Source organism: Zonotrichia leucophrys, chromosome Z (genome assembly GCF_028769735.1).
Source record: "Zonotrichia leucophrys gambelii isolate GWCS_2022_RI chromosome Z, RI_Zleu_2.0, whole genome shotgun sequence".
Classification (NCBI taxonomy): Eukaryota; Metazoa; Chordata; class Aves; order Passeriformes; family Passerellidae; genus Zonotrichia; species Zonotrichia leucophrys.
This window is the reverse complement of record NC_088200.1, coordinates 73,965,993-74,110,171: the sequence shown is the minus strand read 5'-3', so window position 1 is coordinate 74,110,171 and position 144,179 is coordinate 73,965,993. Positions and strand designations below refer to the sequence as shown.

General features: G+C 45.7%; 1 protein-coding gene across 1 annotated transcript; it reads right to left on the bottom strand.

Moving 5' to 3' along the window:
- Positions 1 to 83,155: 83,155 nt before the first annotated feature.
- LOC135460133 (serine/threonine-protein kinase PAK 3-like) lies at positions 83,156 to 142,026 on the bottom strand. The gene is made up of 15 exons (XM_064736804.1): positions 142,003 to 142,026; positions 141,046 to 141,177; positions 134,739 to 134,876; positions 131,326 to 131,457; positions 128,326 to 128,460; positions 127,716 to 128,048; positions 123,575 to 123,687; positions 122,792 to 122,909; positions 121,944 to 122,043; positions 121,340 to 121,536; positions 119,479 to 119,616; positions 118,042 to 118,106; positions 87,518 to 87,767; positions 83,650 to 83,808; positions 83,156 to 83,371 (listed from the first exon to the last, which is right to left on the bottom strand). Exons 1-15 carry the CDS (start codon positions 142,024 to 142,026, stop codon positions 83,156 to 83,158), a joined length of 2,250 nt encoding a protein of 749 aa, XP_064592874.1.
- Positions 142,027 to 144,179: the final 2,153 nt, after the last annotated feature.

The window sequence follows — 144,179 nt, the reverse complement described above, 5'->3', positions numbered from 1 at the left end:
GCACAGCTTCTGTAGGAAAATAGAGCATCAATTTTTAATGTAAACATAATGGAGCAATAAAAGTAGTGCTAATGAAAACGATCTATGACTTTTCAGAAGAGAAAGAGAATGGTGGAAGATAGCAAAACAATTAAAATTACTACAGTAATTTATTTCTTATATTGGACCCCCTTTGTTTGGGTTTTTTTATTTTCCTTTGGTTTTGGTTCCTTGGGGAGTTGGACTTTTTTGGTTTTGGGAAGTGTTGGCTGTGGGGTGGGTTTATGTGGTTTTTTTGGTATTACTATTTTTTGTCTTTCCTTCCTTCCGCCACTTCCTTCCTTCCGCCACTTCCTTCCTTCTGCCACTTCCTTCCGCCACTTCCTTTCTTCCATTAACATTTTGTAATAGCCTTTCCTTGCAGTCACAACCATTCCAGTATTGTGCATTTCCTTGCTTATTAAAATTTACTTTCTCCAAACAGGATCTCCGCAAGTTCACTTTGAACCTAGTGTTGCACCTCCTTCTCCTATTCCTCTTCCTCCTTCTATTCCTGCTTCTGTTCCTGCTGCTTTTCCTGTTTCTGCTCCTGCTCCTGTTCCTTCTGCTGCTGCTGTTCCTGCTTTTGCTGGTAAGTCTGTTTTCCAAGCAATTGTAGTCACAGGGATGTGGGTTCCTAGCCAGCACCTCCCTTCAGACTGCACAGCTTCTGTAGGCAAACAATACTTAAATATAAACGTAAGGGAACATTAAATCTAGTGCTAAGAAAAACATTTTCTGAGACTTTTTTCAAAATAGAAAGGGGATGGTGAAAGCTAACAAAGGGATTGAAATTACTCCTGTCATATTTTTTTCTATTGGTCCCTATTTTTGATTTTAGTTTGGGTTTGGATGCTTAGCTGGTTGGATTTTTTAGTTTTGGAGAGTTGTTGTGGTGGGTGGGTGGGTGTTTGATTTTTTTATTTTTTTCTTTTATTTCTTCTTTTTATTTCTCTGTATTTATTTTAACTGAAGACTTCTTCCTTTCATTATGTTATAAACCAGTAACGTTTTTTTAATCATCTTTCCTTTTAACCATAACCATTTCAGCATTTCCTTGCTTTTTAAAATTTCTTATCTGAAGAAAATTTAAAATTTACTTCTCTGAAGTCAATTTACTTTCTCTGAACAGACGCCTTTCAGCATCGCATTTTACCCCAAGCAGCTGGAAGACCTCGTACTCCTGTTTCTGCTCCTGCTGGTAAGTCTGCCTGTCAAGCAATTGCTGTCCCTTGGATGTGGGTTCCTAGCCCGCATCTCCCTCCATGCTACACAGCTTCTGTAGGCAAACAATACTTAAATATAAACATAAGGGAGCATTAAATCTAGTGCTAAGAGGACTGTTTTCTGAGACTTCTTTCAGAAGAGAAAGGGCATGGTGAAAGCTAACAAAGGAAATAAAATTACTACTGCAATGTTTTCTTCTATTGGTACCTATTTCCTCGGTTTTTTGATTTTAGTTTGGGTTTGGATGCTTAGCTGGTTGGATTTTTTGGTTTTGGAGAGTGGTGGTGGTAGGTGGGTGGGTGTTTGAATTTTTATTTTTTTCTTTTATTTCTTCTTTTTATTTCTTTATATTTATTTTAACTGAAGACTTCTTCCTTTCATTATGTTATAAACCAGTAACATTTTTTAAATCATCTTTCCTTTCAACCATAACCAATTCAGCATTTCCTTGCCTTTTAAAATTTCTTCTCTGAAGCCAATTTACTTTCTCTGAACAGACGCCTTTCAACGTCACATTTCACCCCAAGCAGCTGGAAGACCTTGTACTCCTGTTTCTGCTCCTGCTGGTAAGTCTGCCTGTCAAGCAATTGTAGTCCCTTGGATGTGCGTTCCTAGCCAGCATCTCCCTCCATGCTGCACAGCTTCTGCAGGCAAATACAACAATATTTCATTACAAACATCATGAACTAGTAAAACTGGAGCTAACAGCAAAGCTGTAAGACTTTTCTCAGAAGACAAAGAGGATGGTGAAACCTAACACAGGGATTGAAATTACTACTATAAACTTTTATTCTCTGAGGGTGTGGCACAGCAGTTTGCATAGCACTTCGCGCAGGCAGGGTTGCAACTTTTCTTGCCAGTAAGGTTTGCTGTGTGTTGTTTGCAGTGTTTCTGTTGGTTGCTGGGTTTTGGGGTTTGTGTTAGTAATGGTTTTTACACAATTGAAAACTGTAGTTAGTACAAGTGTACATAGTCAAATGGAACCCTCCAAAAAGGTTACATCTGTCCAGACCCATTCTTGTGCAGAGTGTTTGAGTTTAGCAGCAGTTTCAGGGGCAGTTGTGGAAAAAACCTGCCTGCAGTGTGAACAGGTGAACAATCTCCTTTCACTGGTGGCTGAGCTTAGAGAGGAAGTTTCAAGACTAAGGAGTATCAGGGATAGTGAAAGGGGAATAGATTGGTGGATTTGCCCTTCCATCCTTGAGGGAAGCCTACCAAGAGTCAGAGGATTCCCATGCCTCTCACTGTCAGACAATAGAAGGACACCTGGTAAGTGAAGGGGAGTGGAAATGGGTACCTACTTGAGGAGGTAATAACAAAAATTCCTGCCGACCTCCATCCCCAAGCCAGATGCCACATCAGAATAGGTATGAACCCCTGGATCTAGAGAGTCAGACAGATGATTAAGAAGAAAATTATCTGCCCAGTGAGCCTCCCAATAATGACTCATCTGTGAGAAGGATTACCACCTCTGGCAACAGGAAGAAAAGAAGGGTAATTGTAGTGGGTGTCTCCCTTCTAAGGGGAACAGAGGGCCCCAAATGTCAACAGGACCCACCCCACAGAGAGGTCTGCTGCCTCCCTGGGGCCTGGGATATCACTGAGAGACTTCCTGGACTGATTAACCCCTCTGATTATTACCCACTGCAGATATTCCAGGCTGGCAGTGATGAGATTGAAAAGAGGAGTGTCAGGACAATTGAAAAGGACTTTAGGGCACTGGGACAAGTGGTTGATAGGACAGGAGTACAGTGGAAGGAATAGGAGAGCTCACATTATCAATAAGTGTCTCAAAGATTGGTGTCATCGGCAGAATTTGGGTTCTTTGATCATGGGGCAACTTTTACAGCACCTGTTCTACTGGAACCAGATGGGCTCCATCTTTCTGTTAAGGACAGAAGGTTTTTAGCTCATGAACTGGCAGAACTTGTTGAAAGGACATCAAACTAGGTCTGAAGGGGAAAGGGGATGCATCTGGGCTGTCTGGAAGTGGGCCCAAGGGTGGTAAGCCTGAGGCAGGAGTGAAATCAGCAGCCCAGCTGAGTTGCAGGTATACCAATACACGCAGCACAGGTTACAAACAAGAGCTGGAGGCCATGGTAAAGCAGCAAAGCTATGATGTAATTGCCATCACAGAAATGTGGTGGCATGACTCACATGGCCGGAGTGCTGCACTGGGTGGCTACAAGTTCTTCAGGAGAGACAGGAAAGGGAGAAGAGGTGGAGGGGTGTTGTAATCTTCGCTGCAGTGTTGTTCTCACCTCTCTGCTGGGGCTCTTCTCCATTCTCTGCAGCACAGTCCTTCCTGTCGTCTCAGGGGCTCCTCTTGGGCTCTTGACCCACCTCTATTTATTTCAGTTACCTTCACGAGCTACAGCTGCTGCCCAGCTAAGGACCCTGCAGCTGCAGCTCGTTTGGAGCAACTCGGACCCACACAGGTCTTACAATACAACATAAATTCAGGCCCCCACATTGACACACACAGATCTTACAATACAATATATATTCAGGCCCCCACATTTCCCCCCTTTTCTTTTAACAATTATACAATTATAATATGCATACAGTCCCAGCTCTCAGACTGCCACAGCTCTCGGCTGTCCTTAGATGTTCCAAGGCTCTTTTCTTTAAAGGCCATATTCTTCCAGCTTTCTGCTGCTACAGCTCCTTAATTCAAAGGCCATATTATATTCTGCAGTCCCAGCTCTCAGGCTGCCACAGCTCTCAGCTGTCCTATCTTCTATAGTCCCAGCTCTCTGGCTGATATTCCAAAGTCCCAGCTCTCAGGCTGCCACAGCTCTCGGCTGTCCGGGGGATTCTATACCTTCTTTCGATGAGTGGCTGCATGTTCTTCCTCACACGGGGCACCAGTTGTTGTAATCTTCGCTGCAGTGTTGTTCTTGCCTCTCTGCTGGGGCTCTTCTCCATTCTCTGCAGCACACTCCTTCCTGTCTTCTCAGGGGCTTCTCCTGGGCTCTTGACCCACCCCTATTTATCTCAGTTACCTTCACGAGCTACAGCTGCTGCCCAACTAAGGACCCTGCAGCTGCAGCTCGTTTGGAGCAACTCAGACCCACACAGGTCTTACCATACAACATATATTCAGGCCCCCACAGAGGGGTGGCCCTTTATATTAGGGAGGCTTTTGATACCATGGGTATTGAAAGTTATGAAGTTGAATGCCTACAGGTAAGAATTAAGGGGAAGGCCAACAAGGCTGACATCCTACTGGGAGTCTGTTATTGTCCACCCAACCAGGAAGAAGTGGTGGGCAATTCATTCTATAATCAGCTAGAGAATGTTTCTGGATCATCAGCCATTTTTCTTGCTGGCGATTTCAACCTGCTGGACATTTTTTGGGAACTCAATACAGCTGTAAAAAGACAGTCCAGGAAATTTTTGAGAGTTTTCAGAGGACAACTTTTTGTCACAGCTGGTGGGTGAGCCCACCAGGGGAGGGACAACGTTAAATCTGTTATTTGCAAATAGAGGTGGACTGGTGGGAGATGTGGTAGTTGGAAGTCACTCAGGGCACAGTGATAATAAAATTATAAAATTCTCTATATTTGGTTAAATCAAGAGGAACTTTAATAAGACTTTCACAGGTGACTTCTGGAGGGCAGACTTTGGCCTGCTCAGGACACTTATTCAGAGACTTCCTTGGGAAGCAGCCGTTAAAAACAAAGGAGTTCAGGAAGGGTAGGTGAGCTTCAAAATAGAGATCTTGAGGGCACAGGAACAGACTGTCCCTGGGTGCTGAAAGATCAGTCAATAGGATAAACGTCCAGCCTGGATGGGCAAGAAGATTTTGGAGGAAGTTAGGAATAAAAAAAAGGATGTATTATCTTTGGAAGGAGAGTAAGGTCTCTCAGGAAGTATTTAAGGGGGCTGCTAGAGCATGTAAGAAAAAATTAGAGAGACCAAAGCTCAGTTTGAACTTAAAATGGTGACTTTTGTAAAGAATAATAAAAAATGCTTTTGTAAATATATTAATGGTAAAAGGAAGAGTAAAATCAACCTTTGTTGTTTACTAAATGCAGAAAGGAACTTATTAACTGCAGATGAGGAGAAGGCAGAGGTGCTTAACACCTTCTTTGCCTCAGTTTTCAGTGGGAAGGCTTGCCTTCAGGACAACCGTCCTCTTGGGTTGCTCGATGATACTAGGGAGCAGAATGGTCCCCCCCATTTTCCGAGGAGGCAGTCAGAGAACTGAGCTGCTTGGATGTTCATAAATCCATGGGTCCAGGTGGGATCCATCCCAGGGTGATGAGAGAGCAGGCAGATGAGCTTGCGAAGCTGCTCTCTATCATTTACCAACAGTCCCGGCTCACTGGTGAGGTTCCAGATGACTGGAAGCTAGCCAATGTGTCAATCATTCATAAAAAAAGGGTGGAAAGGAGGATCCTGTTAATTATAGGCCAGTCAGCCTGACCTCAGTCCCCCTGTAAGTTTATATGGAGTGTCATCACTCAGCGCTTACAGGATGGCCAGAGTATCAGACCCAGTCAGACCCAGCAAGGGTTTAGGAGGAGTTGGTCATGTTTGACCAACCTGGTCTCCTTTTATGACCAAGTGACCCACCTGGTCAATGTAGAAAAGGCTGTTGATGCTGTGTGCCTGGACTCCAGCAAGGACTTTGGCACTGTCTCCAACAGCATACTCCTAGACAAGCTGGCAGCCCACGGCTTGGGCAGGAGCACTCTGTGCTGGGTTCAGAACTGGCTGCAGGGCCAGACCCAGAGAGTGGTGGTGAGCAGTGCTGCATCCAGCTGACAGCCAGGCACCAGGGGTGTCCCTCAGGGCTCTGTGCTGGGGCCAGTTCTGTTCAATATCTTCACTGATGCCATGAATGAGGGGATTGAGTCTTTCATTAGTAAGTTTGCAGACAACACTAAGCTGGGAGCGTGTGTTGATCTGTTGGAGGGTACGAGGGCTCTGCAGAGAGATCTGGAATGGTTGGATGGATGGGCAGAGCCTAACAAGGTGAAGTTTAATAAATCCAAGTACTGAGTCCTGCATTTTGGCCACAATAACCAGCTGCAATGTTATGGGCTGGGGATGATGGGGCTGGACAGTGCCCAGGCAGAAAAAGACTTGGGGTTAGTGTTTGACACTGGCTGGACATGATCCAGCAGTGTGCCCTGGTGGCCAAGAAAGCCAATGGCATCCTGGCCTGTGTCAGGAATTGCATGGCTAACAGGAGCAGGGAGGTCATCCTTCCCCTATACTCAAAGTGTGGCACTGGTGAGGCCACACTTTGAGTGTTGTGTCCAGTTCTGGGTCCCTCAGTTTAAGAAGGAAGTTGAGATACTTAAGGGGTAAGATGCTTGATGCCTCCAGAGGAGGCAACAAGGCTGGTGAGGGGCTGGGAACACAAATCCTGTGAGGAATGACTGAGGGAGCTGGGGCTGTTCAGCCTGGAGAAAAGGAGACTCAGAGGTGACTTTATCACTCTCTACAACTTCCTGAAAGGCGGCTGTGCTCAGGTGGGGGTTGGTCTCTTTCTCCAGGCAGCAACTGACAGAACCCAAGGACACAGTCTCAAGCTGCATCAGGGGAAATATAGATTTGATAATAGGAAAAAGTTTTTTATAGAAAGGGTGATAAAGTACTGGAATGGTCTACCCAAGGAGGCAGTGGAGTCACCATCTCTGCCTGTGCTTAAAAAAAGACTGGATGTGGCACTTGGTGCCATGGTTTAGTGCTTTAGTGGAGGTGTTAATGCATGGGTTGGACTCAATGATGTTTAAGGTCTTTTCCAACCTAGTCATTCTGTGAATTCTCTGAATACTGTGGTTTTTTTCTATTGATCCCCATTAGCTTGGCTATTTTAGGGTCGGGTTTGTTTTTTTGTGGGTTTTTTTTTTTTTTTTGGTTGGTTGGATGCTTTTTGTTTTGCAAAGTAGCAGTAGTAAGTGGGTGGGTGTTTGTTTTTTGACTTTTCTTTTCTTATTTTCTCCCTTTTTTTTGCCCCCCAAAGGCTTCTTCCTTTCATTTTATTGTAGAGCAATAATGGTTTTTAATCATCTTCTGCAAAAATAACCATTTCAGTTCTATGCATTTCCTTGCTTTTAAAAACTTACCTTCTCTGAACAGATCTATTTCGGATTAGACCACCCCGTACACCTACTATTCCTGTTCCAGTTCCTGCAGGTAAGTCTGCTTGTCAAACAATTCTAGTCCCCCGGATGTGGGTTCCTAGCCAGCATCACCCTTCAGGCTGCACAGCTTCTGTAGGCAAATACAGCAACATATAAGTGAAAACATAATGGAGCATTAAAACTAGTGCTAACAGAAATGTTGTCATATTTTCTAAAGAAGAGAAAGGGGATGGTAGAAGCTAAAACAGGGATTAAAATTATTACTGGAAAGTTTTTTTGGTTGGTCCCTATTTCCTTCTAGCTTTTTTTTGTTTTAGTTTGGGTTTGGATGCTTGGTTGTATGGACTTTTTTGGTTTTGGGGAGTGGTAGAGATGGGTGGATGGGTGTTTGCATTTTGATTTTTACCTTTTATTACTTCTTTTAAATACTTTGTTTTAATAACAAAAGGGTTTTTCATTTCTGTTACAAACCATTCAAATTCTGTAATAGCCTTTCCTTTCAAACATAGCCACTTGCAATCTGTGCAATTCCTTGGTTTATAAATCCTGTTTTTACTCAAGAGATAATATTTTGTCTTGTGTTTCACCCCAAGCACCTCGTACACCTCCTGCACCTCCTCCGCCTCCTGTTCCTGTTCCGGTTTCAGCTGGTGAGTCTCTTTTTCAAGCAATTGTAGTCACTGGGATGTGGGTTCCTAGCCAGCATCTCCCTTCATGCTGCACAGCTTCTGTAGGAAAATGTGACAACACTTAATTGTAAACATAATGGAGCAATAAAGTTAACGCAAACAGAAACATTCGAAGACACTCTTCAGAAGAGAAAGGGGATGGTGAAAGCTAACATAGGGATTAAAATTAATGCTGGAGGAATTTTTGTTAATAATGGGTCTTTAATATGCTTTGATACTTTTGATATCACTCTAGGTTTAGCTGCTTGGTTAGTTGGTTTATTTTTGATTTTGGGAAGTGGTCGTGGTGAGCGGGTGGGTGTTTGATTTTTGATTTTTTTTATTTCTTTTTTTGTTTCTTTATTTTTTTAACTGAAGACTTTTCCCTTTCATTATGTTGTAAACCATTAACATTTCTTTATCATCTTTCCCTTCAACCATAACCATTTCCATTCTGTGCATTTCCTTGGTTTTTAAAATTTATCTTCTCTGAAGTAAAATTACTTTCTCTGAACAGAATCTTTCTGGCATCACTTAAAACCCCAATCAGCTGGTATCTTGTACTATGTACTAGTTTGAAAACAAACTAGTGTCAGATTGTAAGCCAGAACTACAGCTTAATAGGACAATTAAAATACAGGCAGAAAACACTGGCAGGAAACCTGAAGAGTCAGGATACAACCTGACACCCAGTTGGACGGGGTGGTGGTAGCAGTCTGATTAAATGGTGGCTGCAGTCCTGCCGGAGTGATAGATGTGGTTCTGTTGATGTGCTGATCCTATAGAAGGTTCTGGTCTTCCTCTGAAGATTCAGTGGTGGTTATGTACTTCTTGTCCTCTGGGAATCCAGTCAGTAAGGCCATTCTGGTGTTCCAAACCTCAGATTGTATCCAGGAAGGAATGCTTGGTTCTCCCCGTTGGGCAGAGCATCTCAAATGTGATGATGTAATTTTATGGGTGATGCAGTGAGACCTTGATGGTCCATGAGCAGACATAGGCCCCTGGAGGGAATTGTCAGCGATGAGTCATGGAGACAATAAAGAATACTGCATCATTTCTTTAAACAGCTGACATAGATGGTAATAGACTACACACCTCTGGGTTACATTTTCCATGATACCCTAAGACACTGAAGTAAATTTACTTTCTCTGAGCAGACTCCTTTCACCATTGCATTCAACCCCAAGGATCCACTACACCTTGTACTCCTGCTCCTGATGATAAGGTGGCTTGTCACGAAATTATAGACATTTGGATGTGTGTTCCTAGCCAGCATTTGCCTTCATGCTGCACAGTTTCTGCAGACAAATACATCATTTTAAACATAATTGAGCAATAACACTACGGCAGATATTTTGAAATAGCCATTTCTTGCATCCATAACTATTTTAGTACCTCGCATTTCCTTGCTTTTTAAAATGTACCTCGCCTGAAGTAATTTTACTGTTTTTGAAAAGAGTTTTTTTGGATTCCTGTTTCAGCCCAAGCTGCTCGTACACCTCCTGCACTAGCACAAGCTCATGATTGTAAGTCTGCTTGTCAAACAATTGTAGTCACTGGGATGTGGGTTCCTAGCCAGCATCTGCCTTCATGCTGCACGGCTTCTGCAGACAAATGCAACAATACTTAAATGTTAACACAATGGAGCAACACAACTAGTGCAAACAGAAACATTCTGAGACATTTATCAGAAGAGAAAGGGAATGGTGAAAGCTAACACAGGGATTAAAATCATTACTGGAATGTATTTACTCTTAGTTCCTATGCCTTTTGTGAGTTTGTTTTGGTTTTATTTTGGGTTTCGATGTTTGGTTGCTTGGACTTTTTTGGTTTTGGGGAGTGATTGAGGTGGGTAGGTGGATGGCTGTTTGATTTTAGAATTCTTTCTTTTCTAAATTTCATTCTTATTTCCTTTTGTTCTTTCTTTCATTCTATGTTCCCTTTTTTTTAATAACCAAATGGTTTTTCATTTTTATCTGATATAAAATATTCCCATTTTGAATTAGGCTTTCCTTTCAAACACAAACATTTCCAAACAGTTCATTTCCTTAGTTTTTAAATCCTACTTTTACTCAACAGCTATTTTCCAGCCTCGTGTTTCACCCCAAGCAGCTCGTGCAATTCCGGCTCCTATTCCTGCTCCAGCTCCTGCTCCTGCTCCCATTCCTGCTCCTGCTCCTGCTCCTGCTCCAGTTCCAGTTCTTGTTCTTCCTCCTGCTCCTGCTCCAGCCCCTGCTCCTGCTCCAGTTCCTGCTCTCGTTCCTGCTCCGGCCCCTGGTCCTCGTCCTGCTGGTAAGTCTCTTCTTCAAGAGAGCAGTCACTGTAGTCACTGGTATGTGGGTTCCTTGCCAGAATCTCCCTTCATGCTGCAAAGCTTCTGTAGGCAAATACAGCAACACATCAGTATAATGATAATGGAGCAATTCACCTAGTGTAAAGAGAAATGTTCTGAGACATTCTTCACACAAGAAAGAAGTGGTGTAACTAACACAAGAATTAAAATTTTTGTCAGACTGTAGAAGTTGCTTTCATTGATTGTGAAAAAAACACACTTTATAGGGACGAAGGGAAAAATATGTCTGTGAGAATATGTAGAACTTCAAACAACATGTGATTACTGTGGTGGTTTGACCAGGAAGAAGTGGGAATTCTGGGATGCTGTGGTCAAACCAATGGATGTTCGAGAGTTTGATACTGGCACCTGGTGTAGCCAGTGGGGTTTGGACACACCTCCGAGAATACACAGGGGTTAAAAAGCAGAGCTCTGCCCCTGGCAGGCTCTCTTGGGACGTCGAAGCGAAGAGGTCAGATCACCCTCCCCTGTCCAGCCGCTGCTGCTGGGCGGGGGAGGGGCAGCCACGTGGTAGGCCCTGGGCCTGGACAGAGATGGGAGGTGAGGAGGCCCTCGAGGATGGAAGGGTGGAAGATCCCAGGGAGTCAGCCCTCGGGCAGCCATCCCCCACCCCCCAGGAGGGAGAGAGAGAGCCGGCGACACCGAATGTGATAGCAGCCGGCCCAGGAGAAGAAGAGGGGGGAAGAGTGCCCGGCCGGAGCGGCAGCGTGTGTGGGAGTGCCGCAGCTCCGGGACAGACAGAGACTGAAAGTTTTAACCCCTTTCTTTCATGATTGGGGCCTTGCAAAAACTGCTATTCCTCCTCGAAGCTGAATAAGAAGGGAGATAAGAGATGAGATGAGACAAGGACCTGGCCTGAAGAACATGGAGATGATTGGATGGGGAGAGATGATTTGGAGTGGCCTTTTGGCTGGACTTTTCTTGTGGCCATGGACCCTGTTCCTGTGACACAGAGACTGCACTTAGGGGGAGGCAGTGCCTCAGAACCAGGAGGGTTCATCGTGGGGACCCCCCGGCCCCAGGGGGTTGGAAAAATATGGGGGGGACAGATGTCCCAAAGCAGAGACTGTGCCTTTTTGGAGTGAGACAAGGCATCCTTGAAAGACAACCCTAAAAGCAGCTCTGATCCATGCGCGGTGGTGAGAGCACTGGGCATGGAAGGAAGATGTCACAAGCGGCAAAAGGACTTTTTTCCGGGCGGTGCCGAAGTGACAGGGAAGCACACGAGGTTTCAGTGTGTTTCCAGGGGAAGCCTATGGAACAAGAAGGACTCCTTTCCTCTTCATGAACTGAAGTTTGAGTATACTAAAGTGTGGTACCAGGCTGGGCAGTTGGTGATTTGGGAGAATGTATCGGATTGGAAAGTCAGGTAGTGGGGAGGAGGAAAGTGGTTTTTGTAAGGTTTTCAATTTTTTTCTTTTCCTTATAGTTTTTCCCTATTTTCCTGTAGTTTAGGTAATAAAGTGTTCTTTATGTTTAAGCTAAAGCCTGTTTTGCTTATTCCTGGTCACATCTCAGAGCAGACACCAGGGTGAGGGCATTTTCATGGGGGGCACTGGCTCTGTGCCAGGCTCAAACCATGACATAATTCCTAGGGCAAGATACTTGTGCTAATGTCCTTTGTCTATTAAGGATTAATATAGAATATTTATATGCCATGCCTTTCATATAAGCAATTAAGACAAGGAGCAAACAGTTGTAAGTACTTCAAATACACTTATCAGAGCAATTTAACAGCAAATGTAGTTTCTCTCCTGATTTGTTTCTATTAATTTTTTTTATTCCAGCATTCTGGGGACGCCCAAGATTCAGAACCTTTACTGTGTCTGAAACCGATTCAAACTACAGTAGTATGACCCCCGACGGAACCTATACTGTGTCTGGAAGCGACTCAGTCTTCACTTCGTCACCCAGCAGATCCTATAGTCTATCTGGAACCGACTCAGGCCTCCGTAGTCTGACACCCGGCAGAACCTATACTGTGTCTGGAAGCGGCTCAGCCTTCAGTACGTCACCCAGCAGATACTATACTGCGTCTGGAAGCGACTCATTCTTCAGTACATCACCCAGCAGATACTATACCATGTCTGGAAGCGACGTATTTGGAGGTGTGTTATTACAGTGTCCTTAAACGGTCACTGTGGTGAGAGAAGGACGAGAATCTTGTTTCTTGATCAGAAGGCTTGATTTATTTATATAAGATATATAATACATTATAACTATGTTGTAATCTTCGCTGCAGCGTTGTTCTCGCCTCTCTGCTGGGGCTCTTCTCCATTCTCTGCAGCACAGTCCTTCCTTTCTTCTCAGGGGCTCCTCTTGGGCTCTCAACCCACCCCTATTTATCTCAGTTACCTTCACGAGCTACAGCTGCTGCCCAACTAAGGACCCTGCAGCTGCAGCTCGTTTGGAGCAACTCAGACCCACACAGGTCTTACAATACAACATATATTCAGGCCCCCACATTTCCCCCCTTTTCTTTTAACAATTATACAATTATAATATGCATACAGTCCCAGCTCTCAGGCTGCCACAGTTCTCGGCTGTCCTTAGATGTTCCAAGGCTCTTTTCTTTAAAGGCCATATTCTTCCAGCTTTCTGCTGCTACAGCTCCTTAATTCAAAGGCCATATTATATTCTGCAGTCCCAGCTCTCAGGCTGCCACAGCTCTCAGCTGTCCTATCTTCTATAGTCCCAGCTCTCTGGCTGATATTCCAAAGTCCCAGCTCTCAGGCTGCCACAGCTCTCGGCTGTCCGGGGGATTCCATACCTTCTTTCAATGAGTGGCTGCATGTTCTTCCTCACACGGGGCACCAGTTGTTGTAATCTTCGCTGCAGTGTTGTTCTTGCCTCTCTGCTGGGGCTCTTCTCCATTCTCTGCAGCACAGTCCTTCCTGTCTTCTCAGGGGCTCCTCCTGGGCTCTTGACCCACCCCTATTTATTTCAGTTATCTTCACGAGCTACAGCTGCTGCCCAACTAAGGACCCTGCAGCTGCAGCTCGTTTGGAGCTGTGGGGGCCTGAATATAAGTTGTATTGTAAGACCTGTGTGGGTCTGAGTTGCTCGAGAGCTGTGGCAGCCTGAGAGCTGGGACTGTATAGGGATATGCATATATTCTATGTATGTATCTAGGACAGCTGAGAGCTGGGCCTGTATGCATATTGTAATTGTATAATTGTTAAAAGAAAAGGGGGGAAATGTGGGGGCCTGAATATATGTTGTATTGTGGGATCTGTGTGGGTCCCAGTTGCTCCAAACGAGCTGCAGCTGCAGGGTCCTTAGTTGGGCAGCAGCTGTAGCTCGTGAAGATAACTGAAATAAATAGGGGTGGGTCAAGAGCCCAGGAGGAGCCCCTGAGAAGACAGGAAGGAGTGTGCTGCAGAGAATGGAGAAGAGCCCCAGCAGAGAGGCAAGAACAACACTGCAGCGAAGATTACAACATAACTATACTAAAAAGAAAAAGAAGAGAAGTTGCAGAGAGCAGCTTTGCTAAAAATAGAATAGAAGGAATGAATAACAAAGTTGTGTGTCCAGGGAATCTGTCCCTGAGCTGCTCCTGTGATTGGCCTTTAATGGTACACAAGGAAGATGAGCCAATCACAGGGGCACCTGCTACATTTCACAGCAGCTGATAACAATTGTTTACATTCTTCTTCTGGGGCTCTGCTTCCCAGAGGATGGACAAATCTACAGAAAGGATTTTTATAAAAAAATGTCTCAGACAGTGTGTCATCCTACAGAATCTGTACTGTCTCTGGAACCAACATTGCCTTTCCTTCCAACTATTAGCACTTCCATTCCATACATCTCCTTTTTTAAAAAAATTTACCATCTCTGAAGCAAATTCACTTTCTCTGAACAGACTCCATAGGGCCTCCCCAAGGAGCCAGTACACCTCATGCTCCTATTCCTGCTGTTGGTGGTAAGTCTGCTTGTGAAAACCTTATAGTGATTTGGATGTGGGTTGAGAGCCCACATCCAAGGGGACTGGTTGAGGTGGGTGGGTGGGTGTTTGCATTTAGATTTTTTTCCCTTTTATTACGAGTTATAATTGCATGCTTTCTTTCTAACTTTTTTTGTTCATAGCAAAATTAGTTTTCTTTTATTTCTATTACAAACCATTCATATTCTGTAATAGGCTTTTTTTTTCAACCATAACCATTTCCAATGGGTGCATTTCCTTGGTTTGTAAATCCTATTTTTCCTCAAGAGATAATATTCAGCACTGTGTTTCAGCCCAAGCAGCTCGTACACCTCCTGGTAATCTTGGTCCGGGTCCTGCTCCTGCTGCTGCTTTAGCTCCTGCTCCGGCTCCTGGTCCTGCTCCGGCTCCTGGTCCTGCTCTGGCTCCTGGTCCTGCTCTGGCTCCTGGTCCTGCTGCTGGTCATGCTGCTGCTCCTGCTGGTAAGTTGCTTTTTCAGGCAAATCTATTCAGTAGGATGTGAGTTCTGATCCAGCATCTCCCTTCACGTTGCACAGCTTCTGTAGGCCAATACAGCAACAGTTCATTGTAAACAAAATGGAGCATTACACCTAGTGAAAACAGAAATGTTATGATGCTTTTTAGAGAAGAAAAAGGCAATGGTGGAAGCTAACACAGGGTTTAAAATTATTATTGGAAAGTTTTTTTTCATTGGTCTCTATGTCTTTGTGGGTTTGGTTTGGTTTTTCTTTTGGTTTGGATGCTTACTTGCTTGGACATTTTAGGTTTTGTGGACTGGTTGAGGTAGGAGGATGAGTGTTTGAATTTTTATTTTTTTCTTTCATTGTTACTTTTAAATACTTTTTTTCTAAAATAACTGAATTGTTTTTTCTTTATTTCTCTTACAAACCATTCTTATTTTTTAATAGCCTTTCCTTTCAACCATAACCATTTCCAATCTGTGCATTGCCTTAGTTTTTAAATATTACTTTTACTCAAGAAATAATATTTAAGCTCGTGTTTCACTCCTAGCAGCTCATAGACCTGCAGCTCCTCCTGCTCCTGCTCCAGGTCCTGCTGTCGTTCCTGCTCCTGGGCCTGGGCCTGGTCCTCGTCCTGCTGGTAAGTCTCTTCTTCAAGCAATTGTAGTCATTGGGGTGTGGGTTCCAAGCCAGCATCTCTCTTGATGCTGCACAGCTTTTATAGGAAAATACAGCAACACTTTAGTATAATGATAGTGGAGCAATTCAACTCGTGCAAAGAGAAATGGTCTGAGACATTCTTCACACAAGAAGGGGTGGTGTAAATAATACAGGGATAAAAAATTTTTGTCAGACTGTAGGAGAAGTTGCTTTCCTTGATTAAAAAACACACTAGAGTATTACAGTGACCTTAGACGGTCACCGTGGTGAGAGAAGGACGAGAATCTTGTTTCTTGATCAGAAGGCTTGATTTATTTATATAAGATATATAATACATTATAACTACACTAAAAAGAAAAAGAAGAGAAGTTGCAGAGAGCTGCTCAGCTAAGAATAGAATAGAAAGAAAAAAAATAACAAAGTTGTGTGTCCAGGGAATCTGTCCCTGAGCTGCTCCTGTGATTGGCCTTTAATGGTACACATGGAAGATGAGCCAATCACAGGGGCACCTGCTACATTTCACAGCAGCTGATAACAATTGTTTACATTCTTCTTCTGGGGCTCTGCTTCCCAGAAGATGGACAAACGTGAAAGAAAGGATTTCTATGAAAAAATGTCTGCGACACTAGAGAAATTATAAGCATGAGGGGTATGTCTGTGAGAATATGTAAATCTTCAAACAACGTCTTACAATACTTCCTAGGGCAAGATACTTGTGCTAATGTCCTTTGTCTATTAAGGACCAATATAGAATATTTATATGAAATGTCTTTCAAATAAGCAATTAAGACAAGGAGCAAACTTGCTTCAAATAAGTACTTCAAATATTAAGTACTTCAAATCTGTAGTCTTTTCAGAGCAATTTTACAGCAAATGTAGATTCTCTCCTGATTTTGTTCAATTAATTTTTTTTTATTCCAGCATTCTGGGGACGCCCAAGATTCAGAACCTTTACTGTGTCTGAAACCGATTCAAACTACAGTAGTATGACCCCCGACGGAACCTATACTGTGTCTGGAAGCGACTCAGTCTTCACTTCGTCACCCAGCAGATCCTATAGTCTATCTGGAACCGACTCAGGCCTCCGTAGTCTGACACCCGGCAGAACCTATACTGTGTCTGGAAGCGGCTCAGCCTTCAGTACGTCACCCAGCAGATACTATACTGCATCTGAAGGCGAATCACCCAGCAGATACTACACTGCATCTGAAGGCGAATCACCCAGCAGATATTATACCGCGTCTGGAAGCAACATATTTGGAGGTGTGTCATCTTACAGAATCTGTACTGTCTCTGGAACCAAAACTTCCATTCTATGCATCTCCTTTATTTTTAAAATTTACCATTTCTGAAGTAAATTTACTATCTCTGACTCAACTCCTTTGGATCTCCCCAAGGAGCCAGTACACCTTGTGTTCCTATTCCTGCTATTGATTATAAGTCTGCTTCTGAAAATATTAGAGCCATTTGGATGTGGGTTGAGAGACCACATCCATGGGGAGTGGTTGAGGTGGGTGGGTGGGTGTTTGCATTTTGACTTTTTTTCCTTTTATTACGTCTTTTAATTGCATGCTTCCTTGATTTTTGGTATTTTTTTAATAGCAAAATTGTTTTTCCTCTATTTCTATTACAAACCATTCATATTCTGTAATAGCCTTTCCTTTCAAACATAACCATTTCCAATCACTGCATGTCCTTGGTTTGTAAATCCCATTTTTCCTCAAGAGATAATATTCAGCCTCATGTTTCACCCCAAGCAGCTCGTACACCTCCTGGTCCTCCTGGTCCTGGTCCTGCTCCTGCTCCTGCTCCAGCTCCTGCTGGTAAGTTTTCTTTTCAGGCAGTTGTAGTGGCTGGGATGTGGATTCCTAGCCAGCATCTCCCTTCACGCTGTACGGCTTCTGTAGGCAAATAGAGCAACATTTCATTGTAAACATAATGGAGCATTACAACTAGTGCAAACAGAAATGTTATGATACTTTATAGAGAAGGGAAAGCTGTAGGTGGAAGCAAACATAGAGTTTAAAATTATTATTGGAAATCTTTTCCATTTGTCTCTATGTCCTTGTGGGTTTGCTTTGGTTTTTCTTTGGGTTTGGATGCTTGGTTGCTTGGATTCTTTTGGTTTTGGGGAGTGGTTGAGGTGGGTGTGTGGGTGTTTGATTTTTTATTTTCTTATTTAAATGCTAATTTTAATACTCTTTCATTTTTAATAATAAATTTGTTTTTCAATTTTTCTGTTACAAACCATTCATATATTTAATCATTGTTCATTTAAATCATAACCATTTCCAATCTGTTCATTGCCTTGGTCCTTAAATCTTTTATAGAAAAGATAATATTAAGCCTCGTGTTTCACCCTAGCAGCTCATAGACCTCCAGCTGCTCCTGGTCCTGCTCCAGTTGCTGCTCTCGTTCCTGCTCCTGGTCCTGGTCCGGGTCCTGGTCCTGGTCCTGCTCGTAAGTCTCTTCTTCAAGAGAGCAGTCACTGTAGTCACTGGGATGTGGGTTCCTAGCCAGAATCTCCCTTCATGCTGCACAGCTTCTGTAGGCAAATACAGCAACATTTCAGTATAACGATAATGGAGCAATTCACCTAGTGCAAAGAGAAATGTTCTGAGACATTCTTCACACAAGAAAGAAGTGGTGTAACTAACACAGGGATTAAAGTTTTTGTCAGACTGTAGAAGAAGTTGCTTTCCTTGATAAAAACCACACCCTAGAATTTATAAGGACGAGGGGAAAAATATGTCTGTGAGAATATGTAGAACTTCAAACAATGTCTGATTACAATACTTCCTAGGGCAAGACAGTTGTGATAATGTCCTTTGTCTATTAAGGACCAATATAGAATATTAATATAGAAGATATATGCCACGTCTTTCAAATAATAATCAATAGGCAGTCAGTTGTAAATACTTCAAATACGTAGTCTTGTCAGAGCAATTTAACAGCAAATGTAGTTTCTCACCTGATTTGGTTCTATTCATTTTTTTTTATTCCAGCATTCTGGGGACGCCCAAGATTCAGAACCTTTACTGTGTCTGAAACCGATTCAAACTACAGTAGTATGACCCCCGACGGAACCTATACTGTGTCTGGAAGCGACTCAGTCTTCACTTCATCACCCAGCAGATCCTATAGTCTATCTGGAACCGACTCAGGCCTCCGTAGTCTGACACCCGGCAGAACCTATACTGTGTCTGGAAGCGGCTCAGCCTTCAGTACGTCACCCAGCAGATACTATACTGCATCTGAAGGCGAATCACCCAGCAGATACTATACTGCATCTGAAGGTGAATCACCCAGCAGATACTATACTGCATCTGAAGGCGAATCACCCAGCAGATACTATACTGCGTCTGGAAGCAACATATTTGGTGGTGTGTCATCCTTACAGAACCTGTACTGTCTCTGGAATCAACACTGTCTTTCCTTCCAACTATTAGCATTTCCATTCCATACATCTCCTTTCTTTTTTTAAATTTACCATCTCTGAAGCAAATTCACTTTCTCTGAACAGACTCCATAGGGCCTCCCCAAGAAGCCAGTACACCTCATGCTCCTCTTCCTGCTGGTGGGGGTAAGTCTGCTTGTGAAAACGTTATAGTGATTTGGATGTGGGTTGAGAGCCCACATCCAAGGAGACTGGTTGAGGGGGGTGGGTGTTTGCATTTTGAGTTTTTTCCTTTTATTACTTCTTTTCATTGCATGCTTGCTTGATTTCTTTTTCCTCTTTTTAATAGCAAAGTTGTTTTTCCTATATTTCTATTAGAAACCATTCATATTCTATAATAGCCTTTCCTTTAAAACATAACCATTTCCAATGGGAGCATTTCCTTGGTTTGTAAATCCTATTTTTCTTCAAGAGATTATATTCAGCCTCATGTTTTACCCCAAACAGCTGGTAGGCCTCCTAGTCATCCTGGTCCTGGTCCTGGTCCTGGTCCGGCTCCCGCTCCTGCTGGTGAGTCTCTTTTTCAAGCAATTGTACTCACTGGGATGTGGGTTCCTAGCCAGCATCTCTCTTCATGCTGCACAGCTTCTGTATACCCATACAGCAAGCAACGCTTCATTGTATACGTAACGGAGCATTAAACCTCTGGCAAACAGATATGTTATCATATTTTTTAGAGAAGAGTAAGGGGGTGGATGGTGATATCTAACAGCAAGTTTAAAATTATTATTGGAAAGTTTTATTTTTCTAATTGTTTCAAATTTTTTTGTTTTTCAAATTGTTTCAAATTGTATGTCATTTTTCAAATTTCATTTCAAATTGTTTTTTCTTTATTTCTCTTACAAACCATTCTTATTTTTTAATAGCCTTTCCTTTCAACCATAACCATTTCCAATCTGTGAATTGCCTTGGTTTTTAAATATTACTTTTAATCAAGAGATAATATATAGCCTCGCGCTTCACCCCTAGCAGCTCATAGACCTCCTGCTCCTCCTGCTCCTGCTCCAGTTCCTGCTCCCGGTCCTGCTCCTGGTCCTCGTCCTGGGCCTGGTCCTCGTCCTGCTGGTAAGTCTCTTTTTCAAGCAATTATTGTCACTGGGATGTGGGTTCCTAGCCAGCATCCCCCTTCAGGCTGCACAGCTTCTGTAGGCAAATACAGCAACACTTTAGTATAATGATAGTGGAGCAATTCAACTCGTGCAAAGAGAAATGTTCTGAGACATTCTTCACACAAAAAAGGGGTGGTGTAAATAACAGAGGGATAAAAATTATTGTCAAGACTGTAGAAGCTACCTATTTCCTTGATTAAAAAACACACCCTAGAATTTATAAGGATGAAGGTTATAAAATGTGGTTGAGAATATGTAGAACTAAAAAGAACGTGTGACTACAATACTTCCTAGGGCAAGACAGTTGTGCTAATGTCCTTTGTCTATTAAGGACCAATATAGAATATTTATATGCCATGTAATTCAAATAAGCAATTAAGAGGCAGACAGTTGCAAGTACTTCAAATACATACACAGAGCTATTTAACAGCAAATGTAGATTCTCTCCTGATTTGGTTCTATTCATTTTTTTTATTCCAGCATTCTGGGGACGCCCAAGATTCAGAACCTTTACTGTGTCTGAAACCGATTCAAACTACAGTAGTATGACCCCCGACGGAACCTATACTGTGTCTGGAAGCGACTCAGTCTTCACTTCGTCACCCAGCAGATCCTATAGTCTATCTGGAACCGACTCAGGCCTCCGTAGTCTGACACCCGGCAGAACCTATACTGTGTCTGGAAGCGGCTCAGCCTTCAGTACGTCACCCAGCAGATACTATACTGCATCTGAAGGCGAATCACCCAGCAGATACTATACTGCATCTGAAGGCGAATCACCCAGCAGATACTATACTGCATCTGGAAGCAACATATTTGGAGGTGTGTCATCCTACAGAACCTGTACTGTCTCTGGAACCAACATTGCCTTTCCTTCCAACTATTAGCATTTCCATTCCATACATCTCCTTTCTTTTTAAAATTTACCGTCTCTGAAGCAAATTCACTTTGAACAGACTCCATAGGGCCTCCCCAAAGAGCCCGTACACCTCGTGCTCCTATTCCTGCTGTTGACGTTAAGTCTGCTTGTGAAAACATTGTAGTGATTTGGATGTGGGTTGAGAGCCCACATCCAAGGAGACTGGTTGAGGGGGGTGGGTGGGTGTTTGCATTTTGAGTTTTTTCCTTTTATTACTTCTTTTCATTGCATGCTTGCATGCTTTTTCCTTTTGTTAGTAGCAAAATTGTTTTTCCTCTATTTCTATTACAAACCATTCATATTCTGTAATAGGCTTTTTTTTCAACCATAACCCTTTCCAATGGGTGCATTTCCTTGGTTTGTAGATCGTATTTTTCCTCAAGAGATAATATTCAGCCTCCTACACCTCCTGCTCGTCCTGCTCCTTCTTTTAAGTCACTTTTTCAAGCAATTGTAGTCACTGGGATGTGGGTTCCTGGCCGCCATCTCCCTTCCTGCTGCACAGCTTCTGCAGGCCTATCCCGCAATACTTAATTATAAACACAATGGAGCTTTAAACCTAGTGCAAACACAAATGTTATAATGCCTTTTAAGATGAGAAAGGGGATGTTGGAGGCTAACACAGGGATTAAAATTAATTCTGGAGGATTTTTTTCTTCCTATGTGTCCTTTATTTGCTTATATAGTTTTCTTTTTTTAGTCTGGGTTTAGCTGCTTGGTTCGTTGGATTTTTTTTTGATTTTTCAGTGTGGTCCTTGTGGGTGGGCAGTCTTTTATTTTTGATTTTTTTCTTTTAGTGCTTCTTTTAATTACATTTTTGAAACCAAGTCCCTTTTCCTTTCTTTCTTTTATAAACCATTAACATTTCTGCAATAACTTTTCCTTTCAACCATAAGAATTTCAATTGTTATTTCCTTGTTTTTTAAAACTTACTTTTTCAAAAGAGGTAATTTTCAGCCTTCAATTTCATCCCAAGCAGCCAGTACACCTGCTGGTCCTACTTCTCTTGATGGTAAGTCTGCTTTTCAAGAAATTATAGTCATTTGGATGTAGGTTCCTTGCCAGCATCTTCCTTCATGCTGCACAACTTCTGAAGACAAATACAACAATACTTGATTGTAAACATAATGGAGCAATAACACTATTGCAGGCATTTTGAAATAGTAATTTCTTGCAACTATAGCCATTTCAAATCTGTGCATTTCCTTGCTTTTAAAAATGTACCTCCTCTGAAGTAATTTTATTTTCTCTGAACAGCCTCTTTTCAGTTTCCGGTTTCAGCCCAAGCTGCTCGTACACCTCCTGCACTAGCACAAGCTCATGATGGTAAATCTGCTTGTCAAACAATTGTAGTCACTGGGATGTGGGTTCCTAGCCAGCATCTGCCTTCATGCTGCACAGCTTCTGCAGTCAAATACAACAATCCTTAATTGTAAACATAATGGAGCATTAAAACTATTGCTACAGAAATATTCTGAGACATTTATCAGAAGAGAAAGGGGTGGTGAAAGCTAACACAGAGGTTAAAATTACTGCCGTGGTTCTCTCCATTGGTGCCCAATAGCTTGGCTATTTTTGGTTTGGGGTTGTTTTTTGGTTGGTTGCTTTTTATGATTTTTTTGGTTTTCCAGAGTAGTGGTACTGTGTGGGTGGCTTTTTGACGTTTTGAATTTTTTTCTTATTTTCTTTTTGGTCTTTTTGCCAAATGCTTCTTCCTTTCATTATGTTATATACCCATTAATGTTTTTTAATCATCTTCTCTTGCAAACACAACCATTTCAGTTCTGTGCATTTCCTTGCTTTTAAAAATTTACCTTCTCTGAAGTAAATGTATTATCTCTGAACAGATATATTTCAGGTGAGCTTTGGACCCAGAGCACCCCGTACACCTGCTACTTCTGCTCCTGCTGGTAAGTCTTATTTTTGAATGTTTTCTTTTCTAACTTAGTTTAATTACATTCTTTCTTTCATTCTTTCTTTTCTTTCTTTTCTTTCTTTTCTTTCTTTTCTTTCTTTTCTTTCTTTTCTTTCTTTTCTTTCATTTCTTTCTTTTTTTTCTTTTGAAGAGCCAAAGGCTTTTTCCTTTCTTTCTGTTATAAAATATAAACATTCAGAATAAGTTTGTTTCCTTGAATAAAAAACACAGCTTTGGAGTTAATATGATGAGAGGTAAAAAATGTCTTTAAGTGAATATACTTGCAGCACTTCATTTAAAGTGCTATACCAACTACTTATGGGGCAGGATAATTGTGCTAATGTCCTTTGTCTATTAAATATCTATATATAATAATCAGGTGCCATGTGTTTCAAAGCAGCATTTAAGGAGCAAATATTTATAAGTACTTCACATACATGCCCTTGTAAGGAGCATTTAACAGCAAACATAGATTCTCTCTCGATTTTTTATCCTTTTGTTTACTCTAGCACAGCAGAGAGTGCCTAGACACAGAGTCCACACTGTGTCTGGAACCAACGTACCCCCCTTTGTGCTACCAGCCAGACCCTACAGTGTGTCTGACGCCAACATCCCCTCCAGTGCACTGCCACGTAGAACAGGTTTTGGGTCATCAATGGAACCAGCCATCAACCTGATCCCAACCAGATCCAATACTGGGTCATCCATGGATGCATCCTCCCACACGAGACGAAACAGAGCTTTTACCGTGCCCTCAAGCAACATGCCCTCCCATCTGACAGGAAACAGAGCTGGTATTGGGTCTTCATCCTTCAATTTCAGACCACGCAGAAGCAGTTCTGTGCCTTCAGTAGCTCCTTTCAGGCGGGATGTGTTACCCAGCACTAGAAGAAATAAGGAAATTTAATTATCAGATGTGAGAGATTTAATTATCAGATGTGAGAGCTTCTCTCCAGAAGAAAAACACTCCAGCAATACAAGAAGATCTAAATAAAGTACAGTCTTACCTACCTTTGTATTGTAGTTCACTGTATATATTTTTTTGTAATTTCATATTTTTATGAAAATGTCATCCACATCTTCACATTTCTGTGTTTCTAATTAAAAAGCACTTATTTATATAACTCTTTTTATGGCAGTTTTTAATTTTTATGTATTATGTTTTAAAATGTTATAAAACAACACCTTTTGGGTAGTTTTCCCCATTCCTAAAAAAATAATAGATCCACAAGCCATTTTAATCTCTGTCTCTAAAAGGTTTTTCATATCTGTCTATTCTAAACCAGGATTTCCATACTTTAATAGGATTGAGAGAGGTCCATGATATATACACCAGTGATTCCTCTTGCGGAAAGTCATGGCCCTGTGTTTTGGTTTGAAAAGACAGGTGTCTGCTAAGAAAGGAAGGAGCCTCCCTTGAAATGGAAAATGCAAACTCCCTCTCTCTGAATTATCATTTTGAAACTAAGGGGCTCTCAGGCAAAGACATGGGAGTAGGAATAGTAGTTCTTTATTAGGAAAATTAAAATACAAATGCACTAGTACAAAAACAAACTATGGACAGAGTCAGAATATGCCCTGACACTCTGTTGGTCGGGGTGTTGTTAGCATGTATCCAAAAATTTATGGTGGCTGTAGCTTTCTTGGAGTGGCGGATGTGGTTCTTTTGAAGCCATGATCCTGTAGAAGGGTGTAGTCTTCCTCTGAAGGTCCAGTGGTTGTGCAGATGCGCTTGGTCTTCTTCTGGAAATCTAGTAGAAGAAAAGCTGCTCTTCTGGAAATCTAGTGGGAAAAGGCTGCCGTGGTGTTCCAAATCTCAGATTATATCCAGGTAGGAATGCTTGGGTCCTTCCCCTGGGTAGAGCATTTCCCAATGGGATGATGTAATTTTTTCATCATTCAGTGAGATTCAGTGGCCCACTAACAGAAGATATTTTCTGGAGGGAGGACTAGTTGTGGAAGAGATAAAGAAATCTGTCCCACCTGGTTTTAACAGGTGGCCCAATTAGCAGAAGATAATTGCCCTATCTCTAACAGACAGCAATAGAATACATACTCCCAGACACATTTTCCAACCTAAGACATTATCCACCCTTTATTCTATTAGTACTTACATTATACTCAAATCAATAAACTTGACACCATGAAACCTTACACACAGTTCTTACTTAAGACTAGGTTTCCTTATGATACACTGTTGTTGTTGAGTTAGGAACGGATGAAGAAAGGTGACATTGATTCCTTTGATCAGAGGGCATAAAGCGAGATTTATTAGGAACTTCACATACTTATAGACAAGATTATTCACCCAGAACCTGAATGCCCCTCACACCACTGGTTAATGAGGAACAATTTCTTCTGGTAAAATATCTTTCCATAAACATGTACAAACATTCCACATGTTCACAAATACCAGGTGCAGAGATTAAGATAATAATTGTTTTAATTCTTTCTCTGAGCATTCTCACAACTTCCCTAGGACAATGCCTGGGAAAGTTGTCTGTTTTTCTCTCTGTCAGCATCCAGAGATAACAAGAGGCCAATCCTGTGGAATCATCAAAAGAGAGGGAAGTCCAGTTTGCAGAGGCCCCATGTCCTCTATGATATCATTGATCTTCCTCAGGTCATGGAGCAATCTTCAGGAATCAAAAGTTGCCTTACGAATGACAAAAACTGGGGAATTCCAGGGACTGTTTGTAGGTCTGATGTGGCCTTTTTGCAGTTGTTCAGTTACTAATTTTTTGAGAATATTCAATTTTTTCTGCTCAAGAAACCATTGATCAAATTGGCTGATTGGTTTTCCATGATAATTTCAGAGTGGCAGGCGTTGCTGTGGTTTTTGTCAAACACCCACTTCTATCTTTGCTCCCCACTGGGACACACGTCTCTCCCCGATACTGTGATGGACTTCTGCACCATGAAGGGACTGATGGTTGCTGTCCTTGCCTTGGGACCTGTAACAGTAATCATGAATTCACTTTGCAGACACAAGATAGCTCCTCCAACTCCTGTGAGAGCACCCATGGGTGTCACCAAATTCCAATTGCACAGCCAGGATGCACGAGAAATCACAGTGATGTCCGCCCCTGTGTCCAGCATACCTGCAATATGAACAGTTTGACCAAGGTGCATTAGACTGCACGTCAGCTCTGGCCGTTCATTGCTGACATGTTTTATTAGGCACTGGGCCAGAACTCTCAAAAGGCATTTCTCAGCATACAACTTGCTTATTTCTATTCATTGGTAATGCAATAGTGATAGCTATTGCTGGTTTTGGTTCAATTACCATTGGAGCATTGTAAGTAAGAGCTGAAATCATCAGCTCTTCATTGTAATTTGCTGAGACAACAGTTGGAAAAATTGAAAGTTGAAGAATTTTATTACTGTCCTTGCCTATAATTAAAAAGTCTTGCTTTTGCTGTGAATATATTTCCTGTGCAAATGTATTCATGGTAAAAGTTTTTTAAAAATAAATTAATTTGGAATTTGTTAATCTGCATCGTGCCCCTGGGGGTAATAAGTTGGGATCACTTGGGACATGGTTTTATCTTGTATGACTTTACATCTCATCTTACCCAAATTGGTCAGCCTTTTTGAATTATTTCCTGAATCAAAAGAAGGTAAAGTAGGTTTTCTTTCTGTTTTTGCGGGACCAGTATGTAATAGGTTAACTTCTTGTTCAGAATCACTAGAATTATCACTTATTTTCCTTATTTTCCTCCCTCACAACCTTGTAAATTACAGACTGTCTCAGAGGAATTTCACGGTGACTGGAGACTGTTTTGTAATACTAACAGAGAAATCCTGCCTTTTGCTAGCAGAGATACTGGTGTTGAGAATTTTTTCGCTCTTTCTCTCCCCGCACTTTTTCTCACAAGTAGCAATGAGTTCTCATATTCTGGGGGGGGGGCAAGCAGGGACCCGGACATGGCTTGGAAAATGGTGAAAGTTGGGGGGCACACTGCCATGGTAGGGGTGGAGGTGTCGCAGCCCCAGTCTGAATGTCAGGGTTACAGCTGAAGTTGAGTTACAGCTGAAGCAGAGGTGGGAGGTCTGGGGACTCAGACTCAGTGTTGGGGGTAGGCGCAGATGCAGCTGAGGAAGTGGAGGGTTTAGTAGAATGTTTAAACATATCAATCATGGTAGGACACACCAGAAGCAACTTAGCAGCTGTTTGATCTGTGATTGTGGTAAAAGCATTGTATAGTTTCAGTCCTAATAATTCCCAAAGAGGGAGTGAAAACATGGAAGTTTTATCTATAGCTGGAAACTACTTCTGAATGTATAATAATAAGTCTTTTAACTCAGTTTTTGAAACATTACAGGAATTAGATTTGACCAGATCTTCGAGGTTTTTATAAACATCTCTAGGTAAATTGGCCATGTTGTGTCCTAACATGTTCCCTGAGGCTTACCTGATGTTGAACAACATGCAAGTCCTTGTCGGACCTCCATCCTGATCGAGCCAGAGACAAGGGTAGAAATCCAACTTCTCTCTTTGTCATGGTTTGAGCCTGGCACAGAGCCAGTGCCCCCCATGAAAATGCCTCATCCTGGTGTCTGCTGTGAGATGTGACCAGGAATAAGCAAAACAGGCTCCAACTTAAACATAAAGAACACTTTATTACCTAAACTACAGGAAAATAGGGAAAGACTATAAGGAGAAGAAGGAAAAAAAAAAAAAATTGAAAACCTTACAAAAACCACTTTTCCTCCTCCCCACTACCTGACTTTCCCAATCCAATACATTCTCCCAAAACACCAACTGCCCAGCCTTGGCCCCACACTTTAGTATACTCAAACTTCAGTTCATGAAGAGGAAAGGAGTCTTTCTCGTTCCATAGGCTTCTCCTGGAAACACACTGAAACCTCGTGTGCTTCTCTGTCACTTCGGCACCGCCCGGAAAAAAAGTCCTTTTGCCGCTTGTAACATCTTCCTTCCATGCCCAGTGCTCTCACCACTGAGACATGGCCAGAGCTGCTTTTAGGGTTGTCTTTCAAGGATGCCTTGTCTCACTCCAAAAAGGCACAGTCTCTGCTTTTGGGACATCTGTCCCCCCCATATTTTTCCAACCCCCTGGGGCCGGGGGGTCCTCACGAAGAACCTTCCTGGTTTTGAGGCACTGCCTCCCCCTAAATGCAGTCTGTGTCACAGGAACAACTGAGTCCATAGCCACGAGAAAAGTCCAGCCAAAAGGCCACTCCAAATCATCTCTCCCCATCCAATCATCTCCACATTCTTCGGGCCAGGTCCTTGTCTCATCTCATCTCTCATCTCCCTTCTTATTCAGCTTCGAGGAGGATTAGCATTTTTGCAAGGCCCCAATCATGCAAGAAAGGGTTAAAAGTTTTCAGTCTCTGTCTGTCCTGGGACGAGATGATACTCCCACACGTGCTGCTGCTGCGGCCGGCCGGGCTGCACCCTTTTCCCCCCCCCTTTCTCTTCCTGGGCCGGCTCTCTCTCTCTCTCCCTCTCCTGGGGGGGGGGGTCTGGCTGCCCGATGTCTCGATGTCTCTTGGGGCTCCTCCACCCTTCCATCCTTGAAAGCCCCTCACCTCATCTCTGTCCAGGCCCCGGGCCTACCGCATGGCCACCCCTCCCCCGCCCAGCAGCAGCGGGCTGGACGGAGGGGGGAGATCTGACCTCCTCGCCGCGATGTCCCAAAGAGGGAGATCCAAGGGCAGTGCCCTGCTTTTAACCCCTGTGTATTCTCGGAGGTGTTTCCAAACCCCACTTGCTACACCGGGTGCCAGTCTCAAACCCAAAACCTTCATTGGTTTGACCACAGCTTCCCAGAATTCCCACTCCTTCCTGGTCAAACCACGACACTCTTTTTGTAAGAGTTATGATCCTGGGGTTTGTGCTTCTCTCAGCAAAACTTTACAAAAATTATCTTGGGTCTTTTAGGTCAGAATGTTTAGTCAAGTTATTTGCTCCTGACACGGGAACACCAATGTGTCGGAAACACCCTTTTCTGACAAAGAGATGGGGCAACTGAGAGGCATTTTAAAATCTTTTATTCCACTTCCAGTCTCATAAGAAGGGCGAGACAATAGAGATGTTATCATTCACGCTACCACAATCAGAAGCTATTTCCTTGTGAGAGCCTATCCGAAAATCCTTTATTTTTGCCTCACAATTGTCATGACAAAAGACCACCAAAAGGTTAAAAACTGTTGAGCCAGTTGGGAAAAAAAGTCTCATGCTTATTCAGTATGTTCACAGGTGGTGTTTACAGAACATGCCATGCTGAACTTGAAGGGGACTTGCTGCCCTTTCTGGACTTTCTTCCAAACTCCTGACTTGGCTGGTCTGAGCTCTGGGGTGGCTCACCCCTCCAAGAGAAGCCCCCTCTTGCCTGCCTTCGACCACCGTGACAGACAGACAGAGATGCGAATCCCCTCATCAAGGAACCAAGACAAGACAAGAAACCCCCTTGGCACCTCCATGGTACCCCCTTGGCACCCCCTTCCAGAGACTGGGACTGAACCCCGCCCCCGAGCTTGGTGAGGGTGGGAAAAACTGCCCAGAATAAACATACCTGCAAGCATTCGGCCATGAAAACAATGGAATAACATCCCCCTCCTCCTGTTCCTATTCTTTTCCCCTCCATGGAAACCTAATTTCGGCCACCCTTCGCCCAAAGATAAATGGTATATTTTTGGGGTGCGATCCAACTGTCCTTTGAGATCTCCCCGAGACGTGCACCAGTGAGCTTCGACGGCTAGACCCCCGAAGGACACCGACACGTTTTGTTAGCTATACCCTACCTCACCCTTCTTTCCTCCCTCTTCCCTTGTCTTACCCTTTTCTTCGTCAGATTCTCTAACCAAGCGCATATTCAGCTGTGGTTATTATCAATAAAATTGCATTTTGTTGATTTGTTACTGCAAAACCCCAGTGCCTTACTGGTTATTTTTTTTTTGCACCAAAAGTTCATCCATCACCCATTCATTCGGGCAGACCTTGACATTAACTGGCGTCACAGACAGGATTCTGGTAGCCAGTGGGATTTTGCGGGTTCTGTGTAGTCTGTATCAGGGGAAAGAAAGATCTGCCCTGAAAAAGTGTTTGATTCTAATCTCCAGCAGACTGCACACGTCAAAGCCAAATCTCATGCTCGATTGAGCACTCAGGCTCCGGAATTGACACAAAAGATATTTTCGGTGCAAAAGCTGGGGAAATTGTTACTATCACTACTGTTGCTGATCTGATACAGGCACTGACACCGACACTGATACTGCTCCTGATCCTGATATTGATGCTGACATTGATATTGTTGTGGTTTGACCAGGAAGTAGTGGGAATTCTGGGATGCTGTGGTCAAACCAATGGGTGCTCGGATTTTGATATTGGCACCTGGTGTGGCCAGTGGGGTTTGGACACACCTCTGAGAACACACAGGGGTTAAAAGCAGAGCTTCGGCCCTGGGAGGCTCTCTTGGGACTTCGAGGGAAGGAGGTCGGATCTCCCTTTCCCCCGTCCAGCTGCTGCTGCTGGGCGGAGGAGGGGCAGCCATGTGGTAGGCCTGGGCCTGGACAGAGATGGGTGGTGAGGAGGCCCTTGAGGATGGAAGGGTGGAGGAGCCCCAAGAGACAGCCATTGGGCAGCCATTCCCCCCCCCAGGAGAGAGAGGAGAGCCGGCATCTGAATTTGATAGCGGCCGGCCCAGGAGGAAAAGGCTGGGGGGGAATGCAGTGAGGAGGTGCCAGCCGGAGCAGCAGCAAGTGTGGGAGTGCCGGAGCTCTGGGACAGGCAGAGACTGAATTTTTTAACCCCTTTCTTTCATGACTGGGACCTTGCAAAAATGCTGATCCTCCTGGAGCTGAAGGAGAAGAGAGATAAGAGATGAGATAACCAAGGACCTGGCCCGAAGGACATAGAGAAGACTGGCTGAGTGGAGAGAGAGATGATTGGAGTGGCCTTTTGGCTGGACTTTTTCTTGTGTAGCCACAGACTCAGTTTTATTCCTGTGACACAGAGACTGCACTTAGGGGGAGGCAGTGCCTCAGAACCAGGAGGGTTCATTGTGGGGACCTCTCGGCCCCAGGGGGTTGGAAAAAAATGGGGGGGACAGATGTCCCAAAGCAGAGACTGTGCCTTTTTGGAGTGAGACAAGGCATCCTTAAAAGACAAACCTAAAAGCAGCTCTGGTCCATGTACAGTGGTGAGAACACTGGGCATGGAAGGAAGATGTCACCATGGCAAAAGGACTTTCCGGGCAGTGCCGAGTGACATGGAAGCACACGAGGTTTCAGCATGTTTCCAGGGGAAGCCTATGGAACAAGAAGAACTCCTCTCTTCTTCATGGACTGAAGTTTGAGTATTCTAAAGGGTGGTGCCAGGCTGGGCAGTTGGTGATTTGGGGAAATGTATCGGATTGGGAAATTTTGGTGCTGGGGAGGAGAAAAGTGGTTTTCTTGTAAGGTTTTCAATTTTTTTTCCCTTATAGTTTTTTCTCTTTCTTTTCTTGTAGTTTAGGTAATAAAGTTTTCTTTATTTCTAAGATGGAGCCTGCTTTGCTTATTCCTGGTCACATCTCACAGCAGACACCAGGGAGAGGGTATTCTCATGGGGGCACTGGCTCTGTGCCAGGCCTAAACCATGACAATATTGATATTGATATTGACATTGATGCTGGTACTGTTGTATTTGAATGAACCTGAACCTGTTACTGTTGTATTTGAGTGAATCTGAACCTGTTACTGCTGTATTTGTGTACCTGGACTGTCTAAAAAGGAAGGGACAGGCCTGAAGAAATTAAGCTTTACCTTTTGACAGATATTGTCCCTTCACCTATACAGGGGAGTGAGGGGCAGCCCAGCAAAGGCTGAGTTGCTTTCTTCCTGTTCTAGGTTCTGGTCCCCTCACAAAGAAAACACTTGTGTGTGTGTGTGAGGGTGTGTATCTGGACTGTCTGGAAAAAAAAGGGACAAACCTGAAGCGATTAAAACAGTGCCTTCCAGACAGACTTTGTTTCTTCAGCTATCTAGGGAGACGAAGGGGACAAAGAGGTCTGTATGATTGTGTAACCTCATTTCTTTTCAGATCTACCACCACATCTTCTAAGGAGAAATCAGAACATACTGTAGCGACATAGAGATTGCAAATGCCATAGACCAAATTTTAATGGGCGAATTCAACAGAACTCTAGATGGATATAGGGTTGCTATTTCTCCCTGGCTGCTATCAGCAAGCAACACTGCCTCTGTAAAATACAGCTTTTAGTTCTTGAAAGCTCTGAAAAAGAAAAAGAGGAAAGCGACAGCAACACCTTTGCTACTGCTGCTGCAGACTGGAAAAACTCCAACTGGATCACAATCTCATCCAGGGCTGGAAAGGAGAGGAAACATCGTGCAGAATAATCTTTGCTTCCTGGAAAAGGAGAAAATGAACATGACAAATCTCTCCTAGAAAACCAAGAAGCCAACAAGGCACAAGATAGAAGTGTCACCCATTCTGTTATCTAAAGCACTTGGTTTCACTGAGGGCATGTTTAGTATGGAAACAGCCCGTGTAGTGAGTAATGTCACATAGGGATTGTTGGAAGTCTGCTGAAGGTCCCTCCTATGCCTCCCATTGTCCAGGCTAAAGCTCCCTCAGCACCTCCTCACTGGGCCTCTGCTCCACACCCTTGCCCAGCTCCTGTGTCCTTCTGTGCACATGCTGAAGCCCATCAGTGACTTTCTGCTTCCCAGGGCCCACAAGTGCACACAGCACTCCAGCTGTGGCCACAGCATTGCCCAGCACAGGGCCACGCTCACTGCTCTGCTCCTGCTGCCCCATTGCTGCTGGCACAGCCCACCATGCCCTTGGCCTTCTTGGTGCCAGGCTGGCTCTTCTTCAGCTGATCTTCTACCGCACCCCTGGGCCTTTTGGACCCACACAGCTCCCCAGCTGCAGAGTTGCACATTTGACTTCAAATACAGCATCAGCCATTTCTAGATGGCCATCCTCTTCTGAGCAACATAAGGAAACAGTCAAGGACTTGCAGCCTCATCCGCACTCCAGGCTCCAAGACACTTGCCAAAGCTGCAGACTTCATCAACAAATGCATCAAAACAAACTTGTCACTTCTGCTTTTGCCTCACCAGGACGCTTCATAACTACTCACTTTCTTTCTTTGGCAACATGGAAAGGGAATGGCCCCACACAGCTTCATACATATAACAATGATCTCATTGAGTTTTATCAAAAGCCAAAAGACAACTTGGCAATAAGACTCTATAGAACTGAAGAATACCTCAAGAAAACTGCAGAGCACTCTCACAAGCGAAACACATCTTTCCAACAAGGGAAAACAAAGAAAGCCCTCTGACCTCCCGCACTACCACATGTGCCCTCGGCCATAGCACTGCAGAAGCCCAGAGACAGAGCTTCCCTGAGCCAAGCAGCCAGATGCTCTCCCAGAGACACCAGCCATTTGGGGCCTCAACATCACAGGACAAAGGCCAAGTTCTGCTGTCGCTGCCTGCAGGAAATCCCTAGCTCCTGGCAGCACTCCAGCATTCGGCATCCTCAGCCAGCAAGAGGAAGCTCCAGCTGCTCTGAAACTTGCACCTCTGCCTTGCTCTAAAGACAGCATCACACACAACTGGCACTTACGGGCTCAGGATATTCAGGCTCTTCTGTGACCACTGATGGAAACTGGAGCTCGTCCGCCTCAATTTGCTCTTCTTGGGCTTCTTCTCCAGGAGCAGAGGGAGCCAGGGGAGAGATGGCTCTTGGTTCTGTCAGCTGTGGCAGGGAGAGAAGCATGAGGGACAAGTTATCACCTATTATTCAGAAATTCATTTCCTTTCAGATCAACCACCACATCTTCTAAGGAGAAATCAGAACATTCCGCAGCGACATAGGGAATCAAAGTCCCACAGACCAAGTTAAAACAGGCCCGTTAAAGAGAACTGTGGATGGACATGAGGTTGATATTCCTCCCTGGCTGCTATCAGTAATCAACCTTGATCCTGTAAAACAAAACTTTTAATTCTTGAATGTTCTGAAATGGAAAAGCAGGAAAACGACAGCAACGTCTTTACTACTGCTGCCACAGATGTGGAAAACTCCAACTGGATCACAATCTCATCCAGGGCTGAATAGGGCAGGAAACATAGTGCCGAGTAATCTTTGGTTGCAGGAAAAAGGGAAAATGAACACGCAAACCTCTCCTAGAAAAACAACAAGCCAACAAGTTACAAGAGTGAAGTATCACCCACTCCAGTGTCGAAAGCACTTTGTTTCACTGAGGGCATGTTTAGTAGGGAAACAGCGTGTGTGGTGAGTAATGTCACATATGGATTGTTGGAAGTCTGCTGAAGGTCCCTCCTATGCCTTCCATTGTCCAGGCTAAAGATCTCTCAGCACCCCCTCACTGGGCTTCTGCTCCACACTCTTGCCCAGCTCCTGTGTCCTTCTGTGCACATGCTGAAGCCCATCAGTGACTTTCTGCTACCCACGGGCCTGTGAATATCCATCCGAAAATCCTTCATTTTTTTTTTGCCTCACAATTGTCATGAGAAAAAGACCACCGAAAGGTTAAAAACTGTTGAGCCAGTTGGGAAAGAAAGTCTCAGGCTTATTTAGTGTTTTCACAGGGGGTGGTTGCAGAACATGCCATGCTGTACTCGAAGGGGCATGATGCCCTTTTCTGAACTATGGCACTGGAGTTTCTTCCAAACTCCTGACTTGGCCGGACTGAGCTCTGGGGTGGCTCCCCCCCTCCAAGAGAAGACCCCTCTTGTCTGCCTTCAACCACCGTGATGGACCAACAGAGATGCGAATCCCCTCATCAAGGAACCAAGAACCCCTCTGGCACCCTAGTGGCACACCCATGTTACCCCTCTGGCACGCCCTCTGGCAACCTCCTTCCAGAGATTGGGACTGTACCCCCTCCCAACTCGGGGATGGGGGAAAACCTAATCAGAGTAAACGTACCTGCGAGCATTTGGCCATGAAAACAATGGAATAGCCTCTCCCACTCCTCCTGTTCCTATTCTTCTCCCCTCCATGGAAACCTAATTTCGGCCATCATTCCCCCAACCAAGAACGTATATTTTGGGGTTCGGTTTGACCGTCTGTTGAGATTTCCCCAAAGCGTGCACCAGTGATTTTCAGCGGCGGGCCCCCGAAGACATCACGTTTTCTCAGCTATACCCCTTCCCTAACCTTTTTCCTCCCTTTTTCCCTTGTCCTACCCTTCTCTTCCCCAGATTCCATAACCAAATGCATATTCAGCTGTGGTTATCATCAATAAAATTGTATTTTGTTGATTTGTTACTGCAATACCCCTGTGCCTTTGTCGGTTATTTTTGCACCAAAAAAATCATTCGTCACCCATTCATTTCGGACGGACCTTCACATAAATTGGTGATGAGGATGGATTCTGGTAGCCAGCGAGATTTTGCAGGTTTTGTGTAGTCTGTAACCTCTCGCAGACTGCATACGCCAAAGCCAAATCTCATGCTTGATTGAGCACACAGGCTCTGGAATTGATACAAAAGATTTTTTTGGTGCAAAATCAGGGGAAAATTGTTACTGTCACTTCTGTTACTGATCTGATACCTGCATGGACACAGACACTGATACTTCTCCTGATCCTGATATTGATGCTGTTACTGATATTGATATTGGTATTTATACTGTTGTTGCTGTATTTGAGTTGAATCTGAGCCTGCTACTGTTGTATTTGAGCTGAATTTGAACCTATTACTGTTTTTACTGCTGTATTTTTGTGTACCTGGACTGTCTAAAAAAGGGAAGGGGCAGACTTGAAGTAATTAAGCTGGGCCTTTTAGACAGTTATTGTCCCTTCACCTACACAGGGGAGTGAGGGGCGGCCCAGTGAATGCTGAGTGGCTTTCCTCCTGTTCTAGGTTCTGGTCCCCTCACAAAGAAAACACTTGTGTGTGTGTGTAAGTGCGTGTATCTGGACTGTCTGGAAAGGAAGGGACAATCTGAAGTAATTAAAACAGTCCCTTCCAGACAGATTTTGGTTTCTTCAGCTATCTAGGGAGACAGAGTGGAACAAAAAGTCTGTATAACTTGAGTTAGCAAATTAGCTCCCTGGTATAGTCCTAGTCCCTTCACACAAAATGAATGAAAATCTCAATCCTAAAGCAAAAGCTGATTTTTACTCGTTGCTTGCTAAACACAATGCTAAACTGTCATCTGGCGAAGACACTTGGGCAGAGAACAATTGGTTTAATTTAGAAAATGTCATCGATAGAATATGTTCTCTGCAACATGAATCAAAATTCAAAATGGGTAAAAATAAAAACATTCCTTGCGCAGTCCTTGGAGCATGTCTTACTGCTGTCATAGAAAACCGCTGTAAACGGAGGAGTGAGGAAATGGTAATTATAGATTCCCTTCAAAATTTAGTTGAAATCTTGCAAAAACAGTTAAATGAGGACAGAAATTAAATTTACAAGCTGCGAGCTGCCCTTGGGAAGAACCATACACAAAATCAATTCCTCTACAGAGGAGGAAGAAAAAGGAACACCTTGCATTAAAAAAATTTATCCATACAAAGAACTTGAGGCAGCAAAACAAAACTATTCTTACAAAGAATCTGAAACAGTTAAAAATTGTGGGGAAAATTGCTGTCCTCATTTGAGACCTTTTATGGAAACTGAATATAATAACATTAATGATGAAGACCTGGATCCCCACATAACAACTAAACAAACACCATTCAGCGCTACCAAATTAGCTAAATTGAAAAAGGAATTTAGATGTCTTCCTCACGAATCAGAAACGGAATATGTGTTCCGTGTGTGTCTCACTGGCAGAGACCAGATTAAGTTAACTGAACAAGACGCCAGTGGATATTGGGGACATGGTGTTTTCCTAACAACAGGAGATAAGCGTGACACCTGGTCTCTAACACAACGTGCAGCCTATTGGGCTGGGGGAATAAATCCCCTGAAAAGGGGTGATCCCCTAGCAATTGCCACTACCCCTGACCAAATCCTAGAAAGTGTACAAAAAGCTGCATGTTTGCAAATGATTAATGAGAAAAAATTAATTCCTGGCTTTGAATCCCCAATGCAACTGCCTGTGAAGCCTGAAATTATGACCCCTTTAATTCGTGGGCTTCCAGAAGCACTGAAATCAACAGCAATTACTATTCAAAAAACAATTATGGCTTTAAGCCCAATAGATAGACTGGATAGGCTTCTTAACAACTCCACTGAGCAGTCTGAGTCCACTGACACTGCACCTTCACCCTATACACCAACACAGACCCTCACAACACCATCTGACACATCTAGCAGCAGCTGTAAGTTTTGGACATGGAGTGAAGTAGCAGTTGATTTAATAAATTATTGTGGACAGTATGGGCCTGTAAAAACCCTGGAAGAAAAATCAGAAAAAACAAAAGGTGTCCGATTTATGGGAACCCCTAACACTGAAAACACAGAATCAGGAAAACAGATTTCCAACAGACAATGCTGGTGGATGTTGGGAATAAAGAAAGGGGTCCCCCGGGACATAATGGATGGTTTACCACTTGAAAAATTGCAGAAAGTCATAACTAACTGGAATTTTAGGAGACCAAATACCTCCACCCACCCCAGTGCACCTATCCCCCTCCCTCATCAGAAACTAACAAACACTCCTACCAATACACAGTACAGTACACACAGTACATCACGGTCTCTCCCACAGAACACAGGCAGCGAGCCAAAGTTAACCCTTTCCCAGCTTCTCCCTTGGAATCTGGGCAATGAAGCTGCGTCTCAGCCTCTCCCGCAGAACACAGCCAGTGAGCCAAAATTAACTCTTTCTCAGCTTCTTTCACAGAACTTGGACAGTGAAACCCTGGCTGCATGTCTCCTGAAAAGCACTAGCACTAAGCCAGAAGTAACTCTTTTACAACTTCTTTCACAGAGCCTAAGCGACATAACTGCCCACCCAGCCGTGCCCCAAAACACAAACAGTGAATCTTCACCAACAGAGCTTTCGGGAGACTAATATCTCCGCCGCTTACAGGTGAGCGAAGGGGCGGAGGTTGGGTTTACTTACAAATGCTCACAAAAAATAAATCAGGAGACAGGTTAATTACAGCTATCACAGGCCCCAAAAATGTTCTGGTAACCTTCATTGTTGATACGGGAGCCCAGATCTCCGTAGTAACACATAGAGATGCCCAGAAGTCTGGAGTTGTTCCAACAAAAAGGCAATGCTGCGTTCTTAATGCTTTAGGAACCAATGAATGTTGCTCTAGTCAAAGTAACACTCCCTGGAGAAGAAAATCAATTGGTTGTCAAAATGGTAATTGGGGACATCCCGAATAATCTGCAAGGAATGGATGTCCTTGCAGGAAGGCAGTGGGAAGACACCGAGGGTTTTCTGTGGTCTTTTGGCACTCCGCCACTTAACATTAGGCTGCTTCAGACCGCACCCGCACTGCCTTACAGTAAAACAATCAATGTGAAACAGTATCCCTTGCCTTCTGGAGCTAGAGAAGGCATCAAACCAGTTATTCAGGAATTGCGTGATCAAGGAATAATAATTAACACACACTCCCCATAGAATTCACCCGTGTGGCCAGTCCGAAAACCCAACGGGAAGTGGAGACTTACGATAGATTATCGTAGGCTCAATGCCAACACTGATCCTCTGGCTGCAGCAGTGCCAAATTTAGCTGAATTAATAACATCAATACAAAAAAAAACTCACACAGTCATGGCAACCATAGATGTCAAAGACATGTTCTTCATGATACCTATACAACCAGAGGACACGGGTTAGGGTTAGGACCACTTTGCACTCACATGGGAGGGACAACAGTAAACATTCACCAGACTTCCTCAGGGATACAAACACTCTCCAACTCTAGCACACCATGCTTTAGCTAAGGAATTAGAAAAAATACCTAAACTTGACACTGTAGCTGTGTACCAATACATTGATGACATTTTGGTAGGAGGAGAAGAAATTAAAGAGGTGGGGGATCTCCAACAGAATATAATTTCTCATCTGGACAGCCTTGATTTAAAGATTCCCTCAGAGAAAATTCAGAAGCCTTCTCAGGAAGTAAAATTTCTGGGAATTTGGTGGTGATCTGGAAGCACATGCATCCAACCTGACACTTTACCTTCTTTAGAACAGATGAAAATGCCTGAAAACAAAAAGGACCTCCAGCAAGCTTTAGGACTGTAGGTATTCTGGAGGAAACATATCCCAGATTTCTCAATCACTGCTAGGCCCCTTTACAATTTACTAAGAAAAGGAGTCAAATGGGATTGGACTCCTTTTCAGGAAGAAGCACTGCAATTACTGATTTTTGAAGCCACTGCACATCAGGCATTGGGGCTCATTCATCCAAAAGACGCTTTCCAAGTGGAATGGGGATTTACCTCCTTAGGGCTATCAATACACATCTGGCAGCAAGGTCCTGGGGGTCCAACAAGGCCTGTCAGCTTCTTTACCCGTGGTTTTAAAGATGCTGAGAAAAGATACACTTCCTGTAAAAAGGATTGTTTGTTGTTAGCTTAGCTCTCATTGAAGTAGAAAAAATCACACGGCAGCAAGCTATCATCTTGAGAGATCCCTTCAAAGTAATTAAAGCTGTCACAAATGGGACCCCTCTGCCTGACGGCATAGCCCAAAAGTCATCAGTCAGGAAGTGGTATGCTCAAATAGAGTATTACTGCAATAGCTTTCCTGTCACAGAAGGTGCTGCAAAATTCTTGGCAATACAAGATACTGAGAGCCTGGATAGTAGCCAAGACAAACCTGCTTCACTAATAAAAGTAGCACCACCCTTCTAACCTGAGTTAGCAGCAAACTGTTGGTTTACAGATGCCTCCTCAAAGCGGGAAAGAAAAATTTGGAAATATAAGGCGGCTGCCTTGCATATTTCATCTGGTGAAAAAATTATCACAGAAGAGGGAGGGCAGCGCTCAGGTAGGAGAACTCATAGCCCTCTGGAGTGTTTTCCAGCGTGAGGCACAAAACACTTCTCCTGTTTACATCTATACTGATTCATATGCAGTATACAAAGGCTGCACTGAGTGGCTCCCTTTCTGGCAACGGAAAGGCTGGGAAGTTAACAGAATCCCTGTGTGGCAGAAAGATAAATGGAAAGAAATCCTAGAAATCACCAGTAAAGGAAACTTTCTGGTTGGTTGGGTAGCTTCCCATCAAACAGATGGGAATCAAGCAGGTGAATGGAACAACAGAGTTGATGAACTAGCAAGGCTTAGACCTGAAGCAAAGTGAAAATTTTCCAGGATAGAAATCCATTTTAATTTAGGTGAAATGTACATTTCTGAGTTGAGTCTGTGGTTAGAAATTGTAGTTACTTAGCCAGACTGCAAGGCCTAAGCTCAGTGAAGTTACTTCAACAAAGGACAAAGATAAAGGGGAGGAGACAGAAGATGATAGAGAGAGACAGGGACTGCTGTAAGGGCAAGTCAGCCTGACCTCAGAAGTCTTTCTGATAAAAAGGAACTAGTGGTAAAAGTCACATGAAACCCATAAAAATGAATATGTATGAACTTATTGTGAAACTTTATGCATATGTATTTGAGAGGGGGATAAAAGAAGATCTGAAGTTCTCAGAGGTACGCATGCCTTTTGAGGAGAGTTTTCTCCGCATGTGTCCAGCGCCGTAATTAAACATACTGAGCTTTACAACTTTTATAAAGTTGTGAGGTTTCTTCTTTTCTCCGCAAAACATTATGGTGAGCCAGGCAGGAATTCTCTGTCCCCAGAGGGGCAGGGGGGATAGACGGACCTCCAAGGTGCACCCTAGGATTTTTTTCCTGATGGGGCTCCACTTGTCTCAGCTTGCCTCCGGCGAGGATAGACAAGCACCTGCTGGCCTGCGGAGGAGAATACGGTATGTACTGAGGGGCCCCCGGGGGAGGAAAAAGAGAGCTAGGGAGTAAATCACTCAGTAGGGAGTAAATCACTCAGAGACGTCTGGGTTCAGCTGATGGAGCAGCTATATTAGAGATGGGGTTCATCGTTCTGATAGGGCAGATCACTAGTGACCCTGGGGGTAGGTCGGGTGAACACGTGTATGTGTGTATTGGGGGTTCATTGTTCTGATAGAGCAGAACTGCTGAACCCATGTGTGTTTTATTTGTGTTTGTGTGTGTGTGTGATGTCCAGACACTGTGTCGCTGTATGGTTAATGCATTGTGTGGTCAGTGCACTGTGTTTGTAATCATGCAAGTGTATAAGTCCATGGTGTATAAAAGAGAGTAGATCTATAGTGCCCTACAGTGCGGGGGGGTGAGTACTACCCATATTTGAAGCAGCCGAGTGAGGCCTGAGGCTGCAGCAGGCTGTGGGGGCAGGGAGAGAACTACCCTGCGGAGACGCGAGTGGAGGAACATCAGTGATGGTATTTATTGTGTTTAAATGTAGTCATTTGTGTAAATTTGGTACATTGTAACCATGAGTACGAGCTCAGAGAGTTCCTTTGCCTTGAATGTTTGGACTTGATCTCTAGACTGTGTGCTGTTATTTTGATTCTGTCCAGGAAAAACTGATGTGAGTAAATGCTGAATTATGGTATGCTGTGTTGTGTTGAGAAGAGTGGGCACTTTGAGAAATATGCCCTTTCCCAGTGATTTTGTGTGGTGATTTTCTTTCACTGCATTGTGGTAATTTGATTCTCAGATTGTATAGTGGTGTTTGTGGAGATTTTAAGATTTTGTTTGCAACAAGAGTAGCATTTTACACAGAAGAACTATAGTATGGTGATTTATGTTTAACTACGATAAAGTGAATTAAAGGAATTCCAAGAATTCTCCCCCTCACAGCAATTCAAGCCTTGGCTCTAGTGAACTTGAGATAAAGGGGGGGTGCATGTGTGTCTGTGTCTGTGGGCATATCAGAGTTTCGGCTAAGGCAAGCACAACCTTTTTGCAAGGCAGTAAAACAAGTGTAAGTAGACACAGTGCTTAATTAGATTGTGCAAGAAGAGAACTAGAAAAGACTGATATTTTGTAAAACAGATTTTAGATAGAACAGATGAATTAGTTAATGAGACTTCAGCTAGTACCATAGCAAGTCTGGACTGGTAACAGTCTGCTGTAGGGATTTAAAGTTCTCTGTTACAAACAGAATAGCTTGCCTTTGCGGGCAATTTTGGGGAGCCTTTGGTGCATTGAGAGGCTGACACGCTGCGTGAGGTGACAGTGGCTGTCCCCTGAGCACAGGGACAACTCTGGCTGCCTGGCTTCTCCAGGGAACACAGGAATGACCTGTGGGCAAAATCTGGCTGTGCAGGTATTATTGCAGTGCAGAATTTGTGAGAAACACTGGTATTGCTGTTTTAATAAGCGTCAGGGCACATGCCCCAAGTGTAAATCAAAGGTTTCTGATAAAGCTGATTCAGAACCTAAGATCTTAGAGCTTGTGTGTGGGAATCACATCTGATACCTGCCACCTGGAGCTGTGTGTGTGTAGGAGGAAGACTGAGAAACTGGAAGCGAGATAGGGGAAGGAGAAAGAGATAATGAGAACTGACCAGAGCGAAGAGGTTCCTAAATTAGCCCCTTTTTGGGAGGAAGGGCTCACTGGGAGAAGGTTGCCAGTAACAGCAGCTCAGAAAAGAAAAAGATTTATAATACTTCATTGCAGTTAGTACTGTTTTAAAATAGGAAGATAAATGGGATAGAGTTTTTGTATGATGAAATGTCTTTTTATTTTAAGAAATCACCCAGAATGGCAAAGAGACTGTGAGATCAGACCACCCTATGGTCTTGGCCCTTGAAAAAGAAAACAAGGCAAAGAGAAAGCAAATCAAACGTGTTGTTCAGCATACAGCATAAGATAGCAACATATGAAGTCAAGCAACGATTATCATGCTGAAATGCAAAGCAAAAACAGTTCGCAAAATGAGTACATATGATTTGTTAAAGGCTCCTCCCAAGCTAAGGGAGGAAGGATAAAGATGACCTCCCCAAACAGGAAGAATTTTTGTCCACACAAGGGCCATACATTCAGTTTTAAATATAGCTTTAGTACCTGTGGAGAACGTTTATGTTGTAGTGTGGGGAACAACTGGCCAGTCTGAGAAGGCATACTTTTGCAAACCTTTAAAGTAACATGTGTACTATGTGTACTTAAAAGTTTTTGTACAATTCACTCAATTTGCTAAACATTCTCAAATGAGAAAGGTTACTCTGGAGGCAAATGATACAAAGATATTAGGCTTAACATTAACAGATACTGAAATTAAGAAAGACATTAGTAAGGAGATATTAGAATAAGTAAATAAGTGTTTTCAAAGGTATGGGCCTCTGCTGTACCAGAGAGAGTGAAAAATGCCCCCCCATGGTAATCAAGCTTAAGGAAAGAACATAACCAGTGAGAGCTGAGTGGTACCCTCAAAAGGAAGACAAGGAAGGAATCAGCCCAATTATTGATAGTACTGGATTAAGGACTGTCAATAAGATAACACAGAATTTATACCCTGTGGTAGCAAATCCATATACTTTACTAACTTGTTTAACACCTGAGCTAACCTGGTTCACTCTTTTAGGCCTAAGAGATGCCTTCTTTTGCCTCCCTATGCACGAAGCCAGCCAGAAAATTTTTGTATTCAAACACAGCTCACATAGTCCATGTGCCTGAAGGCTTCAAAATTCCCCATTGCAATTGGAGAACAGCTTGCAAACACCCAGAGTCCTGGGAAGCTCCACAAGAGGAAAGGAGGCTGTTGCAATATGTGGATGATCTTCTAGTAGCCACTCAGATGAGGGAAACCTGGATGGTAAGCCTTTTGAATTTCCTAGGACTCCAAGGATGCAGAGTCCCAAAGAAAAAGGCACAGGTAGTGAAACAGAAGGTAATCTTCCTGGGGTAAGAAGTGAGTGCTGAGCAGCAGACTTTAAGACAGGGAAGCCATATGCCAAACCCTGAAACCCCAGACAACAAAGGAACTCCAAACCCTCTTAGGCATGGCAGGGTGGTGCCAGCTGTGGGTTTATAATTATGGACTGTTCGCCAGACCCCTCTATGCTCTTATTCCCGATGGAAACAGAGATCTCCAGTGGACAAAAGGAGCCACACGGGCCTTTCACCAGCTAGAGAGTACCCTCATGTTGGCTCCAGCTTTGAAACTTCCAGATGTAAGTAAACCATTCTTTCTATTTTTCCATGCAAGGAATTGCCCTGGGAATACTGGCTCAGGACTTGGATTCATACTGAAAGGCAGTTGCTTACTTCTCTAAGCAACTAGATGCAACAGCCAAAGGATGGCCAGGTTGCCTCAGAGCTGTAGCAGCACTTGTGCTGAATATTCAAGAGGCACCCAGACTACCCTAGGACAAAAATGACTGTGCTAGTGTCCCACACAGTGTCCACAGTACTGGAAGTAAAGGGTGGCCACTGGCTTTCACCACAGAGGTTTCTGAAATACCAGGCCATCATGGTAGAGCAAGGTGATGTAGAGATAGTGGTGACTAATATTGTCAACCCAGCTTCTTTTCTCAGTGGAAATCAAGAAGGAGCAGTACACCATGATTGCCTAGAGACCACTGAAGCTACCCCCTCCAGCCGCCCAGACTTAAAGGACACTCCTCTGGATGATGCAGAGACATGGTTCACTGGTTCACTGACAGGAGCCAATTTGCCAACATTGCCAATGGGAAGCGACATTGCAAAGTACACAGTGACTACTTGCAGAGAGGTAACAGAGTCTGGACCCTTACCAACAGGTACCTCTGCACAAGATGGTGAGATAAATGCATTGACCAATGCCTCAGAAACAGTAAAAGGCACTCAGAGTTGTGCATGCACATGGAGCACATGGAAGGAGAAGGGACTGCTGACCTCACAGGGAAAGAAGAGACAATCCAGCTGCTGGAAGCAGTTCAGCTACCTGAAAAAGCATATTAAGGCACATCAGCTACCTGAAAAAGCATATTAAGGCACACCAGAGAGTGAGCCTAAAATTGGAGGAAAGAAATGAGCTGGTGGATGGAGAGGCAAAGAAAGCAGCAAAGGGTGAGGTACAGATTTTCCTCGAAGGTACCCATAATACAATAATACTAATCAAAAGAGACATACAACTACAAGGGGTAGGCTACCATTGAAAGAGAGCTAGTAATCCCTTCCCATTTTTGTGGTTACTAGTGAAGGAAGGGCACTAGAAAACACCCTAGGGCCTAACTACTTAAAAGCCTTTTATAAAGTGTGGCTTTTTTCTCAAAATGACCAAGGCTGCGAGTGATACATACTGCATTGAAATGAAGTGTTGACTCTGAAGTAGTAATTTCCACAGGCTTTCTAGAACATACATCTGATTGAAAGAATTGTTGTCAGGAATTTACATGCCACTATCACTCAAGTAAGCTGACAATGTGATCCTTGCCTCCAGACTAACCCCAAAAATACCCCCGGGCCGAAACTCGGTCAGACTGGGAGAGGCCATGGGCCTGTACAGCAGTGGCAAATCAACTTTTCAGAACTCCCAAGGAAAGGGGGGTATCAGTATTTACTGGTATTGATAGATACATTTTCAGGGTGGCCAGAAACATTCCCCACCAGAACTGTCAAAGCTCAAGAGGTGACCAGATTATTTTTACAAGAAATAATACCACGCTTCAGAGTTCCAGCCATGATATCCTCAGATAAAGAATCATATTTCATTTCCAAAGCAGTGCAACAGATTAGTGGCCACCTGGGCATAGATTAAGAACTTCACACTCCATACTGCCCCAATCAAGTAGCCAGGTAGAGAAAATGAATCATTTGATTAAGCAGCAGATTGTAACACTGGGGCAAGAAGTTAATCTACCCTAGCCCCAAGCTCTTCCACTAGCACTACTGCAAATTTGAACTAAACCTTGAGCTAAAGGAATGCTGAATCCTTTTGGAATGCCTTATAGAAGACCATATAGAATACAAAGGGAATGTCCAGAATGTCCACCTACAAGGTGGCTTTAACCAAACAGCTCAGAGGAATTGAGAAACATGTGGCTGGAACTCGGAGCAGGGAGTTAGATAGCCTGGGGATGATGTATATGTATATGTATATGTATATGTATATGTATATGTATATGTATATGTATAGTCTTCTCTTACAGAGAAGACTTTGGAGCCACAGTGGGAGAGACCACTGCAAGTGCTTCTCACCACCTTCACTGCAATCAAAATCAAGGAGCAGAATGCCTGCATCTATCACTCTCAGGTGAAGAAGGCCCAGAAGGCCCAGAAGCCCCTTCAGGAGTGACACCAGGAGACAATGAACTGAGACTAAAACTTACTCGGGCAAAATGAGTATATTGCAGTCAGGAGTAGTTCATACTTTAGTTTACAGAATTGTTTTGTATGTAATTGTAACTGAAGTTTCAGAACTAAAGAGTACCTCTATCCAAAGCAATGCTGAATGGCCTTGGTCCCAGGCTTTTAATCACTATACTAGATCCATGGGAGAACCTTCTGATAAAAAAAAGATTTAAATGTATCTACTGTAGTAATCCACAAGAATCAGGTATATGAGGAGCAAGAATGGCAGGAACAGGAACTGTGGACACTTCAAGGAAGCAGAGGAGAAGAAATCAAAGTAGAGCGCCATCAATAGGACAGCTTATGAAAGACCAGATGTAATTAGTGTCTGAACCTCCCCTGGCGTATATGACCACCAGGAAGTCTGTGATAGCCTAAGTGAATCAGACTGTTGGTGTAATTTCACCTTGACACAGCCTGTAGAAGTGACCTGCCTTTGAGCTCAAGTTGCTATCAGACTTTCATGTAAATTCAAAGTAGACATTGCACTTTTTACAACAGCAGGGCCTTATACAACCCATACTAGTTCAGACTCTACCCAAACTTGAACCTAAAGTGTATGAAATAGGCCCCTACGTAGTAAAGAATGTGACTGAACAACAGCTATTATTCAATCCAGAATGGTCTCTCAAACGTGTGGAGTTGATGATGCAAATTAACATCTCAAAAATCCAACCAGCCTGCTCCTCCTTCCTGAAAACATCCTTTGAGGGCTGAACAACGTGGTTACAAAGGAGGGCATATCTCAGGAGCAGACAAGAAAGGATCTAACTGGCATATTTGAGACAGGATTAGGAGTTTTAAATAGAATTGATTCAGAAATACTGATGAATAAACTGGCCACTGCAGCAGGTAGCCTAACAAAATTGAAGCAACCTTTACAGTCATCTCAGTTGGCATTAGGAACTAGCCAGTGACAGATTTCAAAAGTATTGCCAAAGTAAGGAAGTATGAAAAGGCCGGGGACCAAGACCCTCAAGTTAATAGTAGAAGCACTTAGTACAGTTCAAGTTAATGTGTCTTTAGCTTTCAGTTGTATACAAGCACAGTTATGGATACAAGCAACAGCAGCTCTGATCATATAGGAAAGGGGTGAAGGTAATTTTCCATCTGAAATTGGGAAAATTGTGTGGGATGATGCAACTGATTTTGAAAGGAAGTTTCAATCCTGGTGGACTATGGTGAATTTCACCTATGATCCTGCTTCTAATGTGGCCACTGCCTTTGTGCTCACCATATGTAATGCCACTGTTTATGTTATCCATCCCATCATTGCACTAAGATTAAACCATGAAAAAACAATACTCTACCCTTCAGAATATAGAGTGTGGGCACGAAGGATGAATGAAAAGTGGCAGACAGTAAACTTAGAGTCCTGCATTACTAGAGAAACTATGAGATTCATTTGTGAAAGCAATACTGTTAATGCCCAAGATATGTGTCTAGACACTGAACAGAGTATTTGCCACTTTGAAATTCATCCAGTCACTGACCAGAAAACTGTGCTTGTATATACTGGAAAAGGGGGGTGTATGCCTGAGAACTGCCTGTGCTGCTGGAAAAATTGATAGCAATGATGTTATTTTGTCTAGTAGAAATCATTCTAATTTCTGTATTTGTAATTTTGTTAAGATTATTGGGTGTGATTTTCCATACTTGGCCCCAGTGACATCCCACCAGCTGGTTAAAACTAATTATACAATGTAACACAGACTATCACCTACCCCTATTGGAATGGACTTTGCATTAGTAAAACAATTAAGCACCAAGACCTACTGGAAACCTTGAAAGAAATCCAAGAAAGTGGAAAGAAAACCTTAATTACTGTCCAACATGATACAAAAGAAATAACTAGAATTCTGCAAAGAATAGAAGAAAATGCAGATCATCACTGGTGGGATGTGGTGTTTAGGTGGTCACCAACTACAAATAGAATCCTTAATAAGTTGTGTCATCCTACTGTAGTTTTGTTAATATTAGTTAGAATAAGTTCAGGATTATGCACTATAAAATGTACATGGTAAAGCCCTAAAGAACACTTGTTGTCATAGGAATTTGTACGAAGTAAAAGAATTTACTTCCTCCTTTTAGGAAAGGGGGGAATAAAGCAAAGCGAAAATTTTCCAGGATAGAAATCCATTTTAATTTAGGTGAAATGTACATTTCTGAGTTGAGTGTGTGGTTAGAAATTGTAGTTACTTAGCCAGACTGCAAGGCCTAAGCTCAGTGAAGTTACTTCAACAAAGGACAGAGATAAAGGGGAGGAGACAGAAGATGACAGAGAGAGACAGGGACTGCTGTAAGGGCAAATCAGCCTGACCTCAGAAGTCTTTCTGATAAAAAGGAACTAGTGGTAAAAGTCACAAGAAACCCATAAAAATGAATATGTATGAACTTATTGTGAAACTTTATGCATATGTATTTGAGAGGGGCATAAAAGAAGATCTGAAGTTCTCAGAGGTATGCATGCCTTTTGATGAGAGTTTTCTCCGCATGTGTCCGGCACCGCAAATAAACATACCGAGCTTTACAACTTTTACAAAGTTGTGAGGTTTCTTCTTTTCTCTGCAAAACAGCCCCCTGAAAAAGGAAACTATCTCACAGGATTGGAATGAACTGTTAGAGTGGTTACATGTAAAAAGACAGCACACAGGTGCAAAAGATCTGTACCAGGAAGCACATGCCCATGGCTGGCCAGTCACCAGGGAAATGTGTTAAACATGCATATCGGCCTGCGAACAGTGCTGCGAGCGACTGGAAAGGCATCCTTTAGAGGATGACCCTCTGCATTTGAGGAAAGGTAAAGGCTTGTGGGAAGTGTAGCAGGTAGATTATGTTGGTCCTTTTAGGAAGTCAGGAGGTAAACATTTTTTGTTGGTAGGAGTGGAAATTGTATCTGGGTTGGTACAAGCTGATGCTTCTAAAAGGGCCACAGGTGATAACACAGTCAAAGCTTTGCAGGGGTGGTTTGGAACTTTCCCAAAGCTGCAAGAAATTCAGTCTGACAACGGGTCTCTACTGCCAAGGTGGCAGAGGATTGGGCCAGAGCCGAAGGCATAAAGTGGACCTTTCATACTCCTTACCACCCTCAGGCTAAAAGGATCATGGAAAGAACAAATGGCCTTTTAAAACGGTTCCTTAAGCCCCAGAAAGCAAGCTGGGACTGCCGGCTGTGGGAGGCTGTTAAAGGGGTAAATAGCAGGTGGGGAGTGAACGGTTGCTCCAAAGTCACTGCTTTTTACCCCACACCTCCAAGCATCATCCCTTCGCTGGAAGGTCCCAACAATGCAAACAATCCATCACATTACCCTGGACAACCTGTCTTAGTGGACCTCCCCACGCTGGGCGAGGTACCACTTGTGCTGAAAACCCTTCTGAATAAATATGCATGGGTAGCCTCTGACACTCTTGGAAAAGAGCACCGCATACACACACGCTGGATAATCCCTTCATTTTAAACTCCTTTCTGCCTCTCAGTGGCAGGATTTTTTGTTGTTCTTGCTTTTACAGGAGAACCCCGAGGGACATGAGAATCATCTGAAAACATGATAACCTTGCTAATACTTTTCTGCATTTTACCACGATTTCATGGACAAACCCCTGTGAGCAGCTGTGGCCGGAAGCCATTGTTCAGCACACCAATGTTCTTGGAACCTATCCCAAGGGCGGTTACCCAAACCTGGCAACCCTAGTGCAGCATGACTCCAAGGTGTACCGCCCAAATGAGTGAAGACGGGACCAGAACAAGTTGATGAGAACCCTGATGGGAATGGTTGGTGAGTCAATTGTGGTGGAAGGAACCCTCCATGAAAAAGCCACCTCCATCATAATTGCTGGAAATTTTATGGAAGCAAGTGGAAGGAATCATCTGGACATCCCCTCAGCAAAATTATGTCCCACAAAGAAATGGGGGTGTTCCAAAATAGAAAGTCCCCTTACTCTGTGTTGCTGCCAGGACCATATTGGTAGTTATGTTTCAAGTACCAAAACCACCAATGTTGCAATTACAAGGGATTGCAATGATGAATCACTAGATTGCTGGTACAGTTTTACTTTGGTCAAACCCACTTCTGTGACATGTCGGTGGCAGAATGACACAGCTAGTCCATTAGGACTAAAAGGCTTGGTTTACACATTTAAGATAAACACCGTACCAAAACCCATACTAAGTGCTGTAATTACACTCTCTCAGACCCAAAGTGTGAATCCTTTTTCTAATGTCACACCCCAGTTGGCAGAGGCAACAGGAAGCCATTTCACCTGTCCCTGGTCTCAAGCCTTCCTGCAATCCACTGGATCTATGGGAAATGTCACAGATCTGAACTTACTAACAGTAGTCACACATGAAGATAAGTTGTACACTAGACAGGAATGGGAGAAACACAAAACCTGGCAGCTTCAAGGAGTAGTAGGTGAGCTAATTAGTGTTGGGTGTCGAATGGTTAATGGGTCTGACTACAGCAAAGCAATGTCAATCAGTGCTTCTACAGATCGGGAAAAGAAACAGAAGCAAATCTGTACGCACCCAAGCATACGAGATTGCTGGCACAGCTACACATTAACCCACACTACAGAGGTAACTTGTCTCTAGTCCAAGGATATTAAGGCCTTTCTTTTAAATTTGTAATAAATGCTGAAACCTATGTTGTTGGAGATTTTTTCAGACATGGCTTAAAAGGCAGCTGTGAGGAGCAAATTCTCACAGCCTGTTTCTGTAAGCAGAAGAAGTTCTCAGGTTGTTTTTAATAACAAGTGGATAGCTTATCCTTGGATAAGGTATGAGAAAGCAAAAGTAACAAACATGAAGGCCTTGAGAACTTTGCATACCAGGGTTCTCAAGCAGTTTTCTCATAACAAGTAAATATTTTATCTTTAGCTGTTTTGGGAAAGCAAAAGTAAGTTTTGAGAACACAAATCTTGGTATTGAAAACAAAAGGAGGATTTGAAGTTTTCTCTACAGCCTACCGGGAGCTCAGATTTTGCAATATGCATGAAGTGAATTAGCACTGTTATAAAAGGTGTCGAATTTGATCAATAAACTGGAGTCGATGCTCATCAATCGGATGGTCGTCTCCCTTCACTTCAATACTATGTTACCACTGTCACCACTTCACCTGTACCACCAGCCATATACTCATCCCAAGAATTTTCGAGATTGGACCCTATGTAATCAGGAAAACTGGCCAACAACAAATATTGTTCAATCCAGCATGGTCACTCAAACAGGTCAAATTGCTAATGAAGAACAACATTTCAGATATTCAGCCAGCCTGTTCTCTGTTCCTGCAAACTTCTTTTGAAGGCTGGACCACTTGCCTTTGGAAACGAAGCTCCTTTAAAATTAGAACACCAAGAGATGTGACCGGTGTTGTGGGTACAAGATTGGGAATTCTGAATAGCATTGATTCTGAAGTACTAATGAACAAACTGGCTGGTACAACTAGAGATTTGACTAAATTACAGCAACCACTGAGGTCATCTCTGTAGCCTTGAGGACACACCAGTGGCTGCTGTCAAACATTTTGCCAAATTGGGAAAGAGTGAATGTGAATGATTGCAAATTGGTAATTGATGCACTTAGTGCTACACAGAACAATGTTTCCTTAGCCCTCAGCTGTATCCAGGCACAATTGTGGATGCAGTCAGTCTCTGCTGCAATTATAAGAGAGGGCGAGGAAGGCACCTTCCCCACAGAAATTCAGAAAATAATCTGGGACAGTGCCACTGAATTTGAAAGAGAATTCCAATCCTGGTGGAACCTGGTGAACTTTACCTATGATCCCATTTCAAACACAGCCACTGCTTTTGTTTTAACCATACGCAATGCTTCTGTACATTTGGTCTTCCCTGTTATTGCATTAGGATTAACCATGATGGAGCTGTTCTCTGTCCTACTGAACATAGGGGATGGGCCCGTCAGGTCGATGACAAATGGCAAACTGTTAATCTGGAATCTTGTATTGTCCCAGAACAACAAGGATTCATCTGTGAAAGCAATGCAATTGTAGCTCAGGATATCTGTTTGGACACAGAGCAAAACATCTGTCATTTTGAGATTCGTCCACATGAGGATGCCCAGACAGTTCTTATATACATAGGCAATGGCTGTGCATGCTTTAGAACCACATGTGATTCTGTTTTTGTAGAAGATGTTGTGGTAGATACAAAGAATCACTCAAACTTTTGTGCTTGTAACTAAAGATAGTAGGATGTGATTTCTCTTATGAAGCTCCAGTTACCTCTCACTACCTATTGCAATCCAACTACACACTGATCCAGAAGCTGATGCCCACTCCTATCGGAATGAACCTCACCCTCGTGAGACAACTGCTGCTCCATCAGGACCTGGTTGACATCCTCGAGAAAATCAAGGAGAACGGACAGAAGACTCTGGTGAATGTTCATCACAACGTGAGACAAATACGCCGGGTTATGGAGAGGGTAAAACAAGATGCTGAGCATAGGTGGTGGCATACGCTCTTTGGGTGGTCACCTACTGCCACAGGTGTCCTGAACAGTGTGTGCCATCCAATTGTTGTTCTTTTGATCCTAGTTATGCTTGGCTTTATCTTGTCAGCAGCCCTATTCGTTATGAATTGGAACATGATGAAAAAGCTTAGGAGATTGACGACCGCAATCAATGCACACCGCTTTGCTGATGTACTCTATAAAATAGACGTCTCCGAAACACTTGACACAAAACAATTATGAATCAAGCATATGTGCTTTAGAACAATTTCTTAATTATCAAGTATGATTTACAGAAAGTTACTTTGATTTTTAGAAAATAATTTCTAAAAGACAATGCTTATACTATGATTTGCTTGTTGTTTTGATGATTTGTGATTTGTTTTAATCATTTTTGAAATTGTTAAACAAATTATATTGTTTTAATTAACCATTTTTGAAATTGTTATAATTAATAATTTTTTGAAATTGTTAAAAGAGAATAACCACGTGTGAAAATTGTTATGATGATCAATATTAATTATGTCTATGCTTTTTGGTTCCCTTTCCCCTCTCTCTTTTTCCTTTTCTTTTCTTTCTCTTTCCTTTTATCCCCTCTTTCCTGTCATCTCTACTTTTCCGGGATTATGCTACCGACGTGCAAAGAGTTTCGAAGATTTATCAAGGACACTCCAGAGTTCTGCTGCTGAAGATCCCTCAAGAAAATCGTGAGTCACGGGGTCGTGTAAGAGTCTATCCAAAAATCCTTCATTTTTGCCTCACAATTGTCATGACAAAAGACCACCAAAAGGTTAAAAACTGTTGAGCCAGTTGGGAAAAAAAGTCTCATGCTTATTCAGTGTGTTCACAGGTAGTGTTTGCAGAATATGCCATGCTGAACTTGAAGGGGACTTGCTGCCCTTTCTGAACAATGGATCTGGACTTTCTTCCAAACTCCTGACTTGGCTGGTCTGAGCTCTGGGGTGGCTCACCCCTCCAAGAGAAGCCCCCTCTTGCCTGCCTTCGACCACCGTGACAGACAGACAGAGATGCGAATCCCCTCATCAAGGAACCAAGACAAGACAAGAAACCCCCTTGGCACCCCCTTGGCACCCCCTTCCAGAGACTGGGACTGAACCCCGCCCCCGAGCTCGGTGAGGGTGGGAAAAACTGCCCATAATAAACGTACCTGCATGCATTCGGCCATGAAAACAATGGAATAACATCCCCTTCCTCCTGTTCCTATTCTTTTCCCCTCCATGGAAACCTAATTTCAGCCACCCTTCCCCCAATGAAAAATGGTATATTTTTGGGGTGCGATCCAACTGTCCTTTGAGATCTCCCCGAGACGTGCACCAGTGAGCTTCAACGGCTGGACCCCTGAAGGACAACGACACGTTTTGGTAGCTATACCCTACCTCACCCTTCTTTCCTCCCTCTTCCTTTGTCTTACCCTTTTCTTCGTCAGATTCCCTAACCAAGCGCATATTCAGCTGTGGTTATTATCAATAAAATTGCATTTTGTCGATTTGTTACTGCAAAGCCCCAGTGCCTTGTTGGTTATTTTTTTTTTGCACCAAAAAATCATCCGTCATCCGTTCATTCAGGCAGACCTCGACATTCTTTTAAGCGTTTCTTGGCCTATCAGTTTGTTTGCCACACCATGCTGTAGATGCCTTAAAGCCAATAATCTAAAATTACCCCTCATTGTCCTACTACAATGCATCTTTCATAGTTCTTTTTCTCCAAAGTATCCAGTCTTATTTACAAGACCATCCTTTGAAACTTTTTTCTAGCTCCAATTCTTTCTCAACAATATCTGTTCTATTCCATAGCATTTCTAAGTCAGCATTTCTTATCTCAAACTTTGCATATGGATGCATACTGTGCGGGCCTCCTGTCAGGCCCTGAGAACTCTCTACAAATTCGTTTCCCACATTGGTCAATATCAGTGTAGCTGCTTCTGGCAATACAAAAAGATCTTTCAAGACTCTTCTGAAGAGAAGAGTCTTTTACCTTTTCATCCTAAACTGCAAAGCTCCCTCTAGGATGTACAGCAAACAGTTATCGAGATTATCTTTCCACAAAAGCAGAACACTTGCCCTTTAATAAGCCTGAATTGGCAAATTCTCATCTGTATTAAAGTAGCAGTGTGACCCCTGAGCAGGGAATAGTGAGCTTTGACTCCATGACTTCAGAAGGCTGAATAAATGCTTTATTAAGCTACACTATATTATACTGTACTACTATACTATACAAATACTAAAATATACTAAAGAAAAACCCATGACCCATTACAGTCACTCACAACACAACTTTGACTTAATTGGTCAATCAATCCAAACACCATCACCAGTCTCCAATTAACAAATCCCTTTTGGGTAAACAATCTCCATAACACATTCCACATAACACGTGCCAAACAACAGATGCAGCAAGCAGAAAAAAAGAATTGTTTTTCTTCTTCTCTGAGCTTTCTCACTGCCTTCCCAAAGAAAAATCCTGGGGAAGTTGTGCCTCTCTCTGTGAAGACAGCTGTGGCCACAAGTCTCTGCTGTAAAAAAGTGATTTCTATGCAACAGAGTTGATAAAGGACAAACCTGAATTAACAACAGCTGCCTTGCCCAAGGACAGCCCCTGTGCCAGCCGGGGCAGCTGCGCTGAGCTGGGCAGGGCCCGCTCCTGCCCTGCCGGGCAGCGCCCACGGCCACAGCCCACGGCAGCCTCTGCCCCAGCCTGCCTCCCTGGGCCTGTGGCCTCAGCAGGGCTCTCTGCAGGCCGGCAGCAGCAGGTCCCCGTTCACTGCTCTTGCTGCTGGCCTTCAGCTCCTCCCTGCTGCCTCCCGTCAGTCTCCAGCTGTCCTCAAGGTCTTCCTTGAAGCTGTGGCAAAAGTGGAGGCTCTGGAATTGCTTCCAAGGCCTGGCAGAGTTGCAGTCCCTGTTGTGCTCCCTGCTGGAGCAGATGAGTCCAGCCGCAGATACCCCCGACAGTCATGGGCCAGGTGTTTTTCTAGTGGAATGTCTATCCAGCGGGAAGTTAGGCCAGCTGCAAACATGTTCACACATTGGGGATGGATTGTCTCATCTCTCAATGCTGCTCAGAATTTATGAATATGCCCAGAAGGCACTGTCAGAGACATCTCCATGCTGCCGAAGTCTTGCCTGCATCAAGAACAGGACCTGGAAGATCTCCTTGTGTCTCACGTGTGAGATGCATGTGTCGCAGTCCATTCCGGTGGACGGGTGACACCATGATTTTTTGGGGCAAAAATAACCAGCAAGGCACAGGGGATTTGCAGTAACAAATGGACAAAATTCAGTTTTTTGAAATAACTACAACTGATATGCATTGGTGAGGGGATCTGGGGAAGAAAAAGAGAAGATAAGGGAAGAGGGAGGAAAGCAGGAACAGGGGGGTATAGCTACCAAGTCATGGTGGTGCTTTCGTCCTTTGGGGTCCAGCTGTCGAAGCTCACTGGGGCATGTACAGGGAGATCTCAAAGCACGGCTGAATTGCACCCCAAATTATAGTCTGTTCATTGGGGTGAAGGGGAGCCGAAACAAAGGTCTCCAAGGAGGGGAAAGAACAGAAAAAGGGGGAGAGTACACAGAGTCTTTGTTTTCATGGCCCAATGCTCGCAGGTGCGTTTATTCTAGGCAGCCTTTCCCCGCTTCGTGCGCACCTCCCCCGAGCTCGGGGGATGTTCAGTCCCAGTCCCTGGAAGAAGGTGCGAAGGGGGTTTTCTTGCATGGCGAATTCTTGTTGGTTCTCTGATGAAGAGGCTCACATCTCTGTCTGTCCCAGTGGTTGAAGGCAGGCGAGAGGGGTCTTCTCTTGGAGGGGGGAGTCACCCCAGAGCTCAGACCAGCCAGGCCGGGAGGTAGGGAAAAATCCAGATCCATTGCTCAGAAAGGGCAGCATGCCCCCTTCAAGTTCAGTATGGCATGTTCTGCAAACACCACCTCTGAATACACTAAGCTAAGAGGCATATGACTTTCCCTCCCCACTCGATCAACAGTTTTTAACTTATCGATGGTCTTCTTCTTCCTGACAATTGTGAGGCAAAACTGAAACTTATTCTGGACAGACTCTCACAGCATGTACCTGTGCTTTGTTTCCTGTCAAGAGAACTCTTCAAAGGACTACAAAATCAGTCTCTGTGCCAGCCATCTACACTGCAGGGCTGCCAGTCCTCTTGCTGTTGTGGTGGTTGCTACCCAGCTGAGCACAAAGGGGAAAGAGCCCCAGAGAGTGGGGCTGCCTTTTGTATCTCCTGGAAGCTGGCATCTCTGCTTTAAATCAGCATCTTGCATTTGGTTTCCCTCAGGGAAAAAGTTGAACCAAGAAAATCCCGTGATGATATACACCGAACTGGAGCATATTGGCAGCAGATGACTCCAATTGCAGATACCTCTGCACAGTCATGGGCCAGGTGCTTTTCTGGTTCAATGTCTATCCAGTGGGAAGTTAAGCCAGTGGCACACATGTTCGCACACTGGGACTAAATGGTTCCATCTCTCAGTGCTGCTCAGAATTTGTGAATATGCTCGGAAGGCACTGTCAGAGACAACTCCATGCTGCTGAGGTCTTCCCTGCATCAAGAACAGAACCTGGAAGATCTCCTTGTGTCTCAAGTGTGAGATGCATGTACCTGTGCTTTGTTTCCTGTCAAGAGAACTCTTCAAAAGACTGTACAAAATCAGTCTCCCTGCCAACTATTTGCACTGCAGGGCTGCCCGTCCTGTTGCTGGTTTGGCGGTTGTTACCCAGCTGAGCACAAAGGGCAGATTGCCCAAACACACAGGAGAACATGTTTTGACTCGGTGCTGATTGGTCTAGCATTTAGAATGGTCAAGAACTGCTTTTCTCAGGAACTGGTGGGTAATCCATCTCTATGCCTGAAGAACTGCATAATGAATAAAGCCTGAAGTGACCAACTTGCGTTTCATGAGTTAGATGGTAATCCTTACATACTCTGAGCAGTTTTTAATAAAGCATTGAAGGGATAGTGGAAAAATATTCTCTCCTGGCTTGATCTGTGATTTATGGGTAAGAAAAAATGTTGGTTTTCCAAAGAGAAAATAAATGTTTACAATAGGGAATTCCCTAGATTTGCCTGAGAAAGCTGCACTTCAGGAAAAGCAATGAACAATATAGGGATCAAAAAGAAACTTAGCTTAGAGCTGAGAATAAAAGCCTAGAAACACATAATAGAGATTTTACCCTATCTTATACACTGAATGGCTATGACTCTGAAACTTTTATTTTAAGTTGTATAAGTTTTTATAGATTTTTCCATCATTTATTTTTAAGTAGGACTGTACAAATAAAGCAAGAAAAGCATGAAGTACACCTAGTACCATCTAAAGAGTGATGTTAAACACAGGCAGAATCAAATCATGTCAAGCAATTTCTGAAGCGCTCTGAAGTCTGCTGGTTAGTCTCTAACTGAAAGGAACGGTAGAAACACCAGAATAAATGTAAAAAAACCCAAGACTGGCTATGACATCTTTAATAAATATCCATGCATAAGTGTTAGGTCAGTTCAGATCAGTGAAAAGATTCTTGCTGACTGCAGTGGGTTGGAAAATGCAAATTAGAAATAATTAACTTTGTGAAAAGATCCCAGAGAAAGCATTAAACTCATCTTCATATCCTTTGTAATCAGTCTGTTTCCTCCAATAAAACAAGATACATGCTTATAAATCACAATCATTCCTCTGCTATTAGTCTTAGTTTGGTATTTCACACCACTCTTAAAATTGAATTTGCTGTTCTCCTTTCTATTCTTCTAGCAGTCACATGAGTAGGGACAGTGAAGAGTCAAAAAGTGCACCCCAATTGTGTGGTCTTTTTGGTTTTTGATTGCTACGTCACATACGTGTGTGACCCTCTCCTTAAGTGAGTTTCACCTTAACCATTAATACCTGCTGAATATCACAGCAAATCAGCAAAGGGATTAATTTGTTTCAAAAGTCAGACTCCTAAAGTCAGTGCCCTTCATGAAGCTGCTTTCCCACCGATGGAGACCTCCTCAACAAAGCCTCTTGGGTTTGCCTTGGAAATTAAGAGCAGAAGTGCCAGCTGAGCACATCTGCAGCTGCCAACATCTCCTGCAGACCGTTATGCCTCTGAGCTGAGCTAGATTTTCATATATCTATATATCTAAACATCTATATATCTATATAGATGGATATCTATGTATCTATATCTATAGCTGTATCTAATCTCTAGATGTATATATGTATAAATCTATATCTATCTAAACAAGCTCCCATGGAAGCACAGGTACATGGGAAACTAAAGTACAGCCCAAAATTATTAAATCTCTAACTACAATACACCTGTGGAAATAAGGAATGGGGGGAAATAAGGAATGCAAAGAAGATGCAGTCCTACTATAGAGACTTTATGTAGCTGCCTAAGAGTGTTTGTTATCAATTTTAATGGTATACAAAATTTTTTCTTTGCATGTCCCAAAGGGCATGTACTGCAGGTCTTGGGTCATATTGTGGACATTTTGCATTTAAAACAATATTAGACAGCTGTGCTGAGACTACAGATAAATTCTAGATATCTGGTTCTAAATTATAGATACCTAAATTCTAGATACCTTGTTCTCACAGACTTGACGAGCCTTCATATACAATCTTGGAGCAGCCCAGAAGAGCAAAGACGAAAACTCAGGCAAAAGTGATTCTTGGTTTAGATGGCTTAAAATAATAAAATATTAAAGAAGAATACAAAGAAGAAGAATATTAAAGCATTTTTAGTATTACTTTTCCTAGATGGAAACCATAGAGTCTGTGATCTAAAATGTCTCCTACAATCCATAGCTGCTTACCAAAAGGACAAATATTAGCCAAAGGAATAAATCATGCTGCACATGGATAACCAAGAGATTTCATAATGTGACCTAAACAATAACAAATCTTTGATATTGAACTGCATTGCTGCTGCCTCAGCAACCTCCAGATGAATGAGTAGAATAATTAACTGATGCTGTTGAGTCAGGGATGGAATGAAAGACTCCAGTCTTCAGAAGCTGAATCAGAAGGCAATTTAATGATGGTATTGAGTCTTTTATAGTATGATTCGCTAAGGCAAGATTTGGTTGGTCTCAAAGTAAAAACCTCTCACACTATTGGTAAACTATGAATAGCACACTCTGGAGAACCATATCTATAAACAACAGTTACAGAAAGAGAGAGAATAATTGTTTTAATTCCTTTCCCAGGCTCTGCCTGGGAGAAATTTTCTCTGTTCTTTCTTCCACTGAACCGAGGATACCCACAATTCCCCCTTTTTGTTTAAAGGAGGAGGCAGTGTTTGTAATCTCCTGTGGGATCCCTTGCAAGAAAGAGAATAAACACAGCTCCAGAGGTTTATCAGTTATCAATCAAAACCGCAATCAGACATTGGCTCAGAATGGTCAAAGAGATCTCATACTTATACTATAAATTCTCTACCATTACATTCCATAAACTTTAACTATTACTTCTAAAAGTCAGTTACCAACTTTAAGTATAGTAACATTGTTAATCTGCTCATAACACTGGGAGTCAACACCCACTCGCAGAGGGGCCAGCTTGTTGATGGTCAGTATCTTGATCATCATTCAAAGACTGTGACTGATGGTCAGCACTTTGGCCACTGCTTGAAGGTTGCCTGCTGGCCACATTCTGTTTCTGATGTCGCAAGTCAGGGCGAACACTCCTTGCAGGTATCCATCGTACCCTGGTACCTGTGGAGACACATGCATATCCGACACCCCAGGTGATAATGTCGCACGGGCCCTCACACTTATGGGTGGCAAGGTCCCATATCCAGACCTTCGCTCGACGCAGGTGCGTCTCACCTGCTGAATTCAACGAGAGAAAATGATTCAGAATTACAGGAATCTCTGAATTCTTTGGCACTGTAAGGTGATTAATTGTGTAAAAAGATTTTCCAGTTGACTGTGGGGAGTCTCTCTCAGAATTCCCCTATTTTGTTTTTCCAGAACATGCTTTAAAGTGCCATAAGCATGTTCAACAATAGCTTGACCCATTGGTGAAGGCAGAATACCAAGTTTGTGTGAGACTCCCCATAGGTGTAAAACCTGACGTGTCTTCTTGTGAGACAAGGCAGGGCCATTGTCAGTTTCCATAGAAGAAGGTATCCCCAAAACTGCAAAAGCCATCCTCCAATGGGCAATCACATCACAACCCCTTTGAGCAGATGCCCACATGGCAGAGGAGAAGGTGTCAATAGACACATGCACATAAAAAACTCAGCAATGTGAGTAATATCTATTTGCCAAAGCTACAAGCCTACAAGCCCCTTAAGCCTCTGGGGTTCACCCCTGCTGGTAAAAGTGCAGCAAGGCCATGGCACTCAGCACAGGAACTGACAATGCCATGAGCTTCAGTCAACATTAACTGAAATTGCTTTTGCAGAGTATGTGCACTTTGGTGAAAAAAATCATGTGATGCTTTGGCTTGCACAATCTTGTCAGGCTGAAGCGCTACCCACGCAGCATTAGCCAACCTGTCAGCCCCGGCATTACCTTCTGCTATGAAACCTGGTAAAGTGGTGAGACTCCGAATGTGCAGGATGTAACACAAATGAACCTGGGTTTGAATTGCACACCCCAAGGCTTCCAATAACAAACAAAGCTGCATTATTGACCTCTTTCAGAAGCGAGCAATCCAAACACTTGGTTATGTTTGCAACATAGGCAGAGTCAGTGACCAAATTCAGAGGCAGAATAGCTTTTAGTTCAACCAGTTGGGCCGAGCTCGACACGTGGCCTTCCAGCACTTGCCATACAGACTCATCCTTCCAGGCAACAATGGCCTTCCTTGTTTTTCCTGAGCCGCCGGTGAAGACGGTGGGTCCCTGCACTGGCACTCAACTATTATTTGGCCATAAGGACAGACTGGTTGTTTTTGCCAGCTGCAGTAACTTGTTGTGAAGGTCCGCCCGACATGAACGGGTGACAAATGATTTTTGGGTGCAAAAATAACCAACGAAGGCACAGGGGTTTGCAGTAGCAAATCAAGATGGAATTTATTGATAATAACCACAGCTAAATATGCATTGGTTAGAGGATCCGGGCAAGAGAAGGATAGAATAAGGAAAAAGGAAGGAAAGAAGGTCAGGGAATGGGGTATAGCTACCAAGATGTGATGCCTTCGGGGTCCCGCCGCCGATGCTTGCTGGTACACGTCTTGGGGAGACTCTCGGAGAGGCAGTCGAACCGAACCCCAGATATACTGTTCTTGGTTGGGGGAAGGGTGGCCGCAATTATGTTTCCATGGAGGGGAAAAGTCCATTGTTTTCATGGCCGAATGCTCCCAGGTACGTCTACTCTGGGCAGGTTCTTCCCCTTCCCTGAGTTGGGAGGGGGTACAGTCCCAGTCTCTGGAAGGAGGTGTCCAGGGGGGTGCCATGGGGGTGTCAATAGGGTGCCAGAGGGGGTCTTGGTTCTTTGATGAGGGGGTTCGCATTTCAGTTGGTCTGTCACGGTGGTTGAAGACAGGCAAGAGGGGTCTTCTCTTGGAGCGGGGGGAAAGCCACTCCAGAGCTCAGTCCAGCCAGGCCTGAAGTTTGGAAGAAAGTCCAGTTCCATTGTTCAGAACAGGGCAGCATGCCCCTTCGAGTACAGCATGGCATGTTCTGCAGACACCATCTGTAAACACACCAAATACGCATGAGACTTTCTTTCCCAACTGGCTCAACACTTTTTAACCCTTCGGTGGTCCTTTTCTTATGACAATTGTGAGGCAAAAACTGAAGGATTTCCGGATGGACTTCCACACAACCCCGTGACTCACGATTGTCTTGAGGAATCTTCATCAGCAGAGCTCTAGAGTATCTTCGAAACTCGTTGCATGTTGGTAGCATAACCCCAGAAAAGTAGGGATAACAGGAGAGAGGGGATAAAAGGGGAAGAGAAAGATAAGAAAGAGAGAGAGGGGAAAGGGGAACCAATAAACATAAACATAATTAATATTGATCATCATAACAATTTTACATGTAGTTATTTTTTATAACAATTTCAAAAATGATTAATTTTAACAATTTCAAAAAATATTAATCAATTAAAGCAATATGATTTGCTTAACAATTTCAAAATTATTAAAACAAATCACAAATAATCAAAGCAACAAACAAATCATAGTATAATCATTGTCTTTTAAAATTATTTTCAAAAAAAAGTAAAGTAACTTTATATAAATCATACTTATAATTAAAAAGTCATTCTAAAGCACATATGCTTGATTCATATTTGTTTCGTATCAAGTGTTTTGGGGACATCTATTGTATAGAGTACATCAGCTAAGCGGTGTGCATTGACTACAGTTGACAGTTTCTTAAGCTTTTTCATCATGTTCCAATTCAGAATGAATAGGGCTGCTGACAAGATAAAGCCAAGCATAACTATGATCAAAAGAACAACAATTGGATGGACACCTGTGGCAGTGGGTGACCACCCAAAGAGAGTGGTATCCCACCACCTATGCTCAGCATCCTGCTTTACCCTCTCCATAACCCGGTGTATTTGTTTCACGTTGTGATGAACAGTCACCAGAGTCTTCTGTCCGTTCTCCTTGATTTTCTCGAGGATGTTAACCAGGTCCTGATGGAGCAACAGTTGTCTCATGAGGGTGAGGTTCATTCCGATAGGAGTGGGCATCAGGTTCTGGACCAGTATGTAGTTGGAATGCAATAGGTAGTGAGAAGTAACTGGAGCTTCGTAAGAGAAATCACATCCTACTATCTTAGTAAAGTTACAAGCACAAAAGTTTGAATGTTTCTTAGTATCTGTTATAACATTTTATATGAGCACAAAATCACAAATAATTCTAAAACATGCATATCTATTGCCTATGTATATAAGAACTGTTTCAGAAGCCTCATTAGGACAAATCTCAAAATGACAGATGTTTTGCTCTATGTCTAAACAAATATTTTGATCTATGATTGCATTGCCTTCACAGATGAGCCCTTGTTGTTCTCGGGCAATACAAGATTCCAAATTAATAGTTTGCTATTTCCTATAAATTTGACGGGCCTATTCCCTATGTTCAGAAAGATAGAGAATAGCTCCATCGTAATTCAGTTCTAATGCTTTAACAGGGAAAATCAAAAGTACTGAGGCATTGCCTATGGTTAATACAGAAACTGTGTCTGTATTTAAAATGGGGTCACAGGTCAAATTTCACTAGGTTCCACCAGGATTGGAATTCTCTTTCAAAGTCAGTGGCACTGTCCCAAATTATTTTCCGAATTTCAGTGGGAAAAGTGCCTTCTTAACCTTCTCTTATAATTGAAGCAAAACTGACTGAATCCACAATTGTGTCTGGATACAGCTGAGAGCCAAAGAAACATTTTTTTGTGTAGTACAAAGTGCATCAATTATCAATTTGTGATCATTTACATTTATCTTCTCTCAGTTTGGTAATATGTTTGATAGCAGCCACTGGTGTGTTCACAAAAGCCAATAAGAATGACTGCAGTGGTTGCTGTAATTTGGTCAAATCTCTAATTTTGACAGCCAATATATTCAAGTTCAATTAATTTACATGTTATGTATAATATCATCTCCTGGTGTTACCATAAAGGGAAGGGAAAAGATGATTTCTGTTGTCCATCACTAGTGTTATCATGGTTTATCAGGTCTTCATGTCCCTCGGAGTTCTTTTGTAAAAGTAAACACAACAGACTCTGCCATGAAGAGGCAGAAAAGGTTAGAATAATGGAATTGTCAGAGAGGTTTTGAACAGCAGTGGTACTTCCCCTACAGCATCAGGGAGTCCACCAAAAACAGGTTGTCCAGGGTAATGCGCTGGGTTCTTGAAATCATCTGGTCTCTGTAGCGAAGGAATTATGCTTGGAGCTGTTGGGCAAAAAGCAGTGATTTTGGAACACTCATTTACCTCCCATCTATGGTAAGAGGTGTGAGAAATCCATTTAATCTTTTCACCTTCTGCCCAATCCTGCACACTTTTGACAGTAAAGTGAGAAACATTATCAGATCCAACTTCCTGTGGTTTTAGGAAAATTCCAAACCATCCTTGCATTGCTCTAACAGTATTATCACCTGTAGTTCTTTTAAAAACATCAGCCTGGAGCAACCCAAATATAAACATAGCATAGAACTTGGTGTTAATACAGACAAGAAAGTAATTCTGTCCCTCACTTTGGAAAATGCTCCAAACAGTTAACAGCTCCCCAACCTGGGCATTGTCCTGTTCTTCTCTGTTAGCAGAAGTGGGGGAGAGAGGAGGGCTTGCTTTAGTCACAGAGGCAGGTTTATTTTGGCTGCTACCCAAGCTCCCAGTTTCTTGGATTGCCCAGTTCTCCTCCACCTCCCTGGGAGCCAAGCCAACCACAAACACCCCTTCCCAGGCAGTGTACCTTTCCTCAGCATCTTTGAAACCATGGGAATAAAAACCAACAAGCTTTGTCAGACCCTCAGGACCCCACTGCCAAATGTGTGCTGAAGGCTGTGAGGAGGCAAATCCCCAATCCACCTGAAAGGGGTCTGTGGGATGGATAGGGTCCAGTGCTTGATGAGCTGTCACTTCAAAAATCAGCAATTGCAATGTCTCCTTCTGAGAAGAAGTCCAATCCCATTTTATTCTTTTTCTCAACAAGTCATAAAGGGGAACAAAAGGGTCATTCTGGTTACTAAGAAGTTTATCTGGTCTTTCTATAGGAGACATAGCTACTATGGTTTTCTGAAGGAGAATTGCTGTAGGTTTAAGTGTTCCTGGAAGCCCTTGAGTTAAAGAGGTCAAAATTTCAGGCTTTACAGGTGATAGGATTGGAGATTCAAAACCAAGAATTAATTTCTTTTCATGGATTGTTTTCAGGCAGCTGGTTTTGTGAATGTTTTCCAGGAGTTGGTCAGGGGTGCTGACCAAAGGGTCTCTTCTTTCCAAGGGGTTAAGCCCCCCTGCCCCATGAGCTGTGTTCTGAGTTAGGGACCATGGGATGCGTCTGTCTGCTGTTGTTAAGAACACCCCATGTCCCCAGCACTCACCAGCTTCTTGTTCTGACAAAAGAATCTGATCTCCCCCAGTGAGAGACACTTGACAAATGTGTTCTGTTTCAGATTTTTGGGGGAGAAGCCCGTACTGCTTTGCAAGTTTTGTAGATTCAGTAGCAGTGTACAGGATTTCTTTACTAGTTTTGTGCGGGTTAAGATCGTCATTATTGATAAAGTTGCATTCTGTTTTACTAAGAGGTTTCATGTTGTTACAGCAGTGTTTCCCGCAATTTTTCATCGGGGCTAATTCTTTTTGAGGGCAATTTTGATTAATGTGAGGAGTTTCTTTCTCCTCTGCTTCCTTTGAGGAATCAGAGTTCTGTGAATCTTTAACATGTTCCTCTCTCAGGGCAGCCCGTAACAAGTTATTTACATTTCTTTCTTCATCCAATTGTTTTTGCAAAACTTCAACTAGGTTTTGAAGGGAGTCAATGATAGCATTTTCCTCACTTTTTCGCTTAAAGCGAGTTTCTATGGCTGCTGTTAGGCAGGCGCCCAAGACTGAACAGAGGATGATTTTATTTGATCCCAGTTTGAATTTTGATTCATGTTGTAAAGAAGATATTCTATCAATAACATTTTCTAAGTTAAACCAATTGCAGCTTGCCCATTCTTCTCCCCCCGGAGAAGGTGTGGCGTTGTATTTAGCAAGCAGAGCATAAAATTCAGCTTTACCTTTTGCACTGAAGTTTTTAGTCATTTTGTGAGGGGACCAAAGCTACACCAGGGAGTTAACTTAAGTTACACAAATCACACAGCCTTTCCACTGTCCCCTTGCTTCCCTGGGTAGTTGAAGAGACAGAATCAGTCTGGGAGGCTCTGTGAGGTTGCTTCAAATTTGTCTCTTCCTTCCCAGACAGCACAGATACGCACTCACATGAACACACACACACAAATGTTTTCTTTGTGAGGGGACCAGAAACCTAGAACAGGGAAAAAAGCCACTCAGCCTTCGCTGGGCCGCCCCTCGCTCCCTGTGTAGGTGAAGGGACAATATCTGTCTAAAAGGCACTGCTTAATTACTTCAAGTCTGCCCCTTCCCTTTTAGACAGTCCAGGTACACAAAATAAAAAATACAGCAGTAAAAAACAGTAACAGGTTCAAATTCAGCTCAAATACAACAGTAACAGGTTCAGATTCAACTCAAATACAACAACAACAGGTTCAGATTCAACTCAAATACAACAACAACAAAAGTATCAATATCAATATTAGTAACAGCATCAATATCAGGATCAGGAGAAGTATCAGTGTCAGTGTCCGTGCCAGTAAGATCAGTAACAAAAGTGACAGTAACAGTTTCCCCTGTTTTGCACCTAAAAACCTTTTGTGTCAATTCCGGAGCCTGTGTGCTCAATCGAGCGTGAGATTTGGCTTTGCGTATGCAGTCTGCAAGAGGTTACAGACTACACAAAACCTGCAAAATCTCACTGGCTATGGAATCCTGTCCGTGACGCCAATTATGTGAAGGTCCGCCCGACATGAACGGGTGACAAATGATTTTTGGGTGCAAAAATAACCAACAAAGGCACAGGGGTTTGCAGTAGCAAATCAACAAGATGGAATTTATTGATAATAACCACAGCTAAATATGCATTGGTTAGAGGATCCGGGGAAGAGAAGGATAGAATAAGGAAAAAGGAAGGAAAGAAGGTCAGGGAATGGGGTATAGCTACCAAGACGTGATGCCTTCGGGGTCCCGCCGCCGATGCTCGCTGGTACACGTCTTGGGGAGACTCTCGGAGAGGCAGTCGAACCGAACCCCAGATATACTGTTCTTGGTTGGGGGAAGGGTGGCCGCAATTATGTTTCCATGGAGGGGAAAAGTCCATTGTTTTCATGGCTGAATGCTCCCAGGTACATCTACTCTGGGCAGGTTCTCCCCCTTCCCTGAGTTGGGAGGGGGTACAGTCCCAGTCTCTGGAAGGAGGTGTCCAGGGGGGTGCCATGGGGGTGCCAGTAGGGTGCCAGAGGGGTTCTTGGTTCTTTGATGAGGGGATTCGCGTTTCAGTTGGTCCGTCACGGTGGTTGAAGACAGGCAAGAGGGGTCTTCTCTAGGAGCAGGGGAAGTGGCTTTCCCCTCCAGAGCTCAGGAGTGGCTTTCCCCTCCAGAGCTCAGTCCAGCCAGGCCTGAAGTTTGGAAGAAAGTCCAGTTCCATTGTTCAGAACAGGGCAGCATGCCCCTTCGAGTACAGCATGGCATGTTCTGCAGACACCATCTGTAAACACACCAAATACGCATGAGACTTTCTTTCCCAACTGGCTCAACAGTTTTTAACCCTTCGGTGGTCCTTTTCTCATGACAATTGTGAGGCAAAAACTGAAGGATTTCCGGATGGACTTCCACACTTGTGACTGGGCAGATGACAAGCAATGTAGCAGGCACAGGGCCTGCAAGGGCTCCCTGGTGTGCAGAAGTCTAAGATAGGAAATGCCAAGTCATGGTGAATGCGCTAGAAGCCCCTCTCTTCTGCCTTTGGACCCCTGCTTACCTCTCTGTAAGACTGTAGGTCACTTTCCTTTAACCTTTGCTATTGGAGAATTTCTGATACCCGGGTACCCTATGTAAAGAGCTGCTTTCGCCCAGCTTGGGCAGAAGAGCTGTCACTGGGAACCTTCTCAGAAGAATCAACAAAGACGCTCCTGTGGAGCCCCACACAGACTTCTCCTCTCTCTCCCTGCATCTGCCTGCCTAGGCACCTAGGAAGCTGAAGAGCTGAAATCATAATGAGCTGATAATCACTAAAGAGCTGATATCACTTAAGCTTGCTAAGTGGCCTGTGGCTAAGAATTGCTTGGGAGCTCAGACAGTCTGTCCTGAACCAGACTGCGCTATCTGGGCCCCTATAGCCTGATGGAGACACCTCGAAACCCAGCAAAAGGTCGCAATAAATGGCACAGTGAACTGAAGAAACTCTGGAGCAGCATCTCTTTTGAAATCGTTATTGCCTTCAGATTGCTAGGGCCCCCGAAGAAAAGCCTCCATTACAGCAGGACTCTTCTGCGGGGGGGGAGGGGGGTTGTCAGTCCCTCACAGCTGACTTCTGAACGAGTCTTTGAGGAAACTGACATCAGCAGACCACCTCCAGCAGACCCTTGACCCACACCCAGCTGAAGAAGTGTAAGTTTTAAAACAGCTTTTATCACAGGCATCTTGGGTCCCCTTTTTGATTTCTTTTTTTTTTTTTTTTGCCCTTTTGTCTGCTGGTAGGGAACGGGAAAACATGGGATCAAAACTTAGTATATTGAAAAGATCCCACAATGAGAGAGATTTATAGTTACTAATTCTAGAAATCCTATCTTCTAACAACGGGTCTTTCTCTAAAGGTAATCTTTCAAAAACTAACCTGAAAAAATTTATAAAATGGATTCTTTCTCAGCTTCCTGATACTAACACAGACATCATTACTAAAGACTTCTTTTAGGACAAAGTTGGGAACACGATACATACACTCCAAACTAACCAAGATTTCTCTGTAACTCAGTTTATTCCTATGTTCCACATCATAACTGAAGCCATAAAGAAAGTCAACAGAAATAGCTCACATTCCCTGCAACCTCCCATAGCAGGGACAGACTACCTCCCTTCAAATCCCAATCACACTGATAACAATCTTTCCCTGGAATTCCGCCCTCCGCCTCCGGGTCCCCAAGGTCCCAGTGCCACCTCTGCCGTTGTTCCATCCTCTGCCCCTTTCCCTGCAAACTTCTCGCCGCTTCCCCCCACCACCTCCGCGCCCGCGGGCTTTGCGTGGTCCCCCCTTCCCCTCCCGGACGTGGCAAACACGAATTCCGCGGCATCCTGTGTGTTATCTGCAAGTGCAAATGTGCCTCTTTCCTCTGAGTCAGCTCCCCTCACCTTTCTTGCTGCTTCTCCTACCCCGACCACGGCTTCCCCCGCCCCCACTGCGCCCGCCCCCACTGCAGCCACCTCTGCTGCGGCTCCCCCTACCGCTCCTCTCGTTCTCCCCCCGCTCCCGCCGCAGTCCTTCCCATCCCCGCCACCAGTCCCTCAATCCCAGCCCCCACCCCTGCTGCTGCCACCTGCACCCGGGCGTGTATCCCCATCCCATCCCTGCCTGCTGCACTGGGAGGTCTCCCTGCATGCTGGCACACCTCAGCCGCAGGACACCACGCTGTACCCGCGGCAGCCCAGACCAATCCCACCGCCCCCTCTCCCCCGCTTCTCCTTTACCCCCACCCCCAGGCTTTCCAGCCGCCCACCCACCCTCAATGTCACCCGAACGGAACCTCAGAGACCCCCCACGGTACCACCCCACTTCCCAACCCCTGTGCATGCCATTCTGCTGCCATTCCAGCTCCACTGCTGGCTCCCTCTGGCCAAGCTCTTTTGTGCCTTCTCTCAGCCATAAAAACCCCTGCAAAATCTCACTCCAACACACCGTAAAAAGCATAGGCCACGGCCTGCTCGCTCTCATTCCTCCTCTAAGGACGGCAGTGACAGTGACTCCGATTCTCATACAGAGGACACTGACCCATGGGCTCTAATAAAAATAGAAGTGACCAAGGCAGGAGACTGGCAGATGGCACAAAAAATTAACACCTTCGCCTTAGTTTATAAAAAGAGAAAAAGAGGAGGGGCCACTAATAGAAAAACATGGGAACCTAACTCAAATAAGGAACTCACACAATTAAGAAATATAGCCAAAGTACATGGCAGAAGTTCACACATTTTTAGAAATTTCCTAGAAGCTATGTTCTCAACACATATTTTAGTACCCCATGACATTAAAAATATTGCCCACTGACTCCTTGCCCCAGCAGAATATATGTTTTGGAAAAAGGCATTGGAAAAGACAATTAAAAACATTATCAGACTCATATTCTACAAATGCTGATAAGTCTGATTTCACCGTTGAACAGCTGGCTGGGGAAGGGGATTTACAGAAACCCTCTGACCAAGCTGACACCTTACCTAAGGAAACATTACAAGATGTGGCACTTGCAGCAAGAACTTCCTTACTTCTTACCCCAGATAACTCTTTCCCTACCCAACGCTTTTCTAATGTTAAACAAGGAGTAGATGAAAGCTTTATCAAATTTGTGGACAGAATTAAAGATGCTCTGAAAAAACAGATAGAGAGCACAGAGGCAAGAAAGGGGCTGTTATGCAAGCTTGCCATGAGTAACCCAAATGAACAATGCAAAACAAGCTCTCTACCCATGGATACAGAACCTACCTATTACGCACCCTGTTCTAAAAGACTTTTATACTGTTTTCCCTCTTCTCTGTGTTTTCACACTTGTTCAACAAGGTTTTCTTTCTAAGAATATTAATAACAATATCCCAAAAAATGGTTGTGTATTTGCTCCCTAAGTATTTACAAAGGAACAACTTAAAAAAAAATCTGTATACATGCTGGATGCAAAATGCAAATAAAAATAAACTTGAGAATTCTCCCAAAAAACCTTAAGAAAAAAACCCCATGTATTCTGTAAAACCCAGAGTATTCATCTACAGAATACAAAAATGGGCACCTTCTAGAAGACAAAATTTGTACAATGGTTCTACACAGAATTCTATGCTTTCAAGGTTTTTGCCCTTCAGGGGCAGTGCCATTCTCTGAACTGGAATGCTCTGAGCATGTTCTGCTCTCCCCTCGTACAGATCATCCTCCCAGCAAAGGGGGAGTGCAGCCACCACAACTCGCAGCACTTTCCCACACAGCAAGAACCTCAAGGACAGAGATGGCTTTCAGCAGCTGCTGCGGGTTCTAACAGTGCCACCTCTCCAGCTGCTGAAAGCCTGAATTTCTGTGTCGCGATGTCTCAGTTTATTAACTTAAATCTTCTGGTATCTTGTGGTGTGTTCAAGTGTTCCCCGAGTTATTACACTTGTGTTCTCCCCTGTGTTATGCCCTCCTATCCAAATGGCCCTCAAGGAATCTCCCTCCTCACCAGATTTTTCCCTGTCTGTCAAGACAACCCGGCCCCTTGGGCCCATCCATCAGCCCAAACCCTACCCTTTGTTCCAGAAAGTTCCCTGCCCCTCACCCCAAGATCCAATCCCTATCCCAACCCTCTCTCCTCCCCTTGTTCTGATTTGTTGTAGCCTTCGAAACCACACCCTGAGAGTCGCTTATTGGTTACTATATGGTGTCCACCCCCTGTTTTGAAAGATTTTAAAAACCTGTGCACAGTAGGATTGGGATTTGGGAGTTGTTTTTTATTTCGGCTTGCTTTTTACAATTCATTCCTATGTGCTTTTTCCCCACCTTTTTTGATAAATTTGCTGCATTTAACACTGCAGAAGAGCTTCCTCTGCCTCCTTCACTTGGTCCTCGTTGGTCCTCTAGGGATCTCTGCTGGTAGGCAATTAGCCCAGAGGTTCTGGCTCAGGCAAAATCCCAGCCTAGCCGGTTCCCCATTCTTCCTACTGTCCTTGGAATATCACAGAGCCAGCCAGGGCTCCAGAGGGACAGTGACCCATGCCCTGGCATGTCACAGCCCCCAGAGCCACACCTGCCAGGCCACAAGCCCCAGCCCTGGTCCCCGCTGCTGGCCTCAGCAGCTCCTGGGCATTCTCACTCTGAGTGCAAAGGCAGCCACAGGAACCCCCCAGGGCGCTCTGGATCCAGGCTGCAGACACCCTAAAGCCGGCACTGAAAGGGACATGGATGGTGACTGCAGCTGCATCTTCCAGTGCACACTAGCTCTGACTGCTCTTTCAGTGCACCCAAACCTCACCTGCAGCACCTTGAGCACATTTACCCTTCTCGCCTATTCTGGAACGTGGTGTTCCCCCATCCTACACCAGTGCTTTGCAGGGAGTGACCAGCTCCCAGCTGCTCTGCTACCCTGGCCTTACTTTCTGTTTCCTAGCAATGAAGTTAATGGATACACTCATGAGAATCCCAGCACAGCATTTGTTTCTCAGGAGCTCTTAGGCAAAAAAATTCCATTGATGACTAGTTTTTGCTCAGAGGAGGAGGTGCTGACAAACGTAAAGCACAAGCAGGGCTCGGGCATGAGAATTCCTGATCGACAGGATTCCACCCATTGTTGCCAACTGCTTTGCTCATGTGTTAGAGCCACTTTGGGACAGAAGTTGCTGTTGACAGGATAGGAAAATTTGGAGAAATAAAGGTGCAGAAGACAACCAAAAAGTCCCAAGAGGAAAAATGCTTAGAAACACAGAGCACAAAAGTCCTCGGAGATGGTTCAATAGAAAATGCCACTAGCAGTGAGCAGTGAGCCCAAGGCTCCTCACTGCCACCACAGGGGCTTCTCAGTCCCTTGCTGGTTTATGTCTCATCCCTACTTGGCTCTCTCTGCCCCTTCAGCAGACACAGCCCTGCCTGGAAAGGGCTCCATGCTCTTGTGTTCCCTGTTTGCTCTGGCTACATTTTTAGCAGCACTGAAAGAAGAGGTGAAACACTGCCATGTTTTGTCCTGCTTGCAAACTCTTCTCCTTCAGTGCTACTGCCAGAGATCATTCTTCTGTCAGCTTGGCACTGTGTCTGCTGCTGCAACCTTGTCCATGTCCCTTCCATCCGCTCCTGCATATCGGCACTTTCTGTCCCACATCATGAACTGAGAAGAGCAAAGATTGAGTTTTCTTGGCTTTTCCAACAGACACAACAAATATAAGTCCAAATAACTTGGTTGTTTGTTTCAGCCCTCCTTTTAGATAACTCTTTCTTGCTTTAATGCAAAAGGCTCTTTTCCCACATGGATGGAATGTTCTGTAATTGACAGTTGCTTCAGGCTGTTAGGCACTATGGGAGTTTTCTCTTGTCTCTGATGGGGATTTGGTGAATTTTCCATTGGTCACTTGGTGGTGTCACCATGGGCTGGGCTCAGCGGCAGACTCTGCTGTCCCCAGGGGATGCATTGGGACGCCAAGTCCCTCAGGGCTGGGATTCGGGGTTGGGCGGGCTCGGAGCGCTCGGAGCCTGGGCCCGTGAGGAGCTGCTGCTGGCACTGCCTGTGTTCAGCCCGCTGTGCCGAGCAGCCGCGGCCATGGGGACACGGGCGGGAGCTGTGGCCGAGGCCGGCAGGCGGCGCGGGCCGGCTCGCAGCTGCGAGGACGCCGACAGGCTGTGCCCTGAGGCCGAGGCGGTGGCGGGCGCTTTGCGGGCAGGGCTTTTCCGAGCCGGCCGCCATGTGCTGCCTCCGGTGTGGGCCCGGGCGCGGCAGAGGCAGGCGGGAGCGCGGCGGGGCCGGCAGCGGCGGGCAGAGGCCGCAGAGAGCAGCAGCCCGGCCGGGCCCGCTGCGGAGCGGCACGGAGCTGCCGGGCAGCCCTCAGCCGTGTCTGTGCGCACAGGGCAGGAGCCGCGGCAGGAGCCGCGGCAGGAGCCGGCCATAGCGGCAGCTCGCCGTGCCCGGGGCCGCAGCCGCAGCTCTCCCCTGCTGGCCACAGCAGCAGCCGCTCGCCTCCGAGGCACCGGCGCTTCCCGAGGACGAGGGGCCCGGCCCCCAGCACGGCCTGGAGCCCCGCAGCGAGAGGAGCCTCCGGCGCCGCAAAGGGCAGCGTCGAGGGCGCAGGTTGAGGAGGAGGACATGAGGCTGGGTCTGGGCCGCGCTGGGGCAGCTTTGCCCTCTCGGCCTTCGCCTTGAGCCCTTTGCTTCTTTTCCAGGAGCCCTGATGCCCGTCCTTGGCAAAGGGCCCCCGCAGCCCTTTCCAGGGGTGCAAGAAAAGCTCCCTCAGTGACAGAATCACAGAATCACTGGCTTGGAAGACAGAGACACCTTCAAGATGATCGACTCCAACCCATGCCCTAACACCTCAACTAAAGCACGGCATTGAGTGACCCATCCAGTCTTCTTTTAAAGGCTTGCAGGGATGGTTAGTCCACCAGCTCCATTCAGGGGTCTGTCCCAGGAAGAAATAAGATAACAGTGGGTACTTCTACCCCCTAGTGCTTGGAGCTCTGAAAGTTTGTCTTTCTGCTTAGGCAGAGGCCATGGAAAAGACTGGGAAAAGTAGTCACAAATAGAGTACCCTACAGAGCACTAAAAAGATGTGCAAAGAATACAGAAAACAGAAAAGAAAAAGGCAAAACCCAAATGGCATCAGCAAAGTCTTGGGCATAAACACATAGATGCAGATGGTCTTCTCAGCCCTCTTTGTATTTCTGGGAACCAGAGGAATCCTGCTTGAGCCTCTGGGGGGATGGTTTTGGGAGGTAAAAGTTCATTGTTTTTTTTCTCCTTGGGGCAGCTCCTGTTCCTAACATCAGCTGAGCCTCTCTCCAACCTGATGCCTGTTCTGATTGTTGTAGCAAAACAATTGATGGCAGACAGAAGACACTGACACTTGCAGAGATGTGACTTTTTCCAATGCCAGCTGTGAATGGGAGTCAGAAGAAAAACTCCAGAAAGCACAACTCCATTGGAAGACTGCCTTCCTTTTCATTCTGTAAAGAAGCTCTAGATCCACTTGGGAATTGTCAGGTATTTGTTAAGGATGGGAAGTTGTCTTTCATGATTTTTTTCCATGTGGTTTGGAAGTGGATAAGGCTCTCCTTCATTCACAAACTCCAGACGCAAGTGCCTTTGGAATATGGCCCACTGGGCAGTTTTTGCCCAGCCATGGTACTTGTGGATATAAGAAAGCAAGGGCAATGGTATTTGCAGCCAAAACCCAGCAAAGCTTGGCTCAGCCAAAACATCCTGGGGAGATAGAGGCCTCCAGCTGTTCCTAGAAATCAGCAGAGTTCCAGCCAAATGGTTCTAAGTGCACTCTCTTTGCCTGGATCAGAGCCTTGCTCAGCTGAAGAAGCAGAAAGATCAGCAAGGAGTTCCCAAAGGCCCATCACATTATTTTGATTTTGTTCATCTTCCAATTAAACATGTGTTTGCCATTGAGCTGATGAGAGAAAAAAAAAAACCAAAAAAAACCCAAAAAACCCAAGAGGCTTATGACAGGGCCATGACATTCCACAAGAGGAATCACTGGTGTGCATTTTATGGACCTCTCTCAATCCTATAAAAGTATTGTAGCCCTGATTTAAAATAGACCAGTATGAACCAACTTGGAGAGACAGAGACTGAAATGGCTTATAGGGTTTGTTTTAAAAGTGAGGAAAACTACCCAAAGGGTGTTGTTTTGTGACATTTTAAAATAATACTACTTCAGAATTACCAACTGCAATAAATCAAGAGGTAAAAAAGAAATGATTTGGTATAGGAATAATTTAAAACACAAAAAATGTGAAGATATGAATGCATGTTTTCATAAAAATCATGAAATTAGAGACAAATAGATGCCCTGAACTACAATAGAAAGGCAGGTAGAACTGGACTTGAATTAGCTCTTTTTACATTGCTGGAGTTTTTTCCTTCTGAAGAGGAGCTAGTAGGGTATTGCTGAAGAAAAGTGACCCAGGCAGGACGGGGCAGCGTGCCGTGCTCCGTGCAGAGGCTGCCAGGAGCTGCCCAAAGAGCGCCCTGCTGCAGCCAGAGCCCTCCTGGCCTGCGGTCCGGAAGCAAAGGGCCAGGGCAGCCACCTCCTCCTTGTCCTGACCCTGCCACCGCTCCTTGCTGCTGCTGCTGCTGCTGCTGCTGAGGGAAAGAGAACCAAAGGCTGTCGGTGGAGAACACCAGGCCATTGCTGCTGCAGCCTGTCCTGCCCTAACCATGCCTTCAGCGCTGTGCAGAACCTGGACATCCTGGACAAGGAACAACAGCTGGCATGTGCCTGTGGCTCTGAGGCTCCTGAGAGCTGATGTGTAACTGGGAAAAGCTGCCCCAGCCCTGACTCTGCCCTCTGCAAGCTGTGGGTGCAGTGCAGACTGTCTCTGCACAACCATCTCCCGTGTCCTCGGTCCACTTTGTTCCCTTGCCTGCCCGGGGATGCCCACCCTCAGGGTGCCACATCTGCATGGCTACACTTGTGGGAACAAGTGAGCACAACTTGGCCACAAGAAGAGGTCGACTTCCCAAAGTCACATGGTGAGAGGTCAAGTACTTGTCTGTCACTGGACAGGACCAGGGCAGGCTCTTGCTTGGTATCAACGGCTCTATTGACTGTTTGTTCCTTGTCATACCTCTGTACACGTTGCAACCGTGTCACCAGCTCACAGCGGGTGTCCCTGCACTGCCACCAGCACGATTTTTGGGGACCTGGCTGTGACTCAAAGCAGCCCCACACTGCACATCCCTGGAATGCTGCACCTGACCAAGAATATACTGACCCAGCTTGACAGAGCCATCAGTTCTGAGAAGGATGTTGTCGCTCTTCACATCTTGGGGGCTCACGTAGCTTGAGGGCAGAAAATGCAGTCTGCAGCCGTCCGTGGCCTTAGACCTGGTGTTCGGCTAGCGAGAGGGCGGCCAACAGGCCACTGCAGTCGGGGGGAGTCAGTCCCGGTGGCAGGGCCCCATGGCTGACTGCTTCGGGCACCCCTCGGCGTCAGAGGCCTTGGGCTGTGCCTGCAGGGACAAGGTCTCGGTGAAAGCTGCGATGTTGGTTGAAGAAATAAGAGTCGGACACTTCCTGGGGTCCAAATAGGTTCAATGCCTCTGGCAATCCGACATGGAGGGCCAGGGACCAGCAGGGAATGACAAAAGACAGTGGGGGAACAAGGGTTATAAAGGGAGGTGGAAACCAAGGGAGGGGTTTACAAATAACCAATTAGGGAAGGTCGGGGGATGAGCTTAACATAACAGACAACATAGTGAAGCCAATAAATACAAATTAAAGGAGGGGCCCCGGGACCTCAGCCAACCACGGCCCCCACTAAGATGAAGGTTCTGGAAGACTGGGAGGCAGGGGGGTGATTGACTGGGAGGAGTAAAAATTTACTTAAAAGGGAGTTAAGAGGGAGGAGAAATTACATAACATAGGTAATTGACACCAACCAAGGGCAGGGGTACCCATGGCAACATAACTGGAAGTGACTACTGGCGGGAAACTTAAGGAGGGCAGAAGCATCTTACACAGAATGGGGAGGGGTGGGGAACAATACATAATAGGAGGGAATATTACAAAAAATTTAGAAACACACTACAACATCTCCCCGTTTGTTGTAGTGTGTCATTAAGTTTTTTGTATTGCTCCCCCACTTTATGTAGTCTCCCCCCTTTTTTCAATGTAAAATGGTTCTGCCCTCCCCTGTTTTCCTGCCACAGCTCTCCTGACAGTTTTGTTGCCATAGTAACCCCTGCCCCTGGTATTGTAAGTTAGTTAAGTTATATAATTTATCCTCCCACCTTCCTCCTTATAAGTAAACTTTTCCTCCTCCCTGGGCCCAGTCAATCACCCTCCACTCCTCCTAGTCTTTGAGAACTTTCTTCTCTCTGGGGGTTGTGGTTGGCTGTGGTCCCGGGGCCCCTCCTTTACTTTGTATTCATTGGATGCTATTGTATGCCCGTTGTGTTACGTTCCTCCCCATACCTCACCCTATTGGTTTGCTGTGGTTTCCTCCCTTATCCACCCCCTGTCTTTAAAACCCTGCTTCTCCCTCCCCTCCTGGTCACTTGCTGGTTGGTATCACCTGGCCGTTTGCTGGGGTCATCTGCCATTGGTTGCTGCTCCTGCGTCATCTAATAAACCGACCTTCACCTCCAGCAGGTGTCCGGCTCCTTCCTCGTCCCATCAGCGCCGTATCCAGTCCGCGATCCAGCTCAGCCCAAGGCCAAGACGCCAAGGGGTGCTGGAATTCCATGCAGCTGAGGTGTCGGCCACCAACCTACAGCTAGCCGGACTCCGCCCTAGTGGCCACGTACACCCGGCCGCACCTGTTATTTTGTTAAATGAAATTGAAAAGAACGAAAAAGATTGTATTAAAAGGCTCAAAAGGCCGGGTCCAGGGGCTGGTCAGGCCAAGCGACTTTTTCATCGAAAAACAGTTCATGGTAGTACAATGGCGGTGCAGTGGGTTCCTCTTCTTCTGCGGCTCTCTCTGCCTCCGAAGGGTGGTCATCCACTTCTGCGGGTTCTCCGTACTGTGCTACCACCTGGTTCACGCTTGGCATAGTGGTTTTATTAATTAGTCTTTTCACCAGCCCACAGATTACTGAAATAGAAATCAAGAGCAAGAACAAAACTAAAACGGTTTGTAAAACTGATTCAAGAATTGAGCTGGCCCAGCTGCTTTGGCCCCAACCCTTGAAAATGTCCCTCAGCCAGTCCGATGTTTCTTGTTTAACCTGATGTAACTCGTCTTTCATGCGTTGGATGGTGTGTCTGACATCTTCGGCTCGGGATAACAGGTTCATACAGCAGAGGCCCTCAAACTCCTCACAGTGATGGTGATGGAGCAACAATAGAGAATCTATTGCTGCTCTGTTTTGGAGCGTCGCCTTCCTTGTTATTTCCTCATCTGTGAGGAGGTTGTATAAAGCGGCTGAAGTTAAATTAGCTCTAGGCAGCCCAATTCACCCAGAAACTTCGCCACTGATACCCTCAGCAATAAAATGGTAAAAGCGACGGATTTTGAATGAGACCATTGTGTAATTTCGTCATCACAGTTCTCAGTGAGATCTTTAAGATCCCTTTTAGATCTGGCCAATTCGGACGTGATGTTTGTCCTTTTCCAATTGATAATTTGGGTGATGTTGGGAGTAAACAGCGTCAGCCTGCCAAAAGTGCACAGCCCTCCGATCAGACCAGAGGGGATGCCTGCCCACGCTCGGTTGCCACAAATGAAAAACGCTCTCCTAGGAAGGGCGTATGGGGTCCGTCCAGTGGTGGTGGGGCTACTGATCTTTAGAATTGCCTTGTACCACTGGTATGCCTGGTATTCTTCTTTGGTTTGTTGGACCACTTCACTGCCCTTCTGTATGGGGGCAAAGGTATAGTCAAATTGAAAACAAATGGAAGAATAGGCAGAGCTGAGGAGGTGTAATTCAGTGGGCTCAGAGGGTAAAGGATCCAGCCTAGCCACTCTGTCTCTCCAGGCATTACCAGAGTCAAAACTGGGAAGGATGGTGAGGCTCCGGGCCAAAATGGGGGAAAGGGCTGACTGAAAGGCAGAGGGAAAGTCACCTGGAGAGAAAGGCATCCCCACAGGGCATGACGACGTCGGGTCTTCTGCTGAACCTGCGTCGAGGCAGATATGGTCTTGCCCTAACGCTTGAGCCAGGGTATGCCAGATGTTTGTCTTGGGCTGAGGGACGTTCCATGCCTCCAACGTAGACACAAGGAGGCCGAGGATCATGAACAGTAAGATGGTGCTTGGGCTGAGTGCCATCTCCGGTGTTGTTTGGGCCAGAAAAGGGAGATGAACTAGAAAACAAAATGGACATGGTTATAACATAAAATTTCTTTCAAACCGATGGTTCTGCCTCAAATAATATATTAAGTTCTGAAGAGGAAGAGGACATGGGAGAAGGAAGGTCGGGTTTCTAGGACAACATTAAAAAGTGAAGGTGACTGAGAAGAAGGGGAAAAGAACTCAGCAGGGGGGAGCAGGTCTAAATTGGAGGAAAAAGGAGAGGAAAGAGCAGAGAGTTTCCTCCTCCACCGCCAACATGCCTCTTGCACTTGTGGTACAGCCTTTGGTGGTTTCGCCTGCTTGGAGAGGAAGGGCCTAACCCATTTTGATGGAACCCACTTTGGCCCTGAGGGAGTGAACACACAAGCGTAACCTCTCCCTCAGGTAACCAGATCGAAGGGCCCTTCTGTTTGCCAGGTCTCTGGATCCTTGATCAGAACCATAGGCCTGGCCTTCGGCTGCAGCTGCTGGTGACTGCTGAAGTGCCTGACATCTGGAGGGTTTAGGTTGTCGAAAGAGCAATTCAGGAAATTGAGGGTGTACAAGGCTCTCAACAACCAGACGTGGGGGGACTCCACCTTCACAGCCGCTCGTTGTCTCTCTAAAACCTTCTTCAGGCTCTGGTGGGCCCTTTCCACCATGGTTTGGCCTGTCAGGGAATAGGGGATGCCGGTCTTATGCTCTATTCCCCATTGCTGCAGGAAACTCCTAAGCTCCTTGGAAGTGTAAGGTGGGCCATTGTCAGTCTTTAGGGCCCTAGGGATGCCCAAGACAGCGAATGCCAGAAGCAAATGCTTCTGGACATTCGCAGCCTTTTCACCCGTGTGGGCAGAGGCAAAGATAGCTCCAGACAAGGTACTGATGGAGACGTGAACGTAACAAAACTTCCCGAAAAATGGGATGTGTGTCACGTCAGTCTGCCACACTTCACAGCTTGCCAAGCCCCAGGGATTAGCCCCAGTCACGATGGTCGGCATCCGATGGGCTTGGCACTGGGGACATGTGGCCACGATCGCCTTGGCTTGATCCTGCGTTAGTTGGAATTGCCTGACCAGGCCTGGTGCGTTTTGGTGGAATAGCTGATGACTGATCTTAGCTTGGCCGAACGCATCTGGGAGCGGACCCACTGTGACAGCAGCCGTGGCCAGAGAATCGGCTCGACGGTTGCCGTCAGCAATGAACCCTGGCAAATCAGTGTGTGACCTCACATGCATCACAAAGAACTGATGCTCTCAGTGGGAGACTAGCTCAACAAGCCTTGAGAGCAAATTAAACAAGTTTTGATTTGAGACTTCTTGAAGAACTGCTGATTCTGCTCTGAACACTACACCAGCTACATATGCAGAATCTGTGACTAAATTGAAGGGACTAGGGAACTTCTCAAATGTCCGGATGACTGCGTCCAACTCAGCTAGTTGTGGAGAACCCTCCACAATGTCAATATCAGCCTCCCACCGCTGAGTCTGAGGATCCTTCCAAGTCATCATTGTGGGATGCTCCAGACGCATCAGTGAATACTGTCAGAGCATCTAGAGGCTTCCTACTCCGAATCCCTTTCATCGCCAATTTAAATTTCGAATTGAAAAGTTTATGGGCCGGCCGATCTACTGCAATGCGGCCAGTGTAGCTGTCCAGTTCAAACTGTAACATTTCATTAGTCTCCAGCAGTTCATCAAAAGTCTTTATTTTGAGTTGGCCCGAGTCTATTTCAATTGGGAGGTGAATGCATGTGAAGTCACAACCTGCCAGCTCCCTGATCTGAGATCTTGCTTTCCGGATCAGTTCGGCCATCAGCTCCTGTGGCCTTGTCATTCTTTTGGACCTATGATGGCTGAGGAACACCGTCTCTGTGATTAAAAGGGAGTCACCCAAACCTTGGTCCTTCAAACTTTGGTCCCATTGATATATCAGGCCGTGAAGATGTGGCAGTTTCCCCAGGATAATAAATTTGAATGGCAGGCCCGGATGGTAGTGATGGGCCTGCCTAGCCGAAATGATTTTCTGTACCTTCTCAAGGGCTATCTGAGCCGCTGGGGTGAGTTCCCTAGGAGAACTCAGCTCCTCTCCCCCTTTCATTAAATTGAAAAGGGGGGCTAGGTCTTTAGTTGGTATCCCCAGCCAGGGCCTCACCCAATTGAAAGACCCACACAGCTGATGGACATCCGCAAGGGTCTGGACTTTGGTCCTAATAGCCAATTTTTGCGGCACAATGGTCCGCTTGGTAATTTCGAGGCCCAGGTACTTCCAAGCTGGCATCCTCTGAATTTTTTCCGCCTGGAGTTCGAACCCTGCAGCAACCAATGCATTGGTTGCCAGGTCAAGCGCATGGGCAAGCAGATCATTGGTTGAGGCACATACGACGATGTTGTCCGTATAATGGTGTATCAAGACGACATCCCTGAGGGCTGTACGGATGCGAGACAGCAGCAAAGCGTTGTACCACTGGCAGATCACAGGAGAAATTTTCATGCCCTGTGGCCGGGCGTATGTGGCCACCAGAGCGAAGTCCAGCTAGCTGTGGTTCTGTGGCCAACACCTCAGGTGCATGGAAGGCCAGCCCCCCTTGGCGTCTTGGCCTCGGGCTGAGCTGGATCGTGGGTTAGAATACGCGGCGCTGATGGGACGAGGAAGGAGCAGGACACTCGCTGGGGTTGAAGGTCGGTTTATTAGATGGTAGGGGAGCTCCAACCAGGGGAAAACCAGCCAGCAAGCGACCCAGAGGGGAGGGAGAAGCAGGGTTTTAAAGAGAGGGGGTGGATAAGGGAGGGATCCACAGCAAACCAATGGGGAAAGGTATGGGGAGGAACTTAACATAATAGGCATGCAACAACATCCAGTAAATACAAAGTAAGGGAGGGGCCCCGGGACCACAGCCAACCACAACCCCCAGAGAGAAGAAGGTTCTCGAAGACTAGGAGGAGTGGGGGGTGATTGACTGGGCCCAGGGAGGAGGAAAAGTTTACATATAAGGAGGGATAAGGAAGGAGAAATTATATAACTTAACTGACTGACACTAACCGAGGGCAGGGGTAACCATAGAAACAAACTGCAAGGAGAGCTGTGGCGGGAAAACTGGGGAGGGCAGAACCATTTTACAGAAAAGGGGGGAGATATGATACATAAAATGGGGGAGCAATTAAATAAACTAACCGAACACACTACAACAATGCCCTGTGGAAGAACACGCCAGTGGTAGCGCTTGGCTGGGGATTCACGGTTGATGAAGGGAACCGTGAATGCAAAACACGGGGCATCATCAGGATGTAGGGGAATTTGGAAGAAACAGTCTTTTATATGAATAATGGCCAAATTCCAGTTTTGGGGGAGCATTGCTGGGGATGGCATCCCATGTCAATTATCAAATCATTAATTTGGCGGAGGTCGGTCAGGAGCCGCCACTAATCCTTATTGGGCTTCTTAATGACAAACACTGGGGAGTTCCAAGGTGACATGGCCTCCACCAGGTTGCCCTTAAGTAACTGCTCCTGGACGAGCTCGTTGAGCGCCTTCAATTTTTGTTTATTAAGTGGCCACTGCACTACCCGTACTGGCTCATCAGACTGCCAATCCAGCTTCCAGGTAGGGCGCTCCTCAATGGCCACCGCCCTAAAAACCTAGGGAGCCTTTGGAAGGTCAATTCTGGCTCCCCATTGGGCTAGCAGGTCCCTCCCCCACAGGGGCTCAGTGTAATCTAAAACGAATGGGCGTACTGAAGCCAATTGCCTGTCCGGCCCCGTAATTTGCACAATGCTGTTAGATTGTTTTGCGAGTTTCAGGGTGTTGTTTCTACACCCTGGATGTGACCAGCTGCGTTTTGCAAATCCCAATATGACGGCCAATCCCTGGAGGGGATGATCGTCACATCTGCTCCCGTGTCCAGTAATCCCCTTACTATCTTGTTATCTTTGCCCAGGGACAGTTGACAGGTCAACCTGGGCTTTTCCCTCCCCACGACCTGTGCCCAGGCCACTGTTGGAGGCGAGGACCCCTTGGTTGACTGTGAGTCCTGAACCTCCTCTGGCACCAGGATGGCCTGGGCAATGACTTGGCCCTTGGGGAGGAAAAGGGGGGGCCGAACACAGTACAGCCCTAAAGCAAATCTGTCCCAGTCGGTAGTTGACCATTCCCGGGATGATACGAAGGTCTAAAGGTGTATTTTTGGTGTCCCCAGCAATGATCCACCTGCTACGTCCAAGTCTTCTCCAGGTGCCGGGATGTTGAATGTCGGCAGACACCAGGTGGAAGTCACTGTCCTTTAGAGAGATGGATCAGGTCCGCTGCAGCCTGAAAGGAGAAAACGAAGAGGTGGTGGCTGGTACAAGCTGTGGCTGTAACCAACAACTAGTGTAACCAACAATATGTCAAGTCCGTGTAGTTTAGGTCTTGCTCAGTAGAGGCATGTGGCGGGATTCCTTCGGTCCCTCCCTCCCCACTGGGTGTTAACTTGCCCACCTCATTTATGTCTTTGCACAGGGAGGGGCTGTGCTGTTTCTTTGGTTTTTTTGTCCAGAAGTTCCCTGCTTGGAAGCAAGGCAGTCTTTTTTCCTATATTGCAGGAACTCCTCCCTCAATGGGCACTCCGGCATCCAATGTTCTGTTTTGCCGCAGAGATGGCACGGGTGTGTAGCTGGATTCCTCTGGCTCGATCCGGGTGTCAGCGAACCTGCAGCTGCTGCGTTGACGTCAGTGCCCTCCTCGCAGGGGAAAGCTGCGAAGGCCACAGAACAACTTCTCGGTTTTGGTTTCTGGTCTTGTGCATTCGGCAAGGGAACCTTCCTAGCAGTGATCTCCATCATTTGTTCCACGGTCGGTCGAGGGCTCCGGGGGAGAGATCGTATGGCCTGCTTGCACGCCGAATTTACGTTCAAGTAGGCCATCTGCTTTAAGACCGCTTCTCTCTCTCTTTCATCTGGAACCTGAGCCTCAACAAACTGGTAGAGCCTTTCTATGAAAATAAGGTAAGGCTCTTGAGGCCCTGCCGAACTACTTCTTCCTCCTGCTGGGATATTACAGAGGGTAGTTTAAGAAAAGCTCGCTCTGCAGCCTTGCAAGACTCTCCGATCTGGGCCGGGAAGAGCACCGTTGCCTGCACTGCCCCATTGGCCCACACCCCGGTGCCCACAAGATGGTCGGTAGACACCACCTGGCCCTCTGTGTCATGTGAGGTCGCCTGGTTCTCCCAGAGGACTGGGAGAACTCCAGTGACCTCCTTCCCCCACTTGACTGCCCAGGCCCTATACTCCATAGGGCCTAAAAGGCTAGAGAAGAGCGTCCTCAGGTCAGCCGGGATCAGATCTCCCAGTGCAAGGACCGAACAGAGGAGCCGCTGGAAATACTCAGATTCCCGGGTGTGGAAGTCCATCCAAAAATCCTTCAGTTTTTGCCTCACAATTGTCATGAGAAAAGGACCACTGAAGGGTTAAGAACTGTTGAGCCAGTTGGGAAAGAAAGTCTCATGCGTATTTAGTGTGTTTGCAGATGGTGTCTGCAGAACATGCCATGCTGTATCGAAGGGGCATGCTGCCCTGTTCTGAACAATGGGACTGGACTTTCTTCCAAACTTCAGGCCTGGCTGGACTGAGCTCTGGGGTGGTCTCCCCCCCCAGCTCCAAGAGAGGACCCCTCTTGCCTGTCTTCAACCACCGTGACGGACCAACAGAGATGTGAATCCCCTCATCAAAGTACCAAGAACCCCTCTGGCACCCTATTGGCACCCCCATGGCACCCCCCTGGACACCTCCCTCCAGAGACTGGGACTGTACCCCCTCCCAACTCAGGGAAGGGGGAGAACCTGCCCAGAGCAGACGTACCTGGGAGCATTCGGCCATGAAAACAATGGACTTTTGCCCTCCATGAAAACATAATTTCGGCCACCCTTCCCCCAACCAAGAACAGTATATCTGGGGTTCGGTTCGACTGCCTCTCGGAGTCTCCCCAAGACGTGTACCAGCGAGCATCGGCGGCGGGACCCCGAAGGCATCACGTCTTGGTAGCTATACCCCATTCCCTAACCTTCTTTCCTTCCTTTTTCCTTATCCTATCCTTCTCTTCCCTGGATCCTCTAACCAATGCATATTTAGCTGTAGTTATTATCAATAAATTCCATCTTGTTGATTTGCTACTGTAAACCCCTGTGCCTTTGTTGGTTATTTTTGCACCCAAAAATCATTCGTCACCTGTTCATGTCGGGCGGACCTTCACACCCGGAATACTCTCTCTGGGCCTTACATAGTTCCTTGATCCGGTCCTGTGCTATAGGCACCCATTGAGCATGAGAACTCTCCTCCCTGCTCAGGTGGTACATGATCGGGGTGGCCTCAAATACAGGCGCACGCCCCGGCTTCAGGTCGTCCACACCCACCTCCCCCCCCGCTGGAACACGAGGTGTGGGAACCGGAGGGGGGAGCGTGGGAACCGGAATTGAGGGAGGCAGAGGCGGGGCTTGGCACCTGGGAGGGACACTGGCTTGGGCGGGGCGGAACAGGAGGCGGCGACAGGACTTTCTCCGCTCCCAAGGTGGAGTCAGGATGCGGAGCGGAGTAGGGAGGCGGGATAGAGGCGGGGTTTGGTGGAGGTGGAGCACTGGGAGGGACAAAGGGCGGAGGCAAGGGAAAAGGGGATGGATCATTGGGTAGGAAAGGGTTGGACTGGGAATAAAATGGGTTTCGGGAAAGAGATTGAGAAGGGGTAGAGGCGGGAAGAGCCACGTGGTTGCCTCCATCGTGTGCTCCATAGGAGCCATCTTGAGTAGAGACATCAAATCTTACAACTTTGGGAATCGCAACTGGGGACTTGGGGGGTTGGAAAGAGGGATAGGAAAGTGTGCTCCGGGGAGTCTTGCCAGGATCTCCTCGGAGTCCTTCTTTCGGAGGGAAAGGCCGAGCTGGTCGAGGGGAGGCAGGGGGAGGATGGAGCCCCTGCGTCGTGTTGGCCTTAAGAACTCCTCTCAATGGCTCAGACCGACGGACACGGGGTGAGGAAGACGGGGTAGGGTTACGAGAACTGGGGCAACGGGGGTTCAAATTGAAGTAGATGGATTTTTTCTCAGCTCCCCAGGCGGAGATAGCAAAATCAAGACTTTACCAGCCCAATCGGCAGCTGGATAAAGTCTCGCTTCTCCAGAGCTGACCGCCTGATCTAATTTGGCGACAACAGCTTTCCAATATACTGGGTCCTTAACGTGCTCTGGGGAAGAGTCGGGAAACTGAGAAAAGATCCATTTACTTCTTCAACTCAACTTTAGGGGGATCAAAACCTCCCCCAATCAACAAACTCTTAACCTGGTAATAGACTCTTTTTTGAGTCGTGCTCTGGCGCGCACCCATCGCGTTACGAAAAGAGAGAAAGAGGAAAGAGAAAGAGCACAACTCAGGTGTTATAAAACTGCCCACCCGGAGCAAAGGAAAACTAAAACACTAACGCACGCACCACCGGCTCCCGCGCCACTGCCTGTATAGGAGGTCGGTCCCAAAGCAGGCATAAACCCCTAGGGACAGAACAGTGGGAATAGGATTTGTGGGTTTTAGGAACTGTCCCCTAGCAGCGGTCCCCAAGACAGGGCATAACTCTAGGGTAAGCGGTCCCCGAGACAGGGCACGACTTAAGTTCCTAGGGAAGAGAAAACAAAAAACGAGGGGTAGGGATTGTTCCCAAGGGACAATCCCAGGGGAAAAGGGTTGGGAGCAGTCCTCAAAGCAGAGGCTGGCTCCTAGGGGAGGTTAAAAGGGCAGGAGGGAAGACACCCCAAAGCAGGGGCTTACCAATCCGGTGGCGCTGCAAATAAAATCCAAGGTAGGCAGGTCTTCAACCGTGGAGCTCTCCTTGGGTGGGAGGAGTTCCAGCTCCGAATCCCCTGGGAGCGCCGCTCCTAAAACGGAGCCTGCTACAACCAGGGGTAGTCCGGCGTCCAAAGGTCCAATGACCTTGTCCGCGGGGTCCGAGCCAAGCGGGGGGGGGCCCACGTTGGGCACCAGAACTGCAGCTGTCCGTGGCCTTAGACCTGGTGTCTGGCTAGCGAGAGGGCGGCCAACAGCCCACTGCAGTTGGGGGGAGTCAGTCCCCGGTGGCAGGGCCCTGGGGCTGACTGCTTCAGGCACCCCTCGGCGTCAGTGGCCTTGGGCTGTGCCTGCAGGGACAAAGTCTTGGGGAAAGCTGCGATGTTGGTTGAAGAAATAAGAGTCGGACACTTCCTGGGGTCCAAATAGGTTTAATGCCTCTGGCAATCTGACATGGAGGGCCAGGGACCAGCAGGGAATGACAAAAGACAGTGGGGGAACAAAGGTTATAAAGGGAGGTGGAAACCAAGGGAGGGGTTTACAACTAACCAATTAGGGAAGGTTGGGGGATGAGCTTAACATAACAGACAACATAGTGAAGCCAATAAATACAAATTAAAGGAGGGGCCCCGGGACCTCAGCCAACCACGGCCCCCAGTAAGATGAAGGTTCTGGAAGACTGGGAGGCAGGGGGGTGATTGACTGGGCACAGGGAGGAGGAAAAATTTACCTAAAAGGGAGTAAGAGGGAGGAGAAATTACATAACATAGGTAATTGACACCAACCAGGGGCAGGGGTACCCATAGCAACATAACTGGAAGTGACTACTGGCGGGAAACTTAAGGAGGGCAGAAGCATCTTACACAGAATGGGGGGGGGGGGAACAATACATAACATGAGGGAATATTACAAAAAACTTAGAAGCACACTACAACAGCAGTCCTTGCAGGCCCAACAAGAGAAAACAGGAAAATAGGAAAAGGAGGGGAAAAAAATGTGAGTTCATCACAACAGAAAAAAACCAAACACTCTCAAAGATTCCTTCTCCAGGGGAATGGGGAGTATTGGCAGAACACTGTGTCATTGAGAGAAAGAGCTGGCTCACCCACTGCCAGTATCTTCCAGTTCAGTGAATTTCATGATGGGATTTTCCTTCTATATTATTTTCTCAGAGGGAAACAAAATGCAAGATGCTGATTTAAAGCACAGATGTCAGCTTCCAGGAGATACAAAAAGCAGCCCCACTATCTGGGGCTCTCTGCCGTTTGTGCTCAGCTGGGTAACAACCACCACAATAGCAACAGGACAGGCAGCCCTGCAGTGTAGATGGCTGGCACAGAAGCTAATTTTATACAGTAGTTTGAAGAGTTCTCTTGACAGGAAACAAAGCACAGGTACATGCATCTCACACTTGAGATACAAGGAGATCTTCCCAGCCCTGTTCTTGATGCAGGGAACACCTCGGCAGAATGGAGATGTCTCTGACAGTGCCTTCTGAGCATATTCACAAATTCTGAGCAGCACTGAGAGATGGGAGCATCTATCCCCAGTGTTGGAACATGTTTGCAGCTGGCCTAACTTCACGTTGGATAGACCTTCCACCAGAAAAACACCTGGCCCGTGACTGTGCAGGGGTATCTGTGGTTGGACTTAGCTGCTGCCAATATGTTCCAGTTCGGTGTATATCCTCATGGGATTTTCCTGATTCACCATTCTCCCTGAGAGAAACAAAATGCAAGATGCTGACTTTAAAGCAGAGATGCCAGCTTCCAGGAGATACACAAGGCAGCCCCACTCTCTGGGGCTCTCTGCCATTTGTGCTGAGCTGGGTAACAACCACCACAACAGCAACAGGACAGGCTGCCTTGCAGTGCAGATGGCTGGCATAGAGACTGATTTTGTACCGTCCTTTGAAGAGTTCTGCTTGACAGGAAACAAAGCACAGGGACATGCATTCCCAGGAGAGAAGGACATCACTACCTTTCAGCTGTTTGCCAAAAGAATGCCTTTCCGTGTGTAAAGCAGAGCAGCTCAACCTAGAGCCGATCCTGATGGGGTTTTCTGCATCAGGACCCTGACCTGTTCATGAGCAGGCTGAGGTCAAAGATGCCCCTCTCCCATCTAAGGAAGGCTCCAGCCTCTGCAGTCAAAGCAACCCTCAGGGACAGGGCAGCTAGCACAACAAGGCTGGCAAAGCCCAAGAACGAGCACTGACAAACAGTGGGAAGAAGCCACAGCCTGTCTGAGCCCCATACAAGCTGTTGTCCCCATTCAGGACGCAACAGGATGGGCTTTGACATCAGTCACACTGAGGTGTGGATCAGTGCCCCTTTTGTCCCAACAGGTGATGGTAGACACAGAATCCCCTGGGCTCTGCTCTCAGCCCCGCCAGGTCTTATCTGAGAGCACAGCACTGGCAGCTGTTACGGGCAAGAGGCAGATTCATTGGATTGTGCTGCATAATCACAAAGGACTTGATGTGTTTTCCTAGAGACTGATCTGAGCAGGGCTTGGCCCAATGGGTAGGATCCTAACAGTCATGGAAAGAGCGGGAATTGGGTATGGAAAAGTGCCATGGATCTGAGGAATATACCATGGCTGGGCTGGAGGCTCTCTCCAGAGAAATGTCTGCAGTACAGTTTTATCTGATCACACCACTTGGATGTGTCTCTTGGACACATCTTGATAAACATAAAACTGGAAGATTAAATAAAGGTTGTTTCAAAAGTTTCTGTTTTATCTTTGAGGGCATATGGAAAACACCTCTTGCTTTCTATTTGTTATCTAACCTGATATTTTTCAAAATATCTCTTACGACAAAAAAAATAGCATTCTCATGAAAACAAACTGCAGATGTAGTAGTGGTAACTGTCATAAAAATGACTCAGTAAGATGTGGGGCAGAAGGGTTTTTCAGGATGGAGAAAAATCAACTCCACCAAAAATCCCCCCCAAACCATCAAACACAACAAAAAATCCCCAGAAAAGCAACACAAAAACACCCCCCCCCCCCTTAAAAAATAAAACAAAAAACTCAACCAAAAAGACAAAACTCCAAATCCAGTCTATTTCTTTGAATTTTGTTTTCTCTGATGACTGGTTGGAAGTCAGGAGTCTACAGAGAATTTAGGAAGCTGAAAATTCTGTTCAGTTTGGCCACTAGCATACATGGACTTGCCTAGATCATTTGCTAGGTCACAGCCTTCTGCTGATTCCAGAACAGTTCCTGCTTCAGCCTTTAGCACAGAGGGATGCTGAGGCAAACCCAAGCCAGCCAAGGTACCGTCAGAGGCAGCAGGAACACCCAGAGCATTCTCTCGCTGCCTCGGAGCACAGCACTGCTCAGGGGAGTCCTAATTGGCCCCGTGACACCAAATTCAGGGGGAGCATTTGGTACAGCTCTGCACACAATGCACTGTCCCTAAGACAAGAGACACACTGGATGTACCCAGCATCTCCAGGTGCTTCTTCTCATTCTGCTGTTTCAGGGAGACGAAGGAACTGCCCAAGCTTGAGTTCCCAGGTTTGACAGAAGGGCTTCCTCGAGGTAATGCTGCTGCGGCAGCAGAAGGGGACCAAGGACATCACTACCTTTCAGCTGTTTGCCAAAAGAATGCCTTTCCGTTTGTAAAGCAGAGCAGCTCAACCTAGAGCCGATCCTGATGGGGTTTTCTGCATCAGGACCCTGATTTCTTCTCCCTCTTTTGTCTTCGGGATTATTTCCTCCCCGCAGGGGAATTCCTGCTCAGGTGTGGTCAAAGCAAATTCCTCAGGACCTGAAGGATGCACCTTACCAACCCATCTGATGCTCAGTCCTAGATAACTGATCTTTTGGCCAACCAGGAGATGAAGGATGTCTCCAAACACAGCTGAGGATTCAACCGGGTTTATTGAAGGCGAGGCAGAGGGTCCAGGAAGGGTAGAGGTGAGGAGAGAGGCAGGGGCACAACCACAGCCGAAGGGAGGCTGGTGGTGGAGCCAGGAGAAGGGGTGGGGCCAGGGTTTATAACTGAAGCCCGAGCTTGAGTTCCCAGGTTTGACAGAAGGGCTTCCGGCAGGTAATGCTGCTGCGGCAGCGGAAGAGGACCCTAGGGCATTTCTTCTCCCTCTTTTGTCTGCATGATCAATTCCTCACCGCGGGGGAATTCCTGGGCAGGTGCAGGCAAAGCAAATTCCTCACGATCTGAAAGACCCACCTTACCGACCCACCTGATGCTCAGTCCCAGATAGCTGATCTCTTGATCAACCAGGAGACGAAGGAGGTCTCCAGACACAGCTGAGGATCCAACAGGGTTTATTGAGAGCGAGGCAGGGGGTCCAGGAAGGGTAGAGGTGAGGATGTTAGCGTTCAAAAACACATAATCACGGGGGATTATATGCAGTGCTTTTTATTAAGAGCTCTGGGTCTCAGGGGTATATTCAACCCAAATCTGACTCCGACCATACATCCGAAATGATCATGTTTTTATACTCTATCATTACATAACTTTCATGTTAATTATTAAACTTATATTGTTGTATTGTATACATAAATTTAGCCCTCTCTGAATTTTCAGCATAGTTTCTCACTATTCTTCTTATGGTTATATAATAATTACATTTAATTGCTAAACAATCATCACATCTAACAATTATATAATTTATCATACTGCTTACGCAGGTGCAGTTGATCTGGGAAAGCACAAAGCCTAACACTTTAGATTCTATCTTTAACTTTTTCCAGGGCTCTGCTATCATTCTCCCCCCTTTGAAAGCATTGTCACTTCACTATAGGTGTAAATGTTTTCTCTTGATACAGTCCTTTATTCCTCAGTTCGTACTTGGTTCTTCAATTCCAGGGTTGATGTAAACGTTGTCGTGGATGCTGTTACGAACTGGAGAAGCAGAAGATGGTGGGCGTGGATCTCGTGTTAGTGCCTTTATTATCCTCTGGTTCCAGGACATTTTCTTCTGTATCTCTCCCTTTAAGATGCTGTAAACTATCCAAATTGCTAAGAATACCATTTGTAAGTTTATTACATTCTCAATGATAGATTTAATCCATGAATTTACATTCCACCCTAATCCTTTAAAGATTTTTCCTAACCAGCTTGTAGCCAAATCCTTTTGCTCTTCTTGTGCTTCATGCTCTATTTGTTTCAACTGATTGATCATAGTCTACATCTGCAGTTACATTTGGGATATGAGCGCAGCAATGATCAACTTGTCTCTTTAAGAATCCACATACTTCGTGCTCTTTCAGGAGTAACACAACATATCTAGGGCTAATCGATTTTGTAAAGTCATTTTTGTGGTGGCTTGTAATTGTATATTTAATTCTTTAAATCCTTCCCGGTGACTCTTGCCAGTCTATCTACCTCACCTGTAAGTTAGTTTAGCATCTCTCTACTGTGATAGTTTGCTATAGGACCAAGCAATGACTCTAGGGCCCATCCAAATTTCACTCCACTAGAGGGTTCTTGCCAAGTGTCATCTGGATTTTGATTGCTTGTCTTGTTCTTATCTGCAGAAGTTCATGTTTTCCATTAAATGGGGACTTTTTCCAAATTGGACATAAGGTTGGGAGGCCTAAAGTAATCTCCTTTACTTTCCCGTCTACAGGCAAATATGTTGTCCAGGTACCATCACTTGCTGCTCATACAAATTGTCCTGGACCTCGGACTGTAACCCTGGTACACCCTATAATTACTCTATAATTCGCTCTGCCTTGTTTATGTTTGATCCCTCTGCAAGCACATCGAAATTGTAGGGCTATTGCCAGGGGTGGCACCTGTTTTATCTCTTCATCATCTGAAGTGCAGTTGTACGTTTTATTACATGCCTGCCAACTTACTTTGTCTGCCCTTGTTCTGCTACTAATGGCAGTGTTCGTTTTTGCTGGATCTGTTTCATTCTCGGGGCCTTCCCACTTAATACACCAAGGAGTGTTTGCCATATATTGGAATCTTTGAAGAATACTCACAGACCACTCACTGTCCCAAGGTTCTATCTGATCTTTCCTATCCTTGGCCTCACATTTCCATACCACAGTGGTTTCTGTAACTTGCCTCAATTCAGGTACCTGTTTACATGTTAATTGTTTTGTTCTTTTGTATTTGAGGTAGTTTTGATGTTATGATTCCCCAATTTACTGGGTCTCCTGCTGCCTTTGGTATTGGCAGACAGGCAGTTATCCGACTGGTGGTTTGCATTTTGGCAAAATCTTTGACTAATCCAATCATTATATTCTCAGCCCGAACTGCATTAGAAACCTTTATCACCTGTTTTTCTGTTTGTACCTCTCTCTTCATTCTAGAATGAAGAGTGGTTAGTTGATCATTTTGCATTCCACATCCCAAAGATATTAATAACCATAATGTTAGCACAATTACTGATAGCATTCTGAAAGCAATTAAACACATCTTATGTGCAGCCTTTTTTCATTCCAGAGCTTATACAGTCTGTGATCCAGGATGGACTTTCTTCACTCGGGTATAGTGAATCCAGGGGTCCACACCAACTACTTTGACTGCTGTAAAGGTGGTCAGTAGTACCTGTTGGGGTCCATTCCACTTTTCTTTCAGCGGTTCCTCGTTCCAGTTCTTGATGTACACCTTGTATCCTGGATGTATGTTATGAACTGGGTTCTCGAGAGTCAGTGGTCTATTCCACATGAGGATACTCTGGAGCCGAGCTAAAGTTTTCCCAAGAGACAGAACATAATCATACACTTCCTGCTTTCCTGTGACGTGTACATTAGGGTTAGGCTCAGGAGATTCATATGGTTTCCCATACAATATCTCATAAGGACTGACTTGACATCCCACTCCTAGGCTTTATCCGAATCCACAAGAGTGCTGTTGGCAAAACCTGGGGCCACTGCAATTTGGCTTCTTGGCATATTTTACTGATCTGCCTTTTTAGTGTCTGATTCATCCTCTCTACCTGTCCACTTGACTGGGGTCTCCATGTTGTGTGGAGGTCCCAATTTATCCCCAGCAATGTACTTACCTCTATTACTACTGTAGCTATGAAATGGGGTCCCCTATCTCATGATACCCCGAGGGGTACTGTTTTGCGGAGAAAAGAAGAAACCTCACAACTTTATAAAAGTTGTAAAGCTCGGTATGTTTATTTACGACGCCAGACGCACACGGAGAAAATTCTCCTCAAAAGGCATGCGTACCCCTGAAAATTTCAGACCCCCTTTTATCCCCCTTCCAAATGCATATGCATACAGTTTCACAATAAGTTCATACATATTCATCCTGCATAACATTTAGCACCACTTCTTCTTTATCAAAGGAATTTCTAGGTCGGGGCAAATTGACCTCGTGGTCTTTTCTGTTTTTCTTTCTCTGTCTCCTTGCTGTCTCAGCATACAAGTTTTTCCTTCAGCTTTGGCCTCACAGACTTTTCACCATTGTTAGACACTTCACCTAATTCAGGATGGATCCCTACTCTGTCTCATTCCCCCCTTTCCTAGGAAATAAGTAAATTCTTTTACTTAATGAAAACTTTCATGACAATAAGTGTCTTTTAATGCTTCACTATGTACGTTTGATAAAGAGGTTAGTACAGCCATTCGTTGTAGTATTCTCCAGTTCCAAATTAACAATGTAATAGATAATCCTAAGCTTATCCCAACTAATATTAGTAAAACTACAATAGGGTGGCACAACTTACTAAAGATTTCATTTGCAATTGGTGACCACCCAAAGATCACATCTCACTAGTGATGATCCATATTTTATTTTATTCTTTGTAGAACTCTGGTTATCTCCTTTGTACTATGTTGGATTTCTTTCCACTTTCTTGGATTTCTTTCAAGACTTCTAATAGGTCTTGGTGCTTAATTAATTGTTTAACCAGTGTAAGGTTCATCCCAATAGGGGTAGGTGGTAGTCTGTGATACATTGTGTAATTGGCTGTAATCAGCTGGTGGGATGTTACTGGTACCAAATACGAAAAATCACACCCAATAATCTTAACAAAATTACAAACACAGAGATTAGAATGGTTTCTACTAGACAGAATAACATCATTGCTATCAATTTGTACAGCAGCACAAGCAGTTCTCAAGCATACACCCCTTTCCAGTATATACGAGCACAGTTTTCTGGTCAGTGACTGGATGAATTTCAAAGTGGCAAATACTCTGTTCAGTGTCTAAACACATCTTGGGCACTAACAGTATTGCTTTCACAAATGAATCCCATTTGTTCTCTAGTAATGCAGGATTCTAAGTTTACTGTCTGCTACTTTTCATTCATCTTTCCGTGCCCACACTCTATGTTCTGAAGGATAGAGTGTTGTTTTTTTCATGGTTTAATCTTAGGGCAATGATGGGATGGATAACATAAACAGTGGCATTACGTATGGTAAGCACAAAGGCAGTGGCCACATTAGAAACAGGATCATAGGTAAAATTCACCATAGTAGTCCACCAGGATTGAAACTTCCTTTCAAAATCAATTGCATTATCCCACTCAATTTTCCAAATATCAGCTGGAAAATTACCTTCACCCCTTTCCTATATGATCAGAGCTGCTGTTGCTTGTATCCATAACTGTGCTTGCATACAACTGAAAGCTAAAGACACATTATCTTAAACTATACTAAATGCTTCTACTATGAATTTGTGGTCTTGGTCCCCAGCCTCTTCATACTTCTTTACTTTGGCAGTACTTTTGAAATGTCACTGGCTAGTTCCTAATGCCAATAGAGATTACTATAAAGGCTGTTTCAATTTTGTTAGGCTACCTGCTGCAGCAGCCAGTTTGTTCATCAGTATTTCTGAATCAATTCCATTTAAAACTCCTAATCTTGTCCTTAATATGCCAGTTAGATGTTTGTTATGGGGAACAGGAACTGCTTTCTGTCCATGACCATCCCTCCCTGCCAGAGGGATGTGCTGGGCTCACACTGCAAATTCAGACACACTTCACAAGTGTATCTGACAGAGGTTTAGGTCATACTTGAGGCAGATGTTTGTTCTGAAATGTAGAGACCTCAGGAACTCTAACCTCTCCCTCCCCCTCCAAAGCACCTGATTTCTCAGATGTGTGGCAAGCAGGAATGTCTCTCCTGGTCCACAAAACCTCACCCACCTTGCTCTAAGATCAAACTGTGGACTGTGTTCAGGGCAGAAGATAATGGAGGGGAAATTTTGAGAGAAGAGCCTAAATTCATTGCAGTGCCTCAGAAGAAACTGGGATCAGGTTTCTGCTACTTGAAACACTCAGCACGAAAGTGATGTTCAAAATCCTACAGCCTGCTGCTGAGCTCTGAGGGGGTCTCTCTCTCTACCTCTTTTAAGCAGAATCCAACTGCCTCAGACTGGGACAATCACTGATCCAAATCTCAGTAGGAAAAGGGATAGCTATAAATAAGGAAAATCACCTTCTTTGCTTGGGTTAATTTACCACCGGCAGTTCAGCACCCTTTACCAGCCATTGCTTGGGGGTTCAGCCAACCAGCTTGGAAAATGACCTATGGAAACTGATTTCTTGGTGTTCCTGGTTTTAGGAACCAGGAGAGCTGGCTCCGTCCTTTCTTGTCTGCTCCTGAGATATGCCTGTTTTTGTGACCATGTTGTCCAGCCCTCAAAGGAAGTTTTTAGGAAGGAGGAGCAGGCTGGTTGGATTTTTGAGATATTAATTTGCATTATCAACTCCACACGTTTGAGAGACCATTCTGGATTGAGTAATAGCTGTTGTTCTGGCACATTCTTTACTACGTAAGGTTCAAGTTTGGAGTTTGGGTAGAGTCTGAACTAGTATGGGGTGTATAAGGCCCCGCTGTGGTAAAAAGTGCAGTGTCCACTTTGAATTCAAATGAAAGTCTGACAGTAATTCGAGCTCAAAGGCAGGTCACTTCTACAGGCTGTATCAGGGTGAAATTACACCAACAGTCTGATTCACTTAGGCTATCACAGACTTCCTGGTGTTCATATACACCAGGGGAGGTTCAGACACTAATTACATCTGGTCTCTCATAAGCCATCCTATTGATGACCGAGCACTTTACTTTGATTTCTTCTCCTCTGCTTCCTTGAAGTGTTCACAGTTCCTGTTCTTGCTATTCTTGCTCCTCACATACCTGATTCTTGTGGATTACTATGGTAGATATGTTTAAATCTTTTATCTCAGAAGGTTTTCCCATGGATCCAGTATACTGCTTAAATGCCAGGGACCAAGGCCATTCAGCATTGCTTTGGGTAGAGGTACTCTCTAGTTCTAAAACTTCAGTTATAATTCCATACAAAACAATTCTGTACACTAAAGTATGAGCTACTCCCGACCGCAATATACTCATTTTGCCCGAGTAAGTTTTAGTCTCAGTTCATTGTCTCCTGGCGTCACTCCTGAAGGGGCTTCTGGGCCTTCTTCACCCGAGAGTGATGGATCCAGGCATTCTGCTCTTTGATTCTGATTGCAGTAAAGGTGGTGAGAGGTACTTGCAGTGGTCTCTCCCACTATGGTTCCGAAGTCTTCTCTGTAAGAGACTTAACATATACATCATCCCCAGGCTATCTAACTCCCTGCTCTGAGTTCCAGCCACATGTTTCTCAATTACTGTGAGCCTTTTGCTTAAGGCCACCATGTAGATGGACATTCTGTACATTCCCCTTGTATTCTATATGGTCTTCTATAAGGCATTCCAAAAGGATTCAGCATTCCTTTAGCTCAAAAGGTTTAGTTTGAATTTGCAGTAGTGCTAGTGGAAGAGCTTGGGCTAGGGTAGATTAACTTCTTGCCCCAGTATTATGATTTGCTGCTTAATCAAATGATTCATTCTCTCCACCTGGCCACTTGACTGGGGGCGGTATGGGGTGTGAAGTTCCTAATCTATGCCCAGGTGGCTACTGATCTGTTGCACTGCTCTGGAAATGGAATATGATTCTTTATCTGAGGATATTGTGGCTGGAACTTTGAAGCATGGTATTATTTCTTGTAAAAATGATCTGGTCACCACTTGAGGTTTGACAGCTCTGGTGGGGAATGTTTCTGGCCACCCTGAAAATGTATCTATTAATGCCAGTAAGTACTGATACCCCCCTTTCCTTGGGAGTTCTGAAAAGTTGATTTGCCACTGCTGTACAGGCTCATGGCCTCTCCCAGTCCGACTGAGTTTTGGCCCGGGGGGGTATTTTGAGGTTAGTCTGGAGGCAAGGATCACATTATCAGCTCACCTGAGTGATAGTGGCATATAAATTCCTGACAACAATACAGTAATTCTTTCAATCAGATGTGTGTTCTAGAAAGCCTGTGGAAATTACTACTTCAAAGTCAACACTTCATTTCAATGCACTCTGTATCACTCGCATCCTTGGTCATTTCGAAAAAGGAGCCACACTCTATAGGCTTTTAAGTAGTTAGGCCCTAGTGTGTTTTCTAATGCCCTTCCTTCACTAGTAACCACGAAAATGGGAAGGGATTACTAGCTCTCTTTCAATGGTAGCCCAACCCCTTGCAGTTGTACGTCTCTTTTGATTTGTATTATTGTATTATGGGTACCTTTGAGGAAAATCTGTACTTCACCCTTTGCTGCTTTCTTTGCCTCTCCATCCGCCAGCTCATTTCTTTCTTCCAATTTTAAGCTCACTCTCTGGTGTGCCTTAATATGCTTTTTCAGGTAGCTGAACTGCTTCCAGCAGCTGAATTGTCTCTTCTTTCCCTGTGAGGTCAGCAGTCCCCTCTCCTTCCAGATGGCTCCATGTGCATACACAACTCTGAATGCTTTTTGCTGTTTCTAAGGCATGGGTCAATGCATTTATCTCAGCATCTTGTGCAGAGGTACCTGTTGGTAAGGGTCCAGACTCTATTACCTCTCTGCAGGTAGTCACTGTGAACTTTGCAATGTCGCTTTCTTGTCAGTGAACCAGGTCTCTGCATCATCCAGAGGAGTGTCCTTTAAGTCTGGGCGGCTGGAGGAGGTAGCTTCAATGGGCTCCAGGCAAACATGGTGTACTGCTTCTCCTTGATTTCCGCTGAGAAAAGAAGCTGGGTTGACAATATTAGTCCCCACTATCTCTACATCATCTTGCTCTACCATGATGGCCTGGTATTTCAGAAACCTCTCTGGTGAAAAGCCAGTGGCCACCCTTTACTTCCAGTACTGTGGACACTGTGTGGGACACTAGCACAGTCATTTTTGTCCCAGGGTAAACTTGTGTGCCTCTTGAATGTTCAGCACAAGTGCTGCTACAGCTCTGAGGCAACCTGGCCATCCTTCGGCTGTTGCATCTAGTTGCTTAGAGAAGTAAGCAACTACCCTCTGGTATGGACCCAAGTCTTGAGCCAATATTGCCAGGGCAATTCCTTGCGTGGGAAAATAGAAAGAATGCTTTACTTACATCTGGAAGTTTCAAAGCTGCAGCCGACATGAGGGGACTCTCTAGCTGGTGAAAGGCCCGTGTGGCGTCTCTTGTCCACTGGAGATCTCTGTTTCCATTGGCAATAAGAGCATAGAGGGGTCTGGCGAACAGTCCATAATTATAAACCCACAGCTGGCACTACTCTGCCATGCCTAAGAAGGTTTGAAGTTCTTTCGTTGTCTGGGGTTTCAGGGTTTAGCATAGGGCTTCCCTGCCTTAAAGTCTGCTGCTCAGCACTCACTTCTTACCCCAGGTAGATTACCTTCTGTTTCACTACCTTTTTTTTTTTGCTTTTTTCTTTGAGACTCTGCATCCTTGGAGTCCTAGGAAATTCAAAAGGCTTACCATCCAGGCTTCTCTCGCTTCCCTCGTCCGAGTGGCTACTAGAAGATCGTCCATGTACTGCAACAGCCTCCTTTCCTCTTGTGGAGCTTCCCAGGACTCTGGGTCTTTGCAAGCTGTTCTCCAATTGCAATGGGGAATTTTGAAGCCTTCAGGCACATGGACTATGTGAGCTTGTGTTTGAATGCAAAAATTTTCTGGCTGGCTTCGTGGATAGGGAGGCAAAAGAAGGCATCTCTTAGGCCTAAAACAGTGAACCAGGTTAGCTCAGGTGTTAAACAAGTTGGTAAGATCTATGGATTTGCTACCACAGGGTATAAATTCTGTGTTATCTTATTGACAGTCCTTAATCCAGTACTATCAATAATTGGGCTGATTCCTTCCTTACCTTCCCTTTGAGGGTACTACTCAGTTCTCACTGGTTGTGTTCTTTCATTAAGCGTGATGGGGGAGCATCCCATGGGGGAGCATCTTTCACTCTCCCTGGTACAGCAGAGGCTCATACTCTTGAAAACACTTATTTACTTATTCTAATATCTCCTTACTAATGTCTTTCTTAATTTCAGTGTCTGTTAATATTAAGCCTAACATCTTTATATCATTTGCCTCCAGAGTAACGTTTCTCATTTGAGAATGTTTAGCAAATTGAGCGAATTGTACAAAAGCTTTTAGGTACACATAGTACACGTGTTACTTTAAAGGTTTGCAAAAGTATGCCTTCTCACACTGGCCAGTTGTTCATTCCCCACACTACAACATAAACATTCTCCACCGGTACTAAAGCTTTATTTAAAACTGAATATATGACCCTTGTGCCGACAAAAATTCTTCCCTTTTGGGGAGGTCATCTTTACCCCTCCTCCCTTACCTTGGGAGGAAGCCTTTAGCAAATCATATGTACTCATTTTGCGAACTGTGATTGCTTTGCATTTCAGCATGATAATCCTTGCCTGATTTCATACGTTGCTATCTTATTCTGCATGCTGAACAACATGTTTGATTTGCTTTCTCTTTGCCTTGTTTTCTTTTTCAAGGGCCAAGACCAGAGGGCGGTCTGATCTCAAAGTCTCTTTGTCATTCTGGGTGATTTCTTAAAACAAAAGACATTTCAGCATACAAAAACTCTCTCCCATTTTTCTTCCTATTAGAACAGCAAAACAGCAATACTAGTGTTTCTCATAAACACCGCACTGCAATAATACCTGCACATCCAGCTTTTGTTCACAGGCCATTCCCGTGTTCCCTGGGGAGACGGGGCAGCCAGAGCTGTCCCTGTGCCCAGGGCACAGCCACTGTCACCTCACACAGCGTGCCAGCCTCTTGATGTACCAAAGGCTCCCTGAAATTGCTCACAAAGGCAGGCTATTCTGTTTGTTACAGAGAACTTTAAATCCTTTCAGCGCATTGTTTCCAGTAAAGACTTACTGCAGTACCAACTGAAGTCTCATAAATCTCGTAAGTCTCATTAACTAATTCATCTCATTCATCCCTTCTATAGAAACTCTGTTTTACAAAATATCAGTCTTTTCTAGTTCTCTTCTTGCACAATCTAATTAAGCACTGTGTCTACTTACACTTGTTTTGCTGCTTTGCAAAAAGGCTGTGCTAGTCACAGCCGAAACTCTGATATGCCCGCAGACACAGACACACGCACTCTCCCCCCCCCTTTATCTCAAATTCACAAGAGCCAAGGCTTGAATTACTATGAGGGGGAGAATTCTTGGAATTCCTTTAACTCGCTTTATCGAAGTTAAACATAAATCACTGTACTATAGTTCTCCTGTGTAAAATGCTACTCTTGTTGCAACAAAATCTTAAAATCTCCACAAACACCACTATACAATCTGAGAATCAAATTACCACAATGCAGTGGAAGAAAATCACCACACAAAATCACTGGGAAAGGACATATCTCTCAAAGTGCTCACTTTTCTCAACACAGCATACCATAATTCGGCATTTACTCAAATCAATTTTTCCTGGACACAATCAAAATAACAGCACACAGTCTAGAGATCAAGTCCAAACATCCAAGGCAAAGGAACTCTCTGAGCTCATACTCATGGTTAAAATGTACCAAATCTACACAAATCACTACATTCAAACACGATAAATACCATCACTGACATTCCTCCACTCACTTCTCCGCAGGGCACTTCTCTCCCTGCCCCCGCAGCCTGCTGCAGCCAGCGCCTCTGGCCTCACTCGGCTGCTTCAAACATGGGGAGTACTGACCCCCCCCACACTTTAGGGCACTGTAGATTTACTCTCTTTTATACACCATACACTTATCACCTGCACGATCACAAACACAGTGCACTGACCACACACATTAACCATACAGCAACACAGTGTCCGGACATCACACACACACAAACAAAACACACACGGGCTCACCAGTTCTGCTCTATCAGAACTACGAACCCCCAATACACACATACACGGGTTCACCCGGCTTACTCCCAAAGCCGCTAGCGGTCTGCTCTATCAGAACGACAAACCCCGTCTCTAATACAGCGGCTCTATCAGCTGAACCCAGACGTCTCTGGGTGATTTACTCCCTTTCTCTCCTTCCTCCCCCCTGGGGCCCCTTAGTACATACCGTATCTTCCTCCGCAGGCCAGTCGTTGTCTGTCCTTGCAGGTGGCAAGTTGAGACAAGTGGAGCCCCACCAGGAAAAAAAATCCTAGGGCGCGCCTTGGAGGTCCGTCTATCCCCCCTGCCCCTGCGGGGACAGAGAACTCCTGGCTGGCTCACCATAATGTTTTGCAGAGAAAAGAAGAAACCTCACAACTTTATAAAAGTTGTAAAGCTCGGTATGTTTATTTATGGCGCCGGACGCACACGGAGAAAATTCTCCTCAAAAGGCATGCGAGTTTTTCCTTCAGCTTTGGCCTCACAGACTTTTCACCATTGTTAGACACTTCACCTAATTCAGGATGGATCCCTACTCTGTCTCATTACCCCGAATCTGGGAATAATCTCCTGTAGCAACCACTTAACTGTTTCCTTTGCTTGGTTCATGCGACAGGGAAGGGCTTCTGGCCACCAAGAGTATGTGTCAACCCTCACTAACAGGTATTTTTATCCTCGAGTTCTTGGTAGTTCTACAAAATCTACCTGTCAATAGTCTGGCTCTATTCCTATCCAAATTCTTCCTAACTGTGCGTCTCGCATGGCCACTGGGTTGCTTTTTTAGCAGATATCACATTTTGACATTACTGATTTTGCCATTGTTAACATCCATACTGAAATTAAACTCTGCTTTAGCAATTTTACCAATGCCTCTGCTTCCCAGTGGCATTCGTTATGTTTAATTTGTAGAACTTCTCTCATTATCAAGGGGGGTACCACTATTTGTCCTTGTGCAGTCACATACCATCCCTCTGAATTCTTTTGTGCATTTAGCAAACATGCCAGTCTCTCATCTTCTACTGAACATTTTGGTTTTGGAGGCAAATTGAATTGGGATACATTAAGCTTCAAGGGTATCAATGCCATTGTTGTTTGTACCTCTTGAGCAACCTGTCGGGCTGCCCAGTTTGCCTTTTGATTTCCCTCACAGATTTTGGAGTTTCCTGATTGGTGTGCTTTGCAGCGTATGATTGCCACTTGTTCAGGTTTTTGTACTGCCTTTATCAATTGCAGGATTGCATCCTGATGTTTAACGTGCGTACCCTGAGAAGATAACAATCCTCTTTCTTTCCACAGTGCTCTGTGTACATGCACCACTCCAAAAGCATATTTTGAGTCAGTCCAGATATTTACCTTTTTCCGTTTACTTAATTCTAGTGCCCTGGTAAAGCAACCAGTTCTGCCTTCTGGGCAGATGTATTTGGTGGTAATGCCTTTGCCTCCACTACTGTATTGACTGTTGTTACCGCATATCCAGTGTATCTGGTTCCATTTTCCACGAAGCTGCTCCCATCTGTAAACAGCTCCCAGTCCGGCTGCTCTAGTGGGACGTCTTTCAGGTCTTCTCTTGCTGAACAGGTGTACTCTACTACTTCTACACGGTCATGTTCTAATGGGCCTTCTTCAGTTGTGGTACCTAGGAACAAAGCTGGGTTCATAAGGTTAGTTGTTTTTAATGTGACATCATCTTGCTCAGTCAGGACTACCTGGAATTTCATCATCCTGCTGGGAGATAGCCAATGGCCCCCTTTTAGTTCTAAGACAGTGGGTACCATGTGTGGTACATCGACATATATGTGCCTTCCCATAGTAAGTTTCCTGGCTTCTTGTATCAGGATCACAGTAGCTGCGACTGCCTGCAGACATGGGGGCCACCCAGCACTTACGTTGTCGAGTTGTTTGGAAAAGTAGCCCACCGGCCTTTTTCAGCTTCCCAGACGTTGGGTCAGGACTCCTAGTGCTAGGCGCAGCCTTTCATGTGCAAACAGCTTAAAATCTTTAGACAGATCAGGTAACCCTGGTGCTGGAGCAGTTGTCAGTGCTTCCTTTAATTTTAGGGAGGCTTCTTTCTGTGGCTTGTCCCAGGTGAATGGCTGCGTCTTCTGAGCTTCATACAGGGGTTTCGCAATCAGTCCATAATCCACAAGCGACACCATCCTGCCATCCCGAGGAAGACTCGCAACTCATGTAAATTCTGGGGCTCTGGAATAGCACAAATAGCTTGGATATAGTTCGTACCTAGTTTTCATTGCCCTTGTGAAATTTCACACCCCAGGTAAATGACAGTCTGTTGTGCGGTTTGTGCCTTTCCTCTGGATACTTTATAGCCTCCCATTCCCAATGAATTTAAAATCTCAATGGTTACCTTTATACAGGTTGCTCTTTCTTCTGTAGCTATTAGTATATCATCAACATACTGCAACAATAAGTATTGGTCTCTTGGTACTTGCCGTTTTTCAGTCCAAATCTCCAGTTCCTTTGCCAGTTGGTTTCCGAATAGGGTGGGACTGTTCTTGTATCCTTGGGGTAATTGTGTTCAGGTGAGCTGGGTCTTTCTTCTGTTCCGTGGGTTTTCCCACTCAAAGGCAAACAGTTTCCTACTTTCTTTGTCAAGGGGGGGATGCAGAAAAAGGCATCTTTTAAATCAGTTATGGTAAACCATTTATATATCTCCTTTACGGATGTTAGCAATGTATAAGGATTTGTTACCACTGGATAAATGTGCTTTGTTATTTTATTTATTGCTCTCAAATCCTACACTAATCCATATTTGCCATTTGGCTTCTTTACTGGAAATGCTGGTGTATTAAATTCTGATTCACATTCTTCTAAAATTCGGTATTTCAAGAATTTCTCAATAATCTTTACTATTCCTTGCCGTGCTTCTGGTTTTATGGGATATTGTTTGACTTGCACAGCCCTTGCCCCTTCTTTTAACTCTACATGCACTGCTTGTGCCAATTTAGATTTCCCTGGTATATCTGTCTCCCATACAGAAGGAATCACTGCATCTTCTACCTCCCTAGGGATAGGGGGAACAGTTTTCTCTTTGATCATTAATATCTGTCCTGTCTTTGATTCAGGTATTTTCATTATAAGCTCTCCATTTTCAAAGGTTATTACCACATCAACTTTTGCCAGCAAATCTCTCCCCAAAAGCGGAATTGGACACTCAGGTACATATAAAAATTTGTGTGTTATAACCTTGTTTTCAAAATTCAAATCTAGGGGTTGCAGGAAAGGCCGTTTTTCCTCTTTCCCTGTAGCGCCGACTATTGTCGTTTCCTTGTCCCCAATTTGTCCTTGCAAATCATTCAATACAGAAAAAGTAGCTCCTGTATCTATTAGAAATCTGACCTCTTTATGCCCTAACTGTATATTTATAACAGGTTCCTTAACTTGTTCTACCAGTTCTATGTCTAGTCAGCTGGTATACTCCCCCAGGACCATCTCCTTGGTAGCCTGCTGGAACCAATTGCCCTGGTCAAACTGGTTATTCAAGCTTGGACAATTTCGCTTCCAATGCCCCTCCTGCTTACAATACGCACATTGATTCAGGCTTAACCCCTGGGTAACTGGTCTCCTACCCTGACCATTCCTATTACGTCCCCTGAAATTTGGGTTCCCTATCCCCTGTATTACTGCCAAAAGATTCTGCTGCTGCCTTTTACTAGCTTCTTTTTCGCAATTGTTACATACCTTCCAAGCAACCTCAAGTAACTTATCCAAATTCCTTAGTTCTTCCCCTTCTAATTTTTGGAATTTTCTACAAATGTCGTCCTGTGATATGCCCAAGAATATGAGAGTGACCCGAACCTTTGCTTTCTCTGTATCCATTCGGAGGGCTGTATATTTCCTGGCTACCTCCTTAAGCCTCTCCAAAAACGCAGTGGGAGATTCCTTCTTTTCCTGCTGAACCTCATATAGTTTGGACCAATTTATAGTTTTGGGCACAGCGTTCTGAACTCCTGTTTGGATCCACTGTTGATATTTCCGTAATTTCCTAATATCGCACAATAAATTAGGGTCCCAATTTGGATCCTCAATTGGGAAATTCACATCTAAATTCCCTGTTACTAGCCCATTTCTAGTATCTTCTCTTGCCCTCTCTTTGGCTGCCTTAAGTACCATTTCTTTTTCAGTACAATCCATCAGAGTATCTAATATTACTTGTATGTCATCCCAGTCAGGGTTTTGAGTTTTTATAACCATTTTTACTATGCATGCCATTTTATCAGGATTTTCTCTATATGTTCCGGCTGACTGTTTCCAAATAACTAAGTCTGCCAGGGAAAAAGGCACTTTTACAAATACTGGCCCTTCCACTCTGACACCTTGTCGCAAAGGGGCAATCACAGTCCGTTTTTGTGTGCTTATGCCTTTTCTATACACAACTGGGGCAAGCTTTGATTGACTCCGGTTTCTATGGGCTACTGGGATCTGATTCATTACCATTGCTATCTTTTTCACTTGCATACCTCTTTCTCCTTTCTATCACAGTTAGGTTTTGCTCATCTTCTGAGGAAGAGGGATCGGGTGATGATGGGAGAGGAGGATAAAGAGGGAAAGGTGTACTAGACGAGATGGGCTCATGACTAGGTGGGTGAGGAGCAGGAAGTGAGATAGCGACAGATGAAATAGGTGGGATAGGGTTAGGTTCTCTTGTTCCTATTGGAGCTATTTGTAAATCAATATCTGTATAATTTTCCCTACTCAAGCTTTCTCTTAACGCCAAGTGTTCTAAACAACATTCCTCACAAATCCCACACTTTGCAGATGTTTTAACCACTAATAATCCCATTCATCCTGCCATTCTGGCTTTCCCCATAAATAGAAAAACAGATCAACATTAGGTACTTCATCCCATTTTCCTTCTTGTTTACAAAACGACATTAACCGCGAAACAGTGTTATATTGCAGAGTACCGTATTTTGGCCATTTTTCGCTGTTCTCCAAGGCATATTCTGGCCACCATGAATTACAATATTCAATCAGCTTAGTTTTACATAATTCTTCCCCAAAGTTACCCTCTTTCCACTGTGCTAATAAGCACCCCAAAGGAGAAGTTTGCGGGATAGGGGTGTTACTGCCCAAAATCCTTTTAAGTTTCTCCATTTCAAATACACCACAAATGCCGAACCCGCAGTGCTTTCACGATTGTCTTACGGAACGGCGCCTAGGCTTGTACCAACAGGAATTCCTTTAGCCCAACCAAGCGTAGATTTCGCTGTGTCTTATTTGGCAGGCATCCAAAATCAAACCAAAGTAAAAGGCACCTTACCTTTCTCCCGGGGACGTTTGTGAGCAGCGGAAGTGGTCGCAGCCAATGGGCTCCATGAGAATCCCTCAGTGCTAGCTGGAGTGTGATTGAGTCACGAACTCGCTCAGCAGCACTCCCAAGGGGCCCATCTGGGTCGCCAAAATGTTAGCGTTCAAAAACACATAATCACGGGAGATTATATGCGGTGCTTTTTATTAAGAGCTCTGGGTGTCAGGGGTATATTCAACCCAAATCTGACTCTGACCCTACATCCGAAATGATCATGTTTTTATACTCTATCGTTATATAACTTTCATGTTAATTATAAACTTATATTGTTCCATTGTATACATAAATTTAGTTTCTCTCTTCTTATGGTTATATAATAATTACATTTAATTACTAAACAATCATCACATCTAGCAATTATATAATTTATCATACTACTTACGCAGATGCAGTTGATCTGGGAAAGCACAAAGCCTAACATTTTAGATTCTATCTTTAACTTTTTCCAGGGTTCCACTATCACTTTAACAATGGATTTCTGCCTTATGTTTATAGCTAATGATTGGTGAGGTGATCCTCCAAAGTACATTATTTTGCATAAAAAATTTTGTTAGTCATTTAACAGATGACTTTTTAACTTTAAAAATGTGTCTTGGTTTGAAAAGACAGGTGTCTGCTAAGGAAGGCAGGACCTCCCCTCAAATGGAAAATGTAAACCCCCTCCATTTGAATTGCTATCATTTTGAAATTAAGGGGGCCTCTCAGGCAAAGATATGGAATAACAGTTCTTTATTAGGGAAGAAAATAAAAGTAAAGTAAACAATACAGTAATAGGAAACAACACTGACAGAGTCAGGATACAACCTGACACCTGTCAGGGATGGAGAGAAATGGGGAAGACTGCCTCAGTGATCAGAATCCAACTTTATTGTGGGATACAAGTGCTTATATACTATTTGAGGGAGACTAGTAATGTGTACTACAATGATTGGGTTAAAATCACATACACAAAGTTATGCATATATCAACATCTCTTGCTTGCAGAGTTTAATGGGATTTTCTTTTTCCAGTAAAGCTGTTCGACTTCATCTTCTTGCAATCTAGGTCTAATTTTCAAAGTTCTGTTTGCTTTTGCCAAGGCATCCCGTTATCAAATCTCTGATGTTAACCAGGTCCAAAGTCTATCATCTGTCTGATGTCCTCCAACATTCCAACAGACACCCTGTTGGTCAGGGGATTGGTAGCAATCCAATTGAAATGGTGGCTGCCATCCTCCTGGAGAGGCAGATGTGGTTTTGTTGAAGCAGTGATCCTGTAGAAGGGTGTGGTCTTCCTCTGAAGATCCAGTGGTGGTGTAGATGGGCCTGGTCTTCCTCTGGGAATCCAGTGGAAAAGGCAGCTGCTTCTCTGGGAATCCAGAGGAAAAGGCTTTCCTGGTGTCCCAAAATCTCAGCTTCTATCCAATTAGGAATGTTTGGCTCCTCCCTCTGGGCAGAGCTTCTCACAATGTGGGATGATGTAATTTTATCAGTCATGCTGTGGCACTCAATGGCACATTAAGAGCAGATGTCTCCCCGGAGGGAGGACTGGTTTCTGGAAGAGATGAAGAAAACTGCTCAATTAACAGAAGATAACAGAGACGCACCTCTAACAGATGGCAGATAGAATACACACATTACCTTGCAACCTAGGACAAAATGAGGACAAGTGGCAGAACTTCAATTAAAGAACTTTGCAACTGAAATTTGGCTATGATAAATAGATTTCTTTTTTTTTGGTATCTTAGTGGATATCCATTGGATCTTAACCATCCTTCTTGAAACAAGGCAATAATAATGAGTAGGAGTATTAAGAAAACACTTCTTAATGCACACACAATTAGACTTCCTTGATGCACAGCAGTAGTTGCCTGAGACAGAAATATAACATTTTCCAAATCATAGGCATATTGATTTTGGTCCTAACAATCGCAAACACCCATAATGTGTATTTTACTATGAACTCCTAGGCATATTTTACAAACAATTGTACATTTTCCTAACTTTTGTAGGATAATCCTTCAGTGTGTTTATATTAGAGTTTTTGGAACATGATAGCCTTGATTTTTCAGGAGCTAAGGTGGTTGTGAGGTTTTAAAAACGTTAATAGGGAAATGTTGGCAAATGGCTGTGGCATGTGGCCAGCACCATCTTCTCAGGATGGCTTGGTTGCTATTGCTGGCATGGCCCCACACCCTCGCATGCTCCTTTCCACTCTTTTTTGCTGGTTGGGCCCTCCACAGGGGCTTTTCCCACGCTCTGCTTCTGGGTTTGGTGTCTGCAGCTCTTCTCAGATCCATCCTTGGAGGAAGTCTCCGGGGCAGGGCCACTCCCGGTGCAGACACGGCGAGGCTCCATAGAGGTGTGACTTTGGAGCCAGCCCACTCGCTTTCCATGGTGATGGGAAGTGCGGGGACCCGGTGCCAATGGCAGGGTCGATCTCAGCGGCCATGTGGCAGGGTGCAATGGCTGCGGAATTGCCCTTCAACCCGGAGGTCTCGGAGCAGCTGCATGGTGTGGTGTGCCCAGAGGGGCAGAAGTGCCCACCATGTGCTCTGCTCCCCCAGAGCAGGGCGGCATGCTGTGCCCGCCTGAGTCAGCTGCCAGAGCTGTGGGAGCCCTCATCTCTCCACGTGTCTGAATTGTGCAATCGGCACCACCTGAGCGGTGTGGGACTCCAGGCGGCTCTCCAAAATGCAGTTTATTTTATCCAAGAGGTTACAGCAGTGCAGGGTGGTGGGTGACAGAGCCTGTGCCTACAGCTGTCAGCTCCAGCTGCAGGCAGGCCTGGCGACCCTTTGGTTTTGGTTACATTGCATTATATACTTTTCTTTGCTTAGCACGTTAATACAGTACAACCAATCTATATCTTAACTATTATCTATAGCCTATCATAACTACTATAATTACCGTATTCATGTTACTGTTCTCCAGTCTCTAAAAGCTAGTACATTACAGTTTAAGCTAGGAGTTGTTTTTCAGTTTTCTTGCAGTGGGAAATTCTGAGACCTTTTTTCTACTTGCAGTTTTGCTGACTTGTTTGCCTGTGCTTTCTGCTTGGTAAAAACATCTTGTTTGAGGTGGGTTTCTCAGACTTTGCTCTAAGTCACAAAAACCCCTTCTAACTAACATACCCTTTGCCTCCTTGGTTATCCAGTAAGACTGGCTCAGCAATTGTTTTCTTCTATATCAAAACTTGCTTCCATCTCTATTCCTTCATCAGACTCTACATTTAAAAATCTTTCTGCTAAGCATGCATATCTGCGTGACTTTCTTGTCAAATTTTCATCCTTCCCAACAGCCGCTGGCTCTCTGGACATCGTTGGTGTCCTCGGCTTGGGCAGCCCCTGGATGCTCTCTGTTTTCCGAGATTCCCCCACTCCCTGGGGCTGTGCTGCTTTCCACGACTCCGCATCGGTCAGCCACAGTTCCATTGCTGTAGGACATGTTTTCTCAGCTGCTGGGGCCCGCCAGCTCCCGCAGCAATGCTGCTCACGCCCAGGGTGGAACAAAGAGGTGGCTGCACTGCTGCCCTTCCCCCTTTCATAAGTCCAGAACAAGCATCCATGGTTTTATAATACCGATGGCTGCATCATCACCAAATGACACTGCCTCAAATATATTCTGTCCAACCCTCTCCCAAAAGGGCAAATCTAAAATGTCCCCTTCTGATATGTGCAGCTCATGGTTTTCGCACCAGGTGAATAAAGCTTGTAGAGCTCGTTCATTGTGTTTATCCCTCTTCTTTGAAAGAAGAAAATCAGTACCTTCATTACGGAGTTTTCTGGTCCTGACATCCAAACTCCGACTGTCTCCTAAGTGGTTCCAGTCCACAAAAACAAGGCTAGCAACCTCACAGCACTTCACATTACTTAGCAAAGTCCTGGCTTTTCACCATATTGGCTCTGTCACTGTTTCCAGCTCCCAGGCTGTATTTCTCTGGTTCCAAACACCAATCCAGGGTTAGATGCCCTTGTAATCTGGTTTCCACACCACTTCCCAGCTCTCAAGCTGCTTGTAATCCAGTTCTACACCATTTTCAAGCTCTAATGTCGTGTGTCTCTTTTGCTCTGTGCTTCTGAGTTCTTATAATTTCAGAGTTTACCACGTTAGGTCAAATGAGGGGGTTGCGGGTGCAGGAGACAGAGCTTGCTCAGCCTCGAGGTTCGTGTGGCACAGAGAGTGTTTATTTCCCAGGCTACCCCTAATACAGAGCATTTGAAAGACCCGGTCTGCATATTCTCATTGGTCTGAACTCCACGCCCCCTGGGGATCTGGCCAGTGAAATGCTTGCAGCTTCCTAAGAGACCTGACTGGGAGAAGCCCCTGGCAGTCAGTCCTGAGGCTTGGTAGCAAGCTCATCCATGACATTCGGTAACACCAGCCAATGGGTACCTTCTTTCTGCTCAGTTGTGTTGGGTTTCACTTTGGTTTCAGTTATGTCAGTTTGAGATTAAAGGCATAAAAAGGATGCAGAATAAAAGAATTTTTACAATAAACAGATCTCCTTTGGATGCATGAGGGGGTCCCTGTTGCTTTGCTCTCCACTGCCACATGCAAATCTGCCTTTTGGGAGTGCTAATTCAATAAATAGTCACTATACATAAACAAAGCTAGGGCTATAATTCTCAAAAAACTTATAACTCTCTCAAGGTGTTTTGTTTTGTTTGACAGAATATCTTAGGTGTGGAGTTGTTTTGGTGTTCACAAGGGGTCCCATGACAACAGAAGAGATGAGAATCTTGACTCCATGCTTCAGAAGGCTGATTTATTATTTTATTATATATATATTATTAAAATGATATATTAGAACTATACTAAAAGAATAGAAGAAAGGATTTCATCAGAAGGCTTGAAAGGGAAGGAATGGAATGAATAACAAAAGCTCGTGACCCTCAGAGAGTCCAAGCCAGCTGACTGTGATTGGCCATTAATTAGAAACAACCACATGAGACCAATCAAAGATCCACCTGTTGCGTTCCATAGCAGGAGATAATTATTGTTTACATTTTGTTCCTGAGGCCTCTCAGCTTCTCAGGAGGAAAAATCCTGGCCAAGGGATTTTTCAGAAAATATCATGGCTACATGGGGTAGAGAGTTATATCTTACAGGCTGCCTTAAAAGAAGAGATACTGCAATCCCACGAAATCACATCAACCAAAGCACTCCCAGTCTATTAGTAAGAATTAACAAAGTCTGAACTTCAAGATATTTTCTATCTCAAAGCTTTGTACGTACATCCATCCATACAATACCACTGTGATTAACTACACTGACACACAGGTTTGCATAAGTACTATTTTCTCAAATACACTGGAGTATGGTAGAGCAAAAGAAAACATCAACTGCAGCGTCTAAAGCATGTGGTTTAATATTCCCTTTGTGTTCACAGCTTTAAATTAAAATTTACCCTTATAAATAAAGGTATTAGAGGTTCCCCGTGAACTCCACAGATTTTAAAAAGGTGCTTGAAGGATGGATCTGAAGAAAGAGAGATATTCCATTAAAAGGTTTCAGTTGCAGAGTTTTCTGACTATTTGCCACCTGTCACTTCAGTTTAGAGTGTCTATAAAATCATTTTCATGCTGAAACTCACTAACAACTACCTTCCATATTTTTCTGGTTAGGCACTCATGCCAATTCCTGCTGAAGTCAAGAGCAGGTTTCTAAATATAGCAGGAATAAGATTAAACCTGAAAGGTCTACCAGTGCGATCACTGAAATATTGATTGGCGTGTTCTCTTATTTTTTGAACCAAAATATAACCATGGCTTTTACGAACATATTTTGAACCAAAATATGACCATGGCAGCTGGTATGCAGATGCAATAATCACAGAACTGAAGTAATTTGAGATTACAGAAAGGTTAAAAATTATGCACAGGAAGGTAATAACAGGAATTTCTAGCTAACAAAAAATGGTTTCTCCTGCAGCCTTGAGGTCATGTCCTTATACCCTTCTCAAAAGAAAACTTATTCATTGAACTCGCATCATCATCCCACACATATTTAAATTAATTGGAACTGTTGATTAGCCCATGTCAATTAGCATCTTGCTTTTTCTTTTTGCTGACTAACTCTGATTCACTTTCAAATCATAAATCTTTCAAGGAAAAAATATACCATGCAGAGGAAAACCCAAGGCATAGGCTTCTGTACGTGCTACTGCCAATCCCTGTGTGACAGCCTCCTGCTAGCTTCCTACATCAGACGCAGGGCAACTTCACTGCAGCACTGACTTTCTTAATATTGGTGACATTTTAAAAATCCAAAGACACTGCTTGTTTTAAAAGTCCTAAAAAGAGCATTCTGAGTTTCTGATAGCAAAGATAGAGGGACTAATTTGGTTTAGGAGAGAAGGTGTTTGTGCAGTTGGATAACAGCTTGTATGTTGACGTGTCTGGGGGGATTTATATGTTTGCGCTCCCCTTGTTTGAGGCAATGAGCGCAGTGTCACCTGTGCATAGCCGACACCACGGTTTAAGACTGTATGCCTTGAAGGTGCAATGCTTTATTTGTAATCAAAGGGGAAATGTATCTAAACTTATTAGGATAAGCAGTTCCTTTGCAAATAGACTGATCTAGAAACTTTGCCATTTTTAAGGAGTAAACTCCCAAGGTTATAAGGAAAATGCACATATGCTTCTCATCGCCTTATAGAATTTTCTTGGACATGATTTCATTTTTCTGAAACTGGACTTGTACACCTGCAAATACATTTGAAGGGTCTTGTTAAATTTATTTCAAAGGTATTTCAGACAGCAGGAGTAGCAGCAACATCTTTCATTTCAACAATGCTTGTTGGTTTCTTTTGTACTTAACTCCTATACTATTTATTTCCTTAAAATAGGATTTAATTTATACAGAGATATGTTATTGTTTTAGTCTACAACTGTTACTCAGAACTGAGTTTTGCAAAATGAATGCTCACAGAAGTGCTGATTTGACAATCTTAAGTACTGCAGCATTTTAAAGAGATAGGATATTGGGGTTACTCCAATAGATGTGGAATAGAAACCACATTACCTGTGACTTCCTTTCTCAGTTAAAAAGCAAAAGAAGAGAGAAATAGCTGGGCTTTAGCTGTGTGTCTGGATATGAACCCATGTGAGGTTTTTGAATGGTTCCACACAAGTTTTTCAAGTTTTCTCTGTGTCTCTGAGTTCCCCAGCCCTTGGACCACCACTGTCTGGTTTTGTTGGTTTTGCAGGGCTTAATTTTTGGAGAGGAGGAAAGAGGGCAGCCACCAAAGTGGGATTTCTCTGAGGAGCTGCTAAAAGCTTTCTCCGTGCAGGCAAAACCAATCACTGACTGGCTCTGAAAATAGGCCCACTGCTGAACCAATTAGAAAAGCTGGTGATGCCTCTGGGACAACGTATTTAAGAGAGGAAGAAAGGTGCAGGAAGCTCTTTCTGCCTTCCGAGGGGGGCTGTGGGGACAGCTGAGCCCCTTCCCAGTGGGGTTGGTGGCTCTTTCCCATCAGGGCCGCCAGGCCCTGCTGCCGGGGCTCATCCCAGCACCGCCAGCAGCTGCGGCCAAAACCGGGAGCAGCCCTGGGGACAGGAGCAGGAACGGCCCCGCTGCCTGTGCCAGGAGCAGCCCCGGGACCGGTGCCAGGGGAGGCCCCACGGCCAAAACTGAGCTGCCAGGGCCACAGGAGCCCACGCAGCCACCGCCACCTGGGCGCGGCCCGCGACACACTTTGCCTGCCAGGCCACCAAGAGCCTGCTGCAGCGCAAACCAAAGGACAGAAACCTTCTTAGCAGGACCACTCTCTTTGTTCTCAAGGCTAAGACAACAATTTGCACGCATTAGTCACTGCACTGGGGGAATAGAGGGCTCAACACTGTCTGGTACAGCTAAAGGAATTCAGCATTTGTTACAATTCAACTTTTTCTCAACACCTTCCTGCTCTAGGAATTGCTCACAAGCATTTCATCAATGCACCTCGCAAATGCTTTTGCTGACTGAAGCTGCTTTGCCTTTTTCCTTCAGAAATGAATGAAGAAAACACAAACTGCCTTCTGAAACCTTCTGCTCCCTTCCAAATCAGTTCACTCCCCAAGCACAAGCCACAGGCTCATCCCTGATTCCCTTTGGGAGATAGGAGGTAATATTTTGCTGCAGCCAAAAGGTTATTAGAAAAAAAAAAAAAGAAAGCTGTTGGCACTAGGTGGAGTTAATTATGCTTTGCATTTGTCCCAGTTAATTTGGTGGGTGTTGCTGTGAGCTGGAAAAGGGGAGGGGGTGAACACTAGACCAAAAGGGAAGTAGAAGTGGAGAGGGGACAGAAAAGTAGGCTGTCAGGAGAGACCAGAAGTTCCCTAGTACCCAGCCAAAGGGAAAGGGGACAGGGATCACGCAGGGCTGGGAAAAGCAATAAAAAGCAGCATTGCCTTGGCATGTGTATGTTCGGCTCTCAGGAGAGAGAGATGCACAGCTGGCTCAGATGAATCCTTACCAAGAAGGTTCTCTTTTCCTTTAATAACTTTGTCTCCATTAAATTGTGTCCAAGAGTTTGTTTATTTCTAACACCTCTCTCCCAGCAGCTCAGAATTGCACTGCACAGCGCTTGCTGTGTGCCAGAGAGCACAAAGCAGCTGGCCTGGTGGGTCTGAAGATTCCTGCAAAACACTCTGCATCTCACACCTTTGCTCTGGCTCAGTGCAGAACTGCAGGATTGCAGGCGCTTCCTCCCAGAGCTGCGTGAGGCGCTGGCTCCTGCAGATGTGCCCTGCCAAGCTGTCCCTGTCTCATGCTGGCCTCGCTTCTCCTGGCACAAGAGCCGGGCCTGAAGGAGGCTGCCCTGTGCTCCAGCCTGCCGAGCAGCCCAGCTCCTGCCCCGGTGCCCAGAGTGCTGCACACACTGCTGACCTTTGCCAGGAGTTGCAGGGCAGCCGGCAGAAGAGGAGGAATCCTCAGGCAGCCCAGCGGCCCTCGGCTGCCCTGGGCCTTTCTCTGCTCCTGGGCACACTCCAGACGGCCAATGCCTCCAGGCTGGGCTGTGCCCAGCACGGCTGCGCTTCCCCTCGGCAGCAGCCAGCTGCCACCTGGGCTCTGAGAGCGGAGGATTCGCCCGCTGCCAGGAACAGGCACCCAGGGCCCGGCTGCTGCCTCTTGCAGCTCCAAGGGCCTCCTTCCAGCCTGCCTCTGCCGGGGCTCAGCCTGCTCCAGCCTCTGCCAGGGCTCTGCTGGGGCCCCCTCTCACCTCATGTTGTCATCTTATTTCAAAAGTTTCATACCTTCTCAGTGATTTCTCATGGCCATCACCTCACACCACTGATTCCTTCTTTTTCACAGCACAACCAACAAACTCAATCTCTCTCCTCACCCAACTAACCCACTCTTTTGTAGCACTCGTCTTCTCATTGGACACAGCTGTGGCCTGTTAGGGGGAGGCCTGTTCCTAATCTTTGGTGATTAGTACAGCTGCAACTCCTCAGGGGTGAGATTGCCTTCTGCACTATTCTCTTATATTCTATCACAGGCGCTGACATCTCTGCGCCACAGGAGACCTTCCCGAGCACCCTCTCTGATCTTTCTGCTTTCTCACTTGAGCAAGGCTCTCACTCCGCCAAAGACATTGCACTTAGGGATACAAATCCAAGTGGCAGGAACTCAAATGCTCTTGAGTCACAGGTCAATGCCTTCATCTGCACAGGGGATTTGGGCTGCTGCATTCTTCCTTTGGTTTTTCCTACAAATGCCATTGCTTTTTCTGCCTCAACTAGAAATACCACAGCTAGGCAAAAACCGTACTCCAAAGGCAATGTGCTCTGGGTAGGATGAATGAAGAAGATCCTACCGCCCTTTCAAAGTACACCAAAGAAGCTGTAAGTGTGACTGAGGACCAAGAAAAAACAACTGGTAACTCAGAAGGAAATGTTGAGTTTTCTGAAGGGGTCAGAAGGATGGGAATCTTCCAGATGAGTTGATATTTCAGAAACTTTATTTAATTAATCCTAATCTATAATCCTATTCTACAAAACTCTTCAACAATCCTACTCTAGAATCCGACTCTACAATCCTACTCAAAATTGGCTATGGATATAATGTCTTGACACAATTGTTACGTTCTGGTCTCCTACTTCTTGATTGAGTTGATGAGTGGTACCAAAATGGATGCTGGCTTGGCTGTTGTAACAAATGGATGCTGTCCACAGGAAAAAATACAAAAACAAAACAATATACAACAATGAACCATGACTTTCCAAGCTCAGTGCTTCACAGCCTCAATCAGGATTCCTCTGGGTCCTAAAAAGACCCAGAAAGAGGAGAGCAATGGGACCATTTGCTCCCCAGTTGTCATGGGCAGGACCTTGCCATCACAGGCAAACCTGGCCCAGAATCCCACTCATCTGTTTATTGTGATGTCTTCATCTCGCTGGGATTTTTGCCCTGCCAGTGCTCTAGAAATGGTGCTTTCTGTCCCTGGTGTTTCTTCCTTTCAGGAAACTCCTATGACTGACACAGGTCCCTGCCTTTGCAAGACAGGCACTGTGCTGATTTCCACAGAGACAGAAAGCAGTGTCTACCTGTCACTGCCCTTCGTGTGCTGGATGGCACCTTCCTTCCCAGCAGGGCCAGCCCAGTGGCACCGGGTCCTGCAGTTCCCTCTCTGCCACACAACCTGGCAGTAACCCTGGCACAGTTCCTGTCTGCTTGAGTGTACCAGGCAGCAGATGGGGCTGGGACAAGTCCCTCCCAGCTGTCCTTGTTTGCGTGGCAGAAACCTCTAAGGGTGGGCTGGGGGGCACAAACCAGGGCCCCTCAGAGGCTCACAGTGAGCCCCCCAGATCCCCTGCTGCCCACAGCCAAATCTCTGACTGCTCAGCTGGGACTGGCTTCCTTGGGTTCCTGTACCACCATTTCATGTCTCTGTACCCTGCATTGCTCTACTTCAATTCTTTTGCCATTAGATAAAAATGAACACCCCAGCAAATTACAAAACAGGGCGACAGAAACAGTCAGGAAACAGAACACCTCTCCTCTCAGGAAGTGCAGAGGGAGGTGGAGTTATTCAGTTTTGTGAAGAACAGGCCCCAGGGAGACTTTGTTGCCACTTTCCACAACTTCAGAGTGGTTTTGAAGAAAGTGGCGGATAGCTTTTTTACAGGGCCACTTAGAATCGGATGTGGGCAAATTTTTTAAAAAACAAAGGACATCTAATCAGAGTAGGTCTAAACAAGAATTTTCTCACTCAGAGCATGGTGCCACCCTGGCACAGGTTGTCCCAAGAGCTTGTTGGTGCCCAATCCCTGGAACCATTCCAGGTCAGGAGGCAAAGGGCTGTGAGCAGCCTGATTTCTTTAAAGATGTCCCTGCTCATTGCAGCATACTTGGACCAGAGGAACTTTACAGGGCCCTGCCAGCCCAGCCCAGTCTAGGATTCCTCACCATTTTCATTTGAAGAGCAGCAAGAGTGGAGGTGAGGAGGAAGGGGGCTCATCTGATGCCTTGGACTTCAGTGGAGGAGAAGCCCATCCCTCAGAGCCTGTTTCACCTGCAGCCCCTTCACGTTTTACCTTCAGGAGCTCCTTGGCAGACCAGCGCTGATCCTCGTCTGTCTGCAGGCAGTGGCTCAGGAAGTCACGCAGGCAAGGCGAGAATCGGTGGGGGTGCCGCAGCCTTGGGGTCCCTATTACGGCAATCAGGAGTTTAACCTGGGAAAAAAGGAGACACAGGGCTCCACCTGCTGCTTTCACATCTCTAAGTTCTCTCCCACCTCCCTTTGTTTAACCTCTGTTCTTCAGTGGCAGTTTCTGCCCTGGCAGAGACCCAGAGATCATTTTCCTTTACCAACCAAAAACCCAAACCCCAATGCAGCCACAGCTTTTCCACCATCCCGCAGATCTTGTCTTGGCAGCTGATTTCATTGACTGACCTAGTTAGTTGGAAGGAACTACATCAACAAAAGCATGTTTGCTTCTCCAAGGATTCATACCAGCTTGAGAGGCTTTTTGGAAGAGGGACTTAGCTATACGGATGTCACAGACATCTTTTGTGAAAAATCTTTTCTTTAAGATTTTTCCCTCTTCTGAGAAGCTGAAGCCCCAGAGAAATAATGAAAACAATGGTTATCTGCTGCTGTGAAATGCAACAGGTGCACCTGTGATTGGCTCATGTTGCATGTTTACAATTAAGGGCCAATCAAAGACCGAGCTCTCTCTGAGACAAAATCAGAGAGAGCTCCTCTGTTGGTTAATTAGTTTTCTATTCTTAACATAGCAGCTTCTGAGACTTTTCTCTCTATTCCTATTAACATAGTCACAATGTAATATATAACATAAAATAATAAATCCAACGTTCTGATCAGAGAGTCAAAAGTCTCGACTCTCTCTTCACCCCTGAAAAACCCTTGCAAGCCCTGTAACATCCTAACTAATTTCAAGGATTAATACATAAAAGGCATATTTGCAGTGCCTGTTGGTCCCTTAATTACAGCTGCTGTAGAACAAAATTCATCAAGCTTTTTGTTCTTGAAAACAGTGGTAATTGGAAGAAAAGAAAGGAAATCCATCAGTTAATCCCCAGGTAAGGAAACAAACATTTACAATCTCATCTTCTAAGACAGACATATTAAGATACATGCACAAATGTATTGGGATTAAAATGCCTGCTTGGGCACACAGGAGTCACTTGCAGTTCTGTCTCTCAGCAGTCTAAAAAATTTCAGCTTCCCATTTTTCAGCAAAAGAAAAATTGTCATGGTCAGAAGAAGGAGAGGTGCCATCCCTATGGTCACCCTCTGCTCATTTGGCTACTCAAGTGAATGCATTTATGGCAGGCCCAGAAAGTGCCAGGAAACACTGGGAGGTTTTGGCAGGCTCTCTGCATCACCAGGCTCTGGCTTGGTGACGTGGAGAACATGCCTTGGGCAATGAGAGAAACAGGGTCACTGAGTGTTTCAGCAACACTGCACAAGAAGCAGAAGAGACTGTGTTGCCTTTACACCCTCATGCCCAGGTTTCAGGCATGTTTCCCAGTGAGAACATACTGCACAGTGGGCAAGGTTCCTCCCTAAAAACTTTAGAAACTTTGTTGGGTTTGGGTTTCCTTCCTTCATGTCTGGAAAGATAACAGCAGTTCTAAGGTGCTTGTTTCCTGTTACTGGGGCCATCTTCACAGACAAAAGAACTGGAACCAAAGGAAAGTGTTGCCTGAGAATAGAGTTTGTTTGGAGTTTGTTTCATGTGGTAAGGCTTGAGTTCCCCCACTGATACAACCAAAACTACAGCAGATGCTGATGTGTTGCAGGGACATTTTTAGGAGGGGACCTTGGTGGAAGTAGTTCCAGCAGATGGCAATGGGCTTTTGTGCAATGGCACGCAGGACATGGGGCAGGTGAGAAAAACAGTAGGATCAGTGAGTGTGTTTGCTCCTTACTGAGGCAGGACTTCGGTTCCAGTAAGGAGGTCCTTGTTCTACCATTTCGATGCCCACGATTCCAAAAGACCATATGTCCACTTTGGGGCCATATGGTTGATGCGTCACCATTTCAGGCGCCAGCCACCAAGTTGTCCCGGCTACCGAGCACCGTCTGCTCTGCTCAGGTGTGAGCTGAGTAGAGAGGCCAAAATCAGCTGAGGAGAAAACAAAATACGGGTTTTATTTGAATTCTGTGCAATGAGGAAAGCAAGCAAAAGAATTCCCCAGTAGAAGTTTGAAAGTGTGCTGTTGAATCTCCTGGCATAGGTGACTTAAAAAATCCCCCCATTTTTTACACTGCCTCCAGCAGTGGCTTTTGTTCTTTGAAAGCTTTACACTTGTAGCTCCCTACCTCTGGCAGGGACACACACAGAGCAAGGCCACTCCTGACCGCTTGTTCCTTCTCATACCTCTGTGCACGTTGCAAACATGTCACCAGCTCATGGTTGACATGGTGTCCCTGCGCAGCCACCAGCACCATTATTGGGGAGCTGGCAATCACTCAAAGCAGCCCTACACCCCACATCCCTGGAATGCTGAACCTGACCAAGAATATACTAACCCAGCTTGACAGAACCGTCGCTTCTGAGAAGGATGTTGCCGCTCTTCACATCTCGGTGGATCACATGGTTTGAATGAAGAAAATACAGTCCTTGTAGGCACTGAAAGAGAAAACAGAAAGAGGAAGGAAAAAATAAGTGATGGGATTTCATCACATAAGAAAGGAAACAAGGAATCTAAAAGATTCCCTTTCCGCAGCGGAATGGGGAGTAATGGCAGAACACAGTACCACTGATAGGAAGAGCTTGCTGCTCCAACACAGAGCAGGACCTTTCTGGGGAAAGGCATGTCAGCTTTTGAAAGAGCAACAGCACCTGCTCTTGTAGACTGTCCTCTGCAAACCAGCCAGGATGACTGCTGCTGTAATGCATGTGCTCAGAAGCAAAGAGCATTTGGGCTTCTCCATTTTAGCTGAGGACTGAGAGAAACGAGTCTCTCTCTTTTTTCCTTTGCTGTTTGTTTCAAATCCTGTCCTTTTTAGCTGAGGACTGAGAGAAACAAGTCTCTCTCTTTTTTCCTTTGCTGTTTGTTTCAAATCCTGCCACCAGCACCTTTGCTTTCACAGGCAAGAAGTGCAGTGAAGACGGGCAAAAGTTTAGTGAGGTAAGATGGACAACAGCAAATACATGAGGCAGAGTGAGAGTACAACAGCAGGAGAGAACAATACTGGCACTGAGTACAGTGAGTGCAGGGGCACTGGCAGGCCTTTCACTTGAAGTGCTTTTACTTGCCCATAGCATACCAGCAACACAGAAACAAAACTTGGCAGATGAAACCTCTCCTGATCTGAGCCCTTGTTTCCCAGACAATCCTGCCCAAGCCCTCGGAAACATAGATGGGATTGCTGACCTCCCGACAGATGGCTGCCATGTGGTCTTCAGACAGGCAAGTCTTGCTGATGATGTCGCTCAGAGTGCCTCCATCCATGAACTCCATAACTAGCCAGAGTTCCTCACCCAAAAGGTAGCTGAAAGAAGGAAACAAGGGTGTGGAGATAAATATGCATGGCTGTCTTGATTTTTTGCTTCTGGGTTTTTTGTTTCCAGGATCCTTTGTGACTAGGACAGAATCAAAGGAATAGACGTTCCCTGTCAGCTGTGCATTGTTTGCAGTCTGTGCAGTCTGGAGGAGAAAGACACAGCTGTGAAAAAGGAGATGTCTTAGATGGGCAGCAAGTGAAAAGTACAGTTTAGTAACAGCCCAGATAAAAATATGTCAGCCATAGTGTTTCTGGAAATAAGCACCTAGTCTTCCTGACATGCACAGCAATGGCAACGAGCGCTAACGATCTAAGGGAAATCCACTTCAGGATGGTTCATCAGCATTTAAGAAAATTTAAAAAATCTATCCCAAAAAAAGTGTGGAGGCCATGTACTTCAAGGCTATTGACTTAGGAAGATACAGCTGATCCAGGTTTTGAATAATTTTGGAATAATTTTCAAACTAGGAGTGCCAGGGAAGACTCAGGCAGACAAGATGCACTCTCTTCTCATCCATTGGAGATGAATAGAGAAATATGAATGAATAAAAATTAACAGCTCTACTTTCTGCCACTGACCAAAGTGGGTTTTTAACCTCTCATGTTTGCTGTATGTAAATGCCCATTGATGGGATAAGACCAAGACCTCTCACCTGTCTAAATAATTCACAACACTGGGACTCCTATATCTCTTCATAATCATGATTTCATTAACAGTTAGTTGCTTGCTCCTCAGTCCTTTTAGATCTATTTTCTTTATGGCCACCTAAAATGACATTGAAAATCAGTAACTTGAGAAGTTGGTGGCACAAGACCACAATGCAATGGAGCGAGTGATTTTGCAATGACACAGCTGAGCTGTGCCAAACTGCCTTGTGATTAGGCGCTGCAGTAATTAGGAACTGACATTCCAACAGCCCATTTCTCTGCTCCCTTGGGGGACAGTTACAGGACATGTGGGGCCACTGACGTTTTGCCTTGTCCACTTGGTAACAGTGATGTCTCAGCTATCACCCACAAACCTCTGACCACAATCTCTGCTGCTTTGTTTGGGATTCAGAAGAAGTAATCCATGCCTTAATACTCTGTGGATACATCTTGCAAAGGCAATGGGTGGGTCTTAGGGCTTTTAGGGACACCTTGCAGATCTCTCCCTATGTGCAATTGCCAATTGCAGCACTGCAGGTGGCTAAGGAACTACCAGTAACTTTCCGATGGATTTGCTGGCAGCCAGAAATGAGAATTCAGGACTCTGAAGCTGTAGCCCCAAAGAGCAGGGAGGTGCTCTAAGGCACCACCTGTGTTTTAGCCATGGAGAGCGAGTGAGCGCGTCCTTCTCTGAAAGGAACCGCTGCCCTGCATGCCTTCCTTCTGGCAGCTGAGGAGGACAAAGTCTCACATGTATTTTGCAGGCTGGCCCCAGTCTGTGCTTCTTGTGCCTTTTCAACACAGCTCTACCCAAAACTCCAGCCACAGCTCACACCAGAAGGGAAAGCCCCTCAAGAGCAGCAGAGTCTGCAGGCCCTGTTGATATTTACCTCTTGTCCTGTGGCATTGTTGAGTGCTCTGACCACTTGTCCAAAACCCCTAGAAACAAAACAGAAGGAGAGAAAGGAGAAGGTGTTTAGGTCCTGGAGTGAAAGTCAGCCCACACAGGAGATCTGTGCTGGCAGTGTCAAAAACCTGCAGGATGAAGGAGGGCTCTGCCAGAAGGCAGATGATGCATTGTCCTCTCAAGTGCAGGCACTGGGCCTGTTCCTGAAGCGCTGGAATTCAACTTGTAAAGGGAATTAAGTGTTTCCTCTTGGGTTTCACTTTCCAAACTGTGTGGTTCCTATCCTCACCACAGAGGATTTCCTTCTGCCAACGAGGGGAAAGAAATGCTCCTGGCAAATCTTATCTCACACAGCTTTGATAGGGGATAGGTTGCTCTTTGAGGCAAGCAAGTTTCTTCTTTTTCCATTAGTGTGCCAGTATGATTTTGAGACACAGAAAAATGCTAAAGAAATTAACACTGAGTGTTCCCACACTTGAGAGACAAGGAGATCTCCCAGATCCTGTTCTTTGATGCAGGCAATACTTTGTCAGCATAGGGATGTCTCTGACAGTGCCTTCTGAGCACACTCACAAATTCTGAGCAGCACTGAGAGATGTGATTATCTATCCCCAGTGTCTGAACATGTTTTCAGCTTGCGTGACTTCACACTGGATAGACATTTCACCAGAAAAACACCTGGCCCATGGCTGTGCAGGGGTATCTGCGGCTGGACTCACCCGCTGCCAATACGCTCCTTTTCAGTGTATTTCATAACAGGATTTTCCTGGTTCACCATTCTCCCTGAAAGAAATAAAATGCAAGATGCTGACTTTAAAGCAGAGATGCCAACTTCCAGGAGATACAAAAGGCAGCCCCACTCTCTGGGGCTCTCAGCCCTTTGGGGTCAGCTGGGTAACCACAACAGCAACAGGACGGGCAGCCCTGCAGTGCAGATGGCTGGCACAGAGACTGATTTTGTACAGTCCTTTGAAGAGTTCTCTTAACAGGAAACAAAAGCACAGGGGCATGCATTTCCAGGAGAGAAGGACATCTTCTCTACCTCTCAGCTGTTTGCCAAAAGAATGCCTTTCCATTTGTAAAGCAGAGCAGCTCAACCTAGAGCCGATCCCGACAGGGTTTTCTGCATCAGGACCCTGACCTGTTCATGAGCAGGCTGAGCTCAAAGATGCCCCTCTCCCATCTAAGGAAGGCTCCAGCCTCTGCAGTCAAAGCAACCCTCAGGGACAGGGCAGCTAGCACAACAAGGCTGGCAAAGCCCAAGAACGAGCACTGACAAACAGTGGGAAGAAGCCACAGCCAGTCTGAGCCCCATACAAGCTGTTGTCCCCATTCAGGACGCAACAGGATGGGCTTTGACATCAGTCACACTGAGGTGTGGATCAGTGCCCCTTTTGTCCCAACAGGTGATGGTAGACACAGAATCAACTGGGCTCTGCTCTCAGCCCCACCAGGTCTTCTTATCTGAGAGCACAGCACTGGCAGCTGTTACAGGCAAGAGGCAGATTCATTGGGTTGTGATGCAGAATCACAAAGGACTTGATGTGTTTTTCTAGAAACGGACCTGAGCAGGGCTTGGCCCAATGGGTAGGATCCTAACAGTCAGGGGAAAGAGTGGGAATTGGGTATGGAAAAGTGCCATGGATCTGAGGAATATACCATGGCTGGGCTGGAGGCTCTCTCCAGAGAAATGCCTGCAGTACAGTTTTATCTGATCATGCCACTTGGATGTGTCTCTTGGACACATCTTGAGAAGCATAAAACTAGAAGATTAAATAAAGTTTGTTACAAAGGTATCTGTTTTTTGGGGGGGGCACATGGAAAACATCTCTTGCTTTCTATTTGTCCTGTAACCTGATGTTCTTTCAAACTAGGTCGTATTGACAAAAATATAGCATTCTCTTATTGACAAAAAATATAGCATTCTCATGAAAATAAACTGCGGGTGTAGTAGTCGTAACAGTAACAGTCATAAAAATGCCAGCAGTTAGACATGACACAGAAGAGCTCTTTCAGGATGGAGATAAACCAACTCCACCAAAAAAACCCCACAAACCGTCAACAAAAAAAACCCCAAAACACAACAAAAAAACACACAAAAACCAAAACCAAAAAATCCCCACAAAAAATAAACAGTACAAAAACATCCCTCCTCCAAAAAAAAAAATCCCCAATCTAAAAGACAAAACTCCAAAACCAGTCCATTTCTGTGAAGTTTTTTTGCTCTGATGACTGGCTGGAAGTCAGGACTCTAAGGAGAATTCAGGAAGCTGAAAATTCTATTCAGTTTGGCCACTAGCACAGAGGACTTTGCTAGATCATTTGCTAGGTCACAGCCTTCTGCTGATCCAAGAACAATCCCTGCTTCAGCCTTTAGCACAGAGGGAAGCTCAGGCAAACCCAACCCAGCCAAGGTGCCCTCAGAGGCAGCAGGAACACCCAGAGCTTTCTCGCTACCTCAGAGCACAGCGCTTCCTCTGGGGAGTCCTAAATGTCCCTGTGGCCCCAAACTCAGGAGGAGCATTTGGTACAGCTCTGCTGACACCTGCACACAATGCACTATCCCTCAGACAAGAAACACCCCAGACGTACCCAGCATTTCCAGGTACCTCTTCTCAGTCTGCTGTTTCGGAGAGAGGAAGGAACTGGCCAAGCTTGAGGTTCCAGGTTTTACAGAATGGCTTCTTCCAGGCAATGCTGCTGCGGCAGCAGGTTCAGAGCCCTTGATGTGCTGGACCTGGAGCACTTCTGGTGGGCACTGTTCCTGTGCCTCACTATTAACTTGGGGTCCTTCATTGCCAGACATTTGCTGGGAGTCTTTGCAGGCTGCCCGGTCAGATGTCAACTCTTGCTCCTCAAATGAAACAGAACAAAGCAGTCAGAGACTACAGCTTTTTCCTGTCAGCCAGGAGTCATCGACTGTGAGGAAAGGGAAAGAACAGACTGACAAGGGATATAGACAGCTTGTTTCAGTCCCCCATCTGGGTCTGAGAACAGGAGAGCAGGAATCAATTTGGATGACTGCTGGCCAAAAGGCCAAAGGAAAAATTCCACAATCAAGGGCAGCACAGGAGATTGAGCACACCAGGAAATGCCCTTCAGAGTGACTGTGATACACACTAGAGCAGGATGGCACTCAGAGGCATGGCCCCACTCCCTGCTGCTCTGCACTGGAAAGGCAAGAAGGGCAGAAACCACCAGTTTGGTGACTGCAGTGACTGCATCCCTCTTTCACTCACTTGCTTTTGTAGAGAGTGAGGGAAGCAATTAAGTTTCTCCCTGATGATTTTCATTTCTTCCTCCAGCCTCTTCTGCCTTGTCTTGATCCTAGTGTCAGCTATCTGAAGCTCTGCGTTCAGCTGTTCCTTCATGTTCTCTAAAAAACAAGTGAGAGGATGTTTCATGAGTGGAGTGCCTGCCACTCTTTCACTCACCTGGTTTTGTTGATCGCCCCTCTGCTGATCGAGATTCTCCTCTTGAATTCTTCCTATGTCTTCCTTGTTCATGTTCTTCACATCCATGATGGCACTCTGAGCTTCGGGCAGCTCTGCTTGCGGCTCTTCCTTGATCTTCTGTGCACACAAATGAAGGACAAGTGACTCTTGCTCAGGCTCAGTTTTTTTTTTTTTTTCTTGCAGCCTCAAAATCACATTTATTCAGCCACTTCTTTGTGCTTCCCTACCCACATCTGCTTCCATTGCAAACCTCCTGTCCCAGGGCTGATCTCTGCAGATTCCAAGGCTCTGTGCTTCCAGTGCCTGAGGGATTCCTGGCCTCCTCAGTCCCAAGAGTTCTGGTTTATGCCCTTCTTCCTGCCCTTCCCTCTGTGCCCTGGCCAGTCAGGCTTACCTGGCCATTCTCCTGTGGCTCTTCCACCTGCTGCCTGAGCTGCTCTTCCTGCTCTCGGGCTGGGAACAGCTCTCCCTGAGTCTGGCATGGCATCTCTGTTGAAGCAATCTGCTCCTGCTCTTTCTCTAGAAGCACCTGCACAGAAAGTAAGAGAAGATGGGTTTCAACTTCCCATAGAACCTTTGTGGGCCAAGACTCCAAGACTGCTGTGCTCACACGGTCCCAAAGCACTGTGCTGCTGCTCTGCTGGGTCATTCTCTGTTTGAGGGGAGGCACAGATTCCAAAGTGACCCTGGCCTGAGAATCAGGGGCCATCTGGGACTGAAGCTGCAACAGCCTCTCAGGCAGCTGACAGGGAAGGTGTGGCATTTCTCAAGGATCTGGTGAGGGCCTCCCTCTGCTTCTGCCATGTCCTGTTTGTCTTTCAGTAGTGATTGACACCCTGCCCTGTCCCACAGCTCCATCCTGGCTCTGCAGGTGGCTTCCTGGGTGAGCTCAGGCCTTGTCAGAGACATTTCTGGAGTTCACATTCGCTTCAGGCCTGCACCAGCATTCCTGCCTTTCTGACATCTACATTCTTGTTAGAAAACCTGGTCATTCAGAAGATGAGGATGCATGCAAAGTTCTCTGATGGATGTCACTGAGCCCCTATGGCCACCTCAGTATATGGAAGAGGACCACGGTGTTTCTTCTCCCTCTTTTGTCAACTGAGAATCCTGACCAGCAGTTACAGAGACTCTCCTAAGGCCCCATTAATGAATGTACTTACACAGCCCTGGGGATGCCAGTGAAGGAAACCATGTGTCATGTAATGCATGGCACGTACGACCAGAATCACCGAACACCACCTAAACCTGGAATTGTTCCACCTCTCTAGGACAGGCAGAAATTTAAAGAATTAACTGGGGAGTTCAGGGCAGAAGAGGCCAGAGGACTAAAACAACTCTGAGGGGAAAAATAATCTGGAACGGAAAACATCTCTGCCTGCTCAGAATTGATTGAGGGAACATGTCTCTAAACCCCTTCTGAGAGGGATGCTTTAGGTGACCTTTGCATCTCCCAATGCCTTGGACCAGAGCCAAGAAGATTCAATCACGTAAATGTAGCATAGATAGATAGATGGATGGATGGATGGATGGATGGATGGATGGATGGATGGATAGATAGATAGATAGACAGACAGACAGATAGAGAGATCTCATTACTGGAATCTCTCTTTAATGTCCTCTCTATTGCTACACACATCAAAACTTGATAGCCAATGCCCTGCTCAGCAGCAATCCTGAGATTGCTCTCCTGTAGCTTCAATAAAGCACACTCTTGGGGAATCTGGAGCATGTAGGTCCTTATGGAAAGGGGTCAGAGCCAGAGCATTGCACTGGGAACTGCACTATTTGTGCATCTGCGCTCAAGCAAGTTCTTGTCTTGGACTCAACCACACAGACGGTGCAAAAGTGGCTGGAATCAGAAATGCAGCCCAGCACCTTCCAGCTCCTGTGATCTCTGAGGAGCTTGTGGAATGCAAGGACATTGATCTTCTGCTTAATTCCCAAACACAACACACAGTGATTACCTGGGCAGCAAAAACGCATGGGCACTGCTAAGCTCAAAGTGATCAGAAAGGCACTACTGGCTGGACTAGAACCACAACAACTCCTTCTGCACCAAGGTCCCTGCACAACATGATGTGTTCTCATGCAAAAATACTGCATTCTCCAGAAGTGCTAATGTGGAATATAAAATTTAGGCATAGCCAGGTCCAGAGATCTACAAGGTCAGGAAATAATTACGAAAAACACAATGCTTGGGAGAAAAACAAAATGAATAGTACTCCTCCTCAAAGCAAACCAAAATATAGCGATTAAAACAAAGGGGGAAAAGTCACAACAAACATGGCTAAAATATTTGGATATACTGAGGAGATGCTGAAGGCCCCTAATGAGCCTCTCATTATCCAGACAAAAGCTCCCTCAGCACCTCATCACCGGGCTTGTGCTGCACTTCTTTGCCCACCTACCCTGTCCTTCTCTACACACACTGCAGCCCCTCCCAGCGACTTTCTGCTTCCCAGGGCCCACAGGTGCACACAGCACTCCAGCTGTGGCCACAGAGCTGGCCAGCACAGGGCCACGCTCACTGCCCTGCTCCTGCTGCCCCACTGCTGCTGACACAGCCCAACATGCCCTTGGCCTTCTTGGACAACTGGCCACACCCAGCCTCATCTTCAGCTGCTCAAGACCAGCAGAACCCCTGGGTCCTTTTCGCCCACACAGCTCACCAACTACAAAGTTGTCTATCTTCAGATACAGCTTCAGATACAGCTTTCACCATTTCAAGATAGCCTTCCCCTCTGGAGCAGCTCAAGACAGCAGTCAAGGACTTGCAGCTTCAGCCCCACTCCAGGCTCACATGCACTTTCCAAAGCAGCAGACTACATCACTAAATGCATCAACAGAAACTTGCCCCTTCTGCTTTTTGCCTCACAAGAAGGCTTCCCAACTGTGTGCATTACCTTTCTTGGGCCTCATAGGACAAGAACGGCCCCAACAGCTCCATGAACATAACAACCATCTCCTTGCAGCTTATCAAAAGACAAAAGACACCAGGCCCAAAAGAATATGTTGAAATGAAGAATAACTCAAGAAAACTGCAGACCAATACCACAACCCAAACACACCTTTCCAACAAGGGAAAACAAACAAAGCCCCGTGACCTCCAGCACTACCATGTGTGCCCTCAGCCACAGTGCGGCAGAAGCTCAGAGAGACAGACCTTTGCTGAGCCAAGAAGCCAGATGCTGTCCCAGAGGCACCAACCCTTTGCGGCCTCAACATCACAGGTCAAAGGCCAAGTTCTGCTGTCGCTACCTGAAGGAAATCCCTAGCTCCTGGCAGCACTCCAGCAATCAGCATCCTCAGCCAGCAACAGGAAGCGCTAGCTACTCTGAAACTTGCACCTCTGCCTTGCTCTAAAAGAGCGCCACACACAACTGGCACTTACGGGCTCATGATATCCAGGCTCTGGTGTGAGCACTGATGGAGTCTGGTACGTCGCCACCTCAATTTGCTCCTCTTGGGCTTCTTCTCCAGGAGCAGCGGGAGCCTGGGGAGAGATGGCTGTTGGTTCTGTCAGCTGTGGCAAGAGAGAAGCATGAGGGACAGGCCGTCACCTATCACTCAGAACCTCATTTCTTTAAAAATCTACCACCGCATCTTAGGAAAATTCAGAACATTTGATAGAAACACATGGATTCTAAATCCCACCCACCAAATTAATATGGGCCAATTGAAAATAATTCTAGATGTATATGAAGTTGATATTTCTCCCTAGTTGCTATCAGCAAGCAATGTTGTCTCTGTAAAATGCAGCTTTTAGTTCCTGAAAGCTCAGATTTGGAAGAGTAGGAGAGAGACTGCAATCCATTGCTATTGCTGCTGCAGACGTGGAAAACTCAAACTGGATCACAATCTCATTCAAGGTGTCAAAAGGACAGGAAACAATGTGCACAAGCGTCTTTGCTTGCTGGAAAGGGAGAAAACAAACAGGGCTTCCTCTTCCAGCAAATCAACTGTTGCAGAATGAGCCATTTGTCGGGGATGAGTCTTTTGTCAGGTGCAGGGAAAAACTTGGGACGCTCAATATGAGAATCAGCAATCTTCCATTATTGAAGAGAGCATCAGACATTTATACAGCAAGTAATAAGCTCATGAATATTCTGTAATTTACAGCGTCTATTGGCACACCACTACATCAGCTTTTCTCCATTCTTTAGATGTTACAACACTGTTTTTTCATGTCTTTTAAATTATTTCTTATCATGCTACAGCTAGGCCACAGGACAAGCTATCTTGCAGGTGCAGGACTTGGAAGTGGCCACGGCCTTGTATTTTTCAAATTCTTAGCTACTCTCCAAAAAAGCCAACTAGCCAGAAAACACAAGATGGAAGCATCACCCATTCCAAGGTCTAAAGCACTTACATTTAGTGAGGGCATGTTTGGTAGGGAAACAGCCATTGTGCTGAGCACTGTCATGTAGGGATTGATGGAAGTCTGCCTGAAGGTCCCTCATGAGCCTCCCATTGTCCAGACTAAAGCTTCCCCAGCACCTCCTCACTGGCCTTGTGCTGCACTCCCTTGCCCAGCTCCCCTGTCCTTCTCTGCACACACTGCAGCCCCTCTATGACTTTCTGCTTCCCAAGGGCCCACAAGTGCACACAGCACTCCAGCTGTGGCCGCAGTGCTGCCCAGCACAGGGCCACGCTCACTGCCCTGCTCCTGCTGCCCTGCTGCTGCTGCACCGGTGTCATGGTTTAGGCCTGGCACAAAGCCAGTGCCCCCATGAGAATACTCTCTCCCTGGTGTCTGCTGTGAGATATGACCAGAAATAAGCAAACAGACTCCTGCTTAGAAGCAAAGCAAACTTTACTAACTAAACTACAAGAAAAGAAGAAAAAAAAACCCATAAGGGAAAAAATTAAAAAACCTTAAAAAGCATTTTCCTCTTTCCTCATGCCATATTTCCCAAGGCAATACATTCCTCCAAATCACCAACTCTTTGTCTGGCACAACCCTTTAGAATACTCAATCTTCAGTTGCTGAAGAGGAGAGGAGTCCTTCTTGCACCATAGGCACCTCCTGGAAACACGTTGAAACCTCATGTGCTTCCATGTCACTCAGCACTGCCCGGAAAGTCCTTTGCCATCGGGACACCTTCCTCCCATGCCCAGTGCTCTCACCACTGCTCATGGATCAGAGCTGCTTCTAGGTTTGCCTTGCCTCCTACCAAACAAGGCACAGTCTCTCCTTTGAGACATCTGTCCCCCCAAATTTTCCACCCCCTGGGGATGAGGGGTACCCACACTGAACCCTCCTGGTTCTGAGGCACTGCCTCCCCCTAAATACAGTCTCTGTGTCACAGGAAACAAAACTGGTTAAGTCTATGGCCACACAAGAAAAGTCCAGCCAGAAGGCCACTTTGTCATCTCTCCCCAACTCAAGAGTCGTCTGCACTTCCCTCGTGGTCCACCCCTTTTATCTCATCCCTTATCTCTCTTCTTACTTAGCTCCAGGAGGATCAGCATTTTTAAGGTCTCAATCATGCAGGAAATGGGTTAAAAATTTCAGTCTCTGCCTGTCCCAGAGCACTGGAACTCCCATGCTGCCCTGCCTGGCACCTTCTCGCCGCACCGCCCCCCACTTCTCCTCCTGGGCCAGCGCCGCTATCAAATTCAGACGCTGGCTCTGCCTCTCTCTCTTCCCAGGGGAAGGGGGAGGGGGGGTGGCTGCCCGATGTCTCTTGGTGCTCCTGCACCCTTCCATCCTTACGCTGGGCCTACTTCATGGCTGCGTGGCTTTTCCACCTCCCCCTGCACAGCCAGCACCTGGGACAGGGGGAGAGATCCAAAACCTAACCCAATGGAAGTCCAAAGAGAGCTTACCAGGGGTGCAGCTCTGGTTTTTAACCCCTGTGTTTTCTCAGAGGCGGATCTACTTGTCAGTGGTCAAACCAAATGCCAATTTTAAAATCTGAGCATCCCTTGGACACCTGATGGTAGTGACCACAGCGTCCCAGAAATCTCATTTCCGGTCCAACCACCAAAACAGGCCACCATGCTCGTGGCCTTTTTGGCCCCCTGGCTCACGCCGGCTCTTGTTCAAGTGATCTTGTATGGCACCCCTAGGGCATTTGGACCCATGCAGTTCCCCTGCCACAGAATGGCCTGTTTGAGTTCAAATACAGCATCCACCATTTCCAGATGTTCCTCTTCTCAAAAACACAAGAAAGCAGTCAAGGACTCGCAGCTTCACCCCCACTCCAGGCTCCAAGGCTCTTGCCAAAGCAGCAGACTTCATCACTAAATGCATCAACAGAAACTTGCCCCTCCTGCTTTTGGCCTCACAAGAAGGCTTCCCAACTGCGTGCATCCTTTCTTTGGCCACACAGGACAAGAATGGCTCCCCACAGCTTCATGCACAACCATCATCCTGCAGCTTATCAAAAGACGAAAGACACCAGGCCCAAAAGAATTTGTTGAACTGAAAAATAACTCAAGAAAACTGCAGACCAATTTCACAAGCCAAACACACCTTTCCAAAAAGGAAAAACAAAGAAACAAAGGCCCGTGACATCCAGCACTACCACGTGGGCCGTCGGCCACAGCGCTGAAGAAGCCCAGAGACAGAGCTTCCCTGAGTCAAGAAGCCAGATGCTCTCCCAGAGGCACAAGCACTTTGAACTCTTAACATCACAGGTCAAAGACCAAGTTCTGCTGTCTCTGCCTGCAGGAAATCCCTAGCTGCTGGCAGCACTCCAGCACTCAGCATCCTCAGCCAGCAACAGCAAGCGCTGGCTGCTCTGAAACTTGCACCTCTGCCTTGCTCTAAAGACAGCATCACACACAACTGGCACTTACCGGCTCAGGATATCCAGGCTCTGGTGTGAGCACTGATGGAGTCTGGCGCTTTGCCACCTCAAATTGCTCCTCTTGGGCTTCTTCTCCAGGAGCAGCGGGAGCCAGGGGAGAGATGGCTGTTGATTCTGTCAGCTGTGGCTGGAGAGAAGCATGAGGGACAAGTTATCACCTATCACTCAGAAGCTCATTTCTTTTCAGATCTACCACCACATTTGACCTAAGAACATTTGTTCTTAGGACAAATCAGACCATTTTGTAGCCGCACAGGGATTCTAAGTCCCACTGACAAAATTAATATGGGCCAATTATACAGAATTCCAGATGGATATGAAATTGATATTTCTCCCTAGCTGCTATCAGCAAGCAATGTTGTCTCTGTAAAATGCAGCTTTTAGTTCCTGAAAGCTCAGATTTGGAAGAGTAGGAAAGAGACTGCAATCTATTGCTATTGCTACTGCAGACGTGGAAAACTCAAACTGGATCACTATCTCATTCAAGGTGTCAAAAAGACAGGAAACAATGTGCACAAGCGTCTTTGCTTGCTGGAAAGGGAGAAAACAAACAGGGCTTCCTCTTCTAGCAAACCAACTGTTGCAGAATGAGCCATTTGTCGGGGATGAGTCTTTTGTCAGGTGCAGGGAAAAACTTGGGACGCTCAATATGAGAATCAGCAATCTTCCTTTATTGAAGAGAGCATCAGACATTTATACAGCAAGTAATAAGCTCATGAATATTCTGTAATTTACAGCGTCTATTGGCACACCACTACATCAGCTTTTCTCCATTCTTTAGATGTTACAACACTGTTTTTTCATGTCTTTTAAATTATTTCTTATCATGCTACAGCTAGGCCACAGGACAAGCTATCTTGCAGGTGCAGGACTTGGAAGTGGCCACGGCCTTGTATTTTTCAAATTCTTAGCTACTCTCCAAAAAAGCCAACTAGCCAGAAAACACAAGATGGAAGTATCACCCATTCCCGTGTCTAAAGCACTTGGATTTAGTGAGGGCATGTTTGGTAGGGAAACAGCCCTTGTGCTGAGCACTGTCATGTAGGGATTGATGGAAGTCTGCCTGAAGGTCCCTCATGAGCCTCCCATTGTCCAGACTAAAGCTTCCCCAGCACCTCCTCACTGGCCTTGTGCTGCACTCCCTTGCCCAGCTCCCCTGTCCTTCCCTGCACACACTGCAGCCCCTCCATGACTTTCTGCTTCCCAGGGGCCCACAAGTGCACACAGCACTTGCAGAGATGAACGTATGTGGCCCGAAGTTCAGAATCCGACTAGCTGAGGGCGAAAGGCCGACGCCCCTCTGCAATTCCTGGCCAGCACCCTTCCGGCGTCTGATGGCCTCGGGCTGTGCTGGCTGCGGACTGGCGTACCTCGCTGGTATAGGAGAGGAACGGAACTGACCATTTCCCGGGGGTTAAACATCGGTTTATTGACGGTGATGCCGCATTCAAAACACCGGGAAACCATCCGGGAAAAAGTTTTTTTCAAAGGGGGTGAAAACAGGATTATAAAGCAAGGGGGTGGGTACAGACAGAGCCAATCAGGAAAGGTGAGGGGATGAACCTCACAGAACTGACACTCCATGGAGACCAATAATCAAAAGGTAAAGGAGGTGTCCTGGGACCCCAGCCAACCACCATCTCTAGAGAGGAGAAGGTTCTCGAAACCTGGGAGGAGGAAGGGAGTGATTGACTGGAACGGGAGGAAACAACTTTCACTTATAAGGGAAACCAGGGGAGAAGCAATTATATATCGGCAACTATGAATAGCAGTTGCTATAGCAACTTAGCTGACAGGCTAGCAGTGGCGGGAAAAACTGGGAGAACGAAACCATTTTACACATAATAGGGGAGAACAATACATAAATTGGGGGAATAACACAAGAAACTTAACAACACACTACCACATCTCCCCGTTTTTTACCAAATAAAAATTAAAATGAAGAGAAAAGTCCAAATTAAGCTTAGAATGCAGGAACTCGCAGCTGGTCATGACGAGTGTCTTTGTCTTCTGAACATTGCAAGGGACAGTGGCACTCGGCGCAGTCAGTTTTCTCCGGACTAGCTTGCAAATTAGGAGGATGAAAATCAAAAGCGAGTTGGGGAAATGTACTAAAAGACAAAAGGTGAACAGTTAAACGCAAATTACTTAAACAGATGGTTCTGCCCCAGATAATAAATCCAGTTCGGGAGAAGAAGAAGAAATGGGGGAGGGAGGTTGGGATTAATAAACCAGAAGTAGTTCAGTGACGAGAGGGGTAGGAGCAGCAGTCTCAGCATTGGGGAGGAAGTAAACATCTGAGGAAACTGATGGTGTTTGGGAGGGTTTTCTCCGTCACCGCGAGCACGCCTGAACCTGTGACTCAGCTTCCTTCTGCATCCTCTGCTTCGGGATGAGGTGCCTGACTCATTTGGATGGTCTTTTTCCTCTGTCTTCTTCTTATCTTGCTTCTGCCTCCATTCCATGTAGTCTTGGCGCATGGGACACTGAGGCATCCAATGCCCCACCTTGCCACAGAGATGGCAGGGATGGGTTGCTGATGTCCTCCTGCCGGACTCAGAAGTAGAAGGACCGGCCACGGGGGAAGCTTCAGCCTCTATGAAATCTTGCTCGGGGCATTCAGCAAAATGCACAGATGTTCTCTTAGGCCTTGGGGCCAGGGAGACTTGACGCACTACGACATCTATCATGGCTTCTACTGTGGGCCTAGGACTTTGAGGGAGAGTTTTTATAGCCTTGCGGCAGTCAGCGTTGGCATTGCTATAAGCCATCTGCTCAAGCATTTTTTCCCTGTCATCCTCTCCGAACGCTTGCGCTTCCACATATCTGTATAGGCGTTCGATAAATTCCATGTATGGCTCTTGCGCTCCTTGCAAAACCTCAGCATCTTCCCATTGGGAGGTAACTACCTCTAACTTAAAGAAGGCCCGCTCAGCTGCTCGGGCCGTCTCTACTAGCTGGGATGGGAATAAGGCTTTAGCTTGATTTGCCCCTTCAGCCCACTGTCCTTCACCCAAAAGATGTTCTTGGGTAATTAACTGACCATCTGCATCATGGGACAGTGTAAGGTTCCCCAAAAACTTGGGAGTACTTCCACTATTTCCCTCCTCCATTCCCTCACCCAGACTCTAAATTCCATGGGTCTGAGCAGGCTAGAGAAGAGGGACCTTAAATCCGTCGGTACCAAATCTCCCTGAGCAAGGGTATTGTGTAGCAAACCCCGGAAGAATTCTGACTCCCGGGAGTAATCTTTCTGAGCTTTGCACAGTTCGTTTATTCGGACCTGTGCATTCCCCCTTTCCCTTAGATGGTATGTTACTGGAGCGGCTTCTAATAGGGGAGCTTGCTCCTGTTTCCGGCTTCCCCCCCCCCTCTCCTCTGAACACAAAGCGTGAGAGCTGGGGGGGGTGGCATGGGAACCGAAACTAGAGGAGGTTGAGGCGGGGTTTGGAGCTGACGTAAGGCAAGGGAGTGGGCGCGGCAAACTACCCTTCTCCGCCCCCCGGACGGCGTTAGGAGGCGGAGGGAAAAACGAAACTGGAGCGGGAGGGAAGGGAGTGGGGGGCTGAACCGGGGGAGGGGTTTGAGGAGGAGCTGAAGGTGGGGCGGAGTGCTGAGGAGTGAGCGGGACGGAGGGAGGGTATGAGAGAGGAGTAACTGGGCAAGGGGTGTGATCAGGGTGAAGGAAGGGGTTGGTGCTTGGGAGGAACGGGTTAGCGGAAGAAGAAGGAGCTCTGGCGGCAGAGACCGCGTGGTCCCCGCCATCTTGGACAGTAAAGGGGCTACTTTGTGGAATTTCATTACTAAGTGGAACAAACTTAGGGGTTGAAACTGGGGACTTGGGAACTGGGGTAGAAGGGGAGGATGGAGGAACTTGGGCAGGGCTCCTGGGAAGGGGAGGCTGAGCAGGTCGAGAGGGAGCAGGGGCAGAATGGTTTCCCTGCTTTTTGTTGGCCTTTAAAACCCCTTTCGAGGGCTCCTGCCTGTGTGAAGAGGGAGAGGGCTGGGGGGTAAGGATGCGGGAACTGGGAGAACTAGGGAACAAACAAGAAGAAGAAAGATCGTTTCTTGAACTCCCGGCTGGGCGCAGCGAAGTTAATACTTTGCTTGCCCAGTATGCCACGTTAGACAACCGGGGTTCCCCAGCGTTAACCTGTTGGTCTAATTTGGCCACAACGGCTGCCCAAAAGCGCGGCTGTTTCGCAACTTCTGGGGAAACTTCAGGGAAATGTGAAAATACCCATCTAATCAACACTATCAACTCTTTCTTGGGGGCAGTAAAACCTCTTCCAAGTAATAAACCCTTAACTACAAAAAAAACTCCTTTTTGGGTTTTGCTCTGACCCACACCCATGATCGTGGGGGGTGTAGCGACCCCACCACGGCAAACCGCGCAGAAAAGCCGCCCCGCGCTGAATGAGGCCGCCGCAACCAGTCAGCGCCGCGCCGAGAGCCCCGCTACTGAGCCTGGCGCCACCGTGCCGGGGCACCGCGAGCGCGAAAGGCGGCAGACGGCAGTCCCCCTCGTAGAGCTCCCAGGGAAAATTAAAAGGGCAGGGGAGGAACCGAGTCCGGGGTTCACCTAATCAAACAGCGTTGCAGACGAAAAGTTCAGGCGGATTAGTCCACTGACACCGGAGGAAGTCTGACGGCTAGTAGATTTAAAGTCCAGTCCGCTGTGTTCTCCTGTGGGTCATTGGGTAAAGCCCCCGCGTGGGCGCCATCTGCAGAGATGAACGTATGTGGCCCGAAGCTCAGAATCCGACTAGCTGAGGGCGAAAGGCCGACGCCCCTCTGCAATTCCTGGCCAGCACCCTTCCGGCGTCTGATGGCCTCGGGCTGTGCTGGCTGCGGACTGGCGTACCTCGCTGGTATAGGAGAGGAACGGAACTGACCATTTCCCGGGGGTTAAACATCGGTTTATTGACGGTGATGCCGCATTCAAAACACCGGGAAACCATCCGGGAAAAAGTTTTTTTCAAAGGGGGTGAAAACAGGATTATAAAGCAAGGGGGTGGGTACAGACAGAGCCAATCAGGAAAGGTGAGGGGATGAACTTCACAGAACTGACACTCCATGGAGACCAATAATCAAAAGGTAAAGGAGGTGTCCTGGGACCCCAGCCAACCACCATCTCTAGAGAGGAGAAGGTTCTCGAAACCTGGGAGGAGGAAGGGAGTGATTGACTGGAACGGGAGGAAACAACTTTCACTTATAAGGGAAACCAGGGGAGAAGCAATTATATATCGGCAACTATGAATAGCAGTTGCTATAGCAACTTAGCTGACAGGCTAGCAGTGGCGGGAAAAACTGGGAGAACGAAACCATTTTACACATAATAGGGGAGAACAATACATAAATTGGGGAATAACACAAGAAACTTAACAACACACAACCACAAGCACTCCAGCTGTGGCCACAGAGCTGCCCAGAACAGGGCCACGCTCACTGCCCTGCTCCTGCTGCCCCACTGCCTCTGACACAGCCCACCGTGCCCTTGGCCTTCTTGCCCATCTGGCCACACTCAGCCTCATCTTCAGCTGCTCAAGACCGGCAGAACCCCTGAATCTTTTTCGCCCATGCAGCTCCCCAACTACAAAGTTGCCTATTTGACTTCAGGTACAGCCTTCACCATTTCAAGATGGCCTTCCCCTTCAGAGCACCACAAGACAGCAGTCAAGGATTTGCAGTTTAAGCCCCACTCCAGGCTCACATGCACTTTCCAAAGCAGCAGACTACATCACAAAATGCATCAAAAGAAACTTGCCCCTCCTGCTTTTGGCCTCACAAGAAGGCTTCCCAAATGCGTGCATCCTTTCTTTGGCCACACAGGACGAGAATGGCTCCCCACAGCTTCATGCACAACCATCATCTTGCAGCTTATCAAAAGACGAAAGACACCAGGCCCAAAAGAATTTGTTGAATAGAAGAATAACTCAAGAAAACTGCAGACCAGTTTCACAAGCTAACCGCACCTTTCCAACAAGGGAAAACAAAGAAAGCCCTGTGACTTCCAGCACTACCATGTGTGCCGTCAGCCACAACGCTGCAAAAGCTCAGAGAGAGAGCTTCCCAGAGCCAAGCAGCCAGATGCTCTCCCAGAGGCACCAGCCCTTTGGACTCTCAACATCACAAGTAAAAGGCCAACTTCTGCTGAATCTGCCTGAAGGAAATCCCTAGCTCCTGGCAGTACTCCGGCACTCAGCACCTTCAGCCAGCAAGAGGAAGCGCTGGCTGCTCTGAAACTTGCACCTCTGCCTTGCTCTAAAGAAGCACCACACACAACTGGCACTTACGGGCTCAGGATATCCAGGCTCTGGTGTGAGCACTGATGGAGTCTGGCGCTTCGCCACCTCAATTTGCTCCTCTTGGGCTTCTTCTCCAGGAGCAGTGGGAGCCAGGGGAGAGACGGCTGTTGGTTCTGTCAGCTGTGGCAAGAGACAAGCATGAGGGACAAGTTATCACCTATCACTCAGAAGATCATTTCTTTTCAGATGTGCCACCACATGTTCTTAGGACAAATCAGACCATTCTGTAGCCGCACTGGGATTCTAAGTCCCACTGGCCAAATTAGTATGGGCCAATTATACAGAATTCCAGATGGATATGAAATTGATATTTCTCCCTAGCTGCTATCAGCAAGCAATGTTGTCTCTGTAAAATGCAGCTTTTAGTTCCTAAATACTCAGAATTGGAAGAGTAGGAAAGAGACAGTAATCCATTGCTATTGCTGCTCCAGACATGGAATACTCAAACTGGATTACAATCTCTTTAAAGTGTTGCGACAGGGAAGGAAACGTTGTGCAGAAGCATCTTGGCTTCCTGGAATATGAGAAAATGATCAGAGCTTCCTCTCCTAGCAAACCAACTAGCCAGCAAGCCACAAGATGGAAGTGCCGCCCACTGCCATGTCTAAAGCACTTGGATTCTGTGAGGGCATGTTTGGTAGGGAAACAGCAATTGTGCTGCACACTGTCATGTAGGGATTGATGGAAATCTGCCTGGAGGTCCCTCGTGTGCCTCCCATTGTCCAGACTAAAGCTCCTTCAGCAACTCCTCACTGGCCTTGTGCTGCACTCCCTTGCACAGCTCCCCTGTCCTTCTGAGCTCACATTGCAGCCACTCCATGACTTTCTGCTTCCCAGGGGCCCACAAGTGCACACAGCACTCCAGCTGTGGCTGCAGCGTTGCCCACCACAGGGCCACGCTCACTGCCCAGCTCCTGCTGCCCCACTGCTGCTGACACAGCCCACCATGCCCTTGGCCTTCTTGCCCATCTGGCCACACCCAGCCTCATCTTCAGCTGCTCAAGACCGGCAGAACCCCTGGGTCCTTTTCGCCCATGCAGCTCCCCAACTACAAAGTTGCCTATTTGACTTCAGATACAGCATTCACCATTTCAAGATAGCATTCCCTCTGGAGCAGCACAAGACAGCAGTCAAGGATTTGCAGCTTAACCCCACTTCAGGCTCACATGCACTTTCCAAAGCGGCAGACTACATGAAAAAAGTGCATCAAAAGAAACTTGCCCCTTCTACTTTTTGCCTCACAAGAAGGCTTCATAATATGCACTTTTTTCTTTGGGCACATGGGAGAAGAATGAGCCTGCCGAGCTTCATGGACAACATAAACATCTCCTTGCAGCTTATCAAAGCAAAAAGGCAGCTAGGCAATAAGACATGATAGAACTGAAGAATTATAGAAGAAAACTGCAGACCAGTTTTACAAGCTAAACACACCTTTCCAACAAGGGAAAACAAACAAAGCCCTGTGACCTCCAGCACTACCATGTGTGCCCTCGGCCACAGCGCTGCAGAAGCCCAGAGACAGCACTACCCTGAGCCAAGCAGTCAGATGCTCTCCCAGAGGCACCAGCCATTTGGGGCCTCAACATCACAGGTCAAAGGCCAAGTTCTGCTGTCTCTGCCTGCAGGAAATCCCTAGCTGCTGGCAGCACTCCAGCACTCAGCATCCTCAGCCAGCAACAGCAAGCGCTGGCTGCTCTGAAACTTGCACCTCTGCCTTGCACTAAAGACAGCATCACACACAACTGGCACTTACAGGCTCACAATATCCAGGCTCTGGTGTGAGCACTGATTGAGCCTGGCGCTTCGCCACCTCAAATTGCTCCTCATGGGCTTCTTCTCCAGGAGCAGCGGGAGCCAGGGGAAAGGCTGTTGGTTCTGTCTTTGTGGCAGAGAGAAGCTGAAGGACAGGCTGTCCCAATCATTCAGAGTCATTTCTTTTCGATGTACCACCCCATGTTCTTAGGCAAAACAGACCATTTTGTGCTACCAGAGATTCTAAGTTCCCCAGACAAAAAAAAATATGGGGCCCAAATTTTTCAGAATTCCAGTGGGAAGAATTGATATTCCTCCCTGCTACTTTCGCAAGCAATGTTGTCTCTGTAAAAAGCGCTTGTAGTTTTGAAAGCTAGTTTGAAAAGTAGGAAAAATTTGCAATCCTTTTTTCCCGGTGCTGCACATGTAGAATTCTCTAACGGGATCAGAATCTCATTAACGTGCTGCGACAGGGAAGGAAACGTTGTGCAGAAGCATCTTGGCTTCCTGGAATATGAGAAAATGACCAGAGCTTCCTCTCCTAGCAAACCAACTTGCCAGCAAGCCACAAGATGTAAGTGCCTGCCATTGCAATGTCTAAAGCACTTGGATTCAGTGAGGGCATGTTTGTGAGGGAAACGGCCCTTGTTCTGAGCACTGTCATATAAGGATTGATGGCAGTCTGCCTGAAGGTCCCTCGTGTGCCTCCCACTGTCCATATTATAGTTCCCTTAGCACCTCCTCACTGGCCTTGTGCTGCACTCCCTTGCCCAGCTCCCCTCTCCTTCTGTGCACACGCTGCAGCCCCTCCATGACTTTCTGCTTTTCCCGGCCCAAAGTGCCACAGCACTCCAGCTGTGGCTGCAGCGCTGCCCAGCACAGGGCCATGCTCACTGCCCTGCTCCTGCTGCCCCACTGGTTGTCATGATTTAGGCCTGGCACAAAGCCAGTGCCCCCATGAGAATACCCTCTCTCTGGTGTCTGCTGTGAGATATGACCAGAAATAAGCAAAGCAGGCTCCTGCTTAGGAGTAAAGAAAACTTTACCAACTAAACTAGAAGAAAAGAAGAAAAAAAAAACCATAAGGGAAAAAATTAAAAAGCCTTAAAAAAGCATTTACTTCCTCCCCCCCCTGCCAAATTTCCCTATGCAATACATTCCCCCAAATCACCAACTCTTTGTCTGGCACCACCCTTTAGAATACTCAATCTTCAGTTGCTGAAGAGGAGAGGAGTCCTTCTTGCACCATAGGCACCTCCTGGAAACACGTTGAAACCTCATGTGCTTCCATGTCACTCAGCACTGCCCGGAAAGTCCTTTGCCATCGGGACACCTTCCTCCCATGCCCAGTGCTCTCACCACTGCTCATG

Bases quoted from the DNA above. Each gene is read 5' to 3' on its own strand.
- LOC135460133 (XM_064736804.1), bottom strand. From the start codon at position 142,026: ATGGGCAAGAAGGCCAAGGGCATG. The intron at 122,044-122,791 runs GTCAGCAATCCC...TTTCTCTTTCAG, and splicing joins TGGCAGCCATCTGTCGGGAG to TGCCTACAAGGACTGTATTT. The intron at 118,107-119,478 runs GTAAAACGTGAA...TCCTGTGGACAG, and splicing joins CTGCCAAGGAGCTCCTGAAG to CATCCATTTGTTACAACAGC.